We start from the raw sequence: 121896 nt of genomic DNA, 5'->3' as shown, positions 1-121896 counted from the left end.
TCCAAACAGGAGCATCTTTTTTCAAGAAAATACAGCACACACTGAAAAACTAAAAACTGAGAATCGTTACATTGGCAGGCAAAACAGACGTGGACCTCATACTCATGGAGCTAACAATCGGATACACCCAACACAAAAACTTATATTCACTTTTACTGCGTTTCGGACTTTCTGCCTCTCTCTTTCAATAGAATTGACTCTGGGAAGAGCAGTTTCTTATTCAAGTTTCTTATTTAACTTTGAATGTCCAGCACCCAGTAATGTTTAATCGCGGCTGGAGCTCGATAAACGTTTTGGGAATGAATCAATGCCATAAAAGGAAGCAAAACAGCTAGTAGCTCTACTGGAAGTAAATATCTGTTGCATTCCGGGAGGTTCTCTCCACAAATCAAGCAGCGAACTCATTCGCCCAAAGGAGCAAGCCCCTTATACCAAGATCCTGGTATCCCATCCCAGAGTTTGCTGGAAAGCAGGAGCGAGGCACAGGACAGAAACAAATCTTCTCTGGATTCCACCGGTGTTAGCACCTGGCTTGAGGAAACATCCACACTTCTAACGGCATTATATAATTTAAACCGCCTCCACATCTTTGAGAGCACCACCCCAAAAATTACCGGACCCACTCCGCGACGACAGAAAAGAGAAGCCCGGCTCTGCTTCTAAACTAGCCAATCCAAACAGCCAGGATAGACGGCGCGGTGTCTTTTGGGATGTGTAGTCTATTCAGTTTAAGGCTGTTCCTCATGACTACAATTCCCGGCGGCCAGGGGGCTCCAACGTCTGTCCCCTTCCTGGGGGCGGAGCGCCCGGCGAACTGGGTCTGGGCCCTCGCCCCTCCCCCACGTGACGGAGTGTGGTGCAGGCAGTGCCGGGGTGGGAGTTCCCACGTGTTGGTGCTTGGTAGCCGAATTTGGTCTACGCTGATCTCCAAGGCCTGTGGGTCTGCGCCCGCGGCGATGCGGAAGATCAAGTCGGGGACGAGTGGTCGGCGGCGCGAGCGGCTCAAACAGAGCCGGGAGCTGAAGAGCGCCGGAGGTGGGGACAGCCGGGAAGGGGCTGTGTTCAGGTGTGATCATCCCGCAGGACCCAATCGGGGACACGGACACAGATCTGGGCCCAGGACTGTAAGGCCGGTGGCGGCGGCGCTCCTGGATCGCCGGCGAGGCCTTGGGCCGCATCTGCCTTCCTTTCCTGAAGAGGGGGTGGACTTAAAGCACTGGGTCACCTCGTCTCCGAGCGTGACGTTCGATGATGGCTCTCGTTGGCGCAGAAAAGTTCCCCCAACCACCCTGCTTTCTCCTCTGGGACGGTCTAATGTCTGCTTTTCTTTGGGAAGTTAAGGCTCTTTCGTATTTTCTTCCAGGACTCATGTTCAACACGGGGATTGGACAGCATATTTTGAAAAACCCTCTCATTGTTAACAGCATTATCGATAAGGTTGGTGTGGAAGAGGAAAAGGAGAGAGTTGTTGAGTTATTGATTTTATTCTTAGGAATACTTCCATGCACGGAGGATGTCTGTCACAAAATAGGTTATAAATATTTGTAGAATGAATTGAAGAATTGTCTGGGATTCATAGGCTGACTTTGGCATGATTTGCTTTATTCTGTGGTCTGGGCGTCTCCTGGCTCGAAATTCTTTCTGTAGATTACTTACTTCATAGCTGGACATCTGTACTTGTTCAATTCCAGATTATTGTTATTCTATTTCTAATCACTTTTCTAGACACTATCACTGTTAGTTTTTATTTACTCCAGAGCCTAAAAAGATGTCATAATGACAGCTTAAGTATTTTCCGCAGAGAAACTTAAATGTTACAATCCAGTGCCTCATATAAACCCTTTGGAGTATTCTTCTTGTGTGGGTGATGTGGATGTTCTCTTACTGTTCTGGATGATGAGAGTGCTGGAACATGAAATGTATGTGATACAGATTATTTTCACAGTTACAGAGGAGGCATCCTGGAGCTCTAGAGAGCTCTAGAGAGAACATTACATATTTAGAGGCTCTCATCTTGACCTAGTGTTGTTTGCCTGATTTTTTTTTAACCTTTTTGGCTCATGGATTTCCTTTGAGCAGCTGATGAAAGCTTTGTATCCAGCACACTGCAGCTTTGTGCATACAAACATCTGGGGCTGTGTACAATTTCTAGGTATTCCTATCCCTGAAACCATACATGGGTTGAAAATTGAGAAATCCCAGTGCAACATGCTGTGATACTCAGGCAAGGTCGTCATATACAGTCCTTTTTTGTTTGAACTTACTGATAATAAGAGTTGGCTAAAAGATGCTGTTGGAGGTAGAAAACAGAAAGCCGTTGAGGTAGAACAGAAAGCCGTTCCCAGAAAGTTCCTGCTTTTCTGAGTCCTAAAATTTTCTGACTCCCAACCATTGCCCCAGCTTAGGAGAGGTGACAGATTTCCACTTTTACCTAATGTTAATGAGAAAATTTTGTCAAGCACATAGATCTGAAGGAATCTCATGGAAGTGGAGTCAGAATAATCTCTTAACCACGTGCTTTTGAGCAAAGACACTCAGGTGTAAAATAAATGATGTGTTTGGATGTGCCAGTAAAGCTAAAGTAGCTGTGCTTCCTTGCAGGCTGCCTTAAGACCAACTGATGTGGTGCTGGAAGTTGGACCTGGAACTGGCAATATGACTGTAAAGTTGCTGGAAAAGGCAAAAAAGGTAAAAAGGGAATTATTTGTTTTGGTATCAGAAATGTATATGTGAGTAGGCTCACCTGGTTTACAAACAAATCTATTTTAATTAATCACTGTTACTTTAACAGCAACCCTTGATACTTTGCTCATAGCTTTATCTTAACAAATACAGGCAAAATGGATAAAAGTGGTAAAACCTATAAACTTCCAGCTATAATCTAAGTCCTAGGAATGGAATTTACAGCATAGTCGCTATAGTTAGCAATATATATTGTATGTATATTTTAAAGCTGCTAAGAGAGTAGATCTTAAAAGTTCTCATCACAAGACAAAAAAATTTTATATATATGTATGGCAATGGATGCTAACTAGACTTTTACACAATATATGCATATTTTGAAGTATATAAACATATTGTTATACACCTGAAATTAATATGTTATAATGTGAATTATATCTTGATTTCAAAAATTGGATTAGAATAAAGAGAATATGGGATGTATTAATCAGCAAAACAGAAAACACATTCGATTTTTCAATACAGGGTATTTAATATAGGGAGTTGTTGACATGGTTGTTAGATGACTGAAACAAAATGGGAACACACTGGGGTACCTGGGTGGCTCAGTGGGTTAAGCCTCTGCCTTTGGCTCAGGTCACGATCTCAAGGTCCTGGGATAGAGCCTCACATTAGGCTCTCTGCTTGGCGGGGAGCCTGCTCCCTGCCCACCCCCCCTGCCTCTCTGCCTGCCTGTGATCGATCTCTCTCTCTCTCTGTCAAATAAATAAATAAATAAAATCTTTTTTAAATAAATAAAAAGAAAATGGGAACACTGAAGTAACCCAAAAATAATAATTACAAAGAGGAGCTACCACCTCTAGGCTCAGGGGAACAAGTAAGGAGGCTGGAGTACTGGAACCTAGAGGAGGAGATCTGAAGAACTGTATCATGAGATTAGGATGCCACCTGGCTGCTGCTGGTAGCTTCTGTGTGTCATGGAAACCCAGTTTCCAACTAAATGGATCCAAAATGTAGGAATGGGGTTAAGGGAACCAGTCGGCATTACTGGAATACCCATGGGCTAGCAACAGCAGGAAACAGTTACCATCAAAGGCCTCAAGGAGCACAAGGAGGAACTGCCCAGTAAGAGTGGGAGCCATTGAACAGGGGCCAGAGAGCACAGTCTGCTTTTCTGAACGCTGTTCTTTGTTGTTTGAAATGGCAGAGAATTGAAGGAAAATTGAAGGTAATATTGTGGAAAAAAGTTTGATTCATGTTGATCATGTAAGAGTTAGGATTGAGATAACAAGATTCATACTCCATAATTAACCCCCAAATACTTTTTTTTTTTTTAAATGTAGGTGGTTGCCTGTGAACTTGACCCAAGGCTAGTAGCGGAACTTCACAAAAGAGTTCAGGGCACGTGAGTATGAGTATGCAAGACAGAATTAAAGTGCATTTCAATCTCATGAAACAGTACTGTTTTTTAATTGCTATTTTTCTTTTCATTAGGCCTCTGGCCAGCAAACTTCAAGTACTGGTAGGTGATGTGTTGAAAACAGATCTGCCATTCTTTGATGCTTGTGTGGCAAATTTGCCATATCAGGTATGTTTCCATATTGTTGGGAACATTATACAGAATGTTTCTATGGTGTGTCTTACCCAGAAATAACTAGTTAATTCTCTTACAGATCTCTTCCCCTTTTGTCTTCAAACTGTTGCTACACCGACCTTTTTTCAGGTTTGTGACAAAAGACCAAAAAATTACTGCCAAATCTTAGGCCATAAACACAGAGAGCCAAAGATAGAAGTTAATTCAATTAAAAAACTATTGGGGAATGTTTTGTAGAAAATATCTATTTCTGTGGAGGTCTTTCTCTCTTTTTTAATTCAGTTGACAGAGTTCCGGTGGGGATGTGCAGTGTAAGGACTGCCTCTGAGACCAAATGGCCTTTCCCTGTTTTCTCATACTCTTGCCATTAGTCTGGGTTAGACTCCTTATTACCCTGAATCTGAACAGTGGCAGTGGCCTCCTGACTAGTCACTAGCACATTACATAACAGGGGTTTTCAAACTGCAATTCAGAAATCTCTCACTGCTTATAAATTTATTGAGTCATGACCATTTTTTTTTTTTTAATGACATGGAATAGAGTCTATCAGAAGACATTCATTGCATGTGGCCGGGTACTTACAGTTTTATGAAACTTTTGCTCGAGTTACATCAACACATATATGTACACATATTTGTGGCGTAGGTTGCAGTGTTAAATATTTTTCTTAGTATGGCTCATTGTCAAAAAAGTTTCAAACTCAAAACCCAGCTTTGAAGATGCTCTTCTCCTATGCAGGAGCCTCCAAAAAGCCTCCGCATTGCTTTCTGACATCCACACTCCTTAGCCTCGGAAATCAGGACGCCAGTGTCACAACCTCCTCTCCTCCTCAGCTCTTCCATAAGGGGGTTTCCTTCCCCATAAATAGCATTGGGCTGCCAAGCCAATTTGGTTTGAGGTGTTTTTTTTTCCTCGAAGGGTTAATGAACTAGTGCTTATCAGAAATACTTTCTCATCTAAACACGGAGGGTTTATATGTGTAAATTAGTGGTGCAGCCATTATAAAATGAAAAGCCAACTGGCTCATTTTATGGTAATAAATCTAAAGCTGAAAGTTGTCTGCCTTCTAATCAGCTAAACGACTTCTCATTAACCAGATACTGCTTTGCTCTATTTCCTACCTAAGAAAACTGATGTTGACATACCTTTATAGTTAAAAGTAACCATTTTCCTTATTCCTTCTACTATGTCTTCAGATGTGCTATACTTATGTTTCAAAGAGAATTTGCTCTCCGACTAGTTGCAAAGCCTGGAGATAAATTATACTGCAGACTCTCAATCAATACACAGCTGTTAGCACGAGTGGACCATCTGATGAAAGTAAGTGACTGTTAGTAAAATAATGTGGCTTACGTCATCCGTCAGCATCTAATTGTGCCTCTTGTGAGGAATGCATATTTGATTATTAATTTAAAATTCTTTTTTAGAGGACTCATTTTCTGATTAACAGGTTGGAAAGAATAACTTCAGGCCACCTCCCAAGGTAGAATCCAGTGTTGTAAGAATAGAACCTAAGAATCCGCCACCACCTATCAATTTTCAGGTGAGGTTAAAGTACTAGGTCGTTTAGTAAAGGAGGAAAAAAGACCAAGCTGGAAGACGTGTGTCTCTAGTAGCAGAAAAATACTGAGTTAATTTAAATGTCTAAACAGGAAAATGCCAATTATGACATCCCTAGGTTGGGAGTAGATGGAATAATTGGATGTAAGATCGTTGTGAAGAGCACAAAAAAGCATGGAAAATGTTTGCAGAAAGTACAACTTAGAGTGGCTTTGCATTTTGCTAACAAGTACAGCTATAGAAAACATGTATCTATTTGAGTAGACTCAGAAAACAAGTTAAAATGAAAATAGTTGTTAGGGCAATATTATGAATAACAATTTTCAATCATAATTTATGTTTCTGCAATTTAAAAAGTGAGTAAGTTGCATCACTTCATGTAAAACCATACTGCACATGATTAGTTGTGTGGTTGGTAACTCCTGGTAATGGAGTGGTTTGTTAATTACTCCTATAGGGTGGGTCAGGTATGTTGCACAAGCTATATTCTAAATCATGTCTGTTTTGAATTGTTTTTTGAAAATGTACTTTGATTTAAATAAATGTCACATACTTTGTTCAGATGTGGAACATTTTTTTTCCTAACTTCTAAAATTGAGGATAAAATTTTCAGTGGGGTAGACAAAAGTGCCAAAAATCGAGTACATATCTTTGCATGGGTCAACCAGATCAAGATCAGAACACTTTCATCACTCTAGAAAGTTCTTACAGTTTTATATATTAAAAGACAATATATACCTAGCCGACACAGGTAAGGTTTGATATTTTAAGAAATAATTCATCTTCTGTTTCAGGAATGGGATGGCCTAGTAAGGATCACCTTCGTTAGGAAAAACAAGACACTTTCTGCTGCATTTAAGTGAGTATTTTACTCATTTATGATAGATGAAGGACCAGTGCTATAGAACTGTGCTAAATGATAGCATTTGGTCCTTATCCTGAACATAAGGAATACCCATGTCCAGACACACTTGTCCTTTTTCACCAACTTGTACTTTGAGGGGCAGGAAAATTTAACAAAGGAAGTTCCTGAAATTTGGAATTAGATCAGATTTTTTGGCAAAAGAGGAATATAAAAACTCCCAAAACTTACCACACATCGGTTTCATTTTTCCATGGAAAAACAGAGTGATGGTGGCCCCTTTCCACGCTTGTGAAAAATTCATGCAATTTTATTAACTTGGAAACATTTTTAAGTAGCAGTTTGAAGCCCAAGGGCAAAAGAGAGGTTCTGAAAGCTATTATTGCGCTTTTTTTCTTTTTAAGGTGATGTTTTTGTGGAGTGTCTAGAACTCCTTTAAGAATTTCAGAGATTTTTACTAGAACTTTACTTTTTAAATGTAACTAGTTTGCAGTTGTTTCTTAGGTTTAAATATTCAACACCTTTTAGTCCCTTAATTTTACTACATGGAACATACGTTTAACTTTACCATAAACTGAAAGGAAAGTATAATCTCTAATTTTGGAAAAATAATAGCAGTATCGCTTATGTTATAGGTCAAGTGCAGTGCAACAGCTACTGGAAAGAAACTACAGAATTCACTGTTCAGTCCATAATATTGTAAGCAAGAAATATTTCTATGGTCTCTGGTTCTGAATTGTTGTGTTTTAAAATGTCCCTCTACTTCCTATTCTTTTTTTTTTTTTTTTTAAAGATTTTATTTATTTGATAGAGATCACAAGTAGTCAGAGAGGCAGGCAGAGAGAGAGAGAGAGAGAAGGAGGAAGCAGGCTCCCCGCTGAGCAGAAAGCCCGATGCGGGGCTCGATCCCAGGACCCCGAGATCATGACCTGAGCCGAAGGCAGAGGCTTTAACCCACTGAGCCACCCAGGCGCCCCTACTTCCTATTTTCATCTATCATCACTTGATTCTTAATTTGGTACATTCCAGAGGATTCTTAAAAGTAATCTATTAACTAGCACAACCTTAACTTGCTCTGATAGGTCAATACTGCTGTGTGTTCCTGGAATAGATGAGTGGCCTTGATTACTCCACCTGAGCTTCTTTAACTAGTTGTTTTTAGACATAAAAAGCCGTTCATTTGAGTCATAATTTCCCCAAAGCTTTAGGTATGTGTAATTTTCCCAAAGTTTAGGTATTTAGCTCCTCCCCTTAGCTCAAAGTCTATACTATTTGCTATGCTCTGAATTGTGACCATTCCTTGTTTGTTGATCATGAAGCAATTCAATTTAAAGTCTGCATTTTCTGGGTAACTTTTTTTAATACCCAGAAATTCAAATAATTTGAATTAAGTATAGGCTGAATAGCAGATTTACAGTTGTAAGCCTCATGCCTCTTTACTATCTGTGCAACATTTTCTTCACCCAATTTTCTATGTGTGTCAGCACACATACATATAGCCATAAATATAACTGTGATGTTTGATAACTTTTTAGTTCTTTCACTTTAAACAGAGCAGAAAGACAAGAGCAAATATCCATTGTATTTTTTTACTCAGATTTTGTATGGTTTAATATATCATATTGCTACCTTCATTTTCTCTCTTATGGACAAAATCATTAAACATCTGCCTAGGTAGGAAAATATTAAGCTGGATTAAGAAAAATTTTTGGAGGAAAGATGTGAGGTATAAAATATTTAATATTCCTCAGGGTCAGAGGTCATCTCTTTGAGAAAAACGGGCTGATAAAATTAAATTTGTGCCAAGAAAATGTGAGATATTTTTAAAGGAGTAACAGTTGCTGTAAAATTCAGTTTACAGCTTTAATTATTTTTTGATATGAAGTACCTTAACTCCAGAAACTTAACTATTTCAGAATTTTTAAGAAAAAGGGCAGTATACACATTTAACTCATTCAGAGTTTTCTGAGTATTTGGTATATGCTGAAAATTAACTACTTAATAATTAGAGGTCCAATTCTAATCTGCACAAATAGGCTATTCAAACTATCATGAGCAAATAAAGGTGACTATTTTATCAGTTACTGAACTAAAAAAAAAAGAGCCAACATGACTTCATTAAAGATATGTTGTTCATTTATTCTGAATCTTATATTGATAGATAATACCAGAAGATTTCAGCATAGCAGATAAAATACAGCAAATCCTAACCAGCACAGGTTTTAGTGACAAGCGGGCCCGTTCCATGGACATAGATGACTTCATCAGGTAATAACATTTTCCTTTTCTCCTAAGTGTTTACATTTCTTTACTGTGACACCTTCAGATTAGAGATTTAAAGGCTTTTAAGCGGTATAAGGTGCTACCTGGAGTTATTGCATAGCACTTCCATGGCATGGAATAGTATTTGGTGTAGAAGATGGAGGCTAGTTAGCTGCAGCAGAATGAACATTTTAAGAACAGTAATAAAGAACAGTCCGAGCCTGGAGACAGCCTCTGTGTCAATGTGTGTTGTGGTATGTGTGCTCCTCCCCTTCAGCCTCCTCCCCAAACTCCCATTCATAGTTAGTCTTAATAGTGTCTTCAAAGTAGCTTGTTAAGGTAGAAGAAGCATAATGCATGTCATTGGTTCTCATTTTTTTTTCTGTACTGGGAAGAGCTATTGTTAAACAGATCCTACACGTGAAATAATGTCAATTATAATCATACCTGGTTTTCAGTTCTAACTGGTTTAGTAATCTAGTTACTTGTTTTGTAGAATGAGGCAAGTTCTACATACCTAAAATAAAAGAAGGGTGTCACAATTAATGGGGTAGTCCAGACCAAAATGTATTTTCCTTGAATTGTTAGTCTTATGAAAGCAGATTAAGCCTTCAGTTACCTATGCTCACTGTTTTTAAGCATTAACACTTTGATTTCCTAATATACCACCACTTAACAGCTTTTGCCTGTTTAGCCAATTCATGTTTAGAAGGTCCATGTTCTAGGAGCTGAATTAAAAATGAGGGTAGATTGTTATAAAAGTAACTGACTTGACTTTTCTAAGCTGGCAGCATAGTTTCATATGAGACAGATGGGGTTTATATTTTATGTTGGCAGGCAGTACTACTGAGTCTTCATCAGAGGTTAATCCTAGGGGTTGAACATTATTCATAAGTACCGATCTTCCTTTTCAAACATTCTAATCCACCTTCAATTCTTCCTGTGGGCCATCCTGAAAATCATCTTAGTTCTAAACAGAAATAGTCCATCTTATTTTAATTCTCACCAAATTTCTTCAAGGTTATTAAGCATATGCAGTTTGCTAACTGGGATCTGGTAAGTACAAAGGTATCGAGAGAAAAGCAATGTGTTAAGTACTTAATTGGAACCTCAGTAAGTGAGCCCAGAGAGGAAAAATGAACATGTAAAATTATCTCCTGTTTTCTTACCATGTTGAAATGGAGTAAGGGCCACTGAGGTCTTATGTCTGGATAGTGGAGATCTAAGATAATTTGGTCAGCGTTACCATAACTTAAGACACATAGGCTGTGACAAAAGAGGTCAAAGAATGATGTGATTTTAACCTATACCTTGCAAATTTAATTGAAGAGTAAAGTTTCTGTAATGACTAGTGTTAGGAAGAGGTGGGCTTCAGAGGTTTGCTGATGTGTTTGTTTTAGAATTCGTGGTATAGGAACTGTGTATTATATGCAATAAATTACTTTTTCAATACCATTTCATTTTGGTTTCTTTTTTCAGATTGCTACATGGATTCAATGCAGAAGGTATACATTTTTCTTAGGAATCTGGAAAACAATTTTCCAAACTCAAGAAAAAGAAACTGGAATTACGTATTTTTAACAATTTGAAAAGATGAACCATGCCTTTCTTCACTGGAACATATGTGCTTGACTATTTTTGACTTCCTACTACTGTCACCATTTATTACTCTGAATTTTTGTGGTAGTAAGTCAGTCAATTCTAAGTACCCAATTTTTTTTTTGGTTTTGATGTGTTTTTAGTATCTAAAGTAGGGCAGGGTCCAATCTTTGCATGATAATTTCAAGAGCCGCAGGCACGCACAACTTTACACTTAAAAGTTACCATTTCTAACAGATTAGTGTATAAAGATATTACTGTTCTATTTTCTATGTTATATATTACTATGAGGACCTCTCTAGGTCTTTGTCCCTCAAATAGTAAAAAAAAAACAACAAAAAACTAAAATATGCTTAACTCACATATTTCCCGTAGTATTTCTTTTTATTAATCTGCACAATAAAACAACTGTTTCTTATTTTGCTTCTCTCGTTCCTTGTTTATCTTATACAGCTTCTTTCACTTACTGCCTATGCGTTCAAGATGTCCTGTAGCATTCATAGGCTCCATCAGGTTCTGGGTAAATGTGAGTCCACTACCGCCACCATGCGGTGGTGCCAGGCATGTGACTTCTGGGCCTGGTTCCTCAACTGAAATAATGAAGCTCAACTAGAATAAAATGAACTATAAGACAGTATGTTTTTTCTTGGGGAAAGCCACAGGTTTAACAAAATTTAAAAGGGTTTTATAAATCAAAACTGGCTTTGAAGTTCAAATTCTGCCCTTCAACTTATTTAAAACAAACAAACATCAAAACCAGCCATTTTCTCATAACTAGAAGCTCTTGGTATTCATGTGACTTCTGGAAAACTAAAAGTTCCAGCATCTTTTTCATATACTAATGCTTAGTTTTAAGCTGTTTTTAAAATGGCCGGTTGACAATTTAAATAGGCGCCCTAAACAAGTCTTAATTAGCTACTATGTTTAAATCATTATAAATATAATACTAAGTGTTGTTAATGTCTTTTGATAAAGAACTATAGTACCTGATTATTTTATTTATATAAGGAAATTAATAAAAATATCTTAATAACTGACTTTTTTAAAGCCTAACTTAATAGAAAGACTGCTTCCAAATTATTTTAACAAAGGTACACTGAGTAAACCTAGAAAGGAAGTTGTTTACCTAAACAGATTTTTTTCTGGCTTCAGAGTGATATACTAAAACACTCCTATATAAATAATTACTTATTAATAGGAATATCAGCTTTCAAAAAATCTGAGAAAGTAAGAATGTTTAATCCAGATCCAAAAAATTCCTTAAATAGCTGCATCAAGCCACTTCTACATAAATATTAAATATACCTTGAGGTTTTTTTACTATCACAAAACTACTTACTTTGCAAAATTTATTTGTACCATCTCTAGCCTTAAAAATTTTAAGAATTAATTCAGCTTTCCCTCTATTTCCTCTTGAACTCTTCCCCTATGAACTACTACTAAGTTTTAGTCCCTTTTCTGGCCTTCAGTTTTCCCTATCTGTAAAACTGAAGGTTTGGATTATACCACCAAAATCTTTTCTGGCACTAATCTTCTATAGACCTTGATTACTGATTAGAATGAAGCCAGTAATAGTATAAGGCAGCATATTTGAACGTTAAGGAGATCTTCCAGAGATAGTACCCATCTTATTTAATAAATTAAGAATAATCTGTTGTGCTTTAAAGTGAGCAAGTTCACATCTCTTTATTGCCCTCTGAAGGTTGGTTAGCCTCAAAAACTACCTTTTTAAGCAGCCTCTGCAAGGTCAATAGTATCTGCTCCATTCTTCCTCTTCTCTTTGAAATAAACACAAATAGAACATATCTTACAACTGCAAGAAAACCTGAGTCCCTTCCAAAACAAAGGTGATTGTACTGAAGTAAATTATCTCTAAAACTCATTCCATAGATATTTATTAATAAGCACATTGTGAAAATCTACATTTGTTCTAGATTTCAAGTTTACAGAGGAGCATTTCACCATGGTGTTAGGATTTCCCACAACTACCCTCTGGGTTCTATGAACAATGAAGTAGGGAATCTGGCTCATGTAACTCTCTATTCATAGCTTCCCTTTGCCTCAAATGAATGAGCAGTAGTTCCTTTGAGTAAATCAAAACAAGACATCCTTGGGAGATTTTTTTGTTATTAATCTACTCCTGGACTCTATCCTAGGAACTAAGGGAGAACTCCTAGAGAGATATATAAATCTTTTAACAAAATATATACATGAAAAGTGGCCAGTTTTCTTCCTTGGAGTAGCAATCTGTAAAAATAAGTGCCACCATTTAAAAAGCAGCATACCCTAATCGAACTTATTGGCGAGACTTTGGTGATTCTCACCAAGTAAGAATGAAACGTCACACATTAGGTAATGGATGGGCTTGGGTTTGATCTGCCTTTTAAGGCAAAGTCAACTCTCTTTCATCTTAATTCTTTCTCATGGGAGTTATGTACTGTCTACACTTGGCTTAAACTAACAGTTCTATTATGGACTACTTTCAGTGTACATGTAAATATTCATGCATCAGAAGCCAATTTCCTTTATCAGTACATTTAGAAGGTACATTTTGGGGTGCTAATGGACACTTTTAACTTAAGTAATGGTATTGGTAAGGATCAAATTGCACTATTAGTCCTGTTAATACCACACTGGAACACACACTGCATATATATGTATTACCCTAAGATAAAACTCTTTTCAGAATTTTGTTACTTTTTATTATACACCAACTAGTTTATATCTTAGTTCTTTACAAAGAAAATGCTAAGAAAATTATAACCACATTATATGGTTTTAAAATCATAATTCCAGATTTCTTTACATATAAGATGGAATGGTCCAGCAGCTATGTCCACTGTCACAGACTTTAGTTCCATTCAATGATATGGCACATCCTGCAAAATTAACTAGTCACACACAAAAAAATGTCTCAAATACAGTAAAAATGTACACACAATAAAGGTAATTTACAATGACAATTAAGGAATGTAATTTATCTTGGCTGTGCTTCAGAATTTAGGGTCAAAAGCCTTAGTCAAGGCACAAAGCAGAAAGAGGTGAGCACAGCTGTCTCTAGGAGGGGGCAAGGTATGTACAATCACTGATGAGGTATGCATGCACGCAAAGGATTTAAAACTGCTCAGTCTTGCTACGAAAATTGAACCAAGTTAAAAGGAAATGCTGTGGCTTCCCCCTACTATTCACCTCTGTATCAAGTCCACAACCTTACTTCATACAGAAAATAAAATTGGCAAGGATCTCCAAAAGTAAATCACTGCTTGGGTAAATGAAACAAAATGCTTCACTATTCCCAAATGTTGGTTGTGCCTTCTGGACTAGAAGCATTTTGTAGACAAAGGAGTGTTTCACAAAATTGAAATGTCATTCAGGTGAAGGGACAAGACATTTTCCACAGACACTTAAAATTTCAAACTTTCAAATGGCCCTTACAGCTGAACCATTGTATGTTACAGCAGTGTGGGTTCTGGGGGTCTTTTAGCAGCAAATGCTGATTTAAAGGGCACGGGGTCTCTTCGGGTTGATTTGCTTGCTGGCCTGTTCTTCTTCTTGTAGAGCTGCACGAAAAGATTTCACTTTATCTTGGAAAAAAGAAAAGAACAAGAGAATAAGTACTGCGTTGCATGCAATACAGTATACAACGTCATGGGTCCTATCAAGTCGGCAGCCTTACTTCATAACATTAATGCAGGATTTTTCCTTTTGTTCTCTGTTGTCCGAAACTCAGAATTAAATATAATACTCAACTACAGCAAAAGTTCCATTATTTAAAGATTCATGAAAATAACCTTTTTTAAAAAAGATTTTATTTATCTATTTTAGAGAGAGAGCGCTCATGAGTGAGAGAGCACAAGTAGGGGGAATGGCTGAGGGAACAAGAAGCAGAGGGAGTAGAAGACTCCCTGCTGGGCAGGAAGCCTGATGTGGAACTCATCCCAGGACCCTGGGATCATGACCTGAGCTGATGGCAGACACTTAACCGACTGAGCCACCCAGGAGCCCAAATATAACTTTCTTCTCTATCTTCAACGGGTTTCTGTTCTGTTTGGCACACTTTACAGTGTTGAATTTTGGCTTATTTCAATTCCTTTTGGAGTGCAGACAGGCTATATTATGTGTGTTAAATGTGTACGGTCCTGTCAAAAAAAAAACATTGAGTCCCTGAGATCAAGAGTCAGAGCGCCTGAGTGGCTCAGTGGGTTAAAGCCTCTGCCTTCGGCTCAGGTCATGATCCCAGGGTCCCCACATCGGGCTCTCTGCTCAGCAGGGAGCCTGCTTCCCCCTCTCTCTCTGCCTACCTTTCTGCTTACTTGTGATCTCTGTCAAATAAGTAAATAAAATCTTAAAAAAAAAAAAAAAGTCACATGCTCTACCAACCAAGCCAGCCAGGTGCCTCCAAATCTTATTAAATTATAAAGTAGATATTTCTTCCCTCGATATTAAGAAATTTTTTTTCTCCCCCCCCCGATATTAAGAAATTTCTATTCCCAATGCCTATTTTACCTTTTTAAGCTATGAAATTTCAAAAGATGTTTGAATTTTTAAAAACAAATGCCATTTTGTCCTTATCAGGGATTGTAAAAGGGGATAGAGAAGAGGGATTATAGAATAATCTATTTCTTGGTCTTACAATTCCTACTATTATGTATTAATTCAGAGTCCCATAAGAATATTACTAGGTAAATAAATTGAAAGAGGCAAATAAAATGAAGGTGAGAAATATCTCATCTCTTTTTATACCAGTGGTTCTTAATCATGGGTGATGTTCCCCCACTACCCCCCTGACATCTGATAATAACTAGACATTTTTGACTGTCACAACTGGGGTAGTGGCTACTGTCATCTAGTCATCAGAGACCAAGGATGCTGGTAAGCAATGTACCGTGCACAGGATGGTACCCTCAACAATTATCCAACTTAAAATTAATGGTGCAAAGGTTATGGCCTTTGGGAAAAAAGAGAATATCAGTTGGAATCTCAATTTCTTTCCCCTCTTTCGAAGAACAATGATATTTAAAAAATTAACTTCTGAAATTTAGAAAGGAATTTAAGGATCTCTGGATCTCATATCTGTTAATATAAGATAAAAGCTCTCAAACTTCTTATGTTAATACCAAAATTATCTCTGGATGGTAAAAAAAAAATTTTTTTCCTAAAAAAAAATACAACAGCTAGACAGTAATTTCTTCAAAGTTATGGATACACTTAATATAACTAAGTTGGATGCCACATATTACAAAGAAAAAAATTATAATTCATTATGATCTGTCCTATATAAAATACATACAGAAAAGCTCTTTGTGAGTTCTGATAAGAAAAATGATCAAAACACTTTAACCAAGGCTTGAATATGAAGAATATGAAAAACGAAAGTAAATTTTAGAAATTCACATTTGCACCAACAATTCTGAATTGGGCAAATGGTCACTGCTGGCTCTTCATAGAATATGATTTCAAATACCCAACTTCACAAAGAACCTATGTTAAAAATTAGCCAGTCTGGTGTTAAGAACTAGCAATTTGATTCTGGTTTTACACTGCATTTCATGTACACATACAAAGATATCCATTCGCATACAAGTGGAGAAAACTAATTTGCCAACGCCACAGAAACAAGTACATAGGATAAACGTGTATGTGAAGCTACACAGACAAGCTAATTAAAAAGCCAAGAACAGATGGCATGAAGGTAAGTCACATACATTCGCAAAGTAGGAAGGAAATTGTTGAAAGGTCTTGAGTTGTTCAAGGTCTTGAAACCTTCCCCTTGATTTTTTAAGGCTTCAAAGGAGAGACATGACACAGATGCACAGAAGAGATGCAGATAGGAGGCTATAGAAGGGATGGTCCTAAATAGACCCAACCTAAGCAAAATAATTCTGACAAGCACTGACCTATCAAACTAAAAATCTGAATGAGTGTATAAAACTTACAAATTTGTTAAAATCCATTTTCCCTCTTTAAACATAAGATGTTTTTATCTTTTCAAATGCCTAAAAGAGAAAGGATAACTAAAAAGCACTTGAAAAGAATACTCCATGTTTCTTTTTTATAAAAAAACAGAATGACTGGTCTGTCTTTATACCTCTGGAAATGTATTAAATGGTTGCCATAATTTTTATTTTAGATACCCTCTTGCAATATGAAAATCCTACCACCACTTACATACAAAGATGGAGATTTCAAGCACTAAAATGAAAAAGAAATTACCCCGCAGCTCAGTTAAAATGTCTATTTTTTGCTCAAGAATAGCTTCAAGTTGAGTAGCATATGAATCTACATCATAGTCTACTTCTTCAGTCATCTCTAGAAGAGCCTTTTCATCTTCTAACCATCGGATAGATTCCTAAAAGGACAAAAATTAAAGAATCCAATAAGCCTCTTTGTAAGACAGAAACCAATTTACAAATTTCACATATGTTAAATATATTCAAGCATACCTCAGATGGTATTCTCTAAAATATTAATAAGTATAAAACATCTTTATTTACATAGTAAAATTGAGAAATTTTTAGAAAATTCTAACACAAACACAAACACGATAAGCCAAGCAAGGTAACTTCATTTTTCTACTTTTACTTTACCCTGGGTAAGGGTTTGGGGAAGGGAGTGAATCAAACATGTATCAATCAGTGAGCACAATAATTCTCAAAACTTTAGTAGCTACCCCTAAAATTGGGGAAGAATGGTATAATAAAACTACTGAACAACTTATTGAGGTCTATGGTAGCCTAGAACTTGCAAACCATGTAGAATGTACAAACCCATTTGGGGCCTCATAGTGGTTGGGTCAAGAGTTAACCCTAAATTCCAAACACTAGGTCTTCAAAATTATTGTAACTATAAGAGATCAACAGACAGTCAATTTTAGAAGTCAAACAAATCACTATACAGTAGCTACTTACTATTCATAGACTAATCATTCTTAAGTGATTTTAGATAATGTGGAATTTATAAGTTTCATTTCCTAGCAAAGTCATGAATCATATAAATCATGAGCAAGTTCATACCATAGTGAGTTAAAGAGGCTTTGGATATGTAAATGGGCACTTTCTAGCTTTCAGTACAATTTAATAGTTAATTATAACTAGACTACACATATTATCAGGCTGAATTTTAGCAACTTAGCTTTAGATATCTATTAGACAACTATATATATATATGTATATATATATATATACATATATATAGTTTTCTATACCTATATATATATCCATCTCTCTATGTGTATCAATTAAAACACATATACACATCCCCATATTTTTCTTTTTCTTTAGTTATCCATTTAATCTTTTAAAACAACACTCTATTTTGAGAAATGACAGATCACAGCACAGAATAACAATAAACCGAATTGTAAAAAGAATACTGGATTGAAACTGAAAAATAATCACTTCTGCAAAAAACAAAGACCTTCTAGATTTCATCATAAAATGGCAGAGTGGGAAATGATAGTCTTTATATGACACCTTGCTCCAAAAGCACAGAGACAATTTTCTTAAATTACAAGTGTCCTTTCCTGATTTAATCTAAACACCTAGGCCTCTAAATAGATCACCAAAATAAGGGTTTGACTAAAACTGTTTTTCTTTTTTATTTTTTTTTAAGATATTACTTATTTGAGAGAGAGAGAGCGAGAGAGCGCAAGCATGCAAGGGGAGAGGGTCAGAGGGAGCAGAGTCCCCACCGAGCAGGGAGCCCAATGCAGGACTTGATCCTGGGACCCCAGGACCATGAATCAAGCTGAAGGCAGTTGCCTAACCAACTGAGCCACCCAGGAGCCCCCCTGCCTTTTTTCAAAGACTTTTTAAAAAAGATTTTAAAGTGAGTGGCAGGCCCCCCACTGAGCAAGGAGCCTGCTTCAGGACTAGATCCCAGAACCCTGAGATTATGACCTGAGCCAAAGGCAGATGCTTAACCAACTGAGCCACCCAGGCGTCCCAGAACTGTAATAGTTTTGATGAGGGTACATCCTATTCTCAACTTATAAAATAAATAGTTCTGTTATATTTTTGAGCCTTTTTTTTTTTAAAGATTTTATTTATTTTCTTGACAGAGATCACAGTAGCCAAAGAGGCAGGCCGTGAGAGAGAGAGAGAGAGGCTCTGAGCAGAGCCTGATGCAAGGCTCGATCCCAGGACCCCAGGATCATGACCTGAGCCGAAGGCAGAGGCTTTAATCTACTGAGCCACCCAGACGCGCCCATTTTTGAGCCTTTTATCCAGGTGTTTAAATGGCCTACAGCTGACTCATGTTAATATTTGTTTACAAATAAATATTTCTCAAACATCAGAGAAGGGACACAGGTCAACAGAAAGACTGATCTATTGTTCACCTTTTCCTCAAAACACTTTTTTTTTTTTTCCCAAAACATATTTATAGTCTCCATAATGCTAACTAAATGTTAGCTTCACTTCCTCTTAAGTATCATTCTCCAGGGTATTTTCTTGTTATAAAAGGGAGCAGGTGGGGGGAAGAAGGAAATCATACAGTAAATCACACCGTACTTTTAATAGGCTGAATGGACAATGGGATGAATACATCAGCAGTTACTGGGACAGACAGGGATTTAACTATCCTCACACATCTGCCACTGTAGTAACCTTCCCTTTCCTAAAGCACTTTTCCTCCTTTGTAAGGAAAGATACTTCCTCAACTGTTACGATAACCCTTAGAAGTTTTTCTTACTTATGTCAGATAAACTGTCCTAACATGGAGAAAGAGGTGGTGGAGGACAGAAGTTCAACCCTTTTCTAAAAATGGACAACTAACTAAAACAAACAGAGCAGGAGAAGAGTAGTAAATAAGCTAGGTCTTTTCACCATGGCACCAAAGAAACACTGTAACCACCATTCATTTTCTGTCCAAAATATCCCATACATATACTCTACACCCTACAAATACACATATACATACACAAAATAGTAAATTTTAAAAATTAGGATAATATTCAAAGTATTATGAAAGTTCTTAATTTCCCTACAGAAATATTTAATGAAAGGTCCCATCTTATTTTACCTGGAACACTGCCCTGTGATCTTCTACAACTTGTTCTTCCATTTCTACCATTTGTGAGACAGCTTCATGGAAAGTAAACAATTGGGGAGAAACTTCTTCTTCCTTAAGATGAACATAGTTTAAAAAATTAGGATATAAAATTTACATTTTAAATGCTACATAAAAGTAGTTTTCCCACATCATTTATAAAAATGTCATTTAAAAAAATGAGAAGTTTGCAAGATAAAGACTACTAAAATATAATATAAAAGGCAAAGCCACAACTCCCTTTTATGGGTCATAAGTATCCGATGTAACACTCAGTAAGACAGCCCAAATTTAAGCCTCTCAGTAAGGGGTAGTTTTCACTTAGCCCAGGTTTTACTGTAGAATTACCCTAAAAAAGCAATCTCTTTTGGAATAATGCAACTTTTCAAAAATATATTTATTATAAGCTAAAATATACTAAAATATTTCCTCAGTATTGTTTTATTTTTATAATCTAAGCCATCTGTATGTCTTAAATATCTTTTCACCAGAAAAGAGATTTCAAGATAATGTCTTCTATGACTGTGACTATCAAATTAAGTGTTCTGAAGGTCTCAACTCTTACTAAATCTTAATTTCTGCATTACACCATACGGTATGTTTGTCAGTTTTTATAGAAATCTTAATCGACAACTGACTTTACCTCATCAACAAAAACCCCACAGACATAAATACAACATATTATTAGTCCTACATCAAGTGAAAATTTCTCTAGCCTTGCTTTCTTTTTTGAGCTTCTTTCCCAACCCCAATGTCTATAATGATTTATTTCCTCAAAATGTGGCTTTAGTGATGAGGTTTACTTAAAATTGTTTTATAAAATGTGAGTTTAAAAAGTGACTTTTTCAAAATAGATACACAATTCTAAATGTATGTACAAATTTTGGTTAAATAGTATAAGAAGACATTTGACTTCAATCAGTATGCTACCATCTGTAAAAGTTTATATATATATAATCAAGTTGGTCAAAGAACTTTTTATCTTCTCTTTGGGAAACAAATATGTTTTTATTAAGACATGCAGGCATACAATATATCATACGATAAACACACTCAACCAATTTTATTCATTATATTTGCCCACCTCCCTGTCAAGCCCAGAATGTCCTCTTTCTTTTTTTTTTTTTTTTTAAATATTTATTTATTTATTTGACTGAGAGAGATCACAAGTAGACAGAGAGGTAGGCAGAGAGAGAGAGAGAGAGAGAGAAGCAGGTTCCCTGCTGAGCAGAGAGCCTGATGTGGGACTCGATCCCAGGATCCTGAGATCATGACCCGAGCCGAAGGCAGCGGCTTAACCCACTGAGCTACCCAGGCGCCCCTGGAATGTCCTCTTTCTTTTGCATTAAGATACTATGCAAGTTCCTCTCACTTCCATGCAGTCTACTTAGAATACTTTTTTTGTCTATACAACTACTTCTGGAATGCTAATGCTCTTTATTATCTTCTACTTTGTATACTTATGTTGGTTTTATCTGTAGGACATGTCTTAGACCCTATCCCGTTTTAATTTACCTTGTTAAGACCTTAATACAACAGTAAGAAAAGGTACACAGGCACCAGTAAACTCAACTAAAAAGCTAAGGCTGAACCACCTCAAGATAGTTCCAGGGGGTAGAAAATTTCAAGGAAAGCCACATACTCTTAAATATGGAGAAGACTCCAAGAACTCATGATGTTATACTTCAAGCCTCTGGATCAGTCCTACCTAACCTCTCCAAATTAAAGTCCTACAAAGACCCAACCAGGCAGACAGAAAAATAAAATGGAAAAAAATCTGCTACAGAGAGGGCCCACCTTGTTTTCATTTTCCAAATCCTTAAGAGGCACCATACCTAGGTACAGTACATGGTTGTTTCAAGAATGCAAAAAGCAACTATACCAAACTTTTGGAGACAGGAGATAGGAATCTCATTTTCAGGCCAGGATCTCATTTTCAGTTTTTTATTTTCCATGGTTCAAAGTTTAGAACTCTTATTTTAAGCCAGGAACCCCAAGTTCCCTCACTTTTTGGAAAAGCAGTTAAAAAGTAGAGATAATTATGGTGTCTACTACATAGAGTTGTGAGGATTACATCAGATAATAAGTAAAATGCTTACTTAGTTAATGTAAGTTATGTAGTAAGCAACTAATAAATGCCACCTTTTATCATGAGAAACTACTACTGTAAGATTCTTAAAAGAATATATAAAACTATGTAGGTTATACATTTTTTTTTTTAAGATTTTATTTATTTATTTGACAGAGAGAGAGAAAGAGAGAGATCACAAGTAGGCAGAGAGGCAGGGGGAAGCAGGCTCCCCGCTGAGCAGAGAGCCCGATGCGGGGCTCGATCCCAGGACCCTGAGATCATGACCTGAGCCGAAGGCAGTGGCTTAACCCACTGAGCCACCTAGGTGCCCCTGTAGGTTATATTTTTAAAAAGGAAGTTAATTATAAAATCTTTTACATCTCACAGAGAGGAATCCCCTCAACATATTAAAGTAATCATATGAAAACATGTATTGGGGGTGCCTGGGTGGCTCAGTGGGTTAAGCCTCTGCCTTCGGCTCAGGTCATGGTCCCAGTGTCCTGGGATCGAGCCCCGCATCGGGCTCTCTGTTCAGCAGGGAGCCTGCTTCCCCCTCTCTCTCTGCCTGCCTCTCTGCCTACTTGTGATCTCTCTCTCTCTGTCAAGTCAATAAATAAAATCTAAAAAAAAAAAAAAAACAAAAAACATGTATTGTTTGTGCTTTTTTTTGTTACTTCTTTATACCTCTTTGTCTTTATACAACAGGTACATTATTTTTATTTTTTGAGTAACTGGGAATCAAATTGTTAAATTATGAAATGTCACTAGCCATTTCAAACATACAGAGTACAACCATACTTAACAAATGTTAGCATTTTGCCATGTTTGATTTTTTTTTTTTTAAGATTTTATTTATTTATTTGACAGAGATTACAAGTAGGCAGAGAGGCAGGCAGAGAGAGAGAGAGGAAGCAGGCTCCCTGCTGAGCAGAGAGCCCGACGTGGGGCTCGATCCCAGGACCCTGGGATCATGACCTGAGCCGAAGGCAGAGGCTTCAACCCGCTGAGCCACCCAGGCGCCCCTACCATGTTTGATTTTTGATAGAGTTCATGCATTCTTTTTATATGCAGGAGTCCATAGTTAATTGTTTTTAACCTATATGTATGATATGTTGTATACGTAATTCTTGAAGTTGTTTTTTCCCTTTATTACTTTCAATACCACCAAAGTTTAAAACTGATAGAAAGTCTGAGGGGGGGTAAACAAACAAAAAAAAAAAGTTTAGATCAGGGTCAGCAAACATTTTAAAGGGGCAGATAGTATCTATTTTGGGCTTGTTTTTGTCATTGCTTTTGTCCGAGAAAGCAGCCAGACAAGTTGTAAATGAAGCATGGCCATAATTCAGTAAAACTTTATGCATAAAAACATATGGCTGGCCCATAGACTGTAGTCGGCTGACCCCGATGCAGATGGTAGTTTACAATCATTAATTCTGCTACTGATGAAATGAACTAAAATCAGGTGATCAGAACTATATTGTCACTCACGTTCTGTTCACAAAGAAGTTTCAGATCATCTCTCTGAGGGGAACTCCCCACACCCCACTGTGCCTCTAAGTCATCAATTTGATTTGGTGGGTGGTGCATTATTGGACGGACATCACCAGCAGCAGCTGGATCCACAGTCAATTCTTTCACCCTATTAATACATAAGAGGCACCTAAAATTAACAAAGACACATGCAGAGGATCAAGAAACTACCATCCTATTCAATTAACATATTAAGACTGATGATGTCAGCTTTCCAGATCAAGTTTATCTGAAATCTGTGTAAAGACTAAAGGGATATTCAGCTGATGAACTTTCAGAATTTAGTGAGGTAACTTTACAATTATTTCAGAGATAATTATTGTGCATAATGACAATTAGCAAAGTATGTAGATTCAGTATTTCAAAGTAAAAACAAACTGTTTTTGCAATTAAATTATATAAACAGAAAAATGCTAACAACAGCACTTAGACCAATAAAGAGATTATTGCCAAAATCAGAGAACTTAATATACTTTGTAGATTTTTAGTTGTTATGATGCTCTATTAAAATAGCCACATGTGAAATAATCATAATTCTAACATATAAAGATTATGTTATAAAGTTCTATCAATTAAAAAATGTTTACCTATTATACTTCAGTTTACACAGTGGGAGGGTACATGTTCTAAATCAAACGATCTTTGTCATTTCCTCGCAGACAAGGAAATTTATAAGAACATACAGAGTAACGGTAAACTTCTCATTTTAAACAAGACAGTTTACCTTTCAACTATAAATATGCAAAGATGACATCATCCTTAAAATTATGAGGGGCAACAGGAAGCCTGAATTCTAAATCAACATTTTAAAGCAAATAAATTAGTAAAGTACACAAAAATGAAGATCATGCAGTACAATCATCACCTGCCAAATGAAATGAAAATGAAAAATAAAATGGCTCAGAACTAAAGTATAAATGAAATATTCATATGTAACACAATTCAAAAGAAACTATGAAAATAAACATCTTATGCATAGAAGGAAGTAGACCTGGTAATCGAAGGAGAAAAGTCGTCATACTCATAAGAAGGAGAGAGATCAGGGCGACTGCCACTACCCTGTGAGAAGGGAATGTCTGATGGACTAATTCCAAACTCCTTTACTCTGCAGCACCAAAACAGCAACAAATTAAGAGAAAATGCTCTTGTAAAGACAGCAATGCACATTTCAAGTTTTTATTTTGTATTCAGCTTAATTTGTTTAAAAAAAAAAGATATCAACATTGTTGTGACTTACTGTATATAGAGTACTTTAAAAATAATTTTAAGAAGTTTCTGAATTTTTCTGTTCTATTGATACTTTTGTCCATAGTTCTTACTTTCTGGTATACTTTCCCCTTTCCTCATGACCCCTCCTAAAAGTTTAACCGGACCATCACCTAAATTTTAAATGCCCCTTCTTTAACTACATGACTATTAATTAAATTTCCTTGTACAGTCAATACTGCAAATATTTTATTAGCATCAATGACCCCTCAATATTCTTGCAGACTTAAAAGAGAACACAAGAGTATTAAGTCCTTACAGCATCCACTGTTTATAATGAATTAACTTCTCTCCTATGTGTCTAGAATGGTTCCATCCTTGGTACAAAATGAGAAAGCAGTTCCTCAAATAGTTTTCTGTGTTTGGTTCAGATGAAGAACCCTGGTTAAGGAAAGCCTCTTTAGCAATGGAATTTAAATTGCTTTTGGTAATATCTCCGATATTTATATATAACCAAATTATGGCTTTTCTTACACCTCTTTGTGATTCCCTATGTTCCTTTTGGAGCCATCTCATTTCAAAACAGTAAGCAGTATTTATTATGTATTTCCTACATGTTAGGTATTGTGATTGTATATTTTAGGCATTATATTATATAAATCTTAAAACAATCCTGTGATATTATTTTTACCACTTTACAGATGAGAAATCAGTTCAGAGAAATAAAGTATCTTACCCAAGTTCATTCAATGAGAATAAGTGAGGTTCAAACTTAGCTATGAGTACAAACACTATGTTATTAAACATCCAATATACTGAGCATGTTTTTCTCATTACTTCTTTTAGATTTAATAAGAACGAAATGACTATTTTGTTGGGTCACAGATAGTCATACAGATCAAACTAATAATCACTTAGATCAAACTAATTTATTTCTTCTACTTACAATCCTTCTTTGACCTATTGGTAATGTCTGCTATCACAGGTTCAATACTGGATTCAGCTGCCCTTCATCCTTTATAGTCACTTTGGAAAGCTTATATACCATACAGACTGACAAAATCTAAATTTCTAACAATGACGTGATTCTTTTTATTCCCAACTCCATTTAGGATTCTATAAGAATCTTCTAATTTAGATAACCTATCCGTCCCTAATAGGCTAATATTTTCCTCTATTCCAAGGGCTTCTGTCTAACTCAAACACTAAATACTATATGCAGGAATTATATTCCTCAAATGAGCTATCAGGGGAGGTTGGAAATCTTTATTTCCAGAGGTTTGCAAAGAAAAGACAGAATTATTTGTCCCAGACGGTTAATCACATTGCAGATAAATTACATTACATGATAATAAATTAAAACATTTACTTGGACCTAAATGAACTAGAGGAATAGCCAGATAGAGTATGTTCGCATTAGGTAGATTCTTTTGCAGTTAGAAGTCTGAAGACATGGAGGGGTTTTGTTTTAATTCTGTAACATGGCAATATTCTGCTATACTAAGCTGTTGCTCCTCTCTCCCATGAACAACTAGAAGTAAGAGAAGCACTTTAATGATAAAAACCCCACATACCAAAAATGTTCATTATAAAAATGAATTAAAAGTACCATAAATGTTTGCAGCTCAGAGCCCAAAATTCTAAGTTTAAAAAGGATTAAATTTAGAAATAAAGTTCCATTATATTTATAAAGAAGTTATTTTAATGTCTTTTTGCAAAATGTCAAAAGCTTATACATTCCAACAGTTTTTACTATCATTTTTTTTTTAAGATTTTATTTATTTATTTGACAGAGAGAAATCACAAGTAGGCAGAGAGGCAGGCAGAGAGAGAGGAGGAAGAAGGCTCCCTGCTGAGCAGAAAGCCCGATGTGGGGCCCGAACCCAGGACCTGGGATCATGACCTGAGCCGAAGGCAGCAGCTTAACCCACTGAGCCACCCAGGCGCCCCCAGTTTTTACTATCATTAAAAAAATCTCTTCAGTTGAAACAAAATCAAGAGTATGACCCCATTTATGGAAAGTTCAAATACAGCTACCTATGTTGTTCAGAGATACATTCATAGGTGGAAAAACTGTTTTTAAAAAGAGAGAAAAAGAAAACCAAGAAAATTATGCCACAGAAGTCAAGACAACATCTACCTTGGGGTAGAGATTAATGGATTTGGACAGGTTATTCAGGATTTGTCATCAGGAGGGGACATATGGGGAGCTTTCTAGAGAGGCAGAAATGTTCTATTTTCCCAATCTGATGACAGAATTTATACTGTATAAATATTTATTAGATAATTCACTTAATGTTTTCAGTACTTCTCTGTATACATATGTATTCCCTGTTTTAAAAAAAAAGATTAAAAATAAAATTTCCATAGCAATTAAACAGGACAAATACTGTATTCAGTAAAATTAAGGGACTGTCCACAGTAGAAATGGAATACAAAGAGGACTTTGATAGCTAACAATGAGAATCTCAAATGCAGTATGTGATAAGAGAAATTTAAAACTACAAAGTCATTTTTTCAAAGCGAGCAACAGGAATGATTTTTGGAATAAATATAAATCTGTCTATCACAATCTGAAGTTCCAAAGGCACTTCATGACTCTAAGGAATAAATTATTTTAAGTCTATAATATTTTTTGTCCTTTATTTGTAATAACATCACTGTCCATTAAATTATCTAACACTAGCGACAATGAGTAGTAAAATGTAACTCATATAGAACACCAGAAAAAAAACGTGCTATCATTACTTATTCAAACCCTAGATTTCCCACATATGGCATTTAGTATTATCAGAAATAATTTTTAGCATATAGATAAAACAATTTAAGAAATACAGATTGGTCCCCTTATACTCATTTAGACTTTCCTATTAAGAAAAATTTACATGATTTAAATGTAGTAAAAAAATATGAAATATAACTTGGTGAAACAGAAAAATGTAATCATGTTCTAGGATAGAAAGACCAATTCTACTAAAGATCTAAATCTCTTTCCAAATTATGCAACACATTTCCATTTATTTTCAGAACTTGACCAAATGACTCTACATATCATCTTAATAACATGCAAAACATTTTTTTTAAATTAGAAAAAAATAATAAAAGTTACCCTATCAGATATTAAGTCAAAGTAACTACTGCTCTACTCCCCTCAAATTTCAAACTGAGTAACTATTTTGCATACCTATTTGCATATCTTAATGTATTAAGAGTATTTTCACAGGATGCCATTCCTGGAGAGATTGTGGCAATCTGAAGGAGAAGATGCAAAGGTAAAGAAAATGTTATAAATGATGAAGACAGTCTTATCAACATATTGTCCATTAAGATCTAATCTTAAAATGGTTATTTAAAATAAACATTTGTGGTATCTAAACTCTAAGATAATTTGCAATATTACACCCACAATCAGATAATAATTGTAAACCACATAAAATATAAACAACTCTCTGAAAGCACCAGAAAATGATTTAAATTGGACAGAAAATGGAGGTCAACACCCAGGAGGGAAGAGCACTGAGAGTTTCCACTACCCCCTCCCCACCCAATACAACAATATTTTTGTTTAAGGGCAAGCCCCACTGCTGTCACACAGGGCAACTGAAACTTTACTAGAAAACGGGAATTTCACTGGTTATACTAAAGGACAGAATTTGAAGGTAGCAACTAAAGCAGCTAGAAAGTGAAGTTTGTCCCAGAAGAGAGATAATCATATAGGGAGGTAATCGTGACAACCAAAAATTGTACATATAAACCACCCAAATCTCTGGCTGACTCCTGAACCAGGCATACATAAGGCTTACTCCAAGTAACAGCTGAGTCTAAAAGAACAGTTTTCAATTTTATCTGCTGCCCAAAACAGGGAAGACAAGAGTTTGAAATAAGTTAAGTGCACTTCTTGCTAAAACAACAACAATCAATAATCTTTAGAACATAAGAGAATTCAGAGTGTCTAAGTATTTATTCATAATAAAAATTACATAAACAAAAAAAATTATATAAACCAATTTTACTAGACATACGAAGAAAAAGAAAAGCATGAACCATACTCAAGGAGAATAAAAATCAATGAAGACCAACCTCAAGAAGACTCAGATGTTGGAAATCGTAGAATGCATTATAAGTACAATATAATCCTCTCTTATCAGACTGGAAGGGACCACATCTTAAGTACCATTGTATCTCTCACAATAGAAGGATTTAAATGACTGTTATTAATGTACATTATAATCTTTCCAAAGATATTGTGAGTTATTCACTATTCAGGGTTAAAACAAAACAAACAAACAAACATAAACTTACCATGCAGGTACGAGAATTTTCACCTATGAATGAATCTCTTAACACCTGAGTGAGCTTACTTGCTCTGAAAGGAGTATGAGGTTTATTTCTACCTAAGGCTCTGATGCACTCCTGAAAATTAAGAAAGCAAGTTTTACAGATTAGGCTCCTTATAACAAGTAATCTTATCTAACATATTTAAAAGACCTTTTATTATAACCCTAACATTTAAGATCTGATCGGCTCTGGAAATCCTACTAACAGGTTTAGAGCATAGTAAAGATGGTTACATGAAGCTAATTCAAGAAAATGAAATTAAAAACAGTAACAACAACAATAAAGTACTTATAAAAGATTCTTCTAGAGACTCTAACTAGAATATAGAAGTAACAGATAGAAGGATAAAAAGCTAAACTTTGAAATTGGCATGACAAAAGAAAAAACACAATGTTTTCTTATAACCTTGCCAATCCTTCCTTTCCTTTTTTTTTTAAAGATTTTATTTATTTATCTGACAGACAGAGATCACAAATAGGCAGAGAGGCAGGCAGAGAGAGAGAGGAGGAAGCAGGCTCCCTGCTGAGCAGAGAGCCCGATGTGGGGCTCGATCCCAGGACCCTGGGATCATGACCTGAGACGAAGGCAGCGGCTTTCACCCACTGAGCCACCCAGATGCCCCTCCCTTTTTTTTTTTTTAACATTTTTTAAAAGATTTTTTCCCCCAAAAGATTTTATTTATTTATTTGTTTGTTTATTTATTTATTTATTTATTTAATGGGGGGTGGGCACAAGCAGGGGGGAGAATGAGAGGGAGAAGTAGGTTTCCCACTGAGTAGGGAGCCAGATGCAGGGCTTGATCCCAGGACCCTGGGATCATGACCTGAGCTGAAGGCAGATGCTTAACCAAATGAGTCACCCAGGCGTCCCTGATCCTTCTTTTTCTATTCAAGGAAGGGACAGAATATTGTCCTCCTAACTTTCTGAAAGCCATTCCACATTTTTCTGAGACACTATTTCTTAGCTGAGTTTTGGGATTCCTTATCTTCCCCTACAATAATTGTAACTAGTTAAAGCCCTGTAGAATCTTAGATCTTTTTCACTCTAAAAAAAAAATGAGTACGTGTAAAGAATCCTGGGTATATTATAAATCAATAACTGTAAACATAAACAAACCTCTCTTCCTTACTAAATGCTACATTTGCTATGATTTGTAGCTACTCTAAACAAAATTAATGTCAAAAGCAAAATATCTTTCACAATTAAATACACGTTATTTACCTTGAGTGCTAAAAGGCTTTTATTAATTTCAGCACCTTCAAGCCTGGTTTGCCTGTCTGCACTGGAAGTATCAGCTCCTCGTTCATTTCCAGCCAAATCAATGAGAGAAAATTTGCCATGTAGTTTTCCTTTCCTTCTAAGAATAATCTGAAACACTGCATGGCTCCGAGATGAATGTGCATTTGCAGATGTTTGACCGGATGTTCTACAACAATATGATTAAGGTTATTTGAGATACCAAAAATATGTCAGTTTTTTATACTGTAAACCATGGTATTCCATCAAAGAAACCTTCAAAAAACTATCCAGTTTTCATCATTTAAGTACAAAAGAAACAATCTGACTTAAAACACTTCAACATACCAGATTCATACACTTTAATCTGGCACACTTTGAGTTTATTTGTAGTATGATTATCAATATAGTAGATATCACTCAGTAACATATAACGGTAGAAGTTTTTATGAACAAATTTTCACTACGAAAATGCATTAAGTAATACCTCCGTTTTGTTTAAATACCCAAATTATCTAAAACTGATTAAGAAATTAAGTTTCTCTTACTTAAAATGAAATTTACCTGCAACTGTTGCCTATGTCAATGAGTTTCAGTACATCTTCAACACATTTGACCTCCCGTTCCTGTAATCCCACCACTTGAACCTGTTGTTTTCCATCTTCTAGTACTCTTAATTTTGTTTTCCTGTTTAGCAAGTCAAACACCTATTTAAAAAAAAAAAAAATTGGAAAACTAGCTTTAAAGAAAAAGACTCTGTTCTATAAAAATGAATCAGAGTCCAAAAATTATTTCAGAAAATTAGAATAACTTGAATAATAATGCTCAATATAGAAGTTGAGACTTTCAAAGGGAATTTCCTAAAATCTCAACAAAATGCTAACATAATAGTCTAACACATATAAAAATATGTGGTGGAAATGGTTGTACAACATGTAGTTAATGCCAGTGAACATGTACACAAAAAAAATGGGTAAAGTGTTAAATTTCATGTTATAAATATATTAAACCACAATTTAACATCCTCCCAAACAAAATCAGTTTGTTTGTTTTTTTAAGTTTCCACTTACCTTTCCACTATAAATTTCAAAAAAGGTTGCATACACTTGAAGTTCTAACTTCTTATAGTTTGGCTTCTTTAACATTAAAAAGACATCCCGAGCTGTCAAGAATTCCATGTGGAGAAAATGTGTTAAGATGTTACAAATACTTTTTTTTTTTTAAGATTTTATTCATTTTATTTGAGAGAGAGAGATGGAGCAAGAGAGAGAACATGAGCAGGGGACGACAGGGGCAGAAGGGGTGGGAGAACAAACTCCCTGCTGAGCAGAGAGCCTGATACAGGGCTCAATCCCAGCACCCTGGGATCACAACATGAGCAGATGCTTCACTGACTGAGCCACCCAGGCACCCTACAAATACTATCTTTAAAAAGCAATTCAAATTTTCTCTATTTAGAGGAATCAATTAATCTTTACCTAGAATGACAGTATCAATAAAAAAAATGAAGACTAAAGTGAACACTAACTTTACAAAAAAATAGTAATAGTTTTTTATACTTAAATATAGATGTCACTCTCATATTCAATAAGAGAATGCTATTTAATCATATAAATAACATAAAATTATAGGTGGTCATAGCAAGATTATTCCCATAACCATACCAGACAGAAGTTTTTCATACATTACCTACTTGACAACAAATACTTGTAAGTTTCAACAAATACTAAGCTCCAATAATATGTCAAATTAAAATAATACAAATAAAATCAAGATTCCTGTTCCAAAAGCGAATTCTCACAATTCTTTTCAAGCAGTCTGACAACCTAAAACTGTTGTTTAACTTTATGGTTATCCTGAAAGTCCTGAACGATATTTCCAAGTTTTATTTCAAAGCCACCTGAGCAATATTCAAAAACATTACAAATGATATGCAAAAAAGACAGTTACCTGCTAATGCATAAATTCCTTTAGAACAATCTTGATTCTTTCCTGAAAAGTCACCTCCCATAGTCTACATGTTAAAAAACAAATAATAATAGACATTATTCAGGAATAAATCTTAAGAATTTAGGTTTTAGAATTAAGCCATAAGGAAAATAAACAAGCTGCATAGGATGATGTAATTAATGAATTACTCACATGAGTTTTTCCACTTCCAGTCTGCCCATAAGCAAAGCATGTAGCCATTCCCCTTTCAAATATAGTTTCCACTAGTGGTCTAGCTGTAAACCTTAAAAATAAAATGCACTAGTCAGAATGTGCCATCAATATTTAAATTAAGTAAATAAAATACTAAGTCTTATTAATAAACAAAAGTCATACCAATTTTTTTAAATATTTTATTTATTTATTGGGCAGAGAGAGATCACAAGTAGACAGAGAGGCAGGCAGAGAGAGAGGGAAGCAGGCTCCCTACTGAGCAGAGAGCCCGATGCGGGACTCGATCCCAGGACCCCGAGATCATGACCTGAGCCAAAGGCAGCGGCTTAAACCCACTGAGCCACCCAGGCGCCCCATACCAATTTTTTTTAAGGTTTTATTTATTTGACACAGAAACAGAGAGTACAAGTAGGCAGAGTAGCAGGCAGAGGGAGAAGGAGAAGCAGGCTCTCCACCAAGCAGGGAGCCCCATTCGGGGCTCAATCCCAGGAACCTGGGATCATGAACTGAGCCGAAGGCAGCTGCTTAACCAACTGAGCCACCCAGGCGCTCCCATACCAATATTTTTAACAAATCAGTGGGCTCAACTGTCAGACTACAGTTGAGCCCACTGATTTGTTACAGTTTTTAAATAACCTTATCCTAAAATTGCTTACAGCTCTTTAAAGCATAATATCAAGTAATTCCATAATAAACGATGGTCACAATGGGCACCCCCCCAAAAAAGAGAGAAAGAAAAAGACAGTAACTGAGCTAAGACATGTGTATGTAAAAGACAATATTAAAGTTTTAAAAATAACAACAAAAAATGTAATACTAGGCAAGACAAGTAAAGTTTCTACAGTGAAAACCAACAAAACCAACCAAACATACAAAAACCCACACTACCAGGATTAAAAGTTTTAACAGAAATCAAATCAAAAGAGTGATAATCTCAAGAGAGAAAAAAAACAAAACTATAAAAACATTATCTTAAGGCCATCTACCCAAGTAGAAAAGTGACAGGGTTTCCTTGAATGTAGCTAAGTAAATATAAATTATACATATAAGACACTGGAGTTGATAGTCTCAGTTCAAGAGAAGGATGCAAAAATATGGTTTTGAATTATTTTGCAAACCTGTTATTGTAATCACAGCTAGAGTTAAAATTATAGAAATATTTCATTGAGCAGAGCTCTAGAAAATGTAATGGGAAACAAATCTTTTTTCATATTGGCTTCAAAATAATGTATGTGGGGCACCTGGGTGGCTCAGTGGGTTAAGCCTCTGCTTTCTGCTCACGTCATGATCTCAGGGTCCTGGGATCGAGCCCCACATCGGGCTCTCTGCTACATGAGGAGCCTGCTTCCCTCTCTCTCTCTGCCTGCCTACTTGTGCGCTCTCTCTGTGCCAAATAAAAATAAAAAAATCTTTAAAAAAAATAATGTATGTGGAACACTTTATACAGTTCTGCTGAATTTTTTTTTAAGGAACAACTGAAAAAGGCACAGAACAGAAGGAGCAGGAAACAGTGGTCAAATAGAAGTAGTAAATGAGGGTGCGTGGGTGGCTCAGTTGGTTGGGCAACTGCCTTCGGCTCAGGTCATGATCCTAGAATCCCAGGATCGAGTCCCACATCGGGCTCCCAGCTCCACAGGGAGTCTGCTTCTCCCTCTGACCTTCTCCCCTCTCATGCTCTTTTTCACTCTCTCTCTCAAATAAATAAATAAAATCTTAAAAAAAAAAATTATAGTGAATGAGTCTACAGAGTGATTAGACAAAAAAAGGCCTAACTCGCATTCCCTCAAAGGTAAATAAAGAGGATAGCATCAATACTGGTAAAATTAAGAAGCATATATATAAGGTAAAACTGAATGTTTACTAAATCTAGCATATTCAGAGAAACATACCTTATAATTATAAAGTCAAACAGACATATTTTATGAAGCAGGAGTGGAAGAAGAAAAGGAAGCGGCAGGGGAAGAGGACTCTCTTCTCCAGTAAAAATACACAATTTATATTAATAGTTTCCTTTTAAAACAAATTCTTCATAATACCATTTAGCATTCACATATTCTTTAATTTTCTCCTCTTTTTTTACAACTAAACTCCCAGTTTACTGGCTTAAGCCCAATGGAGTTGATCTAAAAAATATCTCATTAATAAGACTTCAATTCTCAGGACTCTTATTAACCATTTAATTTTCTGTTTTCCAGCCATATTTATAAAATGAAAAGTCAATGAAAAAGCATTCAAGTAATTGCCAAGACAGTTCTATATAGATTGAAATAGCACTGCTGTTAAAACTGACCTGTTATAATTAGAAGGCAATGTTTACAAACGATGTATGCAAATATTCCAAATTTCTTTACTAATACAGAGACTAAAAAGCAAAAAGTAAAAGTCCCCTCTAATCATATCACATTGCTAGAACTACAGAAAACGCCTACATTTTCCAGAAATTTCCTATCCATATATAAATATATATCTAATGTATGGGATATGTAATATACAGTGCATGAGATACATATTAGTAATAAAAACTATGATTTGGGGGTAGAATTAAAGGGAACAAGTAGTAATACTGATTATTGTGTTTATGACATAACTTTTGTATAAACTCAGAATAAAAGAGCATATTGTACTTTTGGAGAGATATGCCAAGATCAACACAAGGTTCAGGGTAGTGATAAATACACAGTATAAGAACAAAATTGTTATTTAAAACAAATTTACCTACCTGTAAACCATTTCATTAGGAGCTGAGTCATCAAAGGCATAATCAAAACGAAATGTTTGGTTTTCTAGGTACCTTGTTAAATCTACTTTTTGTTTTGGTTCATGTACCATCACAACATCTTTACTAGGGATTGTGATTACATCAAGATCTTTCATTTGAGTTTCTAAAAGAATAAATGAAAATCAATGCCCAGTAATTTTCATAGCATTTGGATGTAAAATAATTTTTAAAAAGTGATAAAAATTTTAATAGAAGTATTAATTTCTATAAATATAAGTATCTCATAAATATGCCATTCAAAAAGACATATTTGAACCAAGTAAAAAAATTATCAAAATTTCTGTAAAGCAAGAACCAGAAATAGCAATGATTCATAGAGCAGTAACAAAGCAGATCTAACAAAGAAATCCACATAATGATTATATAACAAATAAAATGATTTATATTTAACTTTTCTAAACCAATTTAATTTCTGCTATCATTAAAATAAATACCAACTGGACAAAATCAACCTCTTACTAAGAGTTCAAAAAGCATCATACCTTTTTTATTGAGTGGTCGTTTTCTTACACAAACGCATATTCTATGTTCATCAATCTAGAAATAAAGTATTTTATTTCAATATTTATCATGTTATATGAAAACTGAAAAGCCAGTTATGCAATATTTCCTACAGAGATTTTTAGAAATTTATGCATATCATAAATAGGATAAATAAGCTTAAAAATCAAATTAGTATGTATGAATTTTAATAGTCCAAAGACAATGATTTCTAAAATTCTGAGCATAACTGAAAATTACTCATTTTATTATTTGGTAAATAATTAGGAAATAACTTTGTAGAGGGCACTACTGTTCCTATTAGCAGCATAAGGTTCACACTAAGAAGCTGCCTTACTTCCATATATACTGCACATAACATAAGCGAAATTTCCTACCAAGTGGTGTACTGTGAGGTTGATTAAAGGGAAAGGTATTGACAAAGATAACTAATAGCAAGAAATGCGATTCTCAGATTATTAGTGAGCAAAATAACTCCCAACAATTTTATAATAGCCAATTCTTACACAAATATTTTTCATAAAATTTATTCTCTCAATACCTCCCTTTTAATAATAAATATATAACACACGGATTGGCAAAGTATGGTCTGCAGACCTAATCCAGCCCACTACCGCTTTTATGAAGTTTTACCGAGACAGCTGTACTCATTTGTTCACATACCGTCTATGGCTGCTTTCATAGTACAAAAGCAAAACTGAGTAGTTGTGATGAAGACCATATGGCTCACAAAGCCAAAAATATTTACTATCAGGGCCTTTTAAGAAACAGTTTGCCAATTACTGTCCTAAAGTATGAATTCAGATGTAGCAGATTAAACACAGGTAGGAGTAAGCAAGGACTAAAATATATACAAAAGTGTTATGAACAACAACTCTCTGAAATCCTAAACAATACTTCGGCTTGACACAAATGTATTTTATGTACCCAGGGTATTCTGTACATGCGAGGTCAGATATTATTTTTCTTAAGTATCAATTACTCACAAACTATTCCCTGTCCAAAAAATTCTCATTCTTCAAGAGGAAAGTAGCTGAGTAATAGGAAAGCAGAATACTTTTCAAGCACTAGATTTCTGGTCTAGTATGGTCCTCAACAACAACTAAAAGCTAGACTAACATTTATTTTAAAATATCAAATTAACTAATAGTAAATTTGTATGACAGTGGCATCTATAGGCCAAATCAAAGAGGAAATAGGCTTGGAACTGGGATAAAATTTTCAATGATGGTCAGAAAGAAGAATGGGTCTTCTGACATCATTCCTTAAACTGTTGTTCTGCTCTACCAAGGACAGAGTCTTTGCTTTGAAAAGAACATCTCCGTGGGAAGCATGTCTGATTAATCAAATTATGGGAGATAAGCATAACTGTGAATGATTTCTTGATATTCACCTTAAAACTTGAGGAATATACACCCATAAAGAAAGAAACTACACAGCTAAATCCAGTATTAAGTGGGCACTGAACATATTTTTTTAATAGCATAAAAAAATTCCAGAACAACAGTTTACAAAGAATCTTACAGGATCTGCTGTTGTTAATGGTCTATAATCCAAACTTCCTCTAAAGTCTCTGATCATACACATAATTTCATAATTTGGGTTTGTAGCATCAACATCCTATAGGGAGACAGAGAAAATTCATCATTTATTATCATTACAAAAATGGATACTGTTGCATTTGTTTGTTTTTTTTTTTTAAGATTTTATTTATTTATTTGACAGACAGACATTGCAAGTAGGCAGAGACAGGTAGAGAGAGAGCAGAGAGAGAGGGGGAGAAGCAGGCTCCCCGCTGAGCAGAGAGCCTGATGTGGGGCTCGATCCCAGGACCCTGGGATCATGACCTGAGCCAAAGGCAGAGGCTTAACCCACTGAGCCACCTGGGTACCCTGCTTCCCCCTCTCTCTCTGCCTGCCTCTCTGCCTATTTGTGATCTCTGTCTGTCAAATAAATAAATAAAATCTTTTAAAAAAATAAATAAAGCCACTCTTGAATTATTTCAAAAGTTCACGTGTTACACATACAACTTGATCAACCTAGAAAATGAAGCAAGAGAAAAATAGTGGTCATCATAAAAATCAATAAAGAACTCCAGAAAAACTGAAATTCTACAAAAATTCATTTAATCAGATTTTTCCTCGCCATGCTTAATCCAATGTTCCAGCAAAACAGAAACATAGATTCGTTTATGTTCATTTCCTGTTCTGGTTGATTCTCTCAAAAAATTTAAAAACCTAAGGCACAGTAAAACCACCTCAAATGGACAGGACTTAAAGGAATCAAAACACAAGATAATTTTTGAAATCTTTAAAATTCAAATTACTGAATGTTGGAATGTTGTCTGCATTTCACTTTTCTGCTTCAAAACTGAGAAAATTCAGATTAAGACCCGTGTAACAATAGTTAACCATCTCTCTTAGCCATGAGTAATAAATTATTAAACATTCTAAGAAGCCAGATTTTCTTCCTGCACCACGTACAGATTTGCTTTGAATATAAATTTCAAAACTGTTACTGAAACTTACTTTCAATTAACTTTCTTTTAGGAAATAACACCAACTATGTCAATGGAAAAAGTGAATGTAAAGTTAAAATTAAGAGATAACAAAGAGGTATGAAAATATTACGAGGTTCCCACAGGAAACACCAGGTGGCATTGGTGCTAAGTATCAGTAGATCTATCTGTATTGTGTTTTACTTATTTCAAAACCCAACTGGCTATCTCAGATCACTTTAAGATATAACCTGATTTATTCAAGTTGAATTTTATACTGGTTTCATAATTCCATAACACAACGTCTTTATGATTAAGGGCATTTGAATATACTTCTAAATAAAGAAATAATCCTCATGTTTTAATAGAGAAATAAGTTCTAAGAATATAATAGATATAATACAAACACACTAGAAATTATATGTAAAGAAACATAATTTCTAATAGGTGAAGACCTATAAAGAGAAAGAAGACCAGTCTTCTATATAATTTTTTCATTGTTAGTAAACAGTTTTGTTACCATCTAAAGGGAACATGAGAGGCACCACAGAGACACAACTTTTAATATCTAGCATAAACTCAAACAGAAGGAATCTTCCCTTGCATTGTGATATGCTGAATTTACTAACCATGGAAAAACAATAATAAAATTTATAGTGTAATTGTCTATAATCAACTACTTTTTTTTTTAAAGATTTTTTTTTTAATTTATTTATTTGACGCAGAGAGAGATCACAAGTAGGCAGAGAGGCAGGCAGAGAGAGAGAGAGGGAAGCAGGCTCCCTGCTGAGCAGAGAGCCCGACGTGGGGCTCGATCCCAGGACCCTGAGACCATGACCCGAGCTGAAGGCAGAGGCTTCAACCCACTGAGCCACCCAGGCACCCCTATAATCAACTACTTTAACTAGATATTCTTCTGAATATATTTTAGATCTTTTTACAAAGTCAGTCTTACTATTCTTGAAAGGTATAATGGCTGCATTAGAATTGTAACACAACGAATTATTATTCAAAATGGAACAAATGTTAGGACTAACACATCCACTAAAACATGAAAAGTACATGTAGTAAAAATCTGTTACAGTATTTTCAAAGGTTCATATCATTTTTCATTATCAGTTTAGATCTCAACTAAAGGAACTATATTGAAATCTTTAACTGAATGCCTCAACTACTTTCAAATCACTTTCACTGACACCATCTACATCTTCAGTTCATGCATAAACAGTGTTTCTGTTACAAACCTGGGCTCTTTTTTCTCTAAGTTCTTGCTGCTGTAGTCTCCTTTTTTCTCGTTTTTCTTGTAATTTTTCTACTTCTTTCACACAATTAGATTTTCTACGTGCTGAAAGAAAAAGATGAGCTGCTGAAGTAGACCTTCTTATTTACAGTACTGTACTTACACACAAAAATGTTAAGTATAATTTCACCACATACACCCAAAAAATGGTACACATGACAAGGCATGCCTTTAACAATTATGTGAACTTATGAGCTGCTTTAACAAAACCAGGAACAGGACAATATACAGATAGCAGTCAAGAAAAATGACTTTAACATATTGATACATGTCATCTCTTGGTTTACAATCACAGATGTATGAATTGGAAAGGATCAAGAAGCGTAAAATTCTTCCATAACATCTGTCAAATTGTCATCTGATCAGAATTTCAAATTCAAAGCAAGTGGAAAGTTGTTATAATTTTGTGTTTATAAATCTTCTTCAAAATATACATTTCAAAACCCAATTAACAGACTAAACTAACAAGAAAAAATATTTTTCCACAGTGGTAAAATGAAATCTGCAATCAAGCTTATAATTAGACTCTTTACCATTTGGGGACTTCTAGGGATGACCAAGAGAGAATACATGTATGCCTAGAATGACTGAATCCTTGATATATGATTTACATACAAGGGGGTCCAAATTCCTTTTTTGCAGCTTGAACTGGAGATATATCTGAAACACTACCATTCTGTTGTGCAGACGAAGACTGCTCAGGAAGCTGACTAGGCCGTGCACGTGCAGAACCAACCACTGCAAGTGAAATGAAATTTTTTAAATTCAGAACAGAAAATCAGTAAAGGTGAACTCTAGTAAAGGAACAGAGATACCTCAAAAGAACTGATACTTACGAGTTGTCAGTTTTCTACTTATGTGGGTATAAAGAGAATGTGTAATAATCAATTCTGTTCAATCAACTAACAAGCCAAGAGGTTTTCAAGGTAATGTGTGCAGAGACTTAGACTTCACCAAGGTAATTTTAACTACAAAACTCAATCTGAATAATTTATATAAAAAAGCAAAGCCAAGGGGCACCTGGGTGGCTCAGTGGGTTAAGCCTCTGCCTTCAGCTCAGGTTATGATCTCAGGGTCCTAGGATCGAGCCCCGCATTGGGCTCTCTGCTCAGCGGGGAGCCTGCTTCCCGACCACCCCCCCACTTGTGATCTGTCAGATAAATAAATAAAATCTTAAAAAAAAAAAAAAAAAAAAGCAAAGCCAAGCCTGAATTTTAATAATCATTTAAAAAACGTAAGTGTGCAGGGGCGCCTGAGTGGCTCAGTCAGCTGAGTGGCTGGCTCTTAATTTCGGCTCAGGTCATGATATCAGGGTTCTGGAATAGAGCCTTGAGTCCAGCTCCGTGTTCAGCAGGGAGTCTGCTCGAGGATTCTTTCTCTCTCCCCCTCCTCTGCCTCTGCCCACTTGAGCTCTCCCTTTCTCTAAAATGAGTAAATAAATCTTAAAAGGCCCCCTAAAATATACATTTAAGTGTACAAAATAGAAATTTTAAATTTAAATGCACTGTCATTTTGAAAAATTTATCCAATTCTCAAGTACATAAAGTAAAAAAACACTCCTTCAACCCACCCTGTAATTCCAAATCCCGCTCTTTGCTCCTCAAACATGCAAATATTTCCCAATGTGTGTTATAAAAGTGAAAAGATAAATATAAAGTAAAATATAAACACCACATTTTACAAAGCAATATATAGTTTCACAAGATTCAAAGGAAGGATAGTGCTTAAGGTGCAGGACTTTCCCTCCACCTCCAATCTCTCTTCTAATACCTACGCCTGTCCTGTCCCCCCACCCCTACATACAGAGAAACATCACCATCAGAAACATCAATTCTCAATTGCTGAAGAGTAAAAAAGAAATTAACTGTGCTTCACATTTTCTTACTGAAAATACAGGGAAAACATGCAATTAACTATAAATTGTACCTGTTCAATTTTTCTGTAGCTGATTACCAAGTTGTGAATCTTTTGGGAAGACTGTTAGCCAGAAAGTCAGGTAAAATGGGATTAGATTAATAACTCTTGTGAACTCAATTAACTGACTACTGCCTCATTCCTTTCTTTCTCATGATACTCTTCTCAAATCTACAAAGTTATTGGGTAAAGGAGAGTAATCAAATATCGCATGTAACAGAGTTTCATATTCATCACTTACCTTTATAAATAATTTTTTGTATTACTCACTTTTTTTTCAAGATTTTAATTATTTGAGAAAGAGAGAGTGCGTGAGCCAAGGGAGGGCCAGGAGAGAAAGAGGGAAGTAGGCTCCCCACTGAGCAAGGAGTCCAATGTGGCGCTCAATCCCAGGACCCCAGGATCTTGACCTGGGCCGAATACAGAAACTTAACTGACCGAGCCGCCCAGGCACCCCTTTATATTGACATTACTACATTAGGAAATCAAGAAGAGGGGCGCCTGGGTGGCTCAGTGGGTTAAGCCGCTGCCTTTGGCTCAGGTCATGATCTCAGGGTCCTGGGATCGAGTCCCACATCGGGCTCTCTGCTCAGCAGGAAGCTTGCTTCCCTCTCTCTCTCTCTGCCTGCCTCTCCGTCTACTTGTGATCTCTCTCTGTCAAATAAATAAATAAAATCTTTAAAAAAAAAAAAAAAGGAAATCAAGAAGATACCAATCTTCAAATTAGCCATATAAAGTTTAAATCAATAATAATGTCAATGGTAATATTCACTTTTGATTTACCTCGTTGGGACCATACTAGAAAGTTAATAGACAAGAGATAAATGTTTACCTCTGTTATCTCTTGGAGGGGGGTCATTCTTAATAGAAGCCACAGTCCGTCGATTCTGTAAGAGAAAAATAAAAACGTTCATTTTACTTTCTCTCTTTACTCCTATTTATAACTTGGGCTTCCTTTAATTAAACAAAAGTAGGTGAACATAATATAAAACTAGATAGAAAAAAACTATAAGTAATCTTCTAATAATTACTACTAATGCCATTAGTATTCAAGTTTGTTTATGTGAGTATTGCCCACCACCTCTACAGAAAATGCAATATTCCAGAATTAGCAGAAGGCAGGTACTGCTCATATTAAGTCATTCGAGCTTCAAAACAACCCTATCGGGTCATTACTATTATTATTATTCTGGTTTCATAGATGAGAAAACTGAAGCAAAGAGAAGTTATTTCAGTAAAGGGCATAGTTTTAGCCACCATGCTAAAACCACGTAATACATTTCAAAGGTAGGTATTACATTTCATCTCTGGATGTCAGAGTAATCAATAAAATACTGGCTTTAGGCAACCTACTATCTACTATTAAACTTAAACATCAAAATACCATGATTATGTTGTCATTTCTATTGAAAGATTTCATTAGACTTTCAAAGACTTCGAACTGCAAAGTCTAGGGCAGTATATTTTTGATCCTATCCTTTATTTACCAAGACTTCATTTTATTCAACTGAAAAAAGGTATCAAATAATGGCTCTCAACGCGAGAGAGAACATTTGTACATTTAAATCAAATGGGTACTATTAAAAGAATATTGATACAAGGGTCTCACTTTAGAGAAAATAAAACTGAACTGCTAGGAGTGGGCAAGGCATCAATATTTTGAAAAGTTCTCTAAGTGATTTTAATGCCCAGCAAAGGTTCTTTTGTTTTTTGTTTTTTTTTTTAAGATTTTATTTATTTATTTGACAGACAGAGATCACAAGTAGGCAGAGGGGCAGGCAGAGAGAGAGAGGAAGGGAAGCAGGCTCCTCACTGAGCAGGGAGCCTGATGCGGGGCTCGATCCCAGAACCCTGAGATCATGACCTGAGCCGAAGGCAGAGGTTTAACCCCCTGAGCCACCCAGGCGCCCTCTTTTGTTTTTTAAAGATTTTTTATTTATTTGAGAGAGAAAGAGAGCATGAGAAGGGAGAGGGTCAAAGGGAGAAGCAGACTCCCCGCCAAGCAAGGAGCCCGATGCAGGACTCGATCCCGGGACTCCAGGATCCTGACCTGAGCCGAAGGCAGACGCTCAACCAACTGAGCCCCCAAGGCGCCCCACAGCAAAGGTTGTTAATGACATACAAAGAAAGATGATCTATAAAGATCCTTCAAGGCTGTGAAGCCAAATACGGAAAACAATCCATCTATAAGTCATAACTAATGACGTCTAAGCAGTGACACTCAATGTGCTGAATTACATGAATTGAAAATCTGCCTTATAATTTAAAAAGTAGAATGTTTTGCTGATATCATTAAGCTTCTATCATACATTATCTGGATGCTGATGTATGTCTTCCCTGTAAAATATCAAGTTTCTCTAGGGTTAAAGTCATGTCATTCATCTTTATGTGTGATAAAATCAACAATGTAGAAAAATTAACAAATGCTTGAACTAAATACATAGAACTACAGATTCAACAACTGTGAGCAATTACCTGGTTTTGAAAGGGCTGCACGTAAATACACAATTTTTTTTTTTTTTTTTAAATTTGACAGAGAGATCACAAGCAGGCAGAGAGGCAGGCAGAGAGAGAGGAGGAAGCAGGCTCCCCGAGAGAACAGAGAGCCCGATGCGGGGCTCGATCCCAGGACTCCGAGATCATGACCTGAGCCAAAGGCAGCGGCTTAACCCACTGAGTCACCCAGGCGCCCAATACACAATTTTAATAGTGAGAAATTTCAATAGGAAGGAAGAGGAATTATCTTTTAAAGTAATAAAAAGGGCATGGCTTTTATTTTTATAAAGGTAAAACTGTTAGGGTATATAGTATGGTCTTAAAGTTTATCTTCACAGATAACACAGAAGTAGTTAAACTGTACGCTATCATTTCCCATCTTTCTCTAATAAACATAAAGAGCAGAATTACTATTTCCAAAGACTGCTGGAGTGGGAAATTATTATGAATAATAAACATTCTTTATCTAAATCACATGTAGTCACTTAACAAACACTGATAAATGGTTTTGACATCCCTATCTCCTGGGGAGCTATTAGTCTTAGGAAAAATCCTAATCAGGAAAGAATTTCTAGGATTTTACCTAATAAGTATTGTTAACTGTGAACTGGACAACCTCAATCCTTCAAAGAATGTATGCATAAACATGACATATAGATGGCAAAAAGAATTAGTTTTATTTTTTAAAAAAAGCAAACTAATATTTAAAATATACTTAAATAAAAGCCTTTTCATTTTAAACCAGAAAATACATACACACGCACGCACATACACCCTATACACCTCTACTCTAAATTTTCCTTACTAACCTTTACAATTTTATTTACTTTGGCTGAAGATGTTGGAGGTGGAGGTGTTTCTGGACTGGGTTCAATTTCTTCATCAGGTACAAGATCAGGGTTAAGTGAAAAGATGCTCTCAAGGTCAATCTGTTTTAAAAAATGCATGTATCTTCAGATTAAATTTTGACAATTAACCTTTTATATTACAAATTTACACAAAGAGAATGACTGTTAAATGATCTGTCTCATGAAAAGTACTGAAAACAAAATTATCTACAATTACAACCCACATATTAAGACAGCTATTAAGACTGCATTTTATGGTCTTAATAATATGTCCCATCACTTACAATGTACAGGAAGAATCTACCTTTCTTTGAAATGTTTTAATCATATGAAAGTTTTTCTAGAAATGATAAAGAATATATGCACTATATAAAAAGTATACACTTTACAGTTTATTTTGTATTTGGAACCTTGACTGCAAGACTAGAAATAAAATTTAGCTCAGTGACAGGCATGCCTGGATCAGTCAGTGCAGCATGCGTCTCTTTATCTCGGGGTTATAGGTTTGAGCCCCACGCTGGGTGTAGAGATTACTTAAAAATGAAATCTTAAAAAAAAAAAAATTAGTGATCATACCTCTTTGCCTTTTGTATCTCCATTTTCTATCCATTCAACAGTTACACTTTCATTATCTTCATTTAAAGACGTTACCATTGCTTGATGTATTCGGCCTAAGTGGGAATAAAACATACATTTTTATCTATAAATTATGGTATTCCTAAACAATGCCAAATACAATTTTATAACTTAAAAACTTTTGAAAAACTATGATACTAATTTTCTTACAAGGATTTCCAGACTCACAATTAGGGAATGACCTTTGTCCACACAATCATTAATCAATGTGCTGTCGAGACCGGAACTCAAGAAACTGAATAAACTGTAAGTGTATTTTCAACAAACATGAAAAATGGTTACACAATGGCAGAGAATGGCTGAAATTTTTGCCATTATATAGTTCTAATCATTACAAAGTTTCCTTACTATGAGATGAAATGACTGTAGAACAAAAATTCAAAAACCAAATTTTTACACTAAAACACTTCTTCTATAAAAATCACTATCAGGGCACCCGGGTGGCTCTCTCTCTGCCTGCCTCTCTGCCTACTTGTGATATCTCTCTCTCTTTCTGACAAATAAATAAATAATCTTTAAAAATCACTATCACATATTATAGAAATTCACATTATTTTTATTAGATTGAGAAAAGTATTCTAAGTCCAAAAAGGCTGGGAAATGTAATCTAATATCTATACCTTACTTTCTCTGGCAACTCTAGTACTTCCTATCTGTAGAGAAAGGACATTATATCTAATGTATTAACTTGTTTTCCCTCTTAAAACAGACTGTGGATGTTGTTAATAACAATAAAACTAAGTAATAATTTTTACTTATTACAGAATATTCCATTATATTTATTACAATTTACTTCATACCTACTGACGGTCACTTACGCTATGTGCAATTTTTTGCTATTATAAACACTGCAATGAATACTATTGTACATGTGTCATTATACATTTGTCAGATTATTTCTTTGGAACAAATTCCTAGAAGCAGATTGATAAGTTTTGAAGCATTTGTGTACTTTTTACTAACTTGTTTTCATCTTACCCACCCACTCATTAATTAAAGGATAAAAACTATTTGTTATAGATCTGCATCTTCATATTATTTAATAAAATGCTGAACATATGGAATTTTCACATGTATTTGCTGAATGAAATCCTTGGGACATCAATACTATACCTTTAGTTTATACCTCTTTGACTACCTTAAAAAAAAACAAACGAACAAACAAACCACAAATCCAGATATATAGTATACAAAACAAACAATGTTACTGTAATAATAAGGCACTTACTGAGATAAATGGACATTAGAGAGCTGGGTGTTGGGGGTAGAAAAGACATAACCTAGGAAATACTTGGGAAGATTCAAGGGAGAGGCTTATAAAAAGGGGAAATTGGGTAATATATTCACTGCAATTTAATATGGACAAAAATTAGGTAAACAGCCAGAAGAAGTAGTCTGTGTCAGTCAGGTCCACCAGGAAGCAGACATTGAGATAGGTGAATAAGAGTTTTACTGTGAAAGATAAAGGGGGGTACAACAGGACTAGACATGAAAAACTTTCAGACTGTGATACAGATCTGAAACCTGTGAAGGAAAGGGTACATAAAATAGGACTGAGCAGAGAAAGCCTCAGACCCTGACACAGATCTGACAAAGTGCTAGCCAACCCAGCAGGGAGATTCAAAGCAAAGACTGCCCATTAAAACAGTCCCACACTGGCCCAAAATGGAAATACCCTAGTACACACACGATGCTCAGTCACTGGCTGGAGGTTTCCCAGGAAACACAAGGCCTCAGCACAAAATCTAAGGAGCCTAAAGCTATTAATACCTAGAGGCTATGAACTATAATGCACTCCCTAGAGCTGAAGGAGTGGTAAGTTCCTTAAAGGGAGATCCAAGCAGGTATCTACATAGATGGCTGCAACAGGATATGAAAAAAAAGAGAGACTGAGTTTAACTGTAGAAGAAGTAAAGAGTGGACCCCAGAGAGCCATGAGTTGCCCTGATGACGGCCATTACAATCTAGGAGGAGCTACCACTGCTACAACAAACCCCACATTTATCACCATCTCCACAACATGAGTAGTGAGGCTAAGAACATCAGCTATTGTCTCCCAAACCTACCACCCCTGACAGCCTCAAAATAGCAATACCCACTAGCAGGAACAAGATGACTGCAGAAAAGGTTTTGGGAAAAATAGAGTATTTTAATTTAAGACACTGATAGGATTTTATCAATAGCAAATGACTCCAAAGAAGATGTACTTAAACACTAGACTACCACAAAGAAAAACTTTTGGCAAGAAATGAAAAGGCTATAGTTGAGGTTGCTGAAGAGGAGAGATAAGGGATCTCCATGCCCAATAGAACTGCCACAATAATGAGAATGAGGGAAAGCATATAATGTTGCAAAAGCAAGACCAACATCACATTCCTACTGGTAAGCATCTACTACAATATTCCAACTTCCCTTGGGGAGTAGACTACAAGATCTATCTCACAGGGACCTTAATCTCCAAAGATAGTCTAGAGACATGAGTAACAAAGAGGATAAAGAAAATCAAGATTTCCTTTTCAAAACCCATTCTCAGCAAACCTCAACAGTGGTAGCTCCAGAAGTTCAATTACCAGTAGAAGACACCCAGAAAACCTTAAGCCACATGTTAGCAAAGTCAAAAGCAGCTGCTCCATTAAGGTTCCTCAAAAAGATGAAAACAGAGCTACCCTATGATTTAGCAATCGCACTACTGGGTATTTATCCTAAAGATACAAATGCAGTGATCCAAAGGGGCACGTGCCCCTGAATGTTTATAGCGGCAGTGTACACAATTAGCCAAATATGGAAAGAACCTAGATGTCCATCAACAAATAAATGGATAAAGAAGATGTGGTATATATACACAATGGAATACTCTACAGCCATCAAAAACCCTGAAATCTTGCCATTTGCAACTACATGGATGGAACTAGAGAGTATTATGCTAAGCAAAATAAGTCAATCAGAGAAAGACAATTATCATATGATCTCTCTGATATGAAGAATCTGAGAGGCAGGACAGGGGGTTGTAGGGAGTAGGGAGGGAAAAAAATGAAACAGGATGGGACAGGGCAGGGAGACAAACCATAAGAGGACTCTTAATCCCAGGAAACATCCTGAGGATGGACACTGGGGAGGGTACGTGCTATGGTGAGTGCTGTGAATTGTGTAAGACTGATGAATCACAGACCTGTACCCCTGAAGCAAATATACATTATATGTTAATTTAAAAACAAAACAAAAAAAAAAACCCCAAAAAACTCTAGAGGTTTAGAAAGGTAGACCTGAGAAAATGTTGGCTTATCTCTACCATGGTCCAGTTTACTCAGCCAACAGGAAGGAAAAAATATGAAATTCCAGTAACAAGAAATGAATAAAGACCAGAGCTGAATGAATGAATCAAGTTTTAAATGTTTGCTTTTTTCTGCCAGTGGATGAGATAACCAGAAATACCTGCAGTATGAGGTTTTGATTATTTTTATCAAAAGCTGTCTCTAAAAATTAAGTTTCAAGTCTAACTTTACCCAATATGCCTTTAAAGTTTTTTTTTAATTGTTTTTTATATAGTCCAAGTGAGATACTCAAATTTCTCATTTTTAATTATAATAAAAAATAATTTTTTCCAAAGCATCCCATTTCTCTGGTTTGAGAAAATTCTGTATTCCAACTTCATTAATTCATTGCCCTTTGACTGATTCTCCCTTTACTTTATTGTAAATTACATCATATACATTTCTACATTTAAAAAAGGGAGGGGCGCCTGGGTGGCTCAGTGGGTTAAAGCCTCTGCCTTCGGCTCAGGTCATGATCCCAGGGTCCTGAGATCAAGCTCCACATCAGGCTCCCTGCTCAGCAGAGAGCCTGCTTTTCCCTCTCCCTCTGCCTGCTGCTCTGCTTACTTGTGCCCACCCCTCTCAGTCAAATAAATAAATATCTTAAAAAAGCAAGACAGAAAAATGGTGCTATAGGCATCCTTATACATGCATACTGACAAAAATATGCAAGAATTTCTCCAGGATGTGTAGGAAATATAGAGTACAGAGGTCTGTAACTTTTGTTAGTGCCATGTTTTCCAGAGTGGACAGACCTATAATGATTTGTATCCTACTAACAATTACTTCACATCCACATGATACTTAGTATTTGTCAGATTTAATGTATCATACTGTGGTTCTAATTTCTCTGAATTAATAAGGCTGTGCCTATTTCTGTGTCTGCTGGCCATGTGGGCCTTTTTTTTTTTTTTTTTAATATTTATTTATTTGACAGAGAGATACAGCGAGAGAGGGAACACAAGCAGGGGGAGTGAGAGAGGGAGAAGCAGGCTTCCCACCAAACCGGGAGCCCGATGCGGGGCTCGATCTCAGAACCCCGGGATCATGACCTGAGCCGAAGCCAGACGCTTAACGACTGAGCCACCCAGGTGCCCCCCATGTGGGCCTTTTGACTGTTTTCTTCTTCCACTTCTCTGAAGAAATTCTCCATATATTCTTGGTACTAATCTCCTGTTACATGTGTCACAAATATTTTCTCTAAATTTGGGGCCTATCTTTCCACTTTATGATGTCTTTTGATGAATTTCAATGTATTAACTTTAATGTAGTCAAATATCTATGTCTCAATTAGAGCTTTTTATGCCCTCAAGTTCTTCCTGACACTCAGGTCATTACAACAGGTTCTGACATTTTCTTCTAAAGTTTTATAAAGTCCTAGGGTGCCCGGGTGGCTCAGTAGGCTTAGTCTCCGACTCTTGATTTCCACTCAGGTCATGATCTCAGGGTGGTGAGATTGAGCCCTAAGAGCTCTGTGCTCAGCAGGGAGTTCACAGGAGATTCTCTAGTTCTCCCTCTCCTACCCCTCCCCCCTGCCCACACATGTAAGCTCATTCTCTCTCTCTCAAATAAGTAAATATTTTTAAAAACTAGACTTTACAAAGTCATATTCAAGACTGCAACCCACTGTCATTTTGGTTTTTACGAATGGTAACACAATTCCCACTCCCCCCCGCCTCCCACCATGAAAAACAAATTAATCCAGTGCAATTTCCTGAAAGGTCCTTCCTTCTCTCCTAACTGCACTATGACCTGTCAAATTTCAAGCACACATGCATCAGCCTATTTTTTTTTAATCCTTGAGCCAAAATTACACTGTCTTATATTATACCTTTGCAGTAAGTCCTCCTAGCTGGTAAAAGAAGCTTTCCCACCTATTTGTTCTTTAAGAGGGTCTTTAATCTTCTTAGCCATTCGCATGTCTGTATAAATTATAGAACCCTCTTGTCAAGTTCCAAAAATCAAATAAATAATTTTTTTAAAAAACCGTGTTAGGATTCTAGTTGGAATAGCATTAAATATTTTGTTCTAGATTTTTTACATCATTGACCAAGAGTAATATTTGCCAGCAGTTTTCCTTTCTCATATCAACCTTACTCTGGAATAGCGTAAAGTTAGAATTATTTAAACCTTGAGCATCTGGCATGCATTGGTTAAAATCATCTTGGCTTAGAGTTTTATTTGTGAAAAGATTCAATTCTCTTAACAATTATATTATTATTATGGTTTTCTATTCATGACTTTTGATAATTGTTTTTTTCTTGGAGATTAAGTTTTCACATTTTGGCCATAAAGTTCATAATTATGCTGAATGCCTGTAGCATTTGTAACCATGATCACATTCTCATTTTTAATTTTTCAACCTTTTTTTCACAAACCTTGTATCAGATTTGTCAATTTTGTCTTTTCCAAGAACACTTGCCTTTGCTGAGCCCTTTGTTATTAAATACTTATTACTGCTCTTATCATTATTCTTTCCTTTTACTTTGGGTATATTTTGCTGGGACATTTTTTTCTCAAATTCCTCAGACAGATGCTTAGCTTATTCATCTTTATTCCTTATCTTCCTGATAAGCAGTTAAAGCTACACTTTTCTAAGAATTGCTTTAGCAGCATCTCACACATTTTTATATTTGGTATTTTTGTTACTGTTGAGTTGGAACTATTTCCTAATTTTATGAATCTCTGACTCATGACTCACCTGAGTTTTTGAAATTCCAATCACATGGAAGTTTTCTAGGTATCCTGTTATGATTTCTAAAGATAAAGCACCTGACTAGTGAGAATACCTAAAGTTACAAATAACTGGTATGACTTCCCCACTGCACAGTGGCTTAGTTCAGCCCTGTATATATCTACCTCAATCATACTGGACTGCCTCCCTTGGAGGAAAATTTTCTATAAACCTAGCTCCAAGAAGCTCCTCTTTAAAGCTCCTCTTTAAAGTCACACCAGTCTTTATCTTCGCACAGTGAACTTGACGAATGGTGTGTGTGTATTTTTTTTAGTGTCCCCATCCTCCTACAGGAATTAAACTTTTGCTATCATTGCCTGAAAAGCTCCACTATCCCTTAGTATTTCTGATCTGTTTTGCTCCACTATGATACCTTGTTCTTGAGCTCAGCTACGTCTTTTGGTTTTTTCTTATGTACCTGGGACAGAAAGATGGCAATACATAAACTTCATTGTACTATTTTTGATGAGACGATCCAATCCATCTTTAATTCTATACATTGCATTCATAAAAAATGGGAGTCAGATTTGAAAACTGTTCACACAATCGTATAAAATTGCTATTATTTAAATTATGACCGTTACAGGGGCGTCTGGGTGGCTCAGTGGGTTAAGCCTCTGCCTTCGGCTCAGGTCATGATCTCAGGGTCCTGGGATAGGGCCCCACATAGGGCTCTCTGCTCGGCGGGGAGCATGCTTCCCCCTCTCTCTGCCTGCCTCCCTGCCTACCTGTGATATCTCTCTCTCTGTCAAATAAATAAATAAAATCTTTAAAAAAAAATTTATGACTGTTAACAATCTCAAAACTCAAGAAATTTAGAAGTTTTCAGCTTTATTTCAACTACTTGTAAAGATAAGTTACAGTGTAGACAATGTAATCTTTGAAAGGGAAGTAAAAAAATTACTTGGAAAGTTTTGGAAGTACAGGCAAATTCTGCAAAATCTCCCTCTCTCCATTTTCCCTGTAGAACACCTTTTTTTTTTTTTTTTTTTTTTTTAAGATTTTATTCTTGTGGCACCTGGGTGGCTCAGTTGCAAAGCATTTGCCTTTGGCTCAGGTCATGGTCCCGGGCTCCTGGGATGGAGCCCCATGTCAGGCTCCCTACTCAGCAGGAAGCCTGCTTCTCCCTCTCCCACTCCCTTGCTTGTGTTCCCTTTCTCGCTGTCTCTCTCTCTCTGTGTCAAATAAATAAAGTCTTTTTTAAAAAGATTTTATAATAAAATCTTGTAGTAAAATAAATAAAAATAAAATTATTTTTAAAATATTTTATTTTAAAAAATAAAATTTTGTAGGAAAATCTTTTTTTAAAAAGATTAAAAAAAAAAAAGAAATGCTGAGTATCAAAATGCTGTAAGACGTAGGCACAGGATGATGCTTGCATCATTCTCACTGTGAGCCATTTCCTACACTGTGTGTTCATCCTGAAGGCGTTTCCAATCTCTCATATTTACTTTGTCCTTCTTTTGCCCAGTGTCAAATGACTCCCAAGATATTTAAGAAAATGTTGAAAAAAACCCACTGAGGATGGGCAAAATGCAATTATAGTAAAAGCAAAGATTTTACTGCATATAAAACTGACTTGTTACCCTTAATTCTTATTTGTTAAACATGATAGCTTACTTACGTGTAGGTAATTTTATAGTGTCAGTTACATTTATGAAACAGGTTTTAGGGAATTTGGTCAAAGATGAACACAGTGGTTTTTCCCATTTAAAACAAAGGCTACCACCCAGTATTTTCACATACAACATCTGATTTAAGAACAAATTACTGACCTTAAATGGGAGATGACTGTCTATGTTTAAAAACAGGATCCTCATAGGTTTCTGCTGAGAACTAACAGACTTATAAATATAATGAAAACATGATAAATACAAATGAAATTAAATCATATGATAACAACAACAACAAAAAGCACACGGTCTATATTCGACCATTTTTTAAAATTTCATTTATTTATTTGAGAGAGAGAGGGAACACACATGAGTTGGGGGGGTACAGAAGGGACAGAGGGAGAGGGAGAAGCAGACTTCCCGCTAAGTGCCTGATGTGGGGTTCGATCCTAGGATCCTGGGATATGACCTGAGAGCCAAAAGTAGGCACTTAACTGACTGAGCCACCCAGGCACCTCTATATTTAACCGTTTTTAACCAAAAACTTGGAATTTCATACGGTTCAACATAAGAGAAACATACATTTCACCCTGAATTTAGATGTCAGGATAATTTACAAAACTACTAACTACTAGGTCAACAAATATAAATATATGAAATATTTTGAAAGCATAACCTTAACTTCAAAGCCATTTTATGTTTAGTTCATTTTAAGAAATATCTTTGCATCATTTAAGTCTCAACTTTTTGTCCAAGGAAATCAAAGAAAAAAAAAGTTCAGATCTCAACTTTTTAATATATTAGTAAATATTAAGACAAACTATGTTTTTAAATGATGGAATAGAAAACAAACACCTGAATTTAAGCAACCTTTTGCCCCATTAACAAAATATAGAGTCTACAAATTTCAGGCCTTTCTAATGTTTAAAATTAAGGTGGTTACTTAAGATTGCTATAAAATCTCATATTTATTGAGCTGTCAAAAACAAGTCTTATATGTTGACAATTGGCTTTTGGTCTCTGAAAACAGGATCCTATTATATGTTTCTTAGTTCACAGCTGAATTCACAGCAGCTGTGAGGCTTAGAAACGCCAGCAACCAATTAGGCTGGCATAAACCTTGTCTAGCATATAAAGTATAATTTGGTTGCAAATGCAGAAGACAACAGCCAAAATAAAACAGCCAAGAATACTAATAAAATATCATTAAAAGCATCTAAAAGACTTAATTTTAAAATGCTAACAAATATATGTATTTTATTTAAAGGATACAGTGGCAGAACATTAGGAAAAACATGAAAATGCAATAATCAATTATTTTCAGACCCACTCCGTTTTTAAAAAGGTTGCAGCTGTTTCTAGCATACCTAGGACTGCAAACTCCATGTTTTTTCTGATTACCCTAATCATAAAGTTGAGGTATACATTAGCATACATGTGGCAAGTCTTCCCCCAAAAGTAAACATTTTTTTTATCAGTTCCCTTTGAGCTGCTTCTATGAAAATCTTCTTTCCAAACTTCTAAATAGTAAGACCTTAATTACACTTTCAAAACTGAAACATGTAAGAAAAAACACAACTAAAATGATCAGTGAAATTAAAACCTCAATTATAAAATTATTTATTATGGCAATTTTCAAACCCTTTGAAGTTGTTAAAATATACTTTTGTTTAAAGTTATAAATTTAGAGGTGCCGGGGTGGCTCAGTTAACCATCTGCCTTCAACTCAGGTCATGATCCCAAAGTCCTGGAATCAAGCTCCACATTAGGCGCCCCACTTAGTGAGGAGTCTGCTTCTCCCTCTCCCACTGTGCTCTCTTCCTCTCCAATAAATAAATTAATTAAAATAAAATAAAATAAGAAAGTTTCATAAAACTTTAAAATGACAAAAATGCTTTTATAAATATCATTAACTAAAAATATTATTTAAAAATATTTTACACAAACTCTGAAAACCCTAGTAGTCACTAATCATGTGTAAATAGCCATGTAATGGAAATTAACATGAAAATCTAGCTTATATGCTAACTTAAATACATGGTACTCTGGTGTATCTCTTCTTAATAAAACCTCTAGTAAATTTCTCAATTTTCAATCAGAATACCACTGCATAATTTGATAGGCTCTTTCATCTTGACTTTAAAAAAAAAATGGTAATCAGGGGGCACCAGGTTGGCTCAGTCAATAGAACATGTGTCCCTTGATCTTGGGGTCATGAGTTAAAGACCCAACTTGGGGCTTACTTTAAAAAAAAAAAAAAGGTAATAAACTCTAGTTCTCTCCTTTCATACCTTTGCAGGCAGAGACAAAGAGGACAAGCTATCATAAATATCCATTCTCCAAATAAAGAAATACTACTCTGAATTATGAAATCACACATTCAGAACAAGTACTTAGCATAATTTTTCCAGAGGGTGAGTAAAATACACATAAAAAGTCCAAATAAGTGGTTAACAGATATCTGAGAGGAGCACTTCCAACTCAGTTCCTACCAGAAGAGAATCCTGATAAATCATCTTAAAACACACTGACCTCAAAACTTTGGTGATTTAAATCATGCAAGTGATTAAAATAACAGAGCTCTCATTTTTCTGAAATAAATCTGGTATATTGATTCCAGTAAAATAAATCAATTATCCATTTAGTTACAGAAACCAAGTGCCAGTGTAGAATGCAAATTCAAAATTTTGAGTACATCTTTCCAAGTGGATTCAAAGCAAAGCTTGTTATATTAACGTTCATTGTCTTGGAGAGATTTGTTTTCCAGCTGTCCTTTAAAACAGGTACAATTCCTTTTTGTCAACCTACTAAAATTTAGACTATAAAAGGATTCTAAGTCAAGAACATGACCAAAAAAACCACCACTTTACCAAGTTTATAGTACAATTTTCTAGTATTGTAACAATGAAACTGGAAAAAGTGGGAAAAATAGAAACTGCTAAAATGCAGCTTTAAAATAGACTAGGGGGAGGGGTGTGTGGGTGGGTCAGTGGGTTAAGCCTCTGCCTTGGGCTCAGGTCATGATCTCAGGATCCTGGGATCCAGGCCTGCATTGGGCTCTCTGCTCAGCCGGGAGTCCACTTCGCCCTCTCTCTCTGCCTGCCTCTCTGCCTACTTGTGATCTCTCTCTCTCTGTCAAATTTTTAAAATCTTAAAAAAAAAAAAAAAAAAAATAGACTAGGGGGTTCTGGCTCAGCTGCTTAAGCCTCAACTCTTCATTTCAGATCAGGTCATGATCTCAAGGTCTTTAGATGAAGCCTGTGATGGGGGGGAGTCCACACTCAGTGGAGGATCTGTCCTTCCATGCCCCACCCCCATACTTGTTCTCAATCTCTCAAATAAATAAATCTTCAATAAAACAAAATAAAAGTCTAAATAATGACAACCAAAGGACACAAAAGCATTATTTAGAAATTAAAAAATTGTTACTATTCAGTAATATTTATACATCCTTTCTTATTTTGCCAACCACCTCAAAGCAGTTTGTAATTTATTATTTATATTCTCTCCAACAGTAAATGTCATTCTGTTCCTACATGCCCCTAACCAGTAAATGAGGACAGAAAAGAATGTGGTCATTTGTCAGAGCTGATTACAGCAGATTCAACAGAAGTCAAACTCCCAAATTCTGATACCCAGGTTTTGTTAACTAATCTAAGCAGTGATGAAAAGAATCCTTAATGAGGACTACATAAGCGTCACACCTTCTTCAACAGCTTTGAGGGAACAAGGAGCCATTAGAGAAAGACACAAATAATGCCTCAGCTGACACTGGTAACAGTGCTGTTGCTGTTTAGTACATCCCTAGGGAATGTGACTTTGCCAAACATAGAGACTTTTTTGTTTTGGTTTATCACATTTTAAGATGTTACTATTATAACTAAGTTAAAAAGCTCTAGCATTTCTCTTCTTAGACTTTAAAAGCACAAAGCTGGAATTTTAATACTAGAAGAAAAAACTGGAAATGATACAGCTAGGAATTTTCATGAAGAAAATACAACTTAAAATAAGGGACAAATTTCATATTGTACACAAATTACAAATTTTCAGATTCTCATCTATCCATTGTTTTGAAGAGGGATATGAAAATCAAATACTGATCAGTTTCTCTAGGGCGACAGGAAAATGTTGGGTCTTGTTGGGGTGTTTGTGATGAATGAACCACACTATACACTAACAATCTGGGCAGATTTGTCATTTAGAAGAACCCATTGTGCAGCCTTTTAGGGAAGTTCCATTCTGAATTCACATAGGCAAAAGAAAAATGTCATAAAGGGGCCATAATGCCATTAAAAAGTATTAAGTCACTATAGTCTCCTGATATCACTTTGCATATGTGGGGTTAGGAGAAAAGAAGATTAAAAACTGTCCAAAAACACTAGTAAAAGGAACATAAAAACAGAATTTCTAAAAAAAAAAAATCCCCATGCCATAAAACAGGATTAAAAAAACTTCATGAAGTTTATTAACTAAATAAATCTCAACACATTTTAACTACAAAGGCATTCTTCATATCTACATTCCCTTGGGTGATAGAATACCCAAAATGTATCTTTCCTCATTTGTTTAGATAAAAGATCCACTATCTAGAATACCACAGCTTTACAAGCGGTGGAGTTAAAAACACATTGCTGATAGCCCCAAGATTGTTCAGCTGGATACATTAAGTAATGCTATCTAATTGCTCCCTAGCTCAAATTATTTAGTCAAAAGGGAATTCTATACCAATACAGCTGTGCTATTTTGTGAACTTGTCATAGTGACATGTAGATATCATCTTCTGTTATGCTTAAAACACATCCTAACAAGAGACAGAGATCTTTTGGAATGTTTTCAACAACAGTAATCCAAGTAATATAAATGTGTACATGTTTATTGACAAAATTTAAACATAACTTACAAAACTGCCAAAAACATTGTAAGATGTTCAGCTATCTCAACTGGTTTTCAGCTACCCTCCTAACTTTTTTTTTTTTTAAAGAGATTTTTTTTTTTTAAAGATTTTATTTATTTATTTGACAGAGATCACAAGTAGGCAGAGAGGCAGGCAGAGAGAGAGGAAGGGAAGCAGGCTCCCTGCTGAGCAGAGAGCCCGATGCGGGACTCGATCCCAGGACCCTGAGATCATGACCTGAGCCGAAGGCAGCGGCTTAACCCACTGAGCCACCCAGGCGCCCCCCCCCCCTAACTTTCATTAGGAAATTTAAGGCCTGAACTCCAATGACTGAATGCAATACTGTTTCATTGCAGATACATTAAGAAGGACACCAAGCCAAATGGTAACATCAAAATCTTTCCAAAAAAACCTCTCACTGATAAAGCAAGCTGGATATTCTACTGAGATGAATCTTAACATATTAACACTGAGAAGAGAAACTTGGTACTGCCTATAAAAATAGTAACATAGGTCAACACTAATAAGAAAAACTCCCTAGTATTCAAAATCCAGCCTGTCAACTCTCCCTGTCTGTCTTCCAGGATAATGAGACAGAAAGGCTTCCATGGGAGCCTTAAAGAGTGTTATAAACACATTGTAAGTGATTTTCAAAAACCCATATTCTAAAAAAGCACTTTTTCACCAGAAAATGAAGAAAATGGAAATTGTCTACAAATGCAAATAATGATACATTTCAACACTTAAACATTCAAAATAAAACTGTTACATAGATGAAATCTTCATTGAAAATGCTGAGTCTTTTAGTCATACTAGTACAGTGTCAAACCCCCCATCATTGAAAATCAATTGAATGTAACTTTAAAGAAGTCACATTCTTAATTATTATATAAAAAATGCATTCCTGCATGCATTATTTTATTGCTTGAATAGCACTTCAAATTGAAAACATTTACCCCTAACTCCTTTGTGATGGACAAAACTGTGCCCCCCTCAAACTCATATGTTGAAGCCCTAACCCCCAACAGGATAGTGTTTGAAAAGGGGACCTTTGAGAGGTAATAAGAGTTAGCTGAGGTCTTGTGAGTGGAACCCTCATGATGGGATTAGAGGCTGTCTAAGAAGAGGAAGGAGAAGCTCTCTCTGCCAAGTGAGGACAAAATGAGGAGGCCATCTCTAAGACATAAAGTAGGCTCTTATCAAGAACCCAGTCAGCCAGCACCTTTATCCTGACTGGACTTTCCAGCTCAGAACTGTGAGAAATGTCTGGTGTTCAAACCATTCACTCTATGTATTTTCTTATACCAGCCAGAACAGACTAAAACATTTTCTTTCAAATGATGACCCATGACCAAGAAAAAGGGACATACATAATAAAGAGGTCTATCCAACAAGAAGATTTAACTGTGAATATTTATGTCCCTAACTTGGCAACAGCCAAATATATAAATCAATTAATAACAAAATTAAAGAAACTCATTGATAAGCCTAAGTAGAAAACTTCCACATCCCACTCACAGCAATGGACAGATCATCTAAGCAGAAGACCAACAAGGAAACGAGGGCTTTGAAAGGCACAATGGACCCCTGGACTTAACAGATATATCCGGAATATTTCATCCTATAGCAGCAGAATACACAATCTTTTTGAGTACATATTGAACATTTTCCAGAACAGATCACATACTGGGTCACAAATCAGGTCTTAAAGGGTACAAAAAGACTGAGAACATACAATGTTTATTTTCAGACCACAATGTTATGAAATCTGAAGTCAACCACAAGAAGAAATTTGGAAGGACTCTACTTAAGAATGAATGGGTGCAACCAGGAAATTAAAGAATTAAAAAAATTCATGGAAGCAAATGAAAATGAAAACACAACAGTTCAAAACCTCTGGGATGCAGCAAAGGAGGTCCTAAGAAGGAAGTATATAGCAATTCAGGCCTCCTCAAGAAGCAAGGAAAGTCTTAAATACACAACCTAAACTTACACTTAAAAGAGTGGGAAAAGAAAGCAAATAAAGCCTAAGACCAGCAGGAGAACAGTAAAGATTAGAGCAGAAATCAATGAAATAGAAACAAAAAAGAACAGTAGAACAGATCAATGAAAATAGGAACTGGTCCTTTTGAAAAAACTAACAGGATTGATAAACCCCTAGCCAGACTTATCAAGAAGAAAAGAGAGGATGACCTGGGTGGATCAGTGGGTTAAGCATCTGCCTTTGACTCAGGTGATGATCTCAGGGTCCTGGGACAGAGCCCCACATTGGGCTCTCTGCTCCCTAGGGAGCCTGCTTCTCCCTCTCCTGCCTGCAGCTCCCCTTGTTTGTGCTCTCTCTCTCTGTCAAATAAATAAAATCTTAAAAAAAAAAAGAGAGAGAGAGAGAAAAGGACCCAAATAGATAAAACTATGAATGAAAGAGGAGAGACCACAACCAACACTGAAGACATAACAAAAATTATAAGAGAATATCATGAGCAATTATATGCCAACAAATTAGGCAATCTGGAAGAAATGGATGCATTCCTAGAAACATATAAACTAGGGCGCCTGCATGGCTCAATCGATTAAGTGTCTGCTTTCAGCTCAGGTCGCAATCCCAGGGTCCCGGGATTGAGTCCTGCATCAGACTTTCTGCTCAGAGGGGAGTCTGCTTCTCCCTCTACTGCTTCCCCCTGCTCATGATCTCTCACACTCTCTAATAAATAAATAATATCTTTAAAAAAAAAAAAAAAAGAAACTTACAAACTACCAAAACTAAAACAGGAAGAAATAGAAAACCTGAAAAGATCAGACCCATAACCAGCAAAGAAATTAAATCAGTAATTAAAAATCTCCCAACAAACGAGAGTTAAGGGCCAGATGGCTTCCCAGGGGAATTCTATCAAACATTAAAAGAGAAATTAATACCTATTCTTCTGAAACTGTTCCAAAAAAATAGAAAGGGAAGGAAAACTTCCAAACTCATTCTATGAGGCAAGCATTACCTTGATCCCAAAAACAAAGACACCACTAAAAAGGAGAGTTACAGACCAATATGACTAATCAACATGGATGCAAAAATTTTCACCAAGATACTAGCTAATAGGATTCAACAGTACATTAAAAGGATTATTCACCACGACCAAGTAGGATTAATTCCTGGGCTGCAGGGGTGGTTCAACATTCACAAATCAATCAACATGATACACCACATTAATAAAAGAAAAAATAAGAACCATATGATCCTCTCAATAGATGGAGAAAAACTATCTGGAAAAATACAGCATCCTTTCTTGATAAAAATCTTCTAACATGTAGGGATAGAGGAAACATACCTCAACATCATATGCCATTTACCAAAGACCCACAGCAAATATCATGCTCAACAGGGAAAAAACAGAGCTTTTTCCCTAAGGTCAGGAACACAACAGAGATGTCCATTCTCACCACTGTTGTTGAACATAATACTGGAAGTTCTAGCTTCAGCAATCAGATAACAAAAAGAAATAAAAAGCATCCAAATCAGCAAAGTGTAACTTTCACTCTTCACAGATGACATAATGTTTTATGTAGAAAATCTAAAAGACTCCACCCCAAAACTGCTAGAACTCACAGGAATTCAGCAAAGTCGTAGAACATAAAATCAACACACAGAAGTCTACTGCATTTCTACACATTGACAATGAAGCAGCAGAAAGAGAAATCAAGGAATCAATCCCGTTTACAACTGCACCAAAACCATAAGATATCTAGGAATAAACCTAACCAAAGAGGTAAAAGATCTGTATCTGTACTCTGAAAATTATAAAACACTTACAAAAGAAATTGAGGAAGACACAAAGAAATGGAAAAACCTTTCATGCTTATGGACTGTAAGAACAAATAGTTAAAATGTATGCTACCCAAAGCAATCTACACATTCAATGCAATCGCTATCAAAATAACACCAGCATTCTTCAAAGAGCTCAACAAACAATCCCCAAATTTGTATGGAACCACAAAAGACCCCAAATAGCCAAAGGAATGTTGAAAAAGAAAACCAGAGCTGGAGGCATCACAATTCCAGACTTCAAGCTGCATGACAAAGCTGTAATCATCAAGACAGTGCAGTACTGGCACAATAACAGACATCTAGATCAATGGAACAGAACAGAGAACCCAGACATGGGCCCTCAACTCTATGGTCAAGTAATCTTCGACAAAACAAGAAAAGATATCCAACAGAAGAAAGACAGTCTCTTCAACAAATGGCGCTGGGAATTTTGGACAGCCACATGCAAAAGAATGAAACTGAACAACTTTCTTACACCATACACAAATAAGTTCAAAATGGATGAATGACCTAAATGTGACATATGAATCCATCAAAATCCTAGAGAACACTGGCAGCAACTTCTTGCTAGAGAAGTCTCTAAAGGCAAGGAAAACAAAAGCAAAAATGAACTACTGGGAATCTGCCAGGATAAAAAGCTTTTGCACAGCAAAGGAAACAATCAACAAAACTAAAAGGCAATCTAAAGAATGGGAGAACATATTCACAAATGACATAGCAGATAAAGGGCTAGTATCCAAAATCTATAAAGAACTTATCAAACTCAACACCCAAAAAACCCAAAAAAATCCAGTCAAGAAATGGGCAGAAGATATGCACAGACATTTCTCCAAAGACATACAAGTGGCTAATACACACATGAAAAAATGCTCAACATCACTCAGCATCAGAGGATACAAATTAAAACCACAATGAGATACCACCCCCACACTGGTAAAAATGGCTAAAATGAACAACTCAGGAAACGACAGAAGTTGGAAAGGATGAGGAAAAAGGGGAACACTTTTATGTTGTTGGTGGGAATGCAAACTGGTACAGCCACTTTGGAAAATAGTACGGAGGTTCCTCAAAAGTTAAAAATAGAACTACCCTACGACCTAGAAATTGCACTACTAGGTATTTATCCAAAAGATACAAAGAGTGATTCAAAGGAGCACATGCACATAATGTTTATGACAGCAATGTCAACAACAGCCAAACTATGGAAAGAGCCCAGATGTCTGACCACAGATGAATGGATAACACACACACACACACACACACACACACACACACACACACACACGGGATATTACTCGGCCATCAGAAAGAATGAAATCGGGGCACCAGGGAGGCTCAGTGGGTTAAGCCTCCGCCTTCAGCTCAGGTCAGGATCTCAGGGTCTTGGGATCGAGCCCTGCATTGGGCTCTCTGCTGGGCAGGGAGCCTGCTTCCCCCTCTCTCTCTGCCTGCCTCTTTGCTTGCTTGTGATCTCTGTCAAACAAATAAATAAAATCTTAAAAAAAAAAAAAAAAAAGAACTCTTCCCATTTGTAAAGACATGGATGGAACTACAGGGTATTAAGCAAAGAGTAAGAAGTGAATCAAAGAAAGACAAATACCAAATGACTTCACTCATGTAGAACTTAAGCAACAAAGCAGATGAACTTAGGGGAAGGGAAGGAAATATAAAATAAAAACAGAGAGGGAAGCAAATAGGAAACAAACTGAGGGTTGCTAGAGGGGAGGTAGGGGGGGGACTGGGTAACTGTGTGACGGGCATTAAGGAGGGCACTTGTAATGAGCACTGGGTGTTACACACAACTGATAAATAACTAAATTCTTCCCCTGAAACAAGTAATACACTACCATGTTAACTAAATTGACTTTAGTTATTACCAAAAAAAAAAAAAAAAAAAATTACCAAAAAAAATTACCAAAAAAAAAAAAAAAAGAAAGAAAAAGGGACATAAAGATGGGGCGTAAAGATGGTCCTGTGCCAAATTCTCAATCCCTAACTGCAATATCACTACTTCTCCCAGGAAGTCATTAATACAATCTCTGCTCCACTCTACCTATGGAAGCCTATGACAATAGATGCTCTGAGCCAAGAATATTTCCATTTTTAATGCCTGGCCAACGTGGATTAAGAAAATAGTTGTTCACTACTTTAAACCCTTTCACCACTAGGGTAAAACATGGAATAGCAAAGTCAATGTGGCTAGAACAAAAGGTATGCAAAGACCTTAAAGCCACAGAAGTTCATTATGGAGATAGGTTAAAGTCAGAGTACGAGCTGGTTTTGTACAAATTAAGTTTGAGAGATCTACTGGACGTCTACTGGAGATAAGGGTGTCCATGTATATTATAAAATGCAGATGGTCCATACTAAAGATAAAAGATTGAGAATTGTCAGCATATAGATTGGGCATTCTCTACAGGGGTCCTATTTCTCCCAAAAAGGCAAAAACTGGTTCTTTGGAAGTGGACTTCTTAGATATTACAATGGTCTATGGTTTGCCAAAGGGCCATCGCACATAAACAGTATATATAGTATTAAAATTACATGGGAGGCTGTGATTGGAGAAAAAAAAAAGTCTGAAACAGCTTTTTGGAGGAGGGCAGTAATTACAGGTTTGGAAACTACTAATAAAGTATTTAAGGCAATGAAAGTGGACATGATCACCAAGAGAATGTGGGTGGAAGACCTGGTCTTCAATGTACAAAAGTCAGGGAGATAAAGAAATAACAGCAAAAAAGATGAAGCAGCTGCATGAGGAAATTAAGAAAAATCAGGAATATGGGAGTCCTAGGAGGCAAGTAAAGAAGCTATTTCAGGGAAAAGACAATGAATCAACAGTGTCAAATACTGTTAAAATATCAAGTAAAACATGCCTAAAAGTGAAAATTAGATCAAAGAGTTTTTTTTTTCTTCTTAAGATAACTGAAACAACAGCATTCCAATGTTGATGAAAATGATTCAGAAGACAGTTGACCCGGGTTCGATTCCCGGCCAACGCAACATTCCTTCAGATTGGGCGCCTGGGTGGCTCAGTGGGTTAAGCTGCTGCCTTCGGCTCAGGTCATGATCTCAGGGTCCTGGGATCGAGTCCCGCATCGGGCTCTCTGCTCAGCGGGGAGCCTGCTTCCTCCTCTCTCTCTCTGCCTGCCTGTCTACTTGTGATCTCTCTCTGTCAAATAAATAAATAAAATCTTTAAAAAAAAAAAAAGAAAATGATTCAGAAGAGAAGAAAGTACTGATGAGGCAATGCAAAGAATGGACTGATGAAGTAACTTTCGGCAGGTGAAAAGGGGATCAGATCTAGTGTACAAGTGGAGACAAATGGCCTAACATAGGAACCGAAAGAGTTTATTCATGGCAAATTAATGAAGGCAGAGTTACAGGTGTAGATATTGGTACTTGGGTAGATGTGAAGACTTGAAGAAGCTCTTTTCTGAGTGCTTAATTATTTTTCAGCAGCAAATGGCAAGCAAGGCCACCGGCTGAGAGAATGAGTGAGTAAATAAACACTAAGGATTTTATGACAAAAACCAGCTAAGAAAGAGTGAATGGGCTAGAGATAATGACTGCTCATACAAAAAAAAAAAAAAAAAAAAAAAAAGCGACCACAAATTTAAATTGTGGTCGGTCAATCAGCATAAAAATACGATTTTTTACCTTTCAATTTCAGACAATCAAGAAAGGACAGAGAGGTTTAAAATATATGAGGGTGTGATCTACCAATCAAGGGGGAAGGGGGGGGAGGGCAAGGGAAGATACATACATATGTGTGTGTGTGTGTGTGTGTGTGTGTATGAGACAGTGCTTATAAGGAAGTAAGGACATGAGAGGGAGTAAGGAACAAAAAAGGTAATAGGATTATGAATCCTAGTGGAGTCAAAAGATTAGTGAAATCAGGGTACTAGAAAGAATATGCTGGAAACATTGAATGATGAATGAAAAAACAAAACAAAACAAAAAAAAACCAAAACCAGGACATGCCTAGAGCTGAGATTATGGAGATGTAAGAATATATAGTGAGTGAGCTAAGGCTAAGGGCCAGGATCACTGAAAGGAAGGAAAGAAGTTAAATAACTGAGAGGCCACAGTAATGGAAGGATCACCTATATATGAATATTGCATTTACCAAGAAACATGATAGAAGTAGGATAGGAGACAGTAACAGTGAGTCAGGAGCAAAAGTCTCCAAGAAAATAAGAAAGTTGACAATGTCTGAGATTTCTATCTTAGAAAACCAGGTAGTGTTTCCATTAACCATGATAAGTAATACAGTAAACAGAGAAATATGAAGATAAAAAGACAATGGATTCCATTTTTGATGAGTTTCATTTGAAATACTAGCAGGATATCCATGTGGAAACATCTAGATGGGAGACCTGAAACTCAAGAGAAAGATACAGCCCCAAGAGACAATTTATTTTAAAGTTTTTATTTTAAAAACTTCAATTGTTATGAAAAATTGCAAACATAAACAATATATTATAAACACCAAATACCTTTCATTCAAGTTTCATTAAGTTTTAGTACATGGCCAATCCTAATGCCCTTCATCCCACCATTACAAATGGATTATTTAGAAGGAAATCTCAGATATTAACCACCCATATTTACTGCAGTATGTATAGAGATAACACTTTTATGCGTTTTTCACATTTTTTTTTTTTTTTTAAATCCCTTCTACGGCGCCTGGGTGGTTCATTTAGTTGAATGTCCACTCTTGGGTTTCAGCTCAGGTCATGATCTCAGGGTGATCATGTGCAGGTGATCATGTGCAGGTGAGATCAGCACTATGGGCTTGAGAGATTCTCTCCCTCCCTTCTTCCTCCTCCTCTGCCCCTCCCCCCAGCTCGTACTCCCACAAGAGCATGCACAAGCTGTCTCCCTCAAATAAATAAAATCTTAAAAAAAATCCCTTCTAATGCATTTATTTTTCTTCTTTTCCCAGATGTTTTAGTACAGCTGAAAGGGTTTTTAATCAAATGAAAACCATGCCATTGATCTGTTTTAAAGTAATTAAGGCTAGAGGATCACAAAAGTAACCAAAACAAATTTTTACCCTAGTTCAAGTTTAAACTCCACTTCCCATGTATCTCTTCATGCCTGGTTTCATGATGTGCTTACTAGAATTTCTCTAAATCCAAGACACATTATACGAGATATGCACACCTACACACATAAGAGGCAACCTCTAGCAATCAATCCTTCAATTCTGGTAACAAAGCCAACTTCGAGACGAAGATTTCATTATATTCTAAGACCTTATTCATCTCCTATCAAACTGAAGTGTACTTTTCAGAAATGCTAAATTAATTTGCTCTCTATGTTGAAAGGTCAAGAATGAGTGTTAAGATCAAAGAACATATACAAATATTTTAGGGGATATAGGTCATGGAGAGGACAATAGAAGTAAAAGGACAAAAGCAGACCACACCTTAGATTAGGCAATGGTTTCTTAGAACAACAAAAGCACAAGCAACAAAAGATGAATAAACTGGACTTCATCAAAACTAAAACCTTTTTGGAGCACCTCAGTAGCTCAGTTAAGCATCTGCCTTCTGCTCAGGTCATGATCTCAGGGTCCTGGGACTGAGTCCTGTATTGGGCCCCCTGCTTATCAGGGAGTCTACTTGTCTGTCTGCCCCCTACCGTTGCCCCCCTATCCTCCACCGCTGGTACTATCTTTCTCTCAAATAAATAAAATCTTTAAAAAAAAATTACCAACTTTTGTGCTTCAAAGAATACTAACCAAAAAAGGGAAAACACAATTCAGAGGATGGGAAAAAATATCTGCAAAGCATATATCTGATAAGGAAATAATATCCAGAACATATAAATAACTTTTACAACTCAACAACAACAAAACCTGATTTTTAAAATGGGCAAAGAGGGCGCCTGGGTGGCTCAGTGGGTTAAGCCGCTGCCTTCGGCTCAGGTCATGATCTCAGGGTCCTGGGATCCAATCCCGCGTTGGGCTCTCTGCTCAGCAGGAAGCCTGCTTCCCTCTCTCTCTCCCTCTCTGTCTACTTGTGATCTCTCTCTCTGTCAAATAAATAAATAAATTAATTAAATATTTTTAAAAAAATGGGCAAAGAATCTAAAGAAACATTTTCCAAAAAGAGATATATAAATGACTAGTAAGCACTTCACAACCAGGAGGATGGCTATAACAAAATAGACAAACAATAACAAGTTTCCGCAAGGATGTCGGAAAAGTGGAACCCTCAAATATTATGAGAATGCCAAAATGATGTAGCCATGGAAATCAGTATGAAAATTCCTCAAAAAGTTCACCACAAAGTTATCATATGACCCAGAACTTTCACTCTTAGTTATATGCCCAAGAAAATGTAAAACATATGTCCACACAACAACTTATAGGTGAATGCTACTCTTAATAGCATAACAAAAAAACAAGAAACACAAATGCAAAAATAAAACAAAATCCCCCCAAACAAAAACAAAACCCAACCCAAATGCCCATCAATTGACAAATGGGTAGGTAAAATGTAGTATTATTCAGGTATAGATACCGAAACATACTACAAAATGGAAAAACTTTGGGCATAGATTATGGTCAATGAAAAAAGTTAGACACTTAAGGTTACATTTCGTATAGTTCCACTTACAGTGTCCAGAACAAGCAAGTCCACAAAGACAGAAAATTAAGCAGTGGATGTGAGGGGTTGGAGTAAGGAGGGAATGCACAGTGACTACTAATGGGTACGAGTTTGTCTGGGATGATGAAAATGTTTTGAAATTAGACTGTGATAATAGTTGAACACCTTTGTGATTATACTTAAAATCACTGAACTGTGTCTTTTAAAAGGGTGAAAAAGTTTTTTCCTCACCTGGATTTTTTTTTTTCTTTCTTTACTGAAAAATTGAAATACAGGCATACAACATAAGGATTCAATATTTATATATACTGTAAAATGAACACCATAATAAGTCTAGTTAACATCCACTGCCATACATAGCTACACATTTTTTTCTTGTGATGAGAACTTTTAAGACGTATTCTTAACAATTTTCAAATATACAATATTATTAACTATAGTCCCCATGCTGTATATTCCATCTCCAAGACTTATTTTATAACTGGAAGTTTATACCTTTTGAAAGCTTTTACCCATTTTGCTCCCTCCTCAACACCACTGCTGACAATCACCAGTCTGTTCTCTGTATCTATGAGTTGTTTTTGTTTTGGTTTTTAGATTCCACATTTAAGTGAGATCATATGGTATTTGTCTTTCTCTTATTTTACTTAGCATAATGCTCTCAAAATCCGTCCATGTTGTCACAAATGTCAAGATTCCCTTCATCTTTTTATGACTAAAAAATATTTCATTCCATTTTCTTTATCCATGCATCCATTATCAATGGACACTTAGGTTGTTTCCACATCTTAACTATTGTAAATAATGCTGCAATAAGCATGGGGTGCCAATACCTTTTCTAAATAGGCTATCATTTCCCTTGGATAAATAACCAATTACTCAATCACATGATAGTTCTATTTTCAATTTTCCGAAACATTTCCATACTGTGTTCCACAGTGGCTGTACCAATTTATATTTTCACCAACAGTGCATGAGGTTTGCCTTTTCTCCACATCTTCACCAACACTTGTCATTTCCTATCTTTTTGGTTAACAGCCATGTGTATGTCTGTTTTGGAAAAATGTCTATGCAGGGCCTCTGCCCATTTTTAAATCAGACTGTTTGGTTTTCTGATACTGAATTCTTAATATATTTTAGATATTATCCCCTTATCAGACATGTGACTTGCAAGTATTTTCTCCCATTTGATAGGTCGCCTTTTCATTTTGTTGATGGTTTCCTTTGCTGCGCAGAAACTTTTTAGCTTAATGTAGTCTCATTTTTGTGTTTATTGCCTAAAGAGGGTTCATTTTATGACATGTGAATTCTATCTTGACTAAAAAATAAAGTAAATCACAGTAACTAGGGAAAAATACAGGGAAACAGAACAGACCCAATGATATAACACTAGGAAACACCAACATTTAAGAAATGGACAGAGAGCAAGAACTTAGAAAAGAGATTAAGAAGAATAGATCAGGAAGTAGGAAGAAAACTCAGATAACATAGTACAATCAAGTTCAGCCAAACAGTTTTAAATATTTATTTGAGAGCTGTGCATGCAAGTGGGGGAAGGGGCACAGGGAGAGGGAGACAGAATCCCAAGCAGACCCTCCATTGAGCACAGAGCCCAACATTAGGCTCGATCCCAAAAACCTGAGAACACAACCCGACCCAAAATCAAGAAGTAGACACCCAACCAACTGAGTCACCCAGGCCCCCCAAGGGAAATAGTTTTAAAAAGTTGGAAGAGATAGAAAAAAAGTACTACAATTGACAAAAATATGTAAAAAATGTTCACCTTTATAAGTAATAATACAAGCTTAAGTAAAACATCCCACTGTTGCTATGAATTTTTTAAACTTTATTGAGATATAATTCACATAATATACAATTCACCTAAAGTATAAAATTTAATGGTTTTTAGTATATTCACAGATATTTACAATCATCAATTTTGTAATATTTTAATCACCTCAAAAAATACACTTCATATCCTTTAGCCATAACTTCCCTATTCCTCCAACATCCTCCTCCCCAACATAAGTAATCGCTAATCTACTTTCTGTCTCTAGCGATTTGCCTATTCTTGGCATTTCATATAAATAAAATCATATAATGTGGTCTTCTGCGAGTGGCTACTTTCACTAAACATGTTTTCAATGTCTATGTTGTCATATCCCATCACATGAATAAACCACAATTTATTAATCAGCTGATGGACACTGGGGTTTTCACCTGTTGGTTATTATGAATAATGCTATAAACATTAGTACATGTTGTCATATGGACAGATGCTTCCACTTCTCTTGGGTATATTTCTAGAATATAGCATGTTTTGCTTTTTAAAGACTTACTATTTTTAGAGCAACCTTAGGTATAAAGCAAAATTAAGCAGAAGATAGAGATTTTTCTATACAGTCCCTGTCCCCACACATGCATAGCGTCATCCATTAACAACACCCCCCACCGGGCTAGTATATTTGTTGTAACTGATAAACCTACACTGACATATCATAATTACCCAAAGCCCATTATGATTCACTTTTGCTGCTGTATGTTCTGTAAGTTTGGACAAGTGTATAATGACATGTACCCACCATTACAACCATACACAGTATTTTCATTGCCCTAAAATTCCTCAATTTTGCCTAGTCAGCCCTCCCCCAACTCCTAACTCTTAAAATCTTGGAAAAGTTTTTTTAAAACCTGAATTATTAAAAAAAAAAAAAAAAACAACTAAATTACTGAGGATGTGAAGACATGGTTAATCTATTCATTGCTGGTGTTAAGTTCATAACATGTTCAGTCAATAAAATGAATCCCTGCTATGTGCCATACAGTACCATACTAGATGCTAAGTTGTTGGTTTTTGTTGTGTTTTTTTTTTTTTAAGGTTTACTTATTTATTTTAAGGGAGGAAGAGGGGATGAGGGAGACAGAATACTGAAACAGACTCCCCTCTGAGTGCACAGCCTGATGTTGGGATCCAACCTGGGACCATGAGATCATGACTTGAGCTGAAATCAAGGGCCGGCCACATAATCTACTGAGCCACCCGTGGGTGCTCTAAGATGCTAAGTTTATAGTAGAGAATCACACAGACCTGGTATATGGCTTTAAAAAAAAAAAAAAAAAAAGCATGACAATAAACGTATACTTACAAAGAAGGACAAAGTTTAAGATTGTAAAGTGTACTGAGAAAGAATAACAGATCAAATTTTGATTCAAGACTCCAAAAAGACCCCTTTGACAAGTACAGAAATAATATTGAAGCTGAGAACAAAAAGCAACAATTGAGTCAGGCAGACTGGGCAGTAAGAAAATGTGAGGTGAAGGGAAGATTTTGTACAAAAGCTCTGAGGTAGTAAAAATCACTAAAAGAAAGCCAGATGAGTCTCAAAAGTGGGAGCAAGGAGATAAGTATATAAGGTAACTCAGAAGAAAGCTAAGAGCCTGATCACACAAAGCCTTCAAATGTCATGTTAAGGATCAACTGATGCATGCTCTCCAAAATCTTAATATACTGATAATCTTTCCTTGCTCTTTCTTTTTAATCTCTTCTCATCCCTCTGGCTTCTTCCTTTCAACAAACATGATGATGTGATTTCTCTCCATTAATAAAAAAAAAAGTAAGTGGCATAGCTGTGCATCTTCCACTTCCTCTGTACGGATGAAAGCTCCATGTGGAGACATATTTTTTTTTTATTACCATATAATGTATTATGTGTGGAAACATATTTTTGTGGATTTTTCCCATTGCTTTTACTCAATAACTAGTACACTGCCTAAAATGCTCAATACATAGTGGTTGATGAACAAATAAACAATAGACACACTTTCACCCAACTACACTTCCAGTCAAAAGCTGGCATTGTGAACAGTAAAAGAACAGAGACATAACTGGCTTTCAGAGATTTAGTTCCTTGATCTGGCCTTGAATAACAAGGCAATCTACTTAAGTGAGTTAGCCAACTACAAACTGACAGAAATACAGGGAAGTAATTTCATCAGCATGAATTTATTTAACTGCGTTTGAGTATGAAAAAATCCCACTCTATTATTAGGCTATTCAAGTTTATTAGATTAAAAACAGTAATGTGTATCTTTCAAAAACTTTTAATAACACATGGCATCTTGTTTTTCTTTACTAGCTATCATAACACTAGAAATTAAATGCTTTTTATTTTATGTATAGACCTCATAAACACTTTATAGATTAAGTATGCTATCTTTTCTGGGCCATTTAACTTCACAAGAAAACATTCTTCTAGACTCTATAAACCCTAATCTCTATAATCCAAGCTAGCAAATCTCAAAAATGTATGTTGTACATTGCTGTGGACAGAGAGCACTTATGCAGATAAGAAGGTAAATTCACATATTCTCTTAGAAGCAAATTGTCAAGATCTACTGAAATTTAAAAACTACAATTCTGTGACCCAGAAATTCTACTTCTAGGACCCTATCCTACAGATACAGTCATCAGTATGCAAAAAATGAAAAAAGTTCAAGATTTTTCAATACAGTATTGGCTGTATAAGAGCTACAGATTGGGGGCCACCTGGGTGGCTCAGTGGGTTAAGCCTCTGCCTTCAGCTAGGATCATGATCTCTGGGTCCTGGGATCGAGCCCCCATCAGGCTCTCTGCTCAGCAAGGAGCCTGCTTTCTCCTTCTCTCTCTGCCTGCCTCTCTGTCTACTTGTGATCTCTGTCAAATAAATAAATAAAAATTTAAAAAGAAAAAAAAAAAGAGCTACAGATTGGGAACAATCTAAATAGTGGTATATTTAACCAATAATAAAAGGCAGCCATAGAGACAATTATTTATGTATTCCAAGGTTCTTCCAAGATATCATTATTATTAAATGAAAATAATATTAAGAAGCACCAGTGTATATAATACACCATCTGTAGAGAAAATATATTTACAAATACAAATAAACATACACAAAAACATGTAATTACAAATATCTATATTATATATAAGTAGAAATATAAAAACATTCCCTTGAAAATGCAAAACAAACCCCTGTACACATACACAAGAACCTGGAAATACTGGTTATCTCTTGGGAGAAGACTCAGGTGGCTAGGGGGCAAGGATATGATACAGACTTTCTAATATATATCCTTTGGAACTTAATTATTAACCATGGTACTATATTAATATTCAAAACAGGTAGTTAAATTTAAAAAGCAAGTTAAAAGTGTACATTAAAAGCAAAGACACAGAGGCGCTTGGGTGGCTCAGTGGGTTAAGGCCTCTGCCTTCCGCTAGAGTCATGATGCCGGGATCCTGGGATCAAGCCCCACATGGGGGCTCTCTGCTCGGTGGGGAGCCTGCTTCCCCCTCTCTGCCTGCCTCTCTGCCTACTTGTGATCTCTCTCTGTCAAATAAATAAATAAAATCTTAAAAAAAAAAAAAAAGGTAAGATAAAAGCCAAGGCAAAAAAAATAGGACAATAATAGAGCAAAGGAAAAGTAAAAAAGAGTAGCTGTATTTTAAGAATCAAGTCATGATCCCAGGGTCCTGGGATCGAGCCCCGCATCGGGCTCTCTGCTCTGCAGGGAGCCTGCTTCCTCCTCTCTCTCTCTCTCTGCCTGCCTCTCTGCCTACTTGTGATCTCTCTCTGTCAAATAAATAAATAAAATCTTTAAAAAAAAAAAAAAAAGAATCAAAACCCTTCATCCCTTAAAAAGCTGAAGCTATATCCTTTAAGTATTGTTTTTCCTTCCCATTCCCTTCCATGAATTCTGAGGGTTTTGGCTAATACACTATGTAACTGAGTCTTAAGTAGGCAAAGTGGTTAGTTATAGCTTAAGTAAATTCCCGTTCTACATAAAAACATTTACTGGAAGTGATTCATACCTTAGACTCACTTACTTTAAAGATACTAGTGGCGAAAAAACTGTAAGCAGCCCTAGTTGGATGTTCTCTTTGGTATCACATTGTACACAGGCTCTACAGTCCTCTACAAAATATTCATGAATAGGATTAGCTTGATTAAATGGAAGAGATTTTATAACCTACACTCAGACTTTCCAAATGTTAAGTCCATTCCTTTCAACACATCTGTTCTTTATTCAGCACAAGTGATATACCACCATATAACATCCATTCTTTTTGCAGGTTGCTGGATCTTATCTCTTCCTTAATCATTGCTCACTCTCCTGGACTGATGCAATCTTATCCTTGCTAGCTCTCATTTTCAGAATTATTCTCTCTCTTAATCTATCACTAATCACTAGCTAACTCCTATTACTGCTTTTAGGAGATTAAGTCCTACTGTAGTTTCCAAGTGTCCTAGAAATTAATTCCAAGAAGCCTTACCTTATCTTTGTTTCCAAGTCTTCAATAACACGTCCCAGATTACTATTTCTTCCTTATTTTTCTCTTCTATCACACACCCTTCTATCTGTTTGTAATGCTTTTTACTTGACAGCCCTCCATTTTCAGCTCAGGGACTTCTCACATATTGTACTACATGCCTGCAATGTCTCCTCCCCATCTCCCCATAGCAATCTACTGGTCAACTTCTTTCCACCATTAAAACTTCATTCTCTGTGGAATGTTGTCTGATCATTATTCGGAAATGCTTTATTTTAGAGAAACAGAAGTTATTTTATTTCTCTAAAATAACAGATCACAACCTGTGTGCACAATGAAATCACCTGTATGTGGGAAGTTAAGTTTCATCAATGCAGGGGTTATTTTAAAATTTTTAAATAAAATACTAATGACAGGCTCCATATCAGGCCAATTAAAACAGACTCCCTATGCAAAGGACCCAGATATTAGTAGTGATGGAGAGGGGGCTGTTTTTTTATGTTTGGATGCTTTTAATTTCAAAGTCTCACAGGTGATTCCAATGAGTAGCCAGGGTTGTGAAACCACTACACCGACTCTACCCAATTTAGAAAGAGAACTCCCACAACTACATTTATCCAATGTTCTCTAAATGTATCTATATCTCACACCATTAAAATACACTTACCACATTGTCCAGACCAATGCATATAATGTAAACATGTGAAATCACACTTCATAAGGCTTAAACACTTCACAGTGATTTATATACTCTGAGCACAGGGTTTCTCTTCCACAAAATGGATAAAATACTGTCTACCTTGCAGGGTTGTCATGAAAATCAAGCAAGATACTGGATATTAACACATTTAGGGAAGCAACTGACCTTATAAAGCGTGCAAATGTTAAATCCCTTCACATATCAAGAATAAGACCGGGATTCAATTTTTAAGAAACAAACAGAATTCATGTGGCAGTATGAAAGATACAAGCTATCTGGATGGAACTGAGTAGATAAATGCTGACCAAGAGTTATAATCAAAAAGTCACTCTTTGTATAGTGTAGACACCATGCAAATTTTACTCTATGTCCCATCCTAATCCCGTCTTTCCTTTAAAAATGTTTTATGTAAGAAATAAGTCTTTGAAAGTAAGTAAAACATATATCCCAGGCAGGTGTCTGATTCTTATAGTCCCTTGGCCATACTGTGGGGAGGCTTTCCCAAATTACATACAAACACCAGCAGGTGACTGATCAATTTTCATGCTCTCCTTCTTTGGCCCCTGTGTCAACAAGCACCCCAATATCTAGAGAGAAACCTGATGCCACTGGCTCCTCTACCAGAAATGTAAAAGTGAGAAAATCTGATTCCTTTAGATATCAAAACAAAGGTAAAAAGCCATAAAGTTAAAACTCAGATGGGTATTAGAGAAAAGAAAATAGGCCAGTAATAACAAATAATGACAATTTCAATAAAGTGACAGGGCTACAAGGATTGATGGCACTGTATTAAGAATTCTGAGGATGAGTATGGGCTTATCAGGAAAGTACACCATAAGGGATAATGGATATCAGGTGAAAACGACAGCATTTCTGGAAGACTCCTAACTTCAAGAGTCTAAATAAAGAGCCTAAACCTAAAAAGGGAAGTGGTAATCATGTACACACAGAACAGCATACTTCTATTGGTAGATATCACACTATACATCAATCATTTATTTACTGTTTTTGAAGGCAGGAACTGTGTGTGCCTTACTCTTTTTTGTATCTCCACCACCTATCAGAACGCCTGACAGATAATAAGCTATTAATAAAAATGTATTTAATTAAATCTTCAATAAGAAAAAACTATGAGATCACACTATTTTGTAATATAGCATAATTACCCATGGTCTATATACCAAAACATCCTCACTCTCTCAAGGCTAGTTGTAGCAGATAATGACAAAAACAAGTGGTACCAAAATGAGAGAGCCCTAGGCAAAGACTAGATTTACAAGCACAATTTTAAAAAGGGACACCTCCCTAGTCATTTTACTCCCAGGAGACAGTAACAAAAAGTTAACTTAAGGTTAACCAACAATGAAATGATATTTCATTTCATTTGAGCAAGTTTTCACAAGACAAATCCCAATAACCATGAACTTGAATTTATTTAGCTCTCTATGTAAGTACATGGTACAGTATCCACTACATGTAATCAAGCCCTTAAATGTTTAAGCTGGTTAGGTTCTAATGCCTATTTTCACTTAGGCACTGTAATACAATTTTTATTACTTTAATTGAAGGAGATAGTATGTGATGGGAGGGCAACATAACCTATATTTACTCCACAACTAGACCAGAAGAGTAAAAGTAAGTTGTACCTAAGGCTTAAAAATTATATCTGTTCTATCATACGTATGATCTCAAAACAAACACCTTAAAAGATTATTTTAGGGCGCCTGGTTGCTCAGTTAAGCGTCTGCTTTTGGCTCATGAGGAAGGTCTTCAGGTCATGATTCCGAGGTTTCAGGGTCCTGGGATCGAGACCCATGTCAGGCTCCCTGCTCAGCAAGGAGCCTGCTTCTCCCTCTGTCTCTCTCCCCCCTTATTCCCTGGTCGTGCTCTCTCTCTCTCTCAAATAAGTAAATAAAATCTTAAAAAAAAAAAAAAAAAGATTATTTTAGGTTACAGGACAGAGGTATTAAAAGCAAAGTAGACGGCTGAATCCAAGAATTAAGCTTTGCAAAAGATTAATGTAATATTAATGACAAGTATACTTGTGACTAGTGAGAATGGGTCCAGATGATCCCTAAAGGAACCCTGTTCTAGACATTCCACACTCAAGTCTCCTTCCCTATTTAAACAAGACACAGGGGATGCCTGGGTGGCTCAGTTGGTTAAGCAGCTGCCTTCGGCTCAGGTCATGATCCCAGCGTCCTGGGATCGAGTCCCACATTGGGCTCCTTGTTCTGTGGGGAGCCTGCTTCTCCCTCTGCCTCTGTCTGCCTGTGCTCTCTCTCTCTCTCTTTCTGACAAATAAATAAATAAAATCTTTAAAAAATAAATAAATAAAAAATAAATAAAATAAACAAGACACAGGCCCAACTAGCTCTTTGCTATTTTCTAGATTTTAAAAAATTATAACATACAGAACAAGTTGACACATAAGCTTTCCCCAGAAATCCAAAATTTTTGCCTAAGAATCAAGTGACTAGGCAATGAACATAGATTCCTGGATTTCTGTGATAATTCTAGAAGCAACAAGTGACTAGTAAAAAGGGCTTTAAAGCCTTAAACTGTTGATTCTTCATCCTTATAGTTAATAAAATGTCAGAATTCAATCTGATCTCACCAATTTGGAAAATTTAATTCAATGTTACCAATTGTAGGTTTTCTGAACCTCTTTGGTAGCAATAGAAAAAAATTTTACTACAGGGGCTTTTACATCTAGGAAAAAAACCCAAACACTAAAGTACAAAAAGTATACAACCTCATACCATCATCCACAAGCATGTGTCAGCACTTAAGAAGAAAACTAGGAAAGAACCTAGGGTTTGGTTGAGATTATGTGATCTTATCTAATTAACATGTGATCTTGACAAATAATCCAATCTTAGTTTCTTTGCCTATAAAATGATAAATCTATCACCTTCCTACACTATTACCTCACAGGTTTCTTGTGAGGATCCAATTAAATAGCCTGTTTGAAAACAATGAAGGCCTACATGAAAAAATGGTCAACATCATTTGGCATCAGGGAAATACAAATCAAAACCACAGTGAGATATACCACCTCCTATCAATCAGAATGGCTAAAATTAACAAGTCAGGAAACCAAAGATGTTGGCAAGCATGCAGAGAAAGAGAAACCCTCTTACACTGTTTGGTGGGAATGCAAACTGGGGCAGCCACTCTGGAAAACAGTATGGAAATTCCTCAAAAAGTTGAAAATAAAGCTACCTAATGACCCAGCAACTGCACTACTAAATATTTATCCAAAGGATACAAACACAGTGATTCGAAGGAGCACATGCACCCCAATGTTTATAACAGCAATGTCCACAATAGCCAAACTATGGAAAGAGCACAAATGTCCATCCATAGGTGAATGGATAAAGAAGATGTGGTATATATACACAATGAAATACTACGCAGCCATTAAAAAAATGAAATCTTGGGGAGCCTGGGTGGCTCAGTGGGTTAAAGCCTCTGCCTTCGGCTCAGGTCATGGTCCCAGAGTCCTGGGATCCAGCCCCGCTTCGGGCTCTCCACTCAGCGAGGAGCCTGCTTCCTCCTCTCTCTCTGCCTGCCTCTCTGCCTACTTGTGATCTCTGTCTGCCAAATAAATAAATCTTAAAAAAAAAAAAAAAAAAGAAATCTTGCCATCTGCAACTATGTGGACAGAACTAGAGGGTGTTACGCTAAGCGAAATAAATCAATCAGAGTAAGATAATTATCATATGATGTCATTCATATGTGGAAGTCAAGAAAGAACAGATGAATATAGGAGAAGGGAGGGAAAAATAAGAGGAAATCAGAGGGAAGCAAACCGTAAGAAACTCTTGATCACAGGAAACAAAGTGATGGTTGCTGGGTGGAGGGAGATAGGGAGATGGGGTAACAGGGTGATGGACATTAAGGAGAGTATGTCATATAATGAGCACGGGGTGCTATAAGCAACTGATGAACCACTAAACTCTACCTCTGAAACTTATACTATGTTAATTAACTGATTTTAAAGAAAACTATGAAGGCCTAACTATACATATATGGAACCATTATCATACTAGTTACCATGTAAAAGGAAATTATTAATCCACAAATTTCCCCATTCCGGCCACTCCACAGAGCCACAGTAAGTTATGTTGTTCATTTTTATTACCTACATTCACAGTCCATTCTCCAAAGTCTACCTAATGACATGTAAAGATGAACTGTCAGAAGAATGAATATGGCAAAATAGGAAGGAGAATTAGGCCATTTAAAATCTTTCCTAAAGACTGCCTGCTCTAAACTCCAAGATTCCCAATAAATCCTTTGAAATCTTTAAGTTCATGACTTCAGATGCCTAATTAAAGCATTCTTTTCACCAATACTTTATTAAGAAACAGTATTATTTTTGTCCTTGTGACCTTCTAGTTACTATACCATTATCACTTTTTATCAGATCATTCCAAGTGGGCTCTATAACACTGCTCTAGTGCCCTTCTATGACTGAGAAGCAATTTGCTACACATCCTCATTGGGTTGTAGAAAGCTGTGTATGGTTCCTAAATAACAGAATTCTCCCTTTATTCCCACAGTTCTTGATAGTCTGGTTCCTATACTATGCAAGACAGGTTCCTGGCTGCCACTACAAGCTGTATGAATCTAGACAAGTCCCTTAAGGTGACTTAGGGCTCTGTTTCCATATTTATAAAAATGAGAACTAGATTAACTTCAAGGATCCTTCTGGTTGATCCTTCTCTTCAGATCACATATATCAATGCTGTGACTAAGAGACCCCAGAGAACAAATCAGAGTTGCAGCTTCCAAATATTCAAAACATTTCTCATCTCGGGGCGCCTGGGTGGCTCAGTGGGTTAAACCTCTGCCTTCTGCTCAGGTCATGATCTCAGGGTCCTGGGATCGAGTCCCACATCGGGCTCTCTGCTCAGTGGGGAGCCTGCTTCCCTCTCTCTCTCTGCCAGCCTCTCTGCCTACTTGTGATCTCTCTCTGTCAAATAAATAAATAAAATCTTTAAAAAAAAAAAAAAAAACATTTCTCATCTCTCCCCTGGTCTCTAAATGATAATTACAGATACTGTCAAGCAGGTAAGAGATGTTTTACAATACTTTTCAGATTTCCCAATAAAGAATACCTAGCTATGGGGCGATTGGGTGGCTCAATTGGTTAAGCCTCTGCCATCAGCTCAGGTCATGATCCCAGGGTCCTGGGATGGAGCCCCATGTCAGCCACCCTGTCCAGTGGGGAGCCTGCTTCTTCTTCTCCCTCTGCCTCCTGCTTCCCCTGCTTGCACATGCTCTCTGTCAAATAAACACATTAAATCTTAAAAAAAAAAAAATAAAAAAGACTACCTAGCTACGTAAGATTGCAGATTTTAGAGTCATTGGATTCCAAAAATGAGGTGACTCAAAAGAGTAATAGGGAGCCATATGCAAAAAAATAAATTATACATGACTATCCATTTCCAGAAACTAGTCTAATTTCATACCAGGTTATCGCCTAGTGGTGAACAATTTCAGTACATCTGACCCCTGTCATTTTTAACGTTGGAATACCAAGAATGTCACATTAGCTTCAGCAGATCACTCAACTCCAGTCAACTCTGGGGATGCTGTACTAAGAGGCCTGAATGGAGTGGGGTGGAGGGGGGCGGAGCAGAGTAAGGAGGTGGTAGCCTAGACAGAAAGGTTTCACTTCCAAGTAAGATTTCATCAGAATGATTAACTTAAAACGTTTGAAAACCAAAGATCCAATGATGAATGATTCACTCAAAAACTATATGCAAGAATCTCTGCTAGGCACATTGAGGAGATTCAAAGATGAATTCAGGAAACTGAAGAGGCTATTAGCATTTTAATTCCGTTAACACCCTGACTGTGGTTGGCGTGGATCTGGGTAGCCTGCCATCCCTCAGTTGGATTCTCTACACCAGCTCTTCTCCAGTGCAGTTTGAAAATACAATATTAAAAGAAATATATGCAAATATTAATACTTCAGGAAATATGCTGCCTCATGAGTGATACAGAATGACTTAGGAATTCAGAGGCTGACTATCCATCTGGTTTTAGTAATTAGTGAAGACTTATTGGGATTAGTTTTGAGAAGAGCCCTTAAAGGTAAGAACAAATTCATTTTAGTTTACCTCTTGGCCCTCACAATATGTTTTATTTATGTATGAGCATCACTGATTGGAGAAGCATGCTTTGAAACAAGGACAAGTATCACCATTAGGAAGCATGCAGAACATCAAGTGACCAATTAACAGCAGCCCTTCTTCACTCATGTGATTTCCCATTGTCTCAGGCATCACATTAGTGCTCATCCAACTACAAAGTGTATTTTTGTTACAATAACCACTAGTGTTTTATCCAATACAGATGTGAAATAGAAGTGGGAGGAAACAAAACAGCTCCTTTAATGTGAAAAAAGAAAGATTGTGGGGAGTTTCCTACACATCTTTTTCTGCTGTGACACACCACTATCCAATGCAAATGACCCTTCCCTACAAGTTGTCTACTTTTACCTTCCTCCAATTCAATCATACATCTGAGGAGCATAAATATGTACATGACTAAAGGCTGGGATAATACACACTGTAACAATTTCCATTATGACCCCATGGGCAAACTGTTTTTGAAATGTGACTTTAGGTTATTAGCACCTATAGAAGAACACAAAGCTCCTATATAAATGTTTGGATTTCTGGTAAAGGCAAAAGGCAAAGGCTTAAAGACTATTATAAGTCTCTGTCCTAGAACCCTAAAATGAACCAAAATTATTTCAAGTCATAACAAAAAGATGTTTAGAAAAAATTTAAAAAATTCAAAGATTTCAAATGCCCTATGATACTGTTCTTTAAATATATTTTGTAGTAACACCTACAATCATAATGGTTTAGAATGTAAAGAACCTAACACATTTTATTGCACCCCCAAATTTCAAATAATATACAAATCCTACTTTTGTTGAAATGCATTGAACCCTCGTTCACCTAAAAAAGAAATAACAGTAACAGAACTGTTTAAGGACAGTAATTTGAAGAGAAAATAAAAAGAAACCCCAACCCAAGAAAAGGAGACATTGCTTTCCCGGTGGTGTTACTGGTAACTACTAAAGCTCTAAGCGGTCTAAGTGATCTTTGCACATTCAAGGTAATGATGCTTCCGGTTATTTTATCTCAAATATAAGGGAAAAAAATCATTAGCTATATGAGGTCTAACAATATGTCACACAGATAACAGGTCGTCAATCTAGCTTCACAGAACTTGGTCAAACTTGCTTAGAAACCAGGAGGGTGTGGATGTGATAGCAACGTTATTACAGACCATGCAAGAGGATAATAAGCCATAAATAAAGGTGAGTGTCAGGGAGATGGAGTCATGAACACCGCACACACCTATTACATTCTTGCAATACTCGAATTGAGAGAAATTGTACTTATTTCTCTCCACGCATTTTCTCTTTCACAATATAAATTATTTCCATGCCTGGCTGGCATCTCACTCCACACCCCAAGCTAGTGACATAAAACATCTTCCCCAAGAGGACCCTATAGAAAGATACACAAGCCTAAGGTTTTTTCTTTTCTTTTGAATTAAGCATGTATGTTCACCTCACTTTAACTTCTCTCTCGAGGGTGTGAAAATATCAACATCCGGTCGCCCACCCCCACCTTCTCGGTAATGCATCGCTTTGACTAGGCTCATCCCTCTCCTTCCCTTTCAGTCTCATCACCTCTGGGAAGCTTATCGAACACTTCTTCCCGCTGCCCCCACCCCCACATATTCATGGCCGAGCCGCATCCTTCTTCCAAGGAAGGAACTAGCAAAAAAAAAAAGAAAGGCATGCTCGAGAACCGACTGGGGAAGAAGCCTGACCAGCTTCAGGGTTGGCCTTATTCCCCCCGCCTCGGGCCGGCAGTTGGTTCTCTAAATACTGAAACCCCCCACCCCCCACCCCCTGGTAGACACTGCCGGAAAATGAAAAGGCCGGGGTAAAACGCGAGGCTGGGTCCTCCCTAGAGAAGCCCTCTGTCCCCGGGGAGGATGGAGATCGTGGGAAGAGCGGGGACACCCGTCCCGGGACCGACCGCCTCACCCACCCGAACCCCCAAAGATGCTGCCGCGACACCCAGACCATCGCCAGCGGGCCCCTCCCCGCCCCCCGCACTGCAGCGGCACCCGGGGCGGACCCCACGCCGGCCTCACTCGCACACACGCCACACACAAAAGCGCCGCGGCCGCCGCCTTCCCGCCCCCACAGCCCGGCGAGGCAATCAATGAGGCGGCCGGCTCCGCGTCCCCTCCATGAACACCTGAATGCAGGGCCCGGCCGGTAGGGGCGGCGGCGCGGCTCACCATCGCTCCGCTTGATCTCCACGTAAATCCCGATCTGGATCTTGCCGAAGTTGGCCGTTGCCATCACCTCATCTGGAGCAGCGGCGGCGGGCCGAGGGAGGGGGACGGGAGGGCGGAAAAGGCGGGGAGGGGGCGGGGTAGGTGTGGGAGGGGGAGCGGTTGCCCGCGGCCGCGCCGGCCCGGGCGACAGCGTGAACGCGAGCCGGGGCCGCGAGGAGCAGCGGCGGGGAAGCAGGCGGAGGCCGCGGGCCTGCAGGCCGGCGGGAGGACGCGCACGCCGGGGCGCGTCGGGGTGAAGCGAGGGCCGGGGCCGTCAGGCGGCGCGGGGGAGAGTGGGAGGGCCCGCGCCGCCCGCCGGGGAGCCGACGCTGGGGAGGCGGGGCGCCGCGCGCCTGCGCAGAGCGCGCCTCCCGCGTCTCTTCCTCGTTGGCCAGTCTTTCCCCGCTGCCTTGAGGCGCCCCCCGCGCAGCTTCGCGGCGGGGCGGGCGGGCGTTGGCTGCGGCTTGATCGGCGGAGGGAGCGGAACGCTCGTGGCACCGCCCCGAAAGATCCAGGGTCGCGTTTGATTTCGGCGCGCGGCCTAAAAGAGGCGGGAACCCGCGCGCTGGTGCCTTCCTGTCTCTGTGGCTTCCATGATTTGTCCCTGTGGCCGGAATGGATTAAGGGTTCCATCGGTTGTGATCTTTCCGAGTGGAATATGGGGTTGAGCGACGTGAATATAGGGCCCGGCCATTGACAGCAGGGGCATAGTGTTTCATCTGAGAGTGTCACCAGTATTGCCACTTAGAGGTGACCGACCCAAGTAACCCAAGGTTTCCCATCCAGTTACGGAAAAGGGGAAGAAACACCCTAAACCGAATGAAGTTCCTCTTCTTCCTGGCCTTGCCTTACAGCAGGATCGTCGCGACTCAAACGTAAACCGTGTGCTGGAGCCACCTTGACTGCTCTGTTTATGGCGCATCCGAAGCTGGTGTGTAGTCGTCTCTGCTGTAGGTAGGGTTCGAGATTTTACTTGCTATGGTCCATAAAGGCAATAACGATGATTGAGGGACAGAGGGCAGACAGCATAAGGTTGACTAAGGAATGTGCCTTTTCTGCAGTCACTTGCCTAGTCTGACCACATCAACATGAAGAGAAAGACTCTCCGCCCTGGGAGAGCAGGAAGACCATGTAAGCAAGGAACATGGAAACTTTACAGCACCATGCAAAACTAACAAAAGTGTGACTTTTGCTTCTAGTGTTCAGCCGTTATGAAGGAAACACACTGTTCATGTCTTACTTTCTCTAGTCATTGTTAATCTCTCTGTAATAATAACTAAAAATAAACAGCTTTAAAATATAAAAATTGAAAGCTAGATACATGTGTGTGTTAAGTGCATATGTGCATATATGCACACGCCTGGAATTTTCAGCCCAATATAATCAAGCAAACTCTAAAAAAAGTTGAAAGACTCAGACTCCATCTGTAACTTGAACATACTGAAGGCATACCCGTCAAAAGAATGAAGTTTCTTAAAAACATTTAAAAGAATATATGAAAAAAAAAAAAAAAACCAAACCGCTGGGTAGACAACTTAGGAAATAACATCTGTTTTGTCTTTTTGTTTTGTTTTGTTTGTTTGTTTTAGAGAGAGAGGGAGAATGTGGGGACATAGGGAGAGAGAGAATCTTAAGCAGGCTTGATTCCCAGCATGGAGCCCCCATGTGGGGCTCCATTTCACAACCGACGAGATCCTGACCTGAGCTGAAATCAAGAGTCAGATGCTCAACAGACCAAGCCACCCAGGTGCCCCATAATGTCTGCTTTTCTACTCCAGAAATGATATTACCGTAAATCTCACTTCAGGACCTCTGTTTCAAAATAAGATTTGAACATCAAGATTTTGTTGTTTTGGGGGTTTTTTTATTTGTTTGTTTTGTTTTTTAATAATCTTAAGAGGTCTCTCGAACTCTTCCGGTTCTGCCTAGTAGAATTTCTCTGATGTCTCTGACTGAGGTGTAAAGCATCTATTAATGTGCTTGAAAATGCTTTACAGAATCAAAGAAATCAAGCTGTACAGCTTTTAAATTTAAAACTGCATCATTAAATATGTTTTATCATGGTTGGTGACACATACCTTGTACCCTCTGGGTTATGTAATTAAGAAGTCTAAACCTTTAATCCATATACAAGTTATTTTAAAAAGATGTATATGATCGTGCTCCATAAAAAAAAGTATGAGACATACCACATGTCAGATATAAAAACCTTTCCTTTGTAGGTCATACCCAAAAGGCTATGTTTTTTGGTACATTTCAACATACATATTTACCAAGATCTGCTTTGTGTGCATGTAGCCTCCTAAAGAACAGTCATAAATAAATGCAATGAGGCCATATTTCCATCAACATCCTAGATCAAGAATTCTAACTCTGGCTCAGGCATTAACAAAATATATAACCCCAACTAGAAGAGTGACTGGCACACACTAGACATTGACATTTGTTCAATAAGTTAACTTGTTAAACTGCTCTGAATCTCTCTCAGCTCTTAGAATAGCCTGGAAAAGTAACTCTGTTCTCTCAACTGCAGAAAGTTTTTGTGAGGCTCAAATGAAATAATAAAACATGGCAGTGCTTTGATATTTATACAGTATAATACAAGTTTAAAAACAAAGTAAAACCATCCTATAAAAAATAAACCAGTACTCTACTATAATCCTCAAATCATTAATTAGAATTTTATGTCCAGTGACATAAAATTAAACACAGTTGGCACTGGCTCTGACCCTCATCACCTCACATTTGGCAGGACAGCAAAAGCTTTACAGATCTGTCTGTATTCTTTTACCCATTCCAGGCCATCCTACCTTCACTGGCAGAATAATCTTACTCAATGATCATTTCTGTCAAGTCATAACCTAATAAGGGTGGTTGCTATTGACCTATCCTATCCTGAGTTGATAAACTTTTTAAAAAAATCATTGTTATGTTAAACCAACCAAGCTCGTCTCCTTATTATGCCTGAATTTCTTTTAAAAATTTCTGTGCTTACTGGGTATTTACCCCAAAGATACAGATGTAATGAAAAGAAGGGCCACCTGTACCCCAATGTTCATAGCAGCAATGGCCACAGTTGCCAAACAGTGGAAAGAACCAAGATGCCCTTCAATGGGTGAATGGATAAAGAAGATGTGGTCCATATATACAATGGAGTATTATGCCTCCATCAGAAAGGATGAACACCCAACTTTTATATCAACATGGACGGGACTGAAAGAGATTATGCTGAGTGTAATAAGTCAAGCAGAGAGAGTCAATTATCATATGGTTTCACTTACTTGTGGAGCATAAGGAATAACACAGAGGATATTGGGAGGTGGAGAGGAGAAGTGAGTTGGGGGAAACCGGAGAGGGAGACAAACCATGAGAGACTGTGGACTCTGAGAAACAAACTGAGGGTTTTGGAGGGGAGGGGGATGGGAGGTTGGGTGAGACTGGTGGTGGGTATTATGGAGGGCACGTATAACATGGAGCACTGGGTATGGTGCATAAACAATGAATTTTGGAACACTGAAAAAAATTAAATTTAAAAAATTTTCTGTGCTTCGAAAGAAGTCAATCAGAAAAAGACAATTATCATATGATCTCTCTGATATGAAGAATTGGGGAGGGTGGGGGGTAGGGAAGGAAAAAAATGAAACAAGATGGGATCCAGAGGGAGACAAACTGTAAGAGACTCTTAATCTCAGAAAAACAAACTGAGGGGTGCTGGAGGGGAGGGAGGTAGGAGGGATGGGATGGCTGGGTGATGGACATTGGGAAGGGTATGTGCTATGGTGAGTGCTGTGAATAGTGTAAGACTGATGATTCACAGACCTGTACCCCTGAAGCAAATAATATGTTATATATTAATAAAATAAAAAAGTTTTCATGAAATATAGAAAGCAACAATTTTTTTTTTTTAGATTTTATTTATTTATTTGGCAGACAAGAGATCACAAGTAGGCAGAGAGGCAGACAGAGAGAGAGGGGAAGCAGGCTCCCTGCTAAGCGGAGAGCCCGATGCAGGGCCTCTATTCCAGGACCCTGGGATCATGACCTGAGCCCAAGGCAGAGGCTTTAACCCACTGAGCCACCCAGGTGCCCCGAAAGCAACAAATTAAAAAAAAAAGAAATTCTGTGCTTTGGGGTCTTTAGTACACAAACCTTAAGAGATTATTCCACCGAAGAGGCTGTTAAACTGGTGAGTTTGGAGGCAGAAGCCAGCACTCCCCGTAACCAGTAATCTGGTACTCTGGTGGAAAACTAGCGGTACAACATGCCTCCAGTTTTAGTTTAAGATTATCTGTATCTGTCTACATCTTATAACTTGAACTCTTCCATTTAGTATTTGCATCTATTCTGTTACTTTCAGTTTGTGGATCTAGACTCAAATGGAGAAAACAGGGTTAGCAGAGACTGTCTTTGATTTTACTATTGTCCACTTTGGCCCAGAACCTTCTTACAGATTTTTTTTTTTAAGAACTTTTGGTGGTGATTCTCCTTTCCCCTTAATTTACTCAGATTTAAATTCTAGTTAAACTTGTGTAACTTCACTGTAATTAATTTTAGTCCTTACACAAATATATTTAAAATGCCTGGAGGTACAAATCCCAATTTTACCTGCTCTAAATATCCACTCTTTTCTTCTCCACTGGGTTTCTCTCCATTGCCTACAAACATGTTCAGGCAATTTTCTCTTGAGGGGGAAAAAAAAAATCTCTTGATCCTTCACTTCCTATTTAAATTCCATTCTATTTTTCACTTTCCCTCCCCTGCCAAATTCTCAAATGAGAGCTGTAAATACTTACTGCCTTCATTCCCCATCACTCATTAATTTCCTAAGCCCTAAATCTGGATTCACTCCTCTTTGGAACTGTATTTCTTAAAGTGAACAATTACCTTCCAATTACCTCATTCAGTCGACATCACTATCTTTTATTTGCCTTGAACTCTGAAAAATGGTCTACCTACTTTCTTCCCTACAACACCTTGCCCATTCCTGCCTCAGCTTCCTTTCCATGTGGCATGGTGCAGTGAAAGTGTCCCTTTATGCTTTCTCCTCCCAATTTAATCTATAATGGCTGTCCTACCTGGATGATTTTCCCCCAGTCATGATCATCAGAAGGACCTAACAAAGATTTTGAACAAATACAGGAGAAAAAATTCTCTTCCAGGCCCAATGGTTTAAAAATCTCCAGAGGGAGAACTTAATATGGCCCACTTTTTAAGAAGTCACCGGGAGATTCTGAGGTGTAAGTATAACTGGTTAAAATCTCTATGTACAACTGGCTAAGATCTGTTGATTATCCCTGAATTCCCATAATTCAATATTTTCTGTACATTGGCCACTTAGAGACTATGTACTAAATAGACTTTGATTATTTTCCTAGTCCACCTTCTTCATTATAATTCTTTCATTTATACTTTCTGATAGTGTATTGAAATGGATTAATAGTAAGCTGTTGATAGAAAGCTAATGTATAAAACCTTTTAAGGTCCATATTCGACTTAGATCTATATAGAAATATCAAATAATATAGTGTCACATTCAATTATTATCTACATTGAGATATTCCTAATCTTTATACTTATTATTGTAATGTTTGCTTTAATTTCCATTTACATGACTAATCCCTCTCAAACATAGAAAGTATCAGGGTTTCCCTTACACCAGATTTTCAGTAATTTGATGAGCATGAACTCAGAAATAACAGGAAGTAGTCTTTTCACCATTTGCAGTAATATACCCAAATTTAAAAATCATTTATATATCCTGGGTTCCTCGGATGGCTCAGCTGAGTAAGTGGCCAGTTCTTGATTTTGGCTCAGGTCATCATCTCAGGGTTGTAAGACACAGCCCCTTGCTTAAGAGCCTGCTTAAGATTCTCCTCCTCTCTCTCCCTCTGCTCCTCCCTACCTCCCCCCAAATTCATTTATATATCCTTATAATAGTTGTTTATTCAGGAGCTTAACAAACTCTTCTATATCACAGATCACTGGTGACATAAACCAAAATGATTAATGGTATACTACAGGTCCTCATTCCATATTTTAAAAAACTATGAGCAGTATTAGTTTTCTCAATGTATTCAGGCCAAATCAAGTACAGCTAGAAAGAATGGGTCTCAGTAAAATATTTCTTATTTTTCTTTTAATTTTAAAGATTTATATTTATTTATTGGACAGAGAGAGAGAGAGAGAGAGAGCACAAGGAAGGGGAGTGGCAGGCAGGGGGAGAAGCAGGCTCCCCGCTGAGCAGTGAGCCTGATGTGGGACTCAATTCCAGGACCCGGGGAGCATGACCCAAGATGAAGGCAGACACTCAACTGACTGACTGAGCCATCCAGGTGCCTCAAAATATTTCTTATTGTTAAAAAATAGTACTTGAGGGGTGCCTGGGTGGCTCAGTGGGTTAAGCCTCTGCCTTCGGCTCGGGTCATGATCTCAGGGTCCTGGGATGGAGTCCCACATTGGGCTCTCTGCTCAGCAGGGGGCCTGCTTCCCCCTCTCTCTCTGCCTGCCTCTCTGCCTGCTTGTGATCTCTCTCTCTCTCTGTAAAATATATAAATAAATAATTTTAAAAAATAGTACTTGATTTTTGGTAAAAATTTAAGCAACTTTACAGAAGGCAAAGTTGCCAATAAGTAATAAGCCCCCAAACATGCCTTATTTTCTAATCTTTGTTAATATACATACTTAATTTCGATGGCTATTTGAATTCCTCGTTTAAATAGAAAATGCATGTTATATACTGTTAACGGAGCATAGCTCGGACAGAGTAAATATATTTCCAATTGTGGAAATACATTAAAGACATTTTTTACATCATAGATTTATCTTTCCATTAAGAGATTTTTTGGCTTGATAATTTCATATGACTATTTCATTGTGTTTTAAACCAAACACATAATTTTTAATAGCTATATAATACTCCATATATTTCTATTTTTTAAAAGATTTTATTTATTTGACAGAGAGAGAGATCACAAGCAGAGAGAGAGAGAGAGGAGGAAGCAGGCTCCCTGCCTAGCAGAGAGCCTGATGTGGGACTCGATCCCAGAACCCTGAGATCAGGACCTGAGCTGAAGGCAGAGGCTTAACCCACTGAGCCCCCCAGGCAGCCCCTACTCCATATATTTCTAAATCATTTTCTGCTTACACATTCATTGTATTATTGGGTTGTCTTCGATATTTTACCAATATAAAATTCTCATTGTGAACATCTTTGTAAAACTTTTTTGTTGTGGGCAAATTCCTCTAAATGTCTGCCCCCACTCCACTCTCAAGTAATCTCCTTGAGGGTAGGAAGCTTATCTAATGTTCTTCACTATATCCTTGGCGCATTGAACAGCACCTAAAACACACATGTTCACCAAATATTTGTTGAATAAATGAAGGGAAAGTTTGATAACTGCATTATATACTGTCAACTTTATAGCCTTTGATTTGATAGTCTCTTTTCCTCCTGAATGAAAAATTGGTAATGTATTTCCTCATTGATATGAAAACCAATATTTAATGTCAGTCTTCTAAACCTCAAAAATCTCCAGTAGATATAGATTATTACATATGTAACAAATGCTCATAAAATTGTTTTTAATAGCAAAGGTTATACATAAATAATAAATCTTGGAACACTATATCAAAAACTAATGACGTGCTGTATGGTGACTAAGATAATGCAACTAAAAAGAAGATGCAAAGTGAAATGAACCCACCTAAACCCTCCAAGTTCCTTGGCCTGAGAGGAGCCCCTGTTAATACCACAATCATCTCGTAATCCTCAAATTGTATCATGCACAAAATGCATGTGGTTGATTGTTAGGTAGAGTCTAGGGTCCTGTTCCCGAGATTGTGATTCAGTACATCTAGTATAATAGATAAATGGTAGATCTAGTATGATCAAGAAACATCAAGAATAGAAACTGATTACATATGAAACATGCAGGATAAAGGACAGTGATAGGGCAATTTTCTGATTCTTAAGAATGGAGAAGACTGTCATTACTAGATGTTAGAATTTTTTCTGGTGTACAATTACCCAAAGTAGGAAGTAGTCTATGTTGGTGTCACTAGAAAATATGGTTTGAGAAAGAACCAGGCAAAATTGAAGTCCAAGAATGAAAAAATAACTGATAATTTAGATAAATATATTCAAGAATACAACCTCAGATGACAAGATTTTGGTAGAATCATTATTCTTGTCTACTCATGGGTGACATTTAAACAGCCTTTACTAACTCCTAAGACAAATGGTGGAAAAAGCAGGAACTTGACCGGGAGAAGAAAGCCCCTGAGAATACAGGAATAAATCCTCAGGCTGACTCCATGGGTGCTCAGTAGATCTAGTTCATGTTTTTACTGGAGTGCTGACTTCAAAGGAAACTTCCTGAAACCTCACAAATACTGACTTCTTTCAGAAGCTGGTAATATGAAGCAAAACAATGTTTCCAACAACTCAGTTGTGATGAATAGTACTTGAGAACAGATAGTTCCTGTTAGAAGTAACTATACCCTACCATGTGACCCAGCAAGCTGTCCGGGATCACCACACTTGAGAATTTCAGGTTTGTTTTTTCGAAGTTTTCTGTTCTAAGGAAAGTCACTCTTTTCAAATAGACATCTCTTTGGAACAGAAATCACAGGCCTTACCTGCGAAATAGACATCATAATATTTAGAGATGTGTGTGAGGTGGGAGGAGATTCTAATGAAATTAAAGTATAAAAGGAGTGACTTACAGTGCTCCATAAAAATGCAGGGCCGGGGCGCCTGGGTGGCTCAGTGGGTTAAGCTTCTGCCTTCAGCTCAGGTCATGATTTCAGGGTCCTGGGATTGAGCCCCGCATCAGGCTCTTTGCTCAGCAGGGAGCCTACTTCCCCCCCCTTCTCTCTCTGCCTGCCTCTCTGCCTACTTGTGATCTATCAAATAAATAAATAAAATCTTTTAAAAAAGTGCATGGCCAACTTCATATTGGACGATATAGGAAATGGAACAATTAAGTGAACCTGTTGCCATAGAATTCTTTCAATTCTGTTTTTGGAATTGAGGGTCCTGAAGACTGAATATCTGCAAAATTCTCCTTAAGAATTATTCACCCATTCAACAAATATTTACCGAATGCCTGCTATGTGCCAGGCTTTACTGTAGGTGTGTGGGATGTATCAGTGCACAAAACCAAGATCCCTGTCCTCATGTTATTGTGACCTTACATCCTACTGATGGAGAGAGAGAAAAAAAAAACGATAAATACATAAATAGATAAGTAAGTGATATGGTGTATTAGAGAATGATAAGCATACAAAAAAAAAAAAAAAGAAAGAAAGAAACAAACATAACAGGATGACAAGGATCAGGAGTGTTGGTGGGGCAGCTAGTCCAGTAGGATAGGGAGGGCAAGGCTCATGAGGTAGTGAGTTATGAACAAAAATGAGAAGGACAGGAAAAAATTTCAGCTCTGAGACTATGTAGGCAAAGGGCCCTGCCGCCTTAGGGATCAGCCACACAAAGGCCTGTCTGGTTGGCGTGAGGAGGAGTAGGAGAGAGCAGAGGGGGTCAAGCTTTGATCCAGGCCCAATGATAGCTGTGGTGGATCCCTCAGAGTAGTCCAGAGTTAAACCAAAATGGCCAGGCTTTGATACTCCCACAGTGATCTGTCACTGAATATGGGCCACCCTGGGATGGCTGTGAACTTGAAAAAGATGGCTGTCTTCAGCTGAGAGCTTTGAGAGCAGTGGCCTGTCTAGTGATATCACTCCCAGCAGCCTTCATTAAAGGACTCACTGGGAGGTATGTCTCAGGATCAACTCCTGGGGCCTCCTCATTCAAGGTCACCTGTGCTCCATGAGGGCTGCTTCAGCATGATCTCAGCATTCCAACCAGCTGGAAAACAGGAAAGAAGAACAAGGGAATATCCTAGTAGATACATGCACTACTTCTGTCACAGCATATTGCTAGAATCTCATCACATTGCCATACCTAGATCCAAAGAAAACTAGGTTATTGTTTTTCATATTTTATTTTATGTTTGGTGGCCCGGGATAGCAAATAAACAAAAGGATACAGATGTACAATTAGTAGTCTCTACTACTATCGTATTCCCCACTTTTGTAGGGAAGACAACATGGCTTCACCCCACACAACAATAAATAAAATGTAGTCCTTTTAGCTCATTCAGGATTTTGTACTTTGAAGTACTGGAGAGTTGAGAGATAGTAAAGAAACAATATTCTCTCTCTCTTTTTAAAAAGATTTTATTTATTTATTTGAGAGAGAGAGAGAGATGAGAGACAGTGAGCATGAGAGGGAGAAGGTCAGAGGGAGAAGCAGATCCCCTGCTGAGCAGGCAGCCTGATGCAGGACTCAGTCCCAGGACTTCAGGATCATGAGCTGAGCCAAAGCCAGTGGCTCAACCAGCTGAGCCACCCAGGAGCCCAAAACAATGTTCTCTTGAAGAGCTTATAGAAAAGCCTTCAGAGGAGAAGGGTGACAAGCGATTACACAAATCAGAGGTAGAGCCTATGAAGTTTGGAAATTAATGTGATTGGTTTTGTGTCTATAGGCTGGTAGGGCTTAGGATCACTCAAGTTTATGCAGCATAAATTACCATGGAACTGATTCCTTCTCAAAGCCGTATCTTGTCTTGCCTATTCTGATTGTTCAGTCTTCTTTACTGGCTTTTTTTCCCCCTTTAAGATTCTGTCTGGGTTCTTAGTCCTCTTCTCTTCTACTGAATTACAATGTAGTCTTACCTTTACTGGGTCACATAACTCATTGGGAATATGAGGACCATCAACCTGAACATCACCAATTTATTGAATAGGATAAACTTGATGGAGTACAAACATTAAATTTTATTTTTCTCCCTCTCTGGTCTCAGCTATGCTATATCAGCTCTTCCTTACTAGGTAGGTTCTTCACGATGTGTCAAGAAGATCCCACAACTTTTTGGACCCTTTGTTTATTAAAAAGTCAGTTGAGTCCACTTAAAACTCCAATCACATCCTTATTTTTCCACCATCTAAGTCTTGACCCAGAGTTCAAGGACCTTCAGAGTCAGCTCTTTCACTCTTCCTCCTCTCTCTCTTTTAATCCACTGTGTTGGAGATCACTAGAAGGGAAGATATAATTGGTCTTTCTTTGGCTCTGTCTGGTCCTGTCCTCTGTGGCTGGAATCTGCCAAGGTGATGCCCTCTGCCTTGTAGACGGTGAGTGAGGTTTTCTCTTGGTACTTGTCAGAATCACATTGGCCCGCTCTGATACTAAGGACCTCTTTCAGTCTCTTCTCCACTTAATGTTTATGTCCCCCACCTCCCAGTGCCACAATAGCAGGAGCTAATTAAGCAATCCCTGTGAAACCGTTGTCTCTGGGTCTGCTAATACTGGGAGGGGGAAATGGATGTAAAGCAGGAAAGATGATTAAGGGGAGACTGGAATCCATAAACTTGAGGTGCAACTCCACAAGGACAGACAAAAACCTGGCTTCACTCTTACTGCCTCTGACCTTGGTGATAAGGGTATTCTGCAGAATCTGGGGCTCATCAACCCAGAGCTAAGCACACTCACTTGGACCAGAATTTGGAGGAGCTAAAGGTGGATCCAAGGGACAAAAGAGCAGTTGCAGGCCCAGCTGCAAAATCTTTAAAGAATCTCCCTTGTGATCCACCCTACCTGGACACATAGAAGAAAGAAAATTCTAGAAAATGTTCCACCTAGGAAGTTGATAAATTAAAAAGTCACCACACATTGAATAATCTATTTTAGGCAAGGTGGTCTCATTGGTAAGATGACATGTAAACAGCAACCGAAGTGAGGGATTAGGTCAAGAGAATAAATGAGAGATGACCCAGCTATGCAGCGGCCATAAGACAATAGAATTAGGAGTAATATTCGGGAGAATACTGGAGCCAAAGAAAGGGCAAGACGCAGGTAAGCATCAGGAATAGTTGGAACTAAGAACTTAATATGATCATGGCTTTCTCCCTGCCATTCTGTTCCTCTCTTTGTCAACTTCAAGCTTTTTTTTTTTTTTAAGATTTTATTTATTTATTTGTCAGAGAGAGAGAGAGAAAGCAAGCACAGGCAGACAGAGTGGCAGGCAGAGGCAGAGGGAGAAGCAGGCTCCCCACAGAACAAGGAGCCTGATGTGGGACTCCATCCCAGGACGCTGGGATCATGACCTAAGCCGAAGGCAGCTGCTTAACCAACTGAGCCACCCAGGCGTCCCAACTTCATGCTTTTTAAGACTGGTTTTCTTCACCTGGTAGAAACATAGTCACTTACAACATTTAAGTTTTATTCATCCACCAGAGAGAAACTGTCTGCATGTTTTCTGTAATAGTTATCAAAAATTTGGGGGGAAATTAGTCATTGACCTAACTTGGGTTAGTTGTCCATCCTTGGACCAATTATGTCATTCCAAATGACTGGCTATGGTATTAATTATCTGATCCTGCATGACAAATTACTCCAAACTTTAGCAGCTTTAAGCAACAATGAACATCGATTATCTCACACACTTTCTATGCAACAAGAATTTAGGAGCAGCTTAGCTGGGTGTTTGTATCTTCAGCTGGGGCTGGGGAATCTCTGATGAAGTTGCAGTTACCTGAAGACTTCATCAGGCCAAAGGGTCCTTTTCCAAGGGGACTCATTTACATGCCTGCTAAGCTCTGCTGGTTGTTGGCAGGGGACCTCCATTCCACATGTGGACATCTTCATAGAGCTGCTTCAGTTTTCTCACGACAAGGCATGTGGCTCACCCCAGAGCAAGACAGAAGCTGTAATGTCTTCTTTCTTTAAAATAATTATTTTAGGGGTGCCTGGGTGATTCAGTCAGTTAAGCATCCACCTTCAGCTCAGGTAATGATCTCAGGGTCCTGGGATCAAGCTTCACATTGGTCTCCCTGCTCAGTGGAAGGTCTGCTCTTCCTCCTGCTTGTGCATGCTCTCAAATAAATAAATAAAATCTTAAAAAATTATTTTATTTTTAAAATTTTTTCATTTTAATTTTTTATTGAGGTATAGTTGTCTTCTAACATAAAGCTCTAGTATTTTCTCTGATCTAGATATGCAAGTCACACTCTGTTTTTCTTTGATATCCTAATAATTACATAGGTAAGCCCCATTCAGTGTAGGAGGAGACTGCACAAGTGTGTGAAAGCAGGAGGTGAGGCTCATTGGAGGTAAGCCCCAGGGCTGGACACAGGACATGATAATTTGCACAGCTTATAGTAGGTTTCCAGTCTTTGTGGCCAGAGTGGAAATGGAATATAAATTCATGTTGAGAACATTCAACTCCCTTGAGTGAACAGGTTAATATTTGCATGGAGAAGGTGAAACAGAAGTTTCTAGAAAAGTTAGGGGAAGAGTGCTGGGGAAAAAACTACTGTCTATTACCAGTCAGAGTATTAATAACTCCCTTGTTCATACCTTGAATGCACTACTTTGCTAACTCTTGGTACACTACATCTCAACTGTTCATTTACAAATATTTCTCTTTTACTAGTTTATGAGAGCTCTTCCTTCCTACATTGCCTGACACAAAGTAACCAATAATGTATGAACTTAACTGAACTAAACAAACAGAGGATATGAGCAAAGTTTTTAAATAATTGAGGGTATGGTTAAGGTGAACACAAATTAACATTAAACCTCAGATTAGAAGGCACTTCCTGACACTTGAAAGATATGAGTTAAAGGCTGATGAAATTTGTACCTTCAAAGGGTAGAACAAGCTAAAGTATAAATAATTTACATGTTAAATATAAAATAAGCAAAGTTTCTTAAATAAATGAACATTAGTAGGGACCTTTATTTGTTGGTGCAAGAAACAGGCACCCAAAGAAACTGCTTAACAATAAAAATGAGTGGATTTATTGGAAAACAACTGGAGGAATTACGGAATCTGAGAGGTGTCAGATCCTCAAGAGCAGAACTACCAATTGGAGCACAAAAGGAAGACCGGAGATTCTTCTCCTTTGGACCTGTATCTCTCCCCCTCTCTCCACATCTGCCTCACTTCCTCAGTGCAGACCTGCTTTCTTGTTTGCAGTCCACATGTCAGTAGGAACTGTTCCCAGGTTAGTGGTTGTTACAGTGTAGTTACTTAGAGAGAGATGATTTGTTCCTCTCGGTTCCAGTTTCAAAATTCTTGAGGCAGGGATCAAGAGTTGTGTGTGAGGCCCAATGCCCTCCAGACCAACTGTTCATGAATGGGAGCAATGTCATAACATAGGAATTGTATAAAACCGTCTGTAACCCTAAAAATTGAACAGAGGGGTGAGGGCAAGGCCTGGAAAACAGTTGTTGGGTAGACAAAACAACAGGTCTATGTTCAATGAAGTTTCAGATAAGTTGAGGGATGGGATATTCAACATAAATCACAAAGGTTGTTCAAGGTCCAACAACACTCCCTGGAGTTTGATAAGAAATCACAAGCTAGTCTCAATGGCACTATAAGAAACTATTGGCTGGAATCCTGGTCTGACACAAAGGAGCATTTCTCCTGCTCTAGTCATTTTATCACATCATCAGCTCATCTACAGGGAAAGCCCTGCCTTCCCTGCTACATCTAATGAAAAGGGCTTAATTAAGATTTTAATTTCCTTTGCTGACGCATTAAGGAAGGTTTCAGAAAAGATAAACTACAGATTATAGCTTTGACTACATTATTTAGCTATAAAGGAGGATTCAGATGGCTTTTATAACACCTACCTCCTTCTAAGATTTTGGTGACAACAGTAGATTTGCTAATAACTGACTTCAGCATCTGCGAGTTTAATGCTTATGTTTAAACTCAAATGTCTTTTGATGCTACCTACTCTTTTTGTTTTGTGTACTTTGGCAAAAAAGAAAGTGTGCTTTAAGAGGTGTAAAAACTGTCATTACAAATGTTGCTCTTACCATAAAATAGAAAACTTAAAACTACAAGTTTGAAGGTGTAGAAGATTACGTCCCTGATCTGGTTTTCAGAAGGAAGAGAAATTATGATCAGAGCGAAGTTTTCTCTGCAAAACATTAGCATCTTAGTCTGGGCTGCTCTAAAGAAATGCCAGAGACTGGCTAGCTAATAAACAACAGACATTTATGTCTCAAGGTTCTGAAGGCTGGGAAGGGCAAGATCAAGCACCAGCAGATTTGGTCAATACCTGGAGAGAGCTGACTTCTTAGATGGCTGTCTCTTTGCTGTAACCTCTCAGGGCAGAAGGAGTGAGGGAGCTTTCTTGGGTCTCCTTAATAACAGCAGAAATTCCATTTACGAGAGCTCTGCCTTCGTAACCGTATCACCTCCCAAAGACCCTATTTCCTAATACCTTGGAGATTAGGATTTCAACATGGGAATTTTGGCAGAACAAAGGTTCAACCCTTAGCAGTTACTATTAAATAAATGGCTTCTCGTCAGCATGGATATTGTTTGAGGGTGATTGGGGGACTGGGAAGAATGAAGACTATTCTTAATCCCTTCTTCAACATCCCCAAATCCAAATACTCCATTTTATTATTTACCAGATTCCACACTCACCACTTTTTAGGTAGCACCACCGAAGTCAGCATTACAACCAGGGAGACATGATCTCAACAACACCAGTATTGTCTGCTCATTTCTGCCTTTGTGTGGGCTGAGGGAGGAGGAAGAATAAACCAGCCTCCTCTGCTGCCTGTTGGATTGGCTTGCGCGTTTTTTGCCCCTGGCTTCCAAGTTTCCCGGCTTCAGGATTTTTCACACTAGCAGGACTATGATTTCTGCTTTCCGTTCTTTCCATCAACGTCTAGGCTTCATCTGCAGCCTTGTCATGCACTCACATAGTTTCCACTTTGAGTTCAAATGTGGATGTGATGATCTCAAACTCATCAATGCCAATGTTTACTGCCTGTTATTATGATTCTGTTTCCTTTAACTAATCAATGGTCAACTCCTAAAAGTGAGTTCTAAAAACTGTGGCAGATTTACATTTTTTTCTATCTTGTCTTTCTCTTTTGGTATTTCATTATCAAAATGTCACACATTTTGTAAAATGTCTTTGTTCCCTCCACTTGTGAATATAATCTTTAGGGGCACCTGGGTGGCTCAGTGGGTTAAAGCCTCTGCCTTTGGCTCAGGTCATGATCCCGGGGTCCTGGGATCAAGCCCTGCATCGGGCTCTCTGCTCAGCAGGGAGCCTGCTTCCTCCTCTCTCTGCCTGTTTCTCTGCCTACTTGTGATCTCTGTCTGTCAAATAAATAAAATAAAATCTTTAAAAAAAATGAATATAATTTTTAAAAAGGAATGATGGACAAAGTAAATGTACTTTGAGCTTCTGGGCAATTACTCAATAGTCTAGATGAGAAAAATTATAAAGCTTTTGTCAGTCATACAGAGGGGACAGACAACCCAAAGGGAGGTAGGACCATTAAATTCTGTTAAGACTACACAAAGATGGGGAGACAGAGTCCCAAACAAAACTAGAATTCACTTGTTTGGACCTGCCCAGCATTAGTCATTTGTCAGCCTGATTATATAGTAATCAAAAGCTTAGCAGTAACAAATTACATAGTGTTAAGAAATTCTTCAGATGGATTTGTCCCTAAATTCATGGCTTTCGTTGTGTCATTATTTTTGTAGCATTTATGTTGTGGTTTAAATTAATACCTCGCTGTGTGCTATGTTCCCTTTTTAAACCTGTTCCCCCAAATCCCTCCAAAATACTTTTTGAGTTAAGAGTTTGTCCATGGAACAAAGTAAGTTCTAAACAACATTTGTTAAATGAATGAATATAAATAGGACAAAATTATAGATCCTTTAAGTGTTCTTAACTTCTTTTGTGTCCAGACCCTTCTGGAAGTCTAATGAAGCCTATGGATCCTTCTCAGGATAGCACTTTTATTGCATGAAATAAAATACACAAGATTACAAAGGAAATCAAATGTTCTGAAGAAACGCTGTATTTTTGAAAACTAAAATAAAACAGCATCCGTTTATTAATTCATTAAATGATCAATTCCAATAACTACCATAGTTTTAAAGTAGTGAAGAATATAATGATACTCTGAGATATCTGTAACAACCATAACGAGATATGAAAGTTCTAATTTCTATTGGTGACAGTGTCTGTACTAACTAAGGTTTTCCACCTCCGGATGCTGCCAGTTCTATTCCATGACCCTGGGATTTTGTCCTTTCTTACATGGACCCCAAGGTAACCCTACTTGTGCCCAGAGTCTCTCAAAGTCTCTCCTAAAAGTTGACTCTTGACATTTCTGCTCTTTGCTTTTCATTTCCTGTAAGCAATTTTCAAAAGGTCCCCTATTCCTACTCTCTCCAAAGGAAAAAGAGATATTTCAGACAAGTCAAGGAATATTTATTTTCTACCTTTTCCCCATCCCTCCCAATCAACAAAATCTTAAAGACAAAGTTCTGAATTTGGTTTTCACCATATGGTTCAGGTTTCTTGGATAACAACGTCACCTTATTTATTCAGGACTCATTTCCAGTCATTCTGGTTTCAGAATGTGAGAATTTCTATTGATCCTGTCCATCTGTGCTTGTTGGTGTCATAGCCCTGAAGTTGTGCTGCAAGATATCCATCAGTCTGTCATCTAGCTGGATGGAATGAGGGTTCCAGCTGCTCCCGACCTACCTACTGGGCAGCACCAACATCTTAATGCCCAATGCCGAGGGGTTAGTAGGTGGCAACTGCATGTTCAGGCAAAGCTCAAAACAAACTTTTTTATCTAAGACCTGACCCCACTTTAAATATTATAAATATTGCCAGGGTTCAATTCTGAGCAGTCCTCCCTTCTCTCTATAACCTTTAATAATGCTTGGGCTTGGTTTTTCCGGGTTCTTCATTTCACTCCCTGTTTCCTTCTCTGGAGAGCTGGCTCTTGCCTTTTGTGTTGTCTTTCTCTTGGTTGGAATACTATCATGAATAGACAGTGTGATGGTTATTTTGTGTGTCCACCTGGCTAGGCTGCAGCATCCAGATGTTTGGTCAAACACCAGGCTAGATATTGCTGTGATGGGATTTTTAAGATGTGACTAACATTTAAATCACTATACCTTGAGTAAAGCAAATTACTCTCTATAATGTGGGTGGGCCTCATCCAACTGGCAGAAGGCTTTAACTGCAAAGTCTTGAGGAGGAAGGAATTCTGCTTCCAGACTGCCTTATGGACTCTTCCCTGGGTCCCTGGCCTGCTGGCCTGCCCTGAAGATTTCACTCTTGCCAGCCTCCACAACTGTGTGAGCCATTTCCTTAAACTATCTGTCTCTCTTACCATGCTGCTGGTTCTGTTTGCCCAGAGAATATGACTAATTCAGAGTCATTGCTCTTTGTTTGCACTTCTCCCACTGTCATGGGATTTGGACCTGTCCCCACCAATATCTACACCTGCCTGCCATCAAATGATTTTCTTTCATTTCTTTGCACATTTCATTTTCCAGTAGCCCTTGCTGGCACCAACTCTAGCAGCATCGGCGTTCTCCTAAACTCACATTGTTTCTGATTCTCTTCGGTCTTCTCACCAGCTTGATCTGGGGAGGTCCCAGAAAGTCTCATGCTGGAGTCTGGTTATGAGAGGAATCTCGTTCCTTCTAAATACACCTCTAAATGCTCTAACCTTGTCATTAATCTCAACTACTAGAACGGGAATATTTTCCCTGGTAAATGAACAGATTCATAATCTGGTGTTCAGTCTGCTTCTTGTGTATTTGGTTAGTGGGAAGTAGTCATCCAGGACTAGGGTGTTTATGACTGAAATAATGAAACTGAATTTTCAGAACCAGCAAAGTTAAGGACCATGATGAATTTGGTGAAAGTACTTATGTTAGTTTCCTAGAGTGGCTATAACAAATCACCTCAAATCTGGTGGCTTAAAACAACAAAAGTGTATTCTCTCACAGTTCTCAAGGCTAGAAGTCCAAAATCCATCACTTCTCTCCAGAGGCTTCAAGGAAGAGCCCTTCTTTGCCTCTTCCAGCTTCTGAAGACTGTTGGCATTTCTTAGCTTTCTCAGCTTGTGGTCCCATTGCTGCAAAGCTTGCCTCCATCTTCACACCCCTCCTCCTCTGTGTATCTGTCTCAAGTTTCCTTCTGTATTTCTCTCGTGTGGGCAGTTAGGGCCCACTCAAATAATCCAAGGCGATCTCATCTCAAGGCAACACTCACAAGTTCTGAAGATTAAGATGCGGACAGACCTTCGGGGAGCCATTTCTCAACCAACCACACACCACCTCCTTCTTTGATGTCTCTTAACTGCAAGAGCACTTTCTAATGAAAGTTCTATCTGAAAAATGCAGGTGGGGTTTTTAAAAATGGACCAATATAACATAGAAAGTATACACACCACAGAATGGGGTCAGAGAAATATCCTATCATGTCAGACTTCTACATCTACATTCTAAGCAGATTTCTTTGCAGATTTAATGATAATAAGCAGAAAGTTTGTAAGAAATTGACCTTGATAAAGCTTACCATGCAAAACCCATGGAGACAAGGTCCCAAAGCCAAGAGTGTCCATCACTTGACTTCTGGTGACCCTAATTATTCACAACATTATGAAATCCAAATGTATAATTTCAGGTTCAAGATGAAATCAATGCTCTAGTAAAACAGATGTTTGTAACACTATTAATATGCTGGCTAGAAGTATAAGAAAAAATTCAGAACCAGTTGTGATTTATTAATAATTGGCAAAAGAAACGACATTTACCAAGTGAGAAACACCAATTGTATCAGTACCTATGATTATATTCAATGAAGGTTATTCCCCTGCCTCAAAACATTACTTTAAAATGTTTTGAATGAGAAAATCTGATTTCCATATCCCACTCTTGTTGACTGATGCCTATACTAGTGGATTCTCATATCCTTGGGTTGTGTTCATTAGCTCCCACTTCAGTTTGGGGGAGAAAGTTATTTTTCTGTAGACATGATTTCCCCAGAAGATTGCTTTGGTGATTCAAGGGTGCTGTTGGTCAAGACACTGAGGAAGCATATACATAGTTTTCTGATAGTAAAAGCAACAGCACTTTAGGAAGAATGACTAGTGAGAAAGCGCTCTGACTAAGCCTTCACAGATGTTTGCCTTTTTTGGCTCTTATTTTGGGTTCACATTATCAGCAGGAACCAGAAGTGTGATTCTCTTTTGACCCTCAATTTTAGCAGGAAATGTACACTGAAGAAGCATATGGATGGGAGGAAATAGGATAGAAAATACCAGTAGAAGCAATGTAATCAACATGCTCAATGAAAGATCCTCCCTTATTTTAAAATATCGCTGTCTTTATTTTAATCCCACAGCAAAACTGCACTCTCAAACTTCTTGGTTTAGAGAAGACACAAAGCTGGTGTGTGTTCTGCAGGTTTTCTGAGCACATTGCACAGGAGAAAATATACTCTGTGTTAGGCCAGGTGACTGGCCCACTAGTTTAAGGATGAGATGAACTACATTTCTCCTTTGATTGAAGCAAATTAGGCTTTGTTATTAAACATGATGATTATCTTTAAACATCCAGCCCATGGTTTTCAATATTTTATTTTTAATGTCGCCTGAATTTGTATTTAAGACAAGGATATTCTCTTACAGTATAACTCATTTTTATAACTCTCAGGACATCAAAGATCTTTGAAATGACAAAAGCTAAGAAACACTTCTTTGTTCTCTTATTTTTAATTTTTTTTAATGCATCAAACGTCCTTTGGGCTTGTTTTTCTTTTCTTGACTTTACCTGAAGGTAATATACACACTCAAGTACTAAAAGAAGTTGTTGTAAATATGTCCACATTTGTAGTTTCAGTCAAAAGAAAGAAACCTCTGAAAAAGATTACAGTGTTCCAAATTTTCTTACCATGAAGAAACATTATATATATTCCAAACTCATTTTAGTTACCTATTACAAAAGCCTTATCAGGCTAAATATCTTATGATTCTATATGTATATTTCTATCTGTATATCTATATCTATATAACATTTGGTGTATTGACAGACTCTTATCTGCTACATCAGCAATTCAAATCCATGCTTATATTTAAGCAACCCACCGTGCCAACTAAAGGGTTAGTGCTGTCATTTCAGTTTAATGTACGAGGTGGTGTTAGTGGTTTGGAATGGGGAGAGCAGAATCTCAGGATGTCAACGTGCTCAGATGATTAGCTCCTCAAAAAAAGATTCTGGGTAGCTATCACACTTGGTTGAAATGATAAGTTTATAAGATTGTAATCCACAGTTATTTCCATGAGTCTTTCTAATTCTCTCTCCAATTCAAAAATATATGCAGAAATCAGGAGATTAAATAGTATAATACAGTATGGTCTCCTCCAGCCAGGGAAACAAAAGCAAAATTAAATTACTGGGACTATACCAATATAAAAAGCTTTTGTGCAGTGAGCGAAACCATCAACAAAATAAAGTGGCAATCTACTGAATGGGAGAAGATATTTAAAAATGATATGTCCAATAAGGGTCTAATATCTAAAATACATAAAGAACTCAATATTCCCTCCCCAATAATCCAATTAAAAATGGGCAGAGGACCCGAATAGACAGTTTTCCAAAAAGACATACAGATGGCCAACAGACACATGAAAACATGCTTAACGTCACTAGTCATCAGGGAAATGCAAATGAAACCACAATGAGATATCACTTTACACCTGTCAGAAAGACTAAAATCAAAAACATAAGAAATAACAAATTTTGGCAAGGACGTAGAAAAAAGGAACCCTCATATACTGTTGGTAGGAATACAAACTGGTGTAGCCATTGTAGCAAACAGTACGGAGGTTCCTAAAACAATTAAAAATAGAAATACCATATTCCACTACTAAGTATTCAAACAAAAACCCCCAGAAAAACACTAATTTGCAAGGATATATGCACCCCAGTGTTTACAGTAGCATTATTTACAATAGACAAGAAATGGAAGCAGCCCCAGTGCCTATCCATAGATGCATGGATAAAGAAGATGTGGAAGAGATATGCAATGGAATATTATGCAGCCATAAAAAAGAATGAAATCTTGCCATTTGGGACAACAAAGATGAACGTGGGAGGCATAATGCCAAGTGAAATAAGTCAGACAGAGAAAGATAAATATCATATAATTTCACTCATACATGGAATTTAGGAAACAAAATAAATGTTCAAACAAAGAAAAAAAGAGAAACAAACAAGAAACCAGACTTTTAAGTATAGAGAACTTGTGGTTGTCAGAGGGGAGGTGGGTAGGGGGATGGGTGAAATTCACAAAGGGGATTAAGAGGACACTTATCATGATGAGCACTTAGTAATGTACAGAATTGTTGAATTATTATACTGTACACCTGAAACTAATACAGTATATGTTACTATACTTGAATTAAAAAAAAGTAATGCATTATAAAAAGAAACGAAAGTGAGAAGTAGAAAGATACTGTGCAATAAAAGAACTTAAAACACATCATGAGAGACACAAGAAAGATAAATATGGAATATATTAAAGGGAGTTGGGATGTTCTACAAAGAAAGAATATGACAGCCCTTCAATATACATAGTCTATGGAACAACTGCATAAGTATGATTCCAAGACTCCTTTGTTTAATAAACTATATCTCATTTTATGCAAAAAAACCCATGTCTAATCATTATTCCAGGTTTTTTCGATGTTTAACCTAGTCAGACATCTATTTTCTATTATCTTAAAGAAAACAAAGAATGAAAAAAGGAAGGAAGGAAGGAAAGAAGGAAGAAAGAAGGAAAGAAGGAATGAGTGTAGACTTTGGAGTCAGAGAGACTTGGATTTGAACTAGAGACTGGTCCATTTTTCTTTGTCTCTCAGTAAGTTAATGTTTCTGAGCCTCTATTTTGCCCACCTTTAAATTAGAGATAGTATCCTCTTTTTTAAATTAACTAAGAAAATGTTGTTAAAAGCTTATCAGTGTACCTGATACATCAAGTCCACTATGAATATTAATAATTTCCTTTCTTTTTTGGAAGATTTTATTTATTTATTTGACACAGAGAGAGAGAGAGAGAGAACAGAAGCAGGGGGAGTAGGAGAGGAAGAAGCAGATTTCCGCTGAGCAGGGAGCCCGATGCGGGGCTCCATCCCAAGACACTGAGATCATGACCTGAGCCGAAGGCAGCTGCTTAACAACTGAGCCACCCAGGCACCCCAATTTCCCATCTTTTAAAGACTTTAATTAAATTAAAAATAATTTAGATATAGTCTAGCAAAGCATATGTCCTTTCTGAACATTACTACAGTCATTAAAATAAACATAGATTCTGAATAAAAATATGGTTGGGTCCATTAGCAATTGGTAGGGCTCTCTGAGTAACTTACATGTTCTCCTTTCTTTCTTTCTTTCTTTTTTTTAAAGATAGATTTATTTATTTATTTATTTATTTATTTATTTATTTATCTGACAGAGATCACAAGTAGGCAGAGAGGCAGGCAGAGAGAGGGGATGGGGAGAAGCAGGCTCCCTGCTGAGCAGAGAGCCCGATGTGGGCTTGATCTCAGGATCCTGAGATCATGACCTGAGCTGAAGGCAGAGGCTTTAACCCACTGAGCCACCCAGGCACCCCAAACGTTCTGTTTTCAATACAGTATAATATAAATACAAACAATAGTGTTGTAACAACAAAAACAGATATTTATTGACCACTATGGGCCATACATTTTGTTATATGCACTATCATTCAATCCTTACAATGATCTCATGTGGCAAATACTATGATTCTCACCTTTTTACCAAGATTCAGTAGCTTGCTCAAGGTCACACAACTATTAGTCAGTAGGACTGGGAGTTGAACTCAGTTCTGTATAACTTTAAGTGGTGGCAGTGGAAACAGAAAAGGGTGAACTGAATGGGTACTAAGAGTTAAAATGCACTGGGCTTCCCAGCTGTTTGGTGGAGGTCTAAGGGACAGAGCAGGGGTCAAAGCAAGTAAGTGGATCACTAGTCATGCACTTCTAGGTAGAACAGTTGGCACGTAACATATGAGTTAAGTCCCCCAAAAGAATCTACTGCAAGGCTCCAGAGGTGACTCATAGACCCCAAAGCCAGGAATGCAGCTGCTACAGGAACACAGGAAGAGTTTTCTTTCTTCCCTGATCATCTATTTCATTTGTCTCTGTGCACATGGGCTTCCTTGGCTTCCAACTCAAATGGAACAATTCATGGCTGGCTCAGGGCTCCCAAATTTGCATACTTCAGGTTCAGCTACAGAAAGAAACATTCTCTCTTTCTCTTCTAATTCTAAGGGAATCCAGCTGACCCAGTTGGAGTCAGGTGCCCTCTGGCCAAGAAACAGTTGCCAGGGCTGGAGAGTTCTATAACACAAACTTGGCTTCTGGGAAATAATCCAGGGCTAGAGATCAATCCCCAGAGAAGGGGATCTAGACAGACAACTCCATGTGTGGCCACCACAGTGTCGTTCGCTAAGAGGAAATGCCCAGGGTTCTAGGCAATGGTGTCATCAAGGAAGCAGTGAACTAGGGTCTTTGCTCTGGAAATGTTTTCCTTCCTTACAGAAAAAAGTTTCTGAGTATTAATGGTGAGTTGCAGATGGTTTCATATTTCAAGACTTTCTGCCTTAAAGATGTCCTTTTGTATACAACCTGGTGTGTGTTGGTCTTGGGTACCCACAGTAACCCCTCTTCATGTCATCAAGGATAGAGAATATCCATCTTGCATTTCCCCTTCTTAAATCTACCTTAACTCTAGAAGGCTTTAAGTTTAAATAACAGAGTGCTGTGGTGTGATGGGGTTCTCATTACATACGTTTTGGGAGAAAACTCAGTGGGTGTGGCAGCTGTAAAACTTGCCATTTTATAGTTGTAAGCATTTTTACTTACTAAGGGTTAAGACTTAAACTTACCTCTGGAACAGAGAGTTCCTTTATTTTGGGAAAACCTACGCTACAAAGAAAATTAAGTTCTTTCCCATTATTCTTGGGGAAAAAACCTAAAGCAGAGGATTCATTCAGGAACAGATGTATCCAACACAGCAGCTCTGTTTAGTAAATAGATTAGGAAACCTATGTCTCCACCGCTACTATTTCCTTAGAAATGGGATTTAGGCTTCCATTTTGACCTCCTCAGGCCTACCACTCTCCATGGGGGGAGAAATTCCCAGGACCAAGAGGATGTGTTTGCTACTTCCTGACCACAATGTGGGCATCAAGGACCCCTTAATCCCCTGCTCAAATATCCACACCCTTTTGCAAGCTTCTTCACTGAGAGTGATTTCTTGAGAACGCTCTGAAGCCCAGATGTGTACAGACAGAGCTTAAAGGAGTGGCCACTTGGGAGGCCCCCGTGGTAAGGGATGGAGCTAAGTGGAAGGAGAAAAGGGGTGGTCCTGGGGCATCCATTTTACTCTTGCTCTGGGCACCACAAATGTTAAGGGTGGGGCTGCCCTAAAAGCAGGAGTTCCCAACCCTTATACAAAAGAATCATGGGCGGGCGCCTGGCTGCCTTCGGCTCAGGTCATGATCTCAGGGTCCTGGGATCGAGTCCCGCATCGGGCTCTCTGCTCAGCGGGGAGCCTGCTTCCCTCTCTCTCTCTCTCTCTGTCTACTTGTGATCTCTCTCTGTCAAATAAATGAGTAAAATCTTTAAAAAAAAAAAAAAGAATCATGGGAAGGGCTTGTTTAAAATACACATTCTCTGGGCCTTGTTACCAGACATCCTCTTGCAATCGGGTCTGGCATCAGGTCCAAAAATCAGTATTTTAACAAGTCCCCCAGGGGCTCACATGACAGAAACCACTTATTTGAAAATTATATTATTTTTGATTTCAATTTAGAAGCTCTGTGCTCATTTATTTATTTTTGTTCTTGTAGAGATAGTGTGGACCTGTGAATATGTTTCCTTACCAAAGAATTTCCCCTCAGGATGCCAGCAGAAAATCTTCCAGAATTACAGGGAATATATTGAGGGCTGACATGTCCACTTCTCATTTTGGGAGAGATCTAGGGCAGCTTCGGTTGACACAAGGTGGTGAAGGCAGTGCTGATGCTGTGGTGTTAAGACACGAGTATATAGGGGCGTCTATATATATATATGTGTGTGTGTGTGTGTGTATACACATACATACATATACATACATACATGGGGGTGGGTCAGCCGTTAAGTGTCTGCCTTTAGCTCAGGTCATGATCCCAGGGTCCTGGGATGGAGCCCCGCATCGGGCTCCCTGCTGAGCAGACAGTCTGCTTCTCCCTCTCCCTCTGCCTGCTGCTCCCCCTACTTGTGCAAGCGCTCGCTCACTCTGACAAATAAATAAGTAAAACTAAAAAAAAACAAAAAAAACAAAAAACCACACATGAGTATATGGGTCATGGGAAATGTGACAACAGGGAATAATAATGGTTCTGATGTCTTTGGAGGCTATGACATAAGAACAGTGCCCTCTTGGAAAGAGAGAAGGCAGTCTGAGGTCATAAAATGAGCGCTTGGGAGGTGGAGCCTTGGGCTGGGGCAGATGAAAATCTCTGTCTTTTCAACTTGACATTTTGCCTAGGAATCTGGGTTGTGGAAATATTTGGATCATTCTTGGATATAGAAGTTAGGGGGCCCCCTCACAGGAAATAGGTGACATCCTCTTAGGGTTGTACCCCCACAGTCATTATTTGCCACTTCAAATGACAAGCAGAATAATTTACTAGGTTGTTTTTTCCCTCTCATTCTATACCTAAACTCAGGTAATTGGTAAATTGGTCTGACCTTATTTGGTAATCACAGACTGGGGCCAGGGACTTTTGGGTCACATTCATGGTTTTTTTTAATGTTTATTGGCATTATAATGCTCTGACCACATTATGATGGGGAAAATATGTTGGTGCCATGTGGAACTCTGAAAAGGAACTTCCTTGAGGGACAGCTGAACGCTACAGTAAGACTTCAATCATGAAAAAGAAGTGTTTCAATGACACACTTTGCTGGTTGGAAATAGTACTGTTAGAAACTCATTCCCAGAGGTAGAGATGCTACAGAAAGCACAGGAAGGTTTTTAGGGTTGTTTATAACCATAACATAGTAGTTGATGAGAAAGGTAAAAAGGAAAAGGGGGGTGGAGATTGAAGTCTGGGTAACATGTTCAAAGTTTCACTAACAGAACAGTCCATAGTTATTTACAAGGAAATTAAAACTTGAAGGTCTGAAAAATTCCCAATATTTTAAGGGATGGAAGATTTTTGGAACGTCATAAGATCACAAGGAGTTGAAATTTATCTGATTATCTAAGCTGGATGGACAGATTTAGGAAGCCCAGGGGCAAGGAAGGTAAAATCTGGATATAAACTGAGGCACACTCCAACATTCACTGGTTTAGTCTTAGAAGAAGCTCTATGTCCTATGACAAGTGGTCTTTTTTTTTTTTTTAAGATTTTATTTATTTGACAGAGATCACAAGTAGGCAGAGAGGCAGGCAGAGAGAGAGGGGGAAGCAGGCTCTCTGCTGAGCAGGAAGCCCAATGCGGGGCTTGATCCCAGGATCCTGAGATCATGACCTGAGCTGAAGGCAGAGGCTTTAACCCACTGAGCCACCCAGGTGCCCCGACAAGTAGTCTTGGAGGGGTAATTCTGTCCTCTCTGCTTGGGTAAAAATTTATTCACTTTTAAACCCAGGAAGATAAAGAAATAATGAAATGATGAACCCAAAACCTGTACTTTAATACTGAAATTTCAAAATAAGTTTAGTAACTAGGCTTGTGACAAAGTCACTTTTGTATATTGTTTGTATTTATTTTTTTTTAAGATTTTATTTATTTATTTGACAGAGAGAGATCACAAGTAGGCAGAGAGGCAGGAAGAGAGAGGAGGAAGCAGGCTCCCTGCTGAGCAGAGAGCCTGACACGGGGCTCGGTCCCAGGACCCTGAGATCATGACCTGAGCCGAAGGCAGAGGCTTAACCCACGGAGCCACCCAGGCACCCCTATATTGTTTGTATTTTAGGCTTAAGAGGAAGTAAGTTTCTAAATTTAAAGATCTGGTTTATTAGACATATAAAATTTCTTATAAAATAAAATTTTAAAATATTGACTTGTCAGGTGGTTTAAGAGTTTGCCAGTGTAATTTAGGATGTCTGAGAGAATCTGATTAATGAAATGTAGAAATAGCTAAATATTTACAAGAGTTTGAGCTGTCAAATGTAAGAGATATTTGAGCATTAAGCAAATAAGTACAAGGGATAGTTCCTAGATGATATAAAAAGGTATAAAGAAAAATAGATTTGAAAGTTATATTTTAACAAATTGAATATCCATCAAATTATTATTGAAAATATGCTTTCCTGTACACAAAAGCCCCCGAGATAATAAAAGCTTACTTGGATCACGGGTAGTGTAAACCCTGGCTCCACTACTCCTTTGCACGTGACTTTGAGTCAGTTATCCACTGTTTTTGTTCCTTTTTCCTCGTTGTAGTATGGAGCTGCGACTCATATTCTCTTAGGGGGTTGAATGAGATTTCATGAGAAGCTACAGGTAAAGCCCTTAGTGTCTGCCATACACTAGGGGCTCACTAATTGAATATTATTCTATTACTACTAATTTTAAGATTTAAGAATCTCAGCATACAGTACATAAATATAGCCACACATGGCTGTCAGGGCCCTGGAGGGAGTCCCAGTTAAGGGCTCTGGGAGGGGCACAGAAGACTCTGCTTTCCAGCACCTGAGGCTTTAGCTGATTCTTCTCCTTAGCAGTTACCCGCTTTTTGGAAATGAACTATTACAAAAAATTTTTTTATTTGAATAGTTTAGAATCATCTGTACTAAAATAACAGACTTCCTAAAAGAAAGTCACAGAAATATGGTTCTCCATGGGCATTGACACATGGTGGTGATAGGGTTACCATAAGCAAACCCGTAAAAGATAAACATAAAAAAAATGCCTGACTTCACAGGCAAAGAGAATGATTGTTGCTATGTTCAGCTGTGTTCACCTGATGGCAAAAATCTGTTTAAAACATGTGCTTGCTACAGTAAATTAGACAGGTATGGCAAGTATGTTTGAGTTAAAGCTGACTGCATTAATTTAATAAGAGGTGTGGGCAAACTGTGTTCATCCTCATCCTCTCCTATACAAGAAGGATGGAGATTGGGCAGAAGCGAACTTGAGTAATAAAAAGCCACATCCTACATTCTGCCCACACCAAAAATCCTGGCACTACCAGAGATTGGAACGACACGGGAGAGGAAGATAAGTCATGATCAGATATTAAATTGCAAGTTCAGCTTCCACTATTTGTAATGGTAAATACTGCCCTGCAACTTGGGAAGAAATTGTATTAAGCTCAAAGAAGGTGCATAAATCTGTGCTAAAAACATCCATGGAATGTGGGACTCACTAGCTCTTGTCGATTGCTGCTTCTTATTTTAAATTAGCAGTCCATCTGTTACTACGCAATCATAGAATCAGATAATACTTCACTGCTTCACGTCTTTACCCTCCTTCTCATACTGTTGCTCAATGAGACCTGTTTGATTTTGTTTTCATAAAGACTCCCAGGAAGAGATTTTTATGACTTCCCTTGTTAGTGCTTCCAGAGCTGTCAGCCCACATAACCAGGAAATCTTTCCCAGTGTCTCTTAGGAAATCCCCTTAAAATTAATGAGTAACCAAATCTTGCTTCTGAGTGAGAGGGAGAGATAATTGAATACAAGTCTGCTGAACCAAAGGGGAGTGGGGCCTCAGTTCATTAGCTGATATCTGAGCTTCCAGAACTGATGAGGCAACCTCTACAGGTGAATCACTGACTAGGAGAGAGGTGACTGGTTCCTTGCCCACTCCTTTGTTTTAGGGAGAGTCTAGTAGACCTGCGCCAGAGAATGCCACTATAAAAAAACAACAGAACCTCAGTTTGCTTCAGAAACCCTTGGAAATTTGGAGAGAGCCATGTATGTAATAGTTACCACTTAAAAATATTTCATTGTACATACTTGTGATCTTTCTCTGTGTGTCAAATAAATAAATAAAATCTTTAAAAAATTTCATTGTACAGTAAAAGATCTTAAGGGATACATATACATTTATTTTTTCAATTTTCAATAACTATTTTGAAATTGTAACATGTGGTTCAAAATAAAATGGCTTATTAACAAATCAAGTTGTTGAGTCAGTGTTGGGAGGTAGATGGGACTGTTGTAGAAATGACTGAGGTGACTTAGTGACGTCACTTCTCATGGCCATTAAAGCAAGAAAAATGAGAAGAGATTCCATTTTATTTCTAAATGAAAGCTACTCAAGGAAAAAAAAAGGTTAGATACAAACAGAGATTAAAATCAAGTTAAATTCAGATTAGAAGACTCCTGGTAACAGGGTTAGTGGCAAAGAAACTATTTAAACACTGAAAGAGAAGGTCCAAGAGAATTAAAGTTACTAAGCTGGGGCTCAGGGAACAATGCAATGGGCAAGATCAGAAAAACTGGGGGGCAGACAACTGTCTAGTAAAGAACAAGGCCCAGGGGGATTTGAGCAGCATTGGTCGAAGCAGGGTTTGCGGATGGGGTGAGGAAAGATAGACAAGATCCCAGTATCATCAGCATAATCCTACTTTAAGCTCCAAATTCAGGTTTCAATACTAGTAGAAACCGTGAAGACAGCAGCCCAAAGCTACAGTGGCAGCAAATCAGCACAGACCCAGACAAGCAGAAGAGGGCTGCCCCTGGTCTTAAGGCACTCTGGTATATGTCGGTAAAAGCCACCCCACCCTCCAGGGGCTAGGGCTGTGTTTCCAGTGTTGGTGAGTGGATTCTGGCCTGGATCAACAGCTGGGGCTCGCGTGTGGGACAAGTTCACAAATGCACACTGTGGCTCTGCAAGAATGGTTACACCAAAACATTCTGTGTTCTCATCCTGGGACCCACTCTACAGCCACTGACTCATAGTTTCTGGGGGAAGGTCCTGGAATCTGTATTTGTTCCATAACATTAAAAAAATTATATATATAAAAATTATATGTAAATTATATATATATATATATATATATGTATATATATATATTTTTTTAAAGATTTTATTTATTTATTTGACAGAGAGATCACAAGTAGGCAGAGGCAGGCAGAGAGGGAGGGGGAAGCAGGTTCCCTGCTGAGCAGCGAGCCCAATGCAGGGCTCGATCCCAGGACCCTGAGATCATGACCGGAGCTAAAGGGAGAGGCTTAACCCACTGAGCCACCCAGGCACCCTTGTAAATATGTATGTGTATTTAAAAATTTTATATTTATATATAATAAATACACATAATATATAATTTATATATATAAATATACACTTTTTGGAGGCAGAAGTAGTAGCTGCCTATAGAAATAAAAATCAGGGGCTCCTGGGTTGCTCAGTCAGTTAAGTGTCCGATTCTTGCTTTTGGCTAGGGTCATGATCTCAGGGTCATGAGACTGAGACTTTGTCCAGCTCTGACTGGCTCCACCCATCTCCACCCTGGGTGTGGAGCCTGCTTGAGATTTTCTCTCTCCCTCTCCCTCTGCCTCTCCACATTCCTTGTGCTCTCTCTCTTTCTAAAAAAAAAAAAAAAAAAAAAAATATATATATATATATATATATATATATATATATATATCTCATAGAAGAGGAGCACCTGACTGGCTCAGTCAGTTAAGGGGTTAAGCATCTCACTCTTGGTTTGGGCCCAGGTCATGATCTCAGGGTTGTGAGGTTGAGCCCCTGAGTCCAGCTCTGTGCTCAGTGGGGAGTCTGCTTGAAGATTCTCCTCCTATGTCCCTCCCCCAATCTGCACTCTCTCTCTCCCAGCACTGCCCCCAGATAAATAAATCTTTAAAAAAATAAAGAAAAATACTCTCCAATTTAAAAAAATCATACAAGTGTGTGCATGAAGAAAAAAGTGAAAGCCTACCTTCCTCTTTGGACCCCATCCCAGATTCCCAGGATTAAATACTCCTTATAGATTTTCCTAGTACACATAAAAATGTACCCAGGGCACCAGGGTGGCTCAGTCAGTTAAGCATCTGCTTTTGGCTCAGGTCATGATCCCAGAGTCCCGGAATCGAGTCCCACATTGGGCTCCTTGTTCAGCAGGGAGCCTACTCCTCCCTCTCCCTTTGCCCTTCCCCAGCTTGTGCTCTCTCATTCACTCTCTCTCTCAAATAAATGAAAAAAATCTTTTAAAAATGTATCCATATTATCTTTATTAATGTCTCATATGGGACAAAAAATTATGAGACAATATTCACAACGCTCTCTATACATTCCCCACTACCCCCCCTCATCACGAAAAGAAATCTTTGCCCACTTGAAACTCGAGCACTTGGTCGAGGAGGTGAAGAAAATGAGTTAGAAGAGATGGAACTCAAAGGAGACTGAGATGTTTGAATCAGTCAGGATCCTGGCAGGAGACAGATGGCACATTCAAGCTGGGTCACTGAGAAGAGCTTAATTAAGGGACTGTTGACAAAGGGTGAACAGGGTTTCAAGAAGCAACCAAAAGATGTGGAAGTACCCCAGGTTAATGACAACTGGGACCTGTTACCTCCCCTAGGTGTCATGGTATAAGGAGTAAGGGCTGCTGGAACCCATGCTGACGCTCAGCAAGGACAGCCAAGGGGAAAAACAACCTGACCTCAGTCTCCTCCTTTCCTTCTTCTTCCTGCCAAGTCTCCCCCTGGCCTGACCCAATGGGAAACCAGAAGGCAAAGGGGCTTAGTATTACCATCCATTTAGGTCAACCTTCCAGGACACAGAACAGGAGAGCGTTGGGAGTTGGAGGGGCAACTGGACAAGAGCCAGCACATGTTTCTGAAAATACACATCTTCAGAGGCAGGAGGAGGAGTGAAAAAAAAAATGCCAAGGCCCTGTATACAAAGAACAAAAGCAGCTGGGGTACTCAGAGAAAGCACAACAGCCTTTAGTTCTGTCACCAAGCTCCAGGTTTGTATGTTGTGGGCATGCGCATGTGTTAGAGCTAAGGGACTCTTTTCACACTTTGGAGAATGGGCTCTCTTCACACTTTTGTTTTGTCAGTAAACGAATACTTGAAAGCCACTGCAGTTATTATTTCTTCAAGAGGGCACGACATGAAGGAACGAGGACAGCAACACGTAGGGTGCAGAGACTAAACCCAGAGCACACACTGAGTCCCTTTCCTTCCTCATCTGTACCGTTCTTTCCAAACAACTCTATGAAGTAGGGACTATCATCATTCTCATTTTGCCAAAAGAAGACATTATGGCTGAGAGAATTTAAGTAACCTGCCCCAAGTCACAGGGACGTGGGAGACACGGAGGTGTGAACTCCAGGTCTGTGTGAGTCCAAACCCCCGACACTGACATCTTATGCCGGGCACAGGACCTATCTGCTCCTTTCCAGTCTTTCCTCGATCATTTTCCTTCAGGGTTCGGGCGGCAGGGTCTGGAGTTTCCCTAGTTAGTTATGCAAACAGCAAAGCTGGTTACACAATAAAGGAAAGAAGGGCAATTCTGGCACTAATTTTAGGGCAAAGCACAGATGTCTTTGATGTTTTCATTGTACATGAGAACAGAGCCAGTGATCCGACAGCTGCTGGCAGCCCCGATCAAATATGCAGAATATTAAGGCAGCTTTATCTCAGCCCCTAATTACAGCTGGCACAGAGAAAATTTATTTTGCAAAGGAGGAGATGTCAAACGGTATCAATGCAATATACAACCAAATATGATTGCTTCATTCTACTTTCTCAGGGCTGTCCAATTACAAAGCGTTTTCTACAAAGCATTTATTAAATGATGTTCCTCTCAACCTCCATAATACAAACTTTGTTTTGGATATTACTGGAACAGCTCAATTGCTTTTTTGTCCTATACTTCAATTTATTTTTTTCTTTTCCTTCAGACATAAACTATAGCAAGCACTTAATTCCAAAAGAAAACATAATTATAACATTCTTGTCTAGTCCAGGTTTTTATATCCACATAACTACGTCATATGAGTATAATTTAATGACTTTTTATCATCAAAAATCGTTTCATATTTGTAAAGACAGAGAACTGGCTCTATAAAGCTGATGTAGAACAAAGAACAAATAGTTGGCTACTTCAGCGACCCATCATCATAGCTCTGTTTCACATGTTTGGCCAAACACGTTGCAAGCCATGCGGGTTCGAACAAATGAGCACTGCCCAGATCCCCTTATGGCCCACTATGGGCGGGGACTCCAGCTGTTCACCCCTTCAGGGTCTGCCTCAGTTCTAGAGACCACCTCCTAATGTCATGCCTTTCTAGGAGCAGTGCACATCCAGTGATAGAGTGAGGCGTGCTACAAAGGCGCAGGTGTTTCAACCTGTCCTTGGACTTCCTCCAGAATGCTCCTTCTGCTCCACCTTCCTTCCTCTCCTTCCTCTCAGTATCGATCTCTCATAAATGTCTCATGCTCAACTCTAGCTCAACATTCACTGGAATCTGCTTCTAGAGACCCCAAACAGTGACACCACAGAAAGTCAACCCCTTGAAAGTTGTTCTCCTTGTTGAGGGGAATGACCTTTGATCCACTATTTGACAGTAGAATACACATGGAGTTAAAGTCCAGTGATGACTTCCAGTATTAAATTGGCACATTAAAGTTTATCAATTCATTATATACCAGAAACTTAATTTTTTCTCTGAACACTGAAATGCATTGCTAAAGCAATAAGCACTTTCCCCCTTTTTAAAAATCTTTCTTGACTTCAATGTATCTGATACTCTCAAAGTCTCTTTCTCCTTGATCCCTTTTCCCTATTCCATTTCAAAGAAGAAAATACTCTCTGTTTTTCCTTCTATCTTTTTGGCTATTCCTTTACAATCTGTGCTTATTGCCCTTGGCAGTGGACCCCAAGATTCTATCCTTGGCCTTTGTTCTTCCACCTTCCCTCCCTTTTCCCAAGTGAACTCATCACATGCGTCCACATCTGCTCATATGCTGGCCAGGTCCCGTTTTTGAGCTTACAGTTCAGACCATGCTCTGAGCTCTGAAGCCAGAGTTTCTCAAACAAGAACACCCCAGAAGGAATGTTTTATCTCCACATCCTTCCCCCAAAACACCGCCAAAAGGAAAATAACCAACAACAGCAGCCTGCTTATCCTCTAGTAGTCCTGTATTCATAAAGAGTACCACTACTCACCCAATAATCTTAGCCTGAAATTGCAGAGACAACCTAGACTTGTTCCTCTTTCTAATTCTCCACCTAAAAACAGCTCTAAGACATTAAATTCTCATTCCTAAACAGCTTGATTAATCTCAACTTTTTCTTTCTACTGTCTCTTATTTCTTCTTCCAGGGGTGGCTTAAAGTCTCCAGTATCAGCCTATAACCTTTCTCCTTAAACTCATCTTTTTTTTTTTCCTCCTCTACCAACTTATCACGCTATATCACTGTTTAAAATCTTTCCTGGCTCACAGGTTAGCATGCAAGTCCCTTAGTGATAGGGACCTTGTCTATCTAGTCTTGCTGTCAAGCATTCATTCTTCAGTGTCCACCCTGAGTCTTGGGCATAAAGGCATCAGACAGAGCCATGTACCTTGGCAAGATGTGGTTCCCTCTACACTCTACATGAATACCCTTTCTGTTCCCCCTCATCCTCTCTTCAATGAGCTCTTTATCACCCTTCAAAATTCAGCTCCTGCTGACACCCTCTTTGCAAAATTCTTCCCAGAATCCCCTTCTCTGGCACCTGAGCACATACTTATCAAGGCATTTACCGTGCTGTGAAGGAACTGGTTCTCTCAAATGGGTCTACAAAACTCCTGAGAAGAGGGGTTCTACCTTACATGAGTTTATATCAGGATGTACAGCATAGTACCCATTGCAAAGTAGGCTTCATAGTGCGTTTCTGAGAGGAGTGGGAATGAACTTGTGTAAGAATGTAATTATTTGTCATTATAAATAACTGTAATGGTAGATTTGTAAAACGCATGTGCCCATATTGATATTGTGCCATGTAGATCCTTGCCACATTTTAGAAAAGGTTTTTATCAATGTTAGGTACTGAACACACACATATGCACACACACACACACCAATTAGAAACATTTACATTGGTTTTTCCTTTAGAAGTTATAACAAAACTATTTATGTAATTTTATAATATATAGTATTTATAATATATTCATATTGTATATAAAATTATTTCTATAAAATATACAGTATGTTTATAATTATTTTGTGTAATATTTATTTGTATTTTAATATACATTTAGCTATAGAGCATATTATGAAAATATTTATATAAAAATTACAGATAATTTCATATGTAATACATACAATTATGTTAATATAATTTTAAAAGAAAAGCCACTGTAAATGTTGCCAGTGAAGACTTTTGAGTAGGTGTAGTGTTTTTCATGGAGTAGCTCATACACAGTTTCTGTCTCTTCAAACTGACTGTCAACATATGGGTAAATAACAATCTGCTGACTTTGAAAAATTAGTTATAATCCATTTCACATAATGCATGCAAAGCACAGCAGGCAACAGCCCATAATTGAAGGATTAGTTTTGGGCCTTAGGGTGGTTTTTAAAATTCACAGGCTGACAGAATGTTACACCCCATATGGACCCAGAATATTCTCATCAGGGAGTTTCCAGTGCTCTCTTTTCCTCCTACAGAGTACCGTGTGTGCTGGGTACCAGGAGAGAGAGAAGAACCGTCAGAGCAGCGAGAGACTCTCCCTGGTGATACGGTGAGCAGCAGGCTGAGAGTGCCTTGGAAGAATCTGAACTGGGCCTGCAATGGATTAGACCTGAAAAGCCACTTAGGTCAGTTCTAATTTTCCGTAGTCAAAGGCACGCTGCAGCTTTTGCTTGTCTCATGCCTGCACCTTGCGTCCTGCCGAAATTGCTCTGCACACCCTGCTCTGTTCAGATCTTAATGGCTTGCCAGCGTGGAATAAGAGGCTGCCCACATGACTGGCATCTCTAACATCTTCCCCGACTTCGCTTCTCTCTTTTTTCCCACCTGTCTGCATTGATCTGTACCATTTCCCTTAAACTTCTGTGCCTGCTTTTTATTTCCACTTACTGCTTTCTTCCCTGTGGGTCTTGGTGCTGTAGGACTCCTTCTAAATCTCCCCTAGCTCTCACCCGTCTAATCCTAACCAGCACAGGCTTGCTGGCAAGTAGGAGAAAAGCAACTCTTGGTACCAATGTAGCTCGTACTTCCTGCTCCCAAGTAAGGGTACCAGTGCTTTTATGAACTATCGCATTTGCATGATATGCCTGAACACAGGGGCGATTTGGCAAGCCTGAAGTCACACACTGGGGCTCATAGCAACTTGCTTCTACTGGTGACACGAGGATTAGAAAAACTGCCTTGCCAAGCGGCTTTGAATCAGCTACCAGTGGGAGAGCAATGAGTCTGGATTCCCTCTGCTGAGGGTGACAAGGCTCTTGATATTTGTTAGGCGTCAAATCCTTTGTTTAGGGAGGCAAAATATACACACATATGTACCCCCAAAAAAGGATTTCTTGATTACTTATTAGGCTTTATGCTATCATTAGGACGAGTTGTTTGAGTTTCCAAGTAAAGCTTATTAGTCACCTCTCAGATATCTTTGCAAAATGAAGCTAATCCATGGTCTAAAAAAATTAAAAATAGCCCATAGCTACAGTGATTTACAGCTGAATCAGGAATGCATTTGGTGTTTTTTAAAAGGAAGAACTGACTAAAATTTAAATTAATCTGTTTTCCCTACAAACCTAGCATAGTAGAAAGACACAGGGAGAATTATGCTGGGGGTGTGTGAGGGTGGAGGTGGGTCTAAACTGGGAATGAGATTTCTTGGAGAAAATCTACAAAACGGGCCAAGCACACATGGATTGTGTGACTTCATTTACTTGGAGAAGGAGCACCGAGCATCATGCTGATCTCAATAGTCTTCCCCAAGGAGAAATGATCTCGCTTTTCTTGGCACGGCTACAGTACTGAAAGTCTATTCCACCCTTTGGCATTTATCTTACGCTATCCTGAAATACTATCTCTTTTAGAAAGGTTTTATCTTTTCATTATAACAGCGATCTGCTTGTTTGTCTCACTTTCCTAGGACGTCCATCCATTCCAGGTAGCCTGAAACAGTTCTGCTCTATGCCTGTAGTGGTGGTTATTAGCAGTGATGATAATGATAATTATTAGCAGTGCCCCGTCTCCCTCCCATAAGTGTCCTGGGTAGGATGATAACTTATAAAGTTATTCTAGTCTCATCCCCAACTAAACCAAAGACTCAGGTGTCAGTCAAGTTCCTGGCAAAGAAACTACACATTCTACTGGGATTCTGGAGAGATCTTAATGAAGAGACTACTTACTATAGTGTGAGCAGGGCAGGAGAATCAACAAAGGATGCTGAGGCCCCAGGCAAGGAAAGACAGAGGGAGAAAATGATGTGATGGGACCCCAGTTGAGAGGTAGAGCTTAGAAGAGGAGTGACCCTAGAGAAGTCACAGTCTTAG

At 37.8% G+C, this 121896-nt stretch overlaps 2 protein-coding genes across 6 annotated transcripts; one reads left to right on the top strand and one right to left on the bottom strand.

Annotated features, from left to right (window-relative positions):
• The first annotated feature begins 788 nt into the window (after window positions 1-788).
• On the top strand, window positions 789-10879 carry DIMT1 (DIM1 rRNA methyltransferase and ribosome maturation factor). 2 transcript variants are annotated; one of them, XM_047731313.1, is made up of 12 exons: window positions 789-1035; window positions 1364-1437; window positions 2602-2688; window positions 4026-4087; window positions 4177-4270; window positions 4356-4405; window positions 5473-5596; window positions 5727-5819; window positions 6631-6695; window positions 7334-7397; window positions 8860-8966; window positions 10440-10879. In XM_047731313.1, the coding sequence occupies exons 1-12, from the start codon at window positions 957-959 to the stop codon at window positions 10480-10482; spliced, it is 942 nt and encodes a 313-aa protein (XP_047587269.1). In that variant the 5' UTR covers window positions 789-956; the 3' UTR covers window positions 10483-10879. The 2 variants fall into 2 exon arrangements, with proteins under 2 accessions (XP_047587269.1, XP_047587270.1); XM_047731314.1 differs by having other exon boundaries at window positions 790-1066.
• Window positions 8817-83773, bottom strand: KIF2A (kinesin family member 2A). Of its 4 annotated transcripts, none has more exons than XM_047731309.1 (21): window positions 83471-83773; window positions 45063-45157; window positions 44448-44567; window positions 41975-42029; window positions 39844-39966; window positions 39173-39273; window positions 36956-37051; window positions 35413-35467; window positions 34871-35033; window positions 32131-32221; window positions 31939-32002; window positions 31059-31150; window positions 30553-30695; window positions 29974-30178; window positions 28717-28827; window positions 27599-27666; window positions 24200-24313; window positions 23167-23317; window positions 19581-19682; window positions 16773-16908; window positions 8817-14143 (listed from the first exon to the last, which is right to left on the bottom strand). In XM_047731309.1, exons 1-21 carry the CDS (start codon window positions 83532-83534, stop codon window positions 14058-14060), a joined length of 2235 nt encoding a protein of 744 aa, XP_047587265.1. In that variant the 5' UTR covers window positions 83535-83773; the 3' UTR covers window positions 8817-14057. The 4 variants fall into 4 exon arrangements, with proteins under 4 accessions (XP_047587265.1, XP_047587266.1, XP_047587267.1 ...); XM_047731310.1 differs by having other exon boundaries at window positions 39901-39966; XM_047731311.1 differs by lacking the exon at window positions 24200-24313 and having other exon boundaries at window positions 83471-83770.
• Between the last annotated feature and the right edge of the window lie 38123 nt (window positions 83774-121896).

The sequence above is a fragment of the Lutra lutra genome, chromosome 5, assembly GCF_902655055.1.
Source record: "Lutra lutra chromosome 5, mLutLut1.2, whole genome shotgun sequence".
Classification (NCBI taxonomy): domain Eukaryota; kingdom Metazoa; phylum Chordata; class Mammalia; order Carnivora; family Mustelidae; genus Lutra; species Lutra lutra.
The sequence above is the reverse complement of the archived record's forward strand: the minus strand, read 5'-3'. Positions and strand labels throughout refer to the sequence as shown.

What these genes read in the sequence shown, in the direction of transcription:
- DIMT1 (XM_047731313.1), top strand. Translation starts at nt 957, where the DNA reads ATGCGGAAGATCAAGTCGGGGACGAGTGGTCGGCGGCGCGAGCGGCTC. An exon ending in TGCTGGAAAAGGCAAAAAAG is followed by an intron (nt 2,689 to 4,025) that starts GTAAAAAGGGAA and finishes TTTTAAATGTAG; the next exon opens with GTGGTTGCCTGTGAACTTGA. An exon ending in TGGCAAATTTGCCATATCAG is followed by an intron (nt 4,271 to 4,355) that starts GTATGTTTCCAT and finishes ATTCTCTTACAG; the next exon opens with ATCTCTTCCCCTTTTGTCTT.
- KIF2A (XM_047731309.1), bottom strand. Translation starts at nt 83,534, where the DNA reads ATGGCAACGGCCAACTTCGGCAAGATCCAGATCGGGATTTACGTGGAG. An exon ending in TTAGAGAAAAAAGAGCCCAG is followed by an intron (nt 37,052 to 39,172) that starts GTTTGTAACAGA and finishes GTCTCCCTATAG; the next exon opens with GATGTTGATGCTACAAACCC. An exon ending in AAAATTCTCGTACCTGCATG is followed by an intron (nt 27,667 to 28,716) that starts GTAAGTTTATGT and finishes CTTCTCCTTCAG; the next exon opens with ATTGCCACAATCTCTCCAGG.